The sequence below is a fragment of the Acinonyx jubatus genome, chromosome E2 (assembly GCF_027475565.1).
Source record: "Acinonyx jubatus isolate Ajub_Pintada_27869175 chromosome E2, VMU_Ajub_asm_v1.0, whole genome shotgun sequence".
Taxonomy (NCBI): Eukaryota; Metazoa; Chordata; class Mammalia; order Carnivora; family Felidae; genus Acinonyx; species Acinonyx jubatus.
In genome coordinates, this window is record NC_069396.1 from 58,295,471 (window position 1) to 58,419,118 (window position 123,648).

The window sequence follows — 123,648 nt, forward strand, 5'->3', positions numbered from 1 at the left end:
CCTCCGAGGGGACATTCGGCTGTCTGGAGACCTTTTTTGTTGTCAAGATTGCTGGGAGGGCTGAGGGTGTTGCTCTTGGCCTCTAGTGGGCAGAGGGATGCTGCTCAACACCCTACAATGCACAGGACAGCCCCCACCCCAAGGAATAATCAGACCTAAATGTCAGTTATACCGAGGTTGAAAAACATGGGTTCACTTCTCTACTTGCTCAAAACATGAAGTCTGCGGCCAGCTCCCTGTTTGGTCATAGCTGTCTCCCTGGCACTAGCATTTATCAGACATTTAATAACGACCTGTTAGATGAATCAACGGATAGCACGAACCTGTCATCAAGGCCCAGAGCAGGCAGGGGGAGATGGGATGCTCCTGAGAGCTCAAAGGGACCTAGTTTGCCTGGAGGCAGGCTTGACATGGAAAGTCTAGGTTTCCAACCAGTGCGGAGTAAACAAAACAAAAGGGGAGCAAGTAAAAACGAGTGAACGACCTGCAGCGAAGTCTCTGAGCACTTTCTGAAAAGAAAGCACCCGGGGCACCTGGGTGGCTCAGTTGGTTAAGCGACTGACTTCAGCTCAGGTCATGAACTCATGGCTCATGAGTTCGAGTCCCATGTCAGGCTCTGTGCTGATAGTTCAGGGCCTGGAGTCTGCTTTGGATTCTGTGTCTCCCTCTCTCTGCCCTTCCCTTGCTCACTCTCTGCCTCTCTCTCAAAAATAAACATTAAAAAAAAAATCTTTCAAAACTATTAAAAAAAAAATAAAGAAAGAAAGAAAGAAAAGAAAGCACCCTAAACTGACCGATCAGAGGAGTCCCTTCCGCCCCGCTCCCCGGCTCCGCCCCGCTCCCCGGCTCCGCCCCGCTCCCCGGCTCCGCCCCGCTCCCCGGCTCCGCCCCGCTCCCCGGCTCCGCCCCGCTCCCCGGCTCCGCCCCGCTCCCCGGCTCCGCCCCGCTCCCCGGCTCCGCCCCGCTCCCCGGCTCCGCCCCGCTCCCCGGCTCCGCCCCGCTCCCCGGCTCCGCCCCGCTCCCCGGCTCCGCCCCGCTCCCCGGCTCCGCCCACCGCTCAACCTCACGCCTCCCATCTCAGGCGCATGCGCCCACTGTCTTCCCTCAGGGCTCGGCGCGTGACGTCACCACGCAAGGGGCGGGCGGCGAGCCAGAGGTATTACCATGGCGACCGCGGCCAGCTTAGCTATCCCCGCTGTGAGGGCAGAGCCCTCTGCAACCGACCCCAACGCTCGCGAACGGGTCGGCCACTGTGGCAGGACCTGGCGAGCTGGGCCAGGGAAAGGAGGCGGGGACGCCTGAGTCGGAGACCTTTCTCACTCCCAGGCACCTCCTGTTTCTCTGCCCCTTTGAGTCTACGACACCCAGAAGTTTCTGGGCCTCTCTTTCCTAGGCCGTCAGTCTGATGGTTGCCCTGGAGACAGCCAGACGCCGGAAGCTTGACGCATAAGGCGGGGCCAGGCTGGAAGGAGGATTCCGACTGGCAGAGATGCCACACCGCAGGCTTTGAACGACAGGTCGGGGGCGCACATGCGCGTTGAGTTGGCCGCGCGCATTCGCGGTCCGTGGTGTCCAGGGGTCCGCGAGCCTCGGTCGCCTGGGCAGTGTCGCAGGTCGCGCTGGTGGAGGGACGCCAAGTCTGCGCAGGCGGGGCTCTCCGGGCCTCGGTCACGAGTCCAGAAGTGCCGGCTCCAAAGAAGTGCCTCCGGAGGTGAGTGCGACCCCCGGTTACCCCCGGGTTTCCGAATGCAATGCCCAAGCTCCTAGTAACAGCCCCCACTCACCGACATGTGACGTCATAGCTCCCATCGAGGGGGAGAGGGCAAATTTGAAGGTGTCGTAGATTCTGGTCGCCCACTTGTACCCCCCCCACCCCCTCTGCGACGGGGAGTTTGGGTTGGGACCCTTTCGTCCTCTGTAGGCCTCAGTTACCCCTTTTGTGAAACGATCTTTGGAGTTACTCTGCCCCTTACTAGCTCTGAGACCCCGGGCGAGGTGCACACACTCTGTGCCTCGGTTTCCCCCAAATTGAGGGGGATGATAGAATTTGACTCTCTAATGGAACCTTAGGACAGTGCCCCGCACACCGTGACCTCTCAAGTGTTAGTGTCTGATTGTCATCGTCGTCATCTTTGGTTTGGGGATTTGGACAAGTCCCTCGCCTACTCTGGAGTCTCGGTGTGTTGATTTGAGAAATGGACGTAGTGGGTTTTGTGAACGTTAATCTTGCTTCTCAGCACACAGCCAATGACTGTCTAACCGGAGGGATGCTACGGGGTTTGGTGGTAGGACCCTGTAATTCCAGAAATCTGCCCTTGTCACGTCCACTGCTGCACGACCCTGGTCAGTTCTCGTCCTTGAGGAGCTCTGAGTTTCCTCAAGTGGAAAATTATGGGGACGGACTTCTAATTCTCACTCTGGTGCAAGCACTGGCCCTAACTTTGCTTGGGCAAGCCGTCCTGTCCATCTTCGCGTCATCTGTAAAATAACCAGGGGGAGCTCAGTTGACTTGGAGGTCACTTTGAATTGCAGTCAGAAGATCTGATGTCTCTCTCCTCACCCCACCTTACCCTCCCTTTGTATCCAGCATCTTATTCTTAGTCTCAGGTATGCCTTCATTGCCTTTTTTTTAATGTTTATTTTTTTTATAACTTTTATTTTTTTTCATATATGAAATTTATTGTCAAATTGGTTTCCATACAACACCCAGTGCTCATCCCAAAAGGTGCCCTCCTCAATACCCATCCCCCCCTCCCCTCCCTCCCACCCCCCCATCAGCCCTCAGTTCGTTCTCAGTTTTTAAGAGTCTCCTATGCTTTGGCTCTCTCCCACTCTAACCTCTTTTTTTTCCTTCCCCTCCCCCATGGGTTTCTGTTAAGTTTCTCAGGATCCACATAAGAGTGAAAACATATGGTATCTGTCTTTCTCTGTATGGCTTATTTCACTTAGCATAACACTCTCCAGTTCCATCCACGTTGCTACAAAGGGCCAGATTTCATTCTTTCTCATTGCCACATAGTACTCCATTGTGTATATAAACCACAATTTCTTTATCCATTCATCAGTTGATGGACATTTAGGCTCTTTCCACAATTTGGCTGTTGTTGAGAGTGCTGCTATAAACATTGGGGTACACGTGCCCCTATGCATCAGCACTCCTGTATCCCTTGAGTAAATTCCTAGCAGTGCTACTGCTGGGTCATAGGGTAGGTCTATTTTTAATTTTTTGAGGAGCCTCCACACTGTTTTCCAGAGTGGCTGCACCATAATGTTTATTTATTTTTGAGAGAGAGACAGAGACAGAGCGTGATTGGGGGAGGGGCAGAGAGAGGGAAACACAGAATCTGAAGCAGGCTCCAGGCTCTGAGCTGTCAGCACAGAGCCTGTCGTGGGGCTTGAACTCACGAACCATGAGATCACGACCTGAGCTGACGTCAGATGCTTAACCGACTGAGCCACCCAGGCGCCCCTAATGTTTATCTATTCTTGAGAAAGACACACAGAGTGTGAGTGGGTCCAGGACAGTGACAGAGGGAGACACAGAATCCAAAGCAGGCTCCAGGCTCCGAGCTGTCAGCACAGAGCCCGACACCAGGATCGAACCGACTGAACCAACCAGACGCTCCAGTTTTGTTTTTTTTTTTTAATTGTCTAGCAAAATTGGGCTAAGTCATGTTTCCCTTGCCCTGTCTCTGAAATCAGGGTTTAACTAGGTCAGTGCCCCTTATGACCTCTGGAGGCCCAAATCCTGTGGTCAGGAAGTTATTTTTTCATTTCTCTTTCAGGCTTTCTCAGTGAAGAGGTAAGTTTATCTGTAGCAGCTTAACGCTTACCAATCCCTTTTATCAGGTTCTATCTGTTTTCATTGTATTTACTGTTAGGACTATCTTTATGGCAGGTGATACTGGGTTTCCATTTGGGGCAGTATATGAAGTTTCATCTTAAAAATGAACTTAGGGGGCGCCTGGGTGGCTCGGTCGGTTGGGCGTCCAACTTCGGCTCAGGTCATGATCTCATGGTCCGTGGGTTTGAGCCCCACGTCGGGCTCTGTGCTGACTGCTCAAAGCCTGGAGCCTGTTTCGGATTCTGTGTCTCCTTCTCTCTGTGACCCTCCCCCGTTCATGCTCTGTCTCTCTCTGTCTCAAAAATAAATAAACATTAAAAAAAAATTTTAAAAAAATGAACTTAGTACACAGGGACACCTAGGTGGCTCAGTGGGTTAAGCATCCAACTTTAGCTCAGGTCATGATCTTGTGGTTTGTGAGTTCACACTTGATCTTAGCCAAAAGGCCGAGAAGCGATTGTGGTTTGTGAGTTCAAGTCCCGTGTCTGGCTCTGTGCTGACAGCCCAGAGCCTGGAGCCTGCTTCGGATTTTGTGTCTCCCTCTCTCTCTTCCCCTCCCCCTCTCTCCTCTGTCTCTCTCTCTCTCTCAAAAAAAAAAAAAAGTTAAAAAGATTTTTAAAAAGATTTAAAAAAAAAACTTAGTACAGGGTGACTGGCTGGCTCAGTTGGTGGAGCGTGTGACTCTTGATCTTGGGGTTGTGAGTCTGAGCCCCATGTTGGGTGTAGAGAGCACTTAAAAATAAAATCTTCGGGGCGCCTGGGTGGCTCAGTCGGTTAAGCGTCCGACTTTGGCTCAGGTCATGATCTCACGGTTCGTGAGTTTGAGCCCCACATTGGGCTCTGTGCTGACAGCTCAGAGCCTGGAGCCTGCTTCACATTCTGTGTCTCCCTCTCTCTCTGCCCCTTCCCTGCTCATGCTGTGTCTCTGTCTCAAAAATAAATAAACATTAAAAAAAAATTTTTTTTTAAATAAAAATCGTCAAAAAACCACAACTTTGTACATTCATTGGTTCTCAGCTTGGTTTTACATTAGAGCCATTTGGGAGCTCTTAAAGAAGATAATATTGTGCGGGGCGTCTGGGTGGCTCAGTTGGTTAAGTGTCCAACTTCAGTTTAGGTCATGATCTCACAGTTCATGAGTTCGAGCCCTGCATCAGGCTCCATGCTGGCAGTGCAGGGCCTGTTTGTGATTCTGTCTCTCCCTCTCTCTGTCTCTCCTGCACACACACACTGTGTGTGTGTGTGTCTCTCTCTGTCTCGAAATAATAAATAAATTTTAAAAAATAATACTGTGCTCAGATCCACCTCTGGAGATGAGTTCAAATTGTGGTGGTTGTGACCCAGCGCATTGTGTTTTAAAACTCCTCAGAAGATTCTAACGTATTAGGTTGGAGAAACACTGACCAGGTCATCTATAAAGGTCTGTTGTGCTCTAACTCTCATTAATGTTTTCATTCCTGAGGCCTTTGCCTACTTTGCCTTCCTTCATTCAGCAACTAACCCCTTCATCTAAATAATTGTGAAGGTGTTCCTTGCAAGGCTCCCCAAAAGGTTCCAGTTTGGCATGTGGACTATTTTGAGTTGAAGGTAGTCAAGACCCTGCAGGCTCAGGAGAAACTTACCCCTCCCTTAACTGCCTAGAAGAATCTAAATTGGGGGTCTTTCCAGAATAAGCGTTATTACCTGAGTGACCCATCTGTATGGCAGGGTAAACATCTACTTACCAAACATCTGTTCTTATTGCCCTGCTCCCCTTTGAAGCCCCAGCCCCCGATCCCACTCCTTAGCTCAGGATGGCATGGGTACCTCATCTTACCTTTCTGTCTTGAAACCTCTCTCTTTTATGTATGTGGGGATCCCGTGTGTTCAAAATTAAATTTGTTTTTCTCCTATTAATCTATCTCATGTCAGTTTAATTCTTAGACCAGCCAGAAAAACCTTTGAAGGAGAAAGGAAATTTTGTCTTCCCCAACATATTTTTTATAATAAAACTGTAACTGTAAGTATGGTGCTTTCCTGAGTTCTGGGAGTCCACTAGCCCCATAGTAGTGGGACCCTCTGAATTTGTAGCCAACTTGTGCAGAAGCCAGGAGCCCTGATGTGGGGCCGTGTTGTGCCTTCAACCTATGACCCCCAACCCCAAATAATCTAATTCCCTCTAATGCTATTATGATTTATCCCCACCCCCCATTAGGTCTGATCTAGAATTAGGCTGGTAGTGTTCCAACTACAGCACTCCTGTGGAGGGTGGGCTGGGGAAGGTATTGAAAGAGCCTGTTGTTATCCGCACCCCCCCCCCCCCCCCCCCCCCGCTTAGGCAAGAAGTCATTTGATAATGGTTGGGCTGCCTTTTTTTTTTTTTTTTTTTGAGAGAGAATGCAAGCAGGGGAGGGACAGAGAGAGGGGACAGAGGATCTGAAGCAGGCTCTTCACTGACAGCAGAGAGCCCTAAGTGTGGCTTGAACTCACAGACCACCAGATCATTACCTGAGCCAAAGTCAGATGCTCAACCAACAGAGCTACCCATGTACCCCAATAATAGCTGGGCTGCTTAAAAAAAACAAACTGACCAGTGATCTGGACCATGCTACTGCTTTATTAATGCTGATGTGAGCTGCCATTTGGAGTGCTTCTCATAGACCAAACAAAATACTGAGACCTGGACCTCACTTCACTCCCAGGCGGAACCTCCCCTGTAGGTTCTTTGGCTGGTCTAATAATTAAATTGATAGAAGACAGATTAACAGGAGGAAAACAAAAGTTTAATAACATACATACACACCTCCTGTGCACACGGGAGAGACCCAGGAAAACAGTAACTGCGAAATGGTAGAAGCCATTGCCTTCAATACCATCTTCAACTGAAGACAAAAGATTTTCCTGGGCGTTAGTTACGGGAGGGCACCAGGGAAAGCACAGTAAGCAAGAGTGGGTTGTAGTGCAGACTGAAGTCCAGCCTTTCCCATTGGTCCAGGGTTTCCTAGAGATTGAAAAGGGGTAGCCTCGGGGCGCCTGGGTGGCTCAGTCGGTTAAGTGTCCGACTTCAGCTCAGGTCACGATCTCGCGGTCCGTGAGTTCGAGCCCCGTGTCGGGCTCTGGGCTGATGGCTCAGAGCCTGGAGCCTGCTTCCGATTCTGTGTCTCCCTCTCTCTCTGCCCCTCCCCCGCTCATGCTCTGTCTCTCTCTGTCTCAAAAATAAATAAAGGTTAAAAAAAATTAAAAAAAAAAAGGGGTAGCCTCTACTCTGTTTTTAGAGCTTGTCTTGTGTCTGCCTTGTCAAGGAGGCACATCTTGAAGTGGCGTCCTTTACCCCCTTCTGCGCTGTCTTTCCCCTCCTGCCGCTTGATCTGATGCATCGTGTTGTGAGTCCACACAGTGCTTGCCGACCTGCGTCAGGATCTTGGCTCTGTAGCTACCTGGCTACGGAGGTGATGGCGAGCAGTCCTCCTGTTCAGGACGGTAGGTTATGTCACCTCCCGGGATTATCACAGAGTAAACAGGCTAATAACTACAGCTCTTAAAAACAGTGCCCGCCACACGAGTCCAATAACCGTTGGTGGTGGTTTCACTTGTTTTTCTTCTGATAGTAAATGTGAAGTGGCTGGCGCCTAATTGCTTACCAAGATGACACATAGTATCTGTTTAATACAATTCATATTGCTAATAGTAGCTGTCATGTACTGAATATTCACTATGTGCCAAAGTGGGTAAAGCACTTACGTTACCGCACCTTCGCTGTAGTCCCACGAATGTAGTCTACTCTCGACAATCCCCGTTTCATCAACAAGAAAATCCAGCCCAGAGCGGGCTGTCCCACTTGGGCAGGGCCACAAAACAAGTGTATAGCCTGCTCGTCCGCTGAATGTCAGAACCTCCCGTTAGCCTTGCTGTTTTCTACCTCTGATGTTACAGTGATTACATAGTGATATACATGTGTGATTTATAATAACAATTTATTTGGTCTTCATCCCCATTTCTGGCACAGATCTCCTAAAACCTTGGAATTTCCTTGGAATTGAGTGATGAAGGTGCCTTGAACATGTTCATGAGGTGACTTTCTGAAAGCACGTAGGGGTGGGACTGGTTGCCAAGAGAACTGACCAAGTCCTGGAGGGTTGGAACTTCCAGCCCCCACCCCCCTGATCTCTGGGTGGGGAGAGGAGTTGGTGGTTGGATCAAACACCAATGGCCAGTGATTTAATTGATCATGCCTATATAATGGAGCTGCCCTAAAACCCCAAAAGCATGGGGTTCTGGCAGCTTTCAGGTTGGTGAACATGTGGAGATGTTGGAGAGACCCAGACACCCTTTCTCTGTACCTGGTCCCGAGCATCCCTTACATCTGGCTGTTCTCGAGTTCTGTGCTTTTATCATAAATCACTAATCTAGTGAGTAAAATGTTTCTCTGGATTCTGTGAACTGCTCTAGCAAATTAATTGAACCTGAGGAGGGCGTCGTGGGAACCTCTGATTGACAGCCGGTTGGCCAGAAGCACAGGAGACAACCTGGATTGGTGTATGAAGGTTGTGGGGCCAGTCTTGTAGGAGTGAGCCCTTCACTGTGGGATGTCACGCTATTTCTGGTAAGGTGTTAGAATTGAGTTGAATTGGGGGCGCCTGGGCGGCTCAATCGGTTGGGCATCTGACTTCGGCTCAGGTCATGATCTCGTGGTCTGAGTTTGAGCCCCGCATCGTGCTCTCTGCTGACAGCTCAGAGCCTGGAGCCTGCTTCAAATTCTACGTCTCCCTCTCTCTCTCGGCCCCTCCCTTGCTCACGCGTTATGTCTCTCTCCCTCTCTCTCAAAAATAAACAAACATTAAAAGGAATTTTTTAAAAAAGAGTTGAGGGGCGCCTGGGTGGCTCAGTCGGTTGAGCGGCCGACTTCAGCTCAGGTCATGATCTCGTGGTCCGTGAGTTCGAGCCCTGCGTCGGGCTCTGTGCTGACAGCTCAGAGCCTGGAGCCTGTTTCCGATTCTGTGTCTCCCTCTCTCTGCCCTTCCCCCGTTCATGCTCTGTCTCTCTCTGTCTCAAAAATAAATTAACGTTAAAAAAAAAATTAAAAAAAAGAGTTGAAATTGTAGGACCCCCAGCTGGTGTCAGAGAACTTCTTGTGGTGGCAAGTGGGGAAAAAAACCAAAAGGCATTACAATCGGTGTTGATTGGAACATGTAACCCCATTCTAGATTCCTGGGGCCCCATTCCCCCAAGAAAGATCCCTTCTTTCTTTTGACTCTAACAAGACCTTGACAGAATAACCAAGGGTCTGCACAGCACCCTTATAACATTTCCTTTACCTCATGCAGTTTGGAATCACGTGGGGGGCTCCATCCCAAACACTGGGCTTCATTTGGCCCCAGGTGGTGCTGCTCCAATTTTTTATTTTTATTTATTCATTTTTTTTTTAATTTAAAAAAAAATTTTTTTAATGTTTATTTATTTTTGAGACAGGGAGAGACAGAGCATGAACGGGGGAGGGTCAGAGAGAGAGGGAGACACAGAATCGGAAGCAGGCTCCAGGCTCTGAGCCATCAGCCCAGAGCTGATGCAGGGCTCGAACTCACGGACCGCGAGATCATGACCTGAGCCGAAGTCGGACGCTTAACCGACTGAGCCACCCAGGCGCCCCCCAATTTTTTAAAGAAATGGTATTTGTGTGACTGGATGGAGGTGTTAGCTAACAGTGGTGTTAACCATTTTGCAGTGTAATTGTATCCAGTCAACACACTGTGCACCTTAAACTTACACAGTATCATGTGCCAGTGATAATCAAGCTGGAAAGAAGAAAGAGTTCCTCAGGTGCTCAGTCCAGAGTGGGAACCACAGGGGTAGAGATTCTTCTACCCCAAGATGAATTTCCTCATTTGTTCCTGCACCTCAGAGTCCTTTGGGGTGAGGTGGTGTGGGCAGAGGTTGGGCAGACAAACAAATGGGCAGCCGTGAGTGTGAAAAGCTCTGAGATGAGGAAAAGTATAGGATCCTGAGGGACCACAAGCTAATAAATACTTCCTCCACCCAAGCTGGGAGAGGGGAGGCAGAGTGGGGGTTACCCCAGGGAGGATTTCTGGGAGGAAGTGCAGTGCAATCTAAAGGAAGGGAGAGGTCACATGAAAGTGGGCATAAAGGGGATACATCACTCTGCCCGTGTTCCATTAACACCGGCTGTGAGGGAGGCTAAGAAGGGTAGCCTTGACTCAGGGTGGCTATGGACCAGCTCAATGTCAGGGTTCCTTCACTGTTGGGAGCAACCAGCAGAACTGATGGTCAGATGCATCTGCTAATAATAACCAAGCAACTGTGGTAATAATATAGCAACTAAGTGCCATTTGTCAAGCACACACTGTGCAGCAGAAGTTAGGCTGAACGCTTGACACCCAGTATGGCCTTGAACCCTTCTGGCCACCCAGAGAGATGCTTTGTCCGGTCTTATAAATGGGGCCTCTCTCTGAGCCTCAGTTCCCCCCGCCCCCGCCACCATATAGGAGGCACAACTCCCTATGTACACTTGTGAGGATTTAAGGAAGTCACATCTGATGCTCCCAGCACACAGTAGGAGCTCAGTAGATGGTAGTTGCTTTTCCTAAAGCTATGGAGTGCCATCTAGTGGTTGAGCAGCACACAGCCATGGTGCCACCTGGTGGCCACATCCCGCAATTGCTCAGCCGGGCTGAGGGATATTGCTTGCACGCAGGTGTTCTCAAACTCGGCTCCCCGTGCGGGGCAGGCAAATGCTGCAAGTGAGGGGTGCTGGCAGGGTGTGAGACGTAGAGAGCGATGGGGATAGTTGTGGACGGAATCCATCCCACATGTCCAGCAGAGTGCTGCTATGTGGGGATGCAGACTTACCTAGAATTCCCCTAAACTGTGATTTTTTTTCACCCCAAGGAACTCCAATTCATGTGGAAAGAGTCTCTATTTTTAGAGATGGGCACTAATAGAAATTGTTTTGCAAACACTGTGTTGGCCAGACACATCCGGAGTCTGACTATAGCCCATGACCCATCATTTTTGTGACATCTAGTTATATGGTCATGTATGACTTTTAGAATAAATCTTAACCTCACCCCCATTTTTGGTGATTGCGGTGGTTAATTTTATGTGTCAACTTGACTGGATCATGGGCTGCTCAGATACTTGGTTAAAGATGATTTCTGAGGGGTGCCTGACTGGCTCAGCACTGGAGTATGTGACTCTTGGTCTCGGGGTTGTGACTTCAAGCCACACGTTGGGTGGAGATTACTTAAAAATAAACTCTGGAAAAAAAAAAGGTGATTTCTGTGAGTCTGTGAGGGTGTTTGCAGAAGATGTTAGCATTTGAATCAGTAGACTGAGTAAAGCCAAAGACCCTGCCTTCGTGGTTGCCATTACCCAATCCACTGTGGGCCTGAATAAAACAAAAAAGGCTGAGGAAGGGGCAAATTCTGTCTCAGGCTGACCCCTTGGTGTGGAATTTACAACACTGGCTTTCATGGGTCTCCAGCGAGCAGATGGCAAGCTGTGGGTCTTCTCAGACCCCATAAACACATGAGCCGATTGGTCCTAAGAAGCACTGTGTGTTGTATGTAAGCAATGAATCACGGGAATCTACTCAGAAAACCAAGAGCACCTGTACGTTAGCCAATTTGACAATAAATTATATTTAAAAAAATTTTTTTTAACGTTTTATTTATTTTTGAGGCACAGAGAGACAGAGCATGAACGGGGGAGGGGCAGAGAGAGAGGGAGACGCAGAATCGGAAGCAGGCTCCAGGCTCTGAGCCATCAGCCCAGAGCCCGACGCAGGGCTCGAACTCACGGACCGTGAGATCGTGACCTGAGCTGAAGTCGGCCGCTTAACCGACTGAGCCACCCAGGCGCCCCTAAATTATATTTTAAAAAAAGAAAAAAAAGAAATCTCTTTATATATATCCTATTGGTCTGTTTCTCCAGAGAATCTTAAGTTGTAGTGGTTTTTTATTAATTGCCTATTATGTGCCCCATGCTTTACCTGCATTATTGTCGTATAATTTTCCCTGCAACTTAAAGGATAGTGATTATTAGCTCAACTTTAAAATCATCAATTTATAATAGGAACCTTTATTTAGCTCTGAGCACATGTTAGAGATTTTGCTAAGTGCAATATATTGATTACTTCATTGAGTTTCTATACCAAGTCCTTAAGGTGGATTCTGTTGTTATCCACATTTTGCAAAGGAGGAGACAGGCACAGAGAGGTTGAATGCCCCCCTCCCTATTTTTATAGGTGGTGTTTTGACTTTTTTTAAATTTTATTTTATGTTTGAACATGTAAAATGTCCACATGGTTCAAAAGTCACAATTTTTTTATTTTTTTAAGTAATCCTTCCACCCAACGTGGGGCTCTAACTCACAACCCCGAGATCTAGGGTCACATGCTCCACTGAGTCAGCTAAGCACCCCAGTTGACACTCATTTATACCTTCCTAATTTTACTTAAGAATTCATTCTGGAAATATTCTTTAACAGGTGCCAAGTTTATCAAATCCTTTCTGTGTGTGTGTGTGTATGTGTGTGTCTACATCCTGGTCAACAGTGATTACAGACTTGTAGTTTTTGGCATTGTCATGAGGAGTACTCCATGGTGGTTTAAATTTATTTTTGATTTCTAATCAAACTTAGCAGCTTTTTACTAATCATTGATGATTCAGGTTTTGCTTCTGTAAATTGCCTGTCTGTATTTCATTTTTTCATTTTTCATTTTCATTTCTTTTTTTTTTCAAATAAGTCATTTGTTTTATTGATTTTTGGGGGTATTTTGTATAATCAGGTTATAATTTCTCTGCAACAAACAGGCTATGTATGATGGGGTCATCCATCCATCCAATCCATCCAATCCATCCATCCCAAGTTAACATATACTCTAATAATGATTTTGGGAATAGAATTCAGTGATTCATCACTTACATATGACACCTAGTGCTCATCCCAACAAGTGCACTCCTTAATGCCCCTCACCCTTTTAGCCCTTCCCTGCACCCAATACCCTGCCAGCAACCCTCACTTTGCTCTCTTTATTTAAGAGTCTCTTATAGTTTGTCTCCCTCTCTGTTTTTATATTATATTTGCTTCCCTTCCCTTGTGTTCATCTGTTTTGTATCTTAACGTCCTCATATGAGTGAAGTCATATGATATTTGTCTTTCTCTGACTAATTTCGCTTAGCATAATACCCTCTAGTTCCAACCATGTAGTTGAAAATGGCAGGATTTCATTCTTTTTGATCGCCGAGCAGTATTCCATTATATATATACATATATACACACATATATATACATATATACCACAGCTTTATCCACTCATTAGTCAATGGATATTTGGGCTCTTTCCATACTTTGGCTATTGTCAATAGTGCTGCTATAAACATCAGGGTGCATGTGCCCCTTCAAATCAGCACTCTCGTATCCCTTGGGTAAATACCTCGTAGTGCAATTGCTGGGTCATAGGGTAGTTCTAGTATTAATTTTTTGAGGAACCTTCATTCCAGAGTGGCTGTACCAGCTTGCATTCCCACCAGCAATGCAAAAGAGATCCTCTTTGTCTACATCCTCGCTAACATCTGTTTTGCGTGAGTTGTTAATGTTAGCCATTCTGACAGGTGTGAGGTGGTATCTCATTGTGGTTTTGATTTGCATTTCCCTCATGATGAGTGATGGTGAGCATTTTTTCATGTGTCTGTTAGCCATTTGGATGTCTTCTTTGGAAAAGTGTGTATTCATGTCTTTTGACGATTTCTTCACTGGATTATTTGTTTTTTTGGGTGTTGAGTTTGATAAGTTCTTTATAGATTTTGGATATTGACTCTTTATCTGAAATGTCGTTTGCAAATATCTTCTTCCATTCTGTCGGTTGCCTTTTAGTTTTGCTGATTGTTTCCTTCGGTGTGCAGAAGCTTTTTATTTTAATGAGGTCCCAGTAGTTCATTTTTGCTTTTGTTTCCCTTGCCTCCGGAGACATGTCAAGTAATAAGTTATTGCAGCCGAGGTCAAAGAGGTTGTTGCTTGTTTTCTCCTTTAGAATTTTGATGGCTTCCTGTTTTACGTTTAGGTCTTTCATCCATTTTGAGCTTATTTTTGTGTATGGTGTAAGAAAGTGGTCCAGGTTCATTTTTTCTGCGTGTCACTGTCCAGTTTTCCCAGCACCACTTGCTGAAGAGACTGTCTTTATTCCATTGGATATTCTTTCCTGCTTTGTCAAAGATTAGTTGGTCATACGTTTATGGATCCATTTCTGGGTTCTCTATTCTGTTCCATTGATCTAAGTATCTGTTTTTGTGCCAGTGCCGTACTATCTTGATGATTACAGCTTTGTAATGCAGCTTGAAGTCTGGAATTGTGATGCCTCCAGCTTTCGTTTTCTTTTTCAGGATTGCTTTGGCTATTCGGGGTCTTTTCTGGTTCCATACAAATTTTAGGAATGTTTGTTCTAGCTCTGTGAAGAATTCTGGTGTTATTTTGATAAGGATTGCATTGAATACGTAGATTGCTTTGGGTAGTATCGACATTTTAACAATATTTGTTCTTCCAATCCACGAGCATGGAATATTTTTCCATTTTTTTTGTGTGTTCTCTTCAATTTCTTTCATAAGCTTTCTATAGTTTTCAGTGTATAGATTTTTCACCTCTTTGGTTAGGTTTATTCCTTGGTATTTTATGGTTTTTAACGCAATTGCAAATGGGATTGATTCCTTGATTTCTCTGTTTCTTCATTATTGGTGTATAGAAATGCAACCGATTTCTTTACATTGATTTGATATCCTGCAACTTTGCTGAATTCATAGATCAGTTCTAGCACGTTTTTTTGGTGGTCTTTTGGGTTTTCCACATAGAGTACCATGTCATCGGTGAAGAATGAAAGTTTGACCTCCATCTGGACGATTTGGATGCCTTTTATTTCTTTGTGTTGTCTGAGAGCTGAGGCTAGGGCTTCCAACATTACGTTGAATAACAGAGGTGAGAGTGAGAGTGGACATCCTTGTCATGTTCCTGACCTTAGGGGGAAAGCTCTCAGTTTTTCCCCATTGAGGATGATATTAGCGGTAGGTTTTTCATATGTGGCCTTTATGATCTTGAAGTATGATCCTTCCATCCGTACTTTCTTGAGGGTTTTTATCAAGAAAGGATGCTGTATTTTGTCAAATGCTTTCTCTGCATCTATTGAGAGGATCATGTGGTTCTTATCCTTTCTTTTATTAATGTGATGTAACACATTGATTGATTTGTGGATATTGAACCAGTCCTGCATCCTAGGAATAAATCCCACTTGATTGTGATGAATAATTCTCTTAATATATTGTTGGATCTAGTTTGCTAGTATCTTGTTGAGAGTTTTTACATCCATGTTCATCAGGGAAATTGGTCTGTAGTTCTCCTTTTTAGTGGGGTCTTTGTCTGGTTTTGTAATAAAGGTAATGTTGGCTTCATAGAATGAGTTTGGAAGTTTTCCATTTCTATTTTTTGGAACAGCTTCAAAAGAATAGGTGTTAACTCTTCTTTAAATGTTTGGTAGAATTCCCCTGGAAAGGCATCCGGCCCTGGACTATTGTTTGTTGGGAGATTTCTGATTACTGATTCAACTTCCTTACTAGTTATGGATCTGTTCAAATGTTCTATTTCTTTCTGTTTCAGTTTTGGTAGTTTATATGTTTCTAGGAATTTGTCCATTTCTTCCAGATTGCCCAATTTGTTGGCATATAATTGCTCATAATATTCTATATTATTGTTTGTATTTCTGCGGTATTGGTTGTAATCTCTCCTTTTTCATTTTTGATTTTATTTATTTGGTTCCTTTTTCTTTTTGATCAATCTGGCTAGGGGTTTATCAGTTTTGTTCATTCTTTCAAAGAACTAGCTCCTGGTTTCATTGATCTATTCTTGTTTTTCGATTTCGGTATCATTAATTTCTGCTCTAATCTTTATTATTTCTTTCTTTTTTCCTACTGGTCTGGGCTTTGTTCTTTTTCTAGCTCTTTTAGGTGTTAAGTTAGGCTGTGTATTTGAGACCTTTTTTCCTTCTTTAGGAAGGCCTGAATTGCATTATACTTCCCTCTTATGACCACCTGTCCCAGAGGTTTTGTTCTGTCGTGTTTTCATTTTCGTTGGTTTCCATGTACTTTTTAATTTCCTCTTTAATTTCTCGGTTAACCCATTCATTCTATAGTAGGATGTTCTTTAATCTCCAAGTATTCATGGTCTTTACAGTTTTTTTCTTGTGGTTGATTTCGAGTTTCATAGCATTGAGGTCTGAAAATGTGCATGATATGATCTTGATCCTTTTGTACTTGTTGAGAGCTTATTTGTGACCTACTATCTGATCTCTTCTGGAGAATGTTCCATGTGCACTTAAGAAGAATGTGTATTCTGCTGCTTTAGGATGAAATGTTCTGAATATATCTGTTCAGTCCATCTGGTCCAGTGTGTCATTCAAAGCCATTGTTTCCTTGTTGATTTTCTGCTTAGATGATATGTCCATTGTTGTAAGTGGGGTGTTGAAGTCCTCTACTATTGTATTATTATCAATGAGTTTCTTTATGTTTGTGGTTAATTGATTTATATATTTGGGTCCTATCACATTGGGGGCATAAATATTTATAATTTTTAGATCTTCTTGGTGGATAGACCCCTTAATTACAATATAATCCCCTTATTCATCTCTTGTTACAGTCTTTGTTTTAAAATCTAGTTTGTCTGATATAAGTATGGCTACTCCAGCTTTCTTTTGATGACCATTAGAATAATAGATAGTTCTCCATAGTGTTACTTTCAATCTGCCGGTTTCTTTAGGTCTAAAATGAGTGTCTTATAAGCAGCATATAGATGGGTCTTGTTTTCACAATGGGTCATTGTGATACCCTATGACTTTTGATTGGAGTGTTTATTCCATTCACATTTAGAGTGAGTACTGAAAGATATGAATTTAGTGCCATTGTGTTGCCTGTTGAGTTGGTGTTTCTGGCAGTGTTCTCTGGTCCTTTCTAGTCTTTGTTGCTTTGTTTTTTGTTTTGTTTTGTTTTGTTTTTTGTCTTTTCTCCACTCAAGGGTTCCCCTTAGAATTTATTGCAGAGCTGGTTTAGTGGTCATGAACTCCCTTTAGGTTTTGTCTGGGAAACTCTTTATCCCTCCTTCTATCCTGAATGGCAGCCTTGCTGGATAAAGGATTCTTGGCTGCACTTTTTCCAGTTCAACACATTGAATATATACTGCCATTCCTTTCTGGCCTGCCAATTTTCTGTGGATAGGTCTGCTCTGAACCTGATCTGCTTCCCTTAGAGGTTAAGGACTTTTCTCCTGTGCAGCTTTCATTTTTTCCTTGTCTGTGTATTTTGTGAATTTGACTATAATATGCCTTGGTGATGGTTGGTTTTGTGGAATCTAATGGGAGTTCTCTGTGGTTCTTGAATTTTGATGTCTCTGTCCTTCCCCAGATTAGGAAAGTTTTCTGCTATAATTTGCTCACATAAACTTTCTGCCCCCTTTTCTCTCTTTTTGTCTTCTGGAACTTCTATAATTTGGATGTTATTCCTTTTTAATAAGTGACTGAGTTCTCTAAGTCTTGTATTGTGATCTTTTGCCTTTGTTTCCCTCTTTTTTCTGCTTCATTATTTTCCATAATTTTATCTCCTAAATCACTGATTTTATGCTCTACTTCATCCATCCTTGCTGTCGTGATTGCATCTTGGTTATAGCATTTTGAATTTCGTCCTGACTAGATTTTATTTCTTTTATCTCCGCAGAAAGGGATTCTATGCTTTTTCAACCCCAGTTAGTATTGTTATTATCGTGGTTTTAAATTCTAGTTCAGACATCTTGCTCATATCTGTGTTGATTAAGTCCCTGGCTGTCATTTCTTCCTGTTCTTTCTTTGGGGTGAATTCCTTCATATTGTCATTTTGTTAATTATTTTTTTACATTTTATTTGTTTTTGAGAGAGAGAGACAGAACACAAGTGGAGGCGGGGCAGAGAGAGAGGGAGACACAGAATCCAAAGTAGGCTCCAGGCTCTGAGCTGTCAGCACAGAGCCCAATGTGGGGGCTCAAACCCACAGACTGAGATCATGACCTGAGCCGAAGTCGGATGCCCAGCCAACTGAGCCACCCAGGTGTCCCTTGTCATTTTGAAGAAAGAAAAAAATATTAATAAAATAAATTTAAAAAATTAAAAACAAAACAAAAAATTGAATAAAGGAAGCTAGATCTTAGGTGTGTTTTGAAAGAAGCTTATTGAAAGAAGCTCAATAGGATAGAGGAAAAAGGGAAAGAGAAGAAAAAAGTTAAGTAAATTTTTAAAATTAAAAAAATTTATATAATAAAATAGAATAAAATGAAGTAAACAAAATGAAATAGAATAAAAAATTTGAAAAACAAAAAATAAAGTAAGAAAACAAAAATAAAAATTTCTCTTTCTGTATCCAAGAATGAGGAAGAAAAAAAGAAAGGGGGGAAAAAAGAAAAAAAAAGGAAATAAATAATTTAAGCAAAAAACAAGCAAAGGAAACGAATAAACGAGCCAGCAAACAGAATGAAACTTGAATGATGTTACATCCAGTTTCCCTTAGGACTGAAACTATGAAGGGTTCTGTAGTCCATACTCTAAGTGGGTGGAGTGACTTTGGTGGTCTTCTAGGGGATGTGCTTGGAGGGCGCAGTTGGGTGGGGAGTGGGGGGTGGGCGTGGTGTAATGGCCCCATTTTCCACTAGGTGGCGCTGCTTAGCTTACTGGGGTGGACCAATGTAGTGCACATGCCGGCGGGGGAGGGAGAGGTGGAAATGACTTCACCCAACTCCCTAGTCTCCAGCACAGGAACTTGGTTCACTCGCCACCCCATGATCAAGCACCCTACCTTTGTCTCAGGCCTCCGTTCACTTCCTGCCTCTACCCTGTCAGTGTCCAAGCTCTGCCTGCTAGGTGGCACCTCCCTCCAGAGTTTTATCTTAGATGGGGTTGTGTTTGAAAACCCCCACAGGGGGCGCCTGGGTGGCGCAGTCGGTTAAGCGTCCGACTTCAGCCAGGTCACAATCTCGCGGTCGGTGAGTTCGAGCCCCGCGTCAGGCTCTGGGCTGATGGCTCAGAGCCTGGAGCCTGTTTCTAATTCTGTGTCTCCCTCTCTCTCTGCCCCTTCCCCGTTCATGCTCTGTCTCTCTCTGTCCCAAAAATAAATAAACGTTGAAAACCCCCACAGACCCTTGTGGCTTGGACCCGTGCCAGCCCTCTGGGGGAGGGTCTTACAGATCAATGGCCAGGTGCCAGCTTGCCCCAGAAAATGTTCATGCAATCACATAGCAGCAGAGGTTCAGAGATTAAGTCAAATCATAACACACAGCTGGCACCAGTTGTCACTGCACTCCTCTGGTGTCTTTGTCCCAATACCAACAAATGCGGCTGCTCTCCAGGGTCCTCTGGGACCTTTGCCTGTGATGAGGCCAGGCTGTATGGCTTCTACCAAATGCACTACAAGTAGGGGAACCATTTCTCCCTGTGTGGCACACAGATCCCTCAGACCCCACTGCCTGCTCCTGGCGATTTGTCCTATTTCCTTGCCAGAGCACTGCCAGGCACTGAAATCTGGAGCTTCAGACTCTGTGCTCCACTGTTTATAGAATGCTGGTGGCATCGAAACCCTCTCCTTTCTTCTCCTCAATGGTTTTGGGGAACAGATTTCTTGTTCAGTCCCCTCTGAGTGTTTTCACTCTTTCTGTCTCTTTCTCTCCAGCTGCTTTCAGGGGAGTGCTTTTCTTGCACAATCCCCAATGCGCCACACTCTCCCCTTTCTCTTCCTCTGTCTTCTCTCTGCAAAAACAGTTTCCTACCCTCCACGGTTTTTCTTTCTCCCATTTCAGCTCTCTGCACCGCAGATGGCCAAGTTCTGTGCCTCAGGTTATGCAGATTGTTGGGTTAATCCTAAAATCAGTTTCCTAGGTGTTCAAAATGGCTTGGTGCTGATCTAGCTGCATTTCAGGGACAAGACAAGCTCAGGGCCTCCATCCTGCTTCACCATCTTAACCCGATCCTGATGGGGTCCTTTTGTTTCTGGTCTCTTGGGCCTTTTCTCTAAAGACCAAAGGGTGTTCCTTTGGATGAGGGAGGATCACACAGCACTTGGGGGCAAAGATACAGCCAAGTGGCCTGGCGCTGGAGGCCACGATGGAGAAGATCCCCACAGCCAGAGTGGCCTTGCCCTGGGCGCCGTGGCGACTTGGGAGGAGGGCCACCCAGACACTGCTGGACACCAGCATACTGAAGGTGAGGAACTTGACTTCACCGAAGGTGTCAGGCAGGTTTCTTACCCAGAAAGCAACAGCAGGGGTCCCAGGATCAAGAAGCCCAGGTAACAGGGCAGAAGGTGGACACAGTAGGAGGCGGCATCAGAGCCCTCATTACACTGGATGGTGATGTGGCCGAGTGAAGACTGAGGGTCCTTGTCCAGGAACGGGGGAGACATCCCCAGGCCGACCCCAAGAGAACCCCTTGGACGAGGAGCAGAGGAGTGAGCTGTGCAAGGACCCGCTCACCTCTGGACCCTGCTTGTTGACCATGACTACAGTGATGGTCTTGACTGAGATGGGGGACAGGGCCACCGTGAACCCAGCTGCAGATGTGGTCTGTCGGATGGATGAGGCAGGTGGCAGCAGTGGGGCAGCCGAGGAAGAGCAAGGGGCAGAGGAAGCAGAGCATGGGGGAGACAGGAGGGCATTGCTGAGGGTCCGCTTGTTGGCTTTGACCAGGGGGGTTTCAATGCCTCACAAACACCACCAGGGTCAGAACGGAGAGGGCAGTTAAGGACAGCGTGAGACATGCTAGAGTCAGGCCAGGAAAGTCTCCGTTTTGGGAAGGCAGTGGTCCCCTTTCTTATTTGGATAATGACCCTCGGGCAGAGCCTGCACTGTTTGTGTCTGGAAGGAACAAAAAGATTGTCACTCTCTCCAAGACGGGGCATTGCACATTTGATACGATGTGGATAGCCAGCCCTCTCACCCCCACCACCCAGGTTTGATGGTTTTTCTCTTTTGTAGACTGCTCTTTTTATTCTTTTTTAGAGAGAGAGAAAGAAAAAGCGCAAGTGGGAGTCTGCTTAAGATTCTCTCTCTGTCTAGGGGCGCCTGGGTGGATCGTTTCGTTAAGCTCAGGTCATGATCTCATGGTCCGTGAGTTCGAGCCCTGCGTGGCGCTCTGTGCTGACTAGCTCAGAGCCTGGAGTCTGCTTCGGATTCTGTGTCTCTCCCCTCTCTGCCCCTACCCCACTCATGCTCTGTCTCTCTCTGTTTCTCAATAATAAATAAACGTTAAAAAAAGTTTAAAAATAAATAAACATTAAACAATTTTTAAAAAGATTCTGTCTCCCTCTGCCCCTCCCCGACTTGCACGCATGCTGCCCCTCTCTCTCAAGTAATGCTTTTTAATATTTTATTTTTATGGATTATTTTTTAAATTTATAATAAAATTGACATTTCTTTGCATCAAGAAGGATGCAGGGTACAACAGTTAGGGAGGAGTGAAAGAAAATATGGATACCAGGGAGAGCATGTAATAAAACCTCTTGAATGCTTGGACACCAATGTAATAGATCCCCTAGATTTCCGAGTACCCTTTGTCTTTTCTCTTTTGTTCAAAGGGTGTCATTTGCAGCAGGACATGCTGTGGTGGTTAAATATCTCATCCCTGAGTTAAAATTCAAATCCCACTAATAACCCTTCTGAGAAAGCTGCTCAATTGGAACGTGCTTCCGTTTCTATGACAACCACCCACACCACTATGCCTTCATCCCACGTTTTACCATGCTGGATGGACATACTTTAAAATCAACAATGTATCTCCATTCTTGGTTGGCTTGCCCCATTTATCTGGCACTGAACACAGCTAGGTTAAATAGGAAGAGAGAATATCCTTCCATAGCATTTGTTGAAATACGTTACGTCACTGAGTAATTCAGAAGGCCAGACAGTTGTTTCTGGTGTCTACTCGTACATCTTTCTTTTTAAAAGCTGTGTTTAAATCCAACCCGAAGCATTGAAACGCCATAGGTACAGACCTCTATCTTTTTTTTTTTTTTTAATTTTTTAATTTTTTATTTTTTTAATGTTTATTTTTGAGGGAGACAGAGAGACAGAGACAAGTGGGGGAGGGGAAGAGAGAGAGGGAGACACAGAATCCGAAGCAGGCTCCAAGCTCTGAGCTGTCAGCACAGAGCCCCATGCGGGGCTTGAACCCATGAACTGTGAGATCATGACCTGAGCTGAAGTCGGATGCTTAACCGACTGAGCCACCCAGGTACCCCTTTATTTTTTCATTTTTATTTTCAACATTTTTTTAACTTTATTTTTGAGAGAGAGAGAGAGCGCGCAAGCACATGTGCACAAGCAGGGGAGAGGCAGAGAGAGAGGGACAGAAGATCCAAAGCAGACTCTGCACTGAGAGCAACAAGCCCCATGTGGGGCTTGAACTCATGAACTGCGAGATCATGACCTGAGCCAAAGTTGGACTCTCAACCAGCTGAGCCACCCAGGCGCCCCAGACAGACCTCTGACTGACAGTCAGCCACACATAAAAGAATGGAAAGTCCAATAAGGCTTTCTTCTGAGAATACTCCGTGCACGATTTCTAGTCTCCTCTCCTGGCTGGTACAGGGGGCTGGGACTCACGGCTTCTGAAATCCCCAGGCAAGAATGAAGCACAATTCCTCGCTACCACAGATTCCTCAAAATGAGAATTTCTTAGAAAAATTCCAGGAGAATCAGAGTTCCTTCTTAAGTGGATGCTACTATTGTGGTTGTTTTTGTTATGGTAGCGATGTATAAATAATGTCTCTGAGACAAGATTTGATTGTCATCCGAGAATCTGAAAGGTTGGTTTGGTACATGATGACCACAGGGTATGAGACCTTAATACAATTTCTGATATTTTACTGTGTGATGAGAAAACTGCCAATGATAACAGGAAATTGAAGAAGACGAGAAGAATGAAGAAGAGGAGGAGGGTAAGAGTCAAGACAATAATACCACGTTAGGACTTAGTCTGTTTTCACCCTTCACATCTATTCCTCAGTCCTTCCCCCAACTTACAAGGAGAAGACTATGGTTTTCTTTATTTTGTAGTTTAGGATAAGGAGGCTCAAAAAGAATTTGGCTTTGTATAAATAAGTAAGTCCATGATGCTTGTAATAGGGATGTAATTAAGCATAATGATGGGGGTTTCAGGACTACTCACCTGAGGAATTTTGTAAAGCCCCAGATGTCTTGCCATGGGACTAGAAAGAGCTGAACTTGTTGTTCCAACCACTGCAGCCAGAGGGGGGCTGCCCCAACACCTGTAGTTAGGAGTGCAGCCCTTGTAACCTGAGTGCAGATTCACTACCTTTTGAAGGGCCAGGGACACCTGGAGTCCCAAAGGGAGACACCCAAGGGTGAGGTTGGGAAGCAGATTGGCATGTCTGTTGATCTCCTCAATGGCCAGCGCAAAGCATCCAGCCCCTTCAAAGGTTGTCTCCAAAAATCTGAACAGGAACATCAAGAACTAGTCAGGAATCCATTAGAATAATAAATTCAGTATAGTTGCAGGATGCAAAATCAATATACAAAAATCAGTTATTTCTATATGCTAATACTGAACTATCAAAAAGAGAAGTTAAGAAAAACCATCCTATTTACAATAGCATCAAAAAGAATAATATATCTAGGAATAAATTTCACCAAGGAGATGAAAGGCCTGTATGCTGAAAACTATAAGACACTGATATAAGACATTGAAGACAGGGACCCCTGGCCAGCTCAGTCAGTGGAGCATGTGACTCTTGATCTTGGGGTTGTAAGTTCAAACCCCACGTTGGGTGTAGAGATTGCTTAAAAATAAAATCTTAAAAAAAAAAAAGATACAATTTTATTCTTGGGAATTTCTAGTGCTTTCTGTGTCTTTCAATAGTATTGTTAATACCTTGGTTCTCAATGATGATATAATCTTTTGTCTTTTTATTTTTATTTTTATTTTTTACTCCATAGATTTTTTTCTTAAACTTTTATGCTTACTTGGAATCTAATTATGGTTTCCTTTTCACCTTATTGGTCTGATGAGTCTTGGACTAGCATCCATTATATATTTGTGTATTACCCATAAAGATAAATAGCATAGTTGGGAGAACTGACCCTCCACTCTCTTTTGTTCTGATAGCTAAATAAGTGGTCATCTAGCTGTCCAGTGGCCATTTAGCCTTTTGTAAAACTTGCTACTATTCACCTGTGGTTTTTCGTACCCTCTACTTCTCTCTTACCTATAAAAATTCACGGAACATCAGAGTGGATAAATCCACACATACAGCGTACTTACTACAACATTCACACACAGTCCATTGTCCACTCCTGTTTGATTGTACAGTTCTACTCACAGCACAACTTTGCTATCGTTGTGCTGTGAGTGGGACACAACATAACAAAGGTTGCAAGTAACCTTCGTTCATTTTAGGAACTGTCTGAAAGGTCCATCTCTTTGACAGAAATCATTATCCAACAGTTTAGAGGTCAAGAGTCTTTGAACTCCTTACCTCAGATGACTGACTTTGTCATCACTTTGTCTCTTCATTCCAAAATCATTGTATCATGCATGATTCCTACTCAATCCTTAGGAAAACTCTGCATTGAAAGTTCCACTTAAACCACCTTCAAATCACAAAAGAAAAGGTCCCAACTTGCCCCCTTCACGCAGAGGCTAGGAGACATCATTGAGAAAGTGCTCTGTCATGCTGGGATTGGAGGGAGCTTGGCTTTATCTCATGGACGGGTCGTCTTGCTGATATCTGGGGATGCTATTTGACAGATGTGAGGAGGGTGAACATACATGCAGGTAGGTTGGAGCAGGATTAGTAAACTAGAGAACGGGAAAATAAAAGCATGCTCCTGCTTAATCAGCAAGCATTCACAGACAGTGTGATTGGTCTTCTTCCATTATGTCCAAAATGTCATTTAGAACAACTCTATTTGGTGGAATCAGAACACTAACAAAAGAGTAAAGTAGTGTTTACTGGAATCAGAACACTAACAAAAGAGTAAAGTAGTGTTTACTGGTCCTATTCCTTTAGGATCATAGGAGATTATTCATGATATTTTAGGGCAGCTTTTCAAAACCCAATAGACATTTTAATTAATTTATTTATTTATATTTATTATTTTATTTTAGAGAGAGAGTGTGTGAGTGAGGGTGAACGGCAGAGGGAGAGAGAGAGAATCTTAAGCAGTCTCCGTGCTCAGCATGGAGCCCAACACGGAGCTCGATCCCATGGCCCTGGGATCATGACCTGAACCAAAATCAAGAGTGGAACGCTCAGCTGATTGAGCCACCCAGGTGTCCCTGGACATTTTTAAATTCAATAAAGGCAGTCCAGAGGCTGAGTTGAGTTTCTGATAGCCTCAGATATCTAGAGAAAGAATTGGAATCCAGGTCCCAGACAAGGAGGGAGCTGGAGTCACCTTTTTTGGTCCCCAGGAGCCAGGGAAACCAGAAGAGGACAGACTTTTGCAGTCACTTCCTCAATCCCCCAAATTAGTGACGAGGCCTCAGGCTGTCAGAATCTCAGGTACAGACTTTTTCAAAGATGATTATCATTGCCTTTTGTGATATTTACAAGTAATTTCGCAACACTGAGAAAATGTTTATTATTCATTGTGACATAGAGATCATGAACTGTTAGTACTGTAAAGCTCATTTGTTGGATGATTATATAAATTTGTATTTCTCGGGCACCTGGGTGGCTCAGTCAGTTAAGCGTCTGTCTCTTGATTTTGGCTCAGGTCATAATCTCAAGGTTTGTAAATTCAAGCCCTGCATCAGGCTTTGTGCTGACAGCACAGAGCCTGCTTGGGATTCTCTTCTTTCTTTCTGCCCTTCCCCTGCTCGTGCACTCTCTCTCAAAATAAATAAATAAATTTAAAAAAAAATTGTTTTGTATTTCTCAGAGGAGTATACTCTTGTAGACACAACGCAAAGTCACATTGTCCCAATTACTCAGCAAGAACATCTTTAAAAAAATTTTTTTTTAACGTTTATTTATTTTTGAGAGAGACCGAGACAGAGACAGAGTGCAAACAGGAGGGGCAGAGAGAGGGGAAGACACAGAATCTGAATAGGCTCCAGGCTCTGAGCTGTCAGCACAGAGCCCAACGCGGGGCTCAAATCCACAAAGCGTGAGATCATGACCTGAGCCGAAGTCAGACGCTTAACCAACTGAGCCACCCAGGCACCCCAGGGCAAGAATGTCTTTGAGGAAGACCATGATATGACAAAACCGAGCAAGGAAATGGGGTGTTTCCATGGGTAGAGGACTGCTCTGAGGACCAGGCACAGGGACAGGCACTACACACATTATGTCATTTCTCCTTAATCTTTATAACCAATACTGTATGATCTCATATGAGAGTGAATCAAACAGAAACAAGCAATGAGACTGTTTCGCCCAATGTCACATCACTGGAGGGTGGGGGTGTTGAGGAAAGCATTCCTCATGACTTTGATGCATCACAAAGGGTTTCAGAGGGCTAAGGGCTTGTTACAGGGACTGGCTCAGTGGGAGGAGGGTCCCACTCTTGAGCTCAGGGTCATGAGTTCGAGCCCCATGTTGAGTATAGAGATTACTTAAATAAAACTTAAAAAAAAAAAAAAAAGGTTTATCACAGGCCTAGCACGGGAATTACCATGGAGGATCCTTAAAACTGACTTTACAAATGAGGTGTGCCCACTCTAAAATCCCCTTCTGCCCACCTCTGTGAAGTCCCACAATCCCCCAGGTCACCTTCTCTCTGAAATCTCATACATTGATTTTTCAAAATCTTCCCATGTTGATGCATTGTCAACAATTGTCTGTAGGGCAGAGCATGACAGCACTTTCCAGCATTAAGGCTATGAGCTCGTTTAGTCTTTAAAACTTAATGTGTATTAACTTGTTTACCTTATCCCAACCCAATGAGGAAGATGTTATCGTTACCCATAGTTTGTGAATGAAAAATCACAGGCAGGGGCGCCTGGGTGGCTCAGTTGGTTAAGCGTCCGACTTCAGCTCAGGTCACGATCTCGCAGTCCATGAGTTCGAGCCCTGCGTCAGGCTCTGGGCTGATGGCTCAGAGCCTGGAGCCTGCTTCCGATTCTGTGTCTCCCTCTCTCTCTGCCCCTCCCCCGTTCATGCTGTGTCTCTCTCTCTCAAAAATAAATAAACGTTAAAAAAAAATTTTTTTTAATAAAAAAAAATAAAAAAAAGAAAAATCACAGGCATTGTCCTTACTAATTGCTAGAGCCACTATATCAACAAGTCAGACGTGGGATTTGAACGCAGTCTACAGACAAAGCCTGTGTTCCTGACCAATGTGCTACCTCCTGACCCCTAACAGGTAAGCCTTGGTCCCTTACACAGACCCTAGCATGTAGACAGTCACCAAAAAAGTGTTGAGTGAATATATAAGCACAGATTGGCCCCAATCCCAGTAGACAATTTGGGATGACAGTCAGCAGATGTGATTTCCCATTGCAAACACAGGCAGGCTCCTCCGTTCCCCTTCATCATAGTGTGTGGGTGCACCTCTATAGAACCCAAACTACTCCTAGCTCGTAGGACTCTTCCACGGTTCGAATACATGTTTGCCACAATCTCAGTTCATCCACCATGGTGTGCTCACTTCCAGAACACTGGGTGCATGTTACTCAGAGCGGCATCACTGACCTATGAGGTGTTGGATGCACATTTAAAAAAAATTTTTTTTTAAATTTATACCCAAATGAGTTAGCATATAGTGCAACAATGATTTCAGTAGATTCCTTAGTGCCCCTTAACCATTTAGCCCATCCCCCCTCCCACAACCCCTCCAGCAACCCTCTGTTTGTTCTCCATATTTAGGAGTCTCTTATGTTTTGTCCCCCTCCCGGTTTTTATATTATTTTTATATTATTTATGTTCATCTCTTTTGTCTCTTAAAGTCCTCATATGAGTGAAGTCATAGGATATTTGCCTTTCTCTGACTAATTTCACTTAGCTTAATACCCTCATGTTCCATCCACATAGTTGCAAATGGCAAGATTTCACTCTTTTTGATTGCCAAGTAATACTCCATTGTATATATATACACCACATCTTCTTTATCCATTCATCCGTCGATGAACATTTGGGCTCTTTCCATACTTTGGCTGTTGTCGATAGTGCTGCTATAAACATGGGGGTGCATGTGTCCCTTCGAAACAGCACACCTGTATCCCTTGGATAAGTACCTAGTAGTGCAATTGCTGGGTTGTAGGACAGTTCTATTTTTAGCTTTTTGAGGAACCTCCATACTGTTTTCCAGAGTGGCTGCACCAGTTTGCATTCCCACTAACAATGCAAATGAGATCCTCTTTGTCCGCATCCTTGCCAACATCTGTTTTGCGTGAGTTGTTAATGTTAGCCATTCTGACAGGTGTGAGGTGGTATCTCATTGTGGTTTTGATTTGTATTTCCCTGATGATGAGTGATGTTGAACATTTTTTCATGTGTCTGTTAGCCATCTGGATGTCTTCTTTGGAGAAGTGTCTATTCATGTCTTTTGCTGATTTCTTCACTGGATTATTTGTTTTTTGGGTGTTGAGTTTGATAAGTTCTTTATAGATTTTTGGATATTGACCCTTTATCTGATATGTTGTTTGCGAATATCTTCTCCCATTCTGTCGGTTGCCTTTTAGTTTTGTTGATTGTTTCCTTCGGTGTGCAGAAGCTTTTTATTTTAATGAGGTCCCAGTAGTTCATTTTTGCTTTTGTTTTCCTTGCCTCCGAAGACGTGTTGAGTAAGAAGTTGCTGCAGCCTGGATGCACATTTTAATGTGTGGGAAGCACACTCTTGCAATTATTTTGGAAAAGTGATCCTTAATTAGTACCGTCTATACAGATGTCATCAAATTTGCATTTTCCAAATTTAGGTAGGAGGCAGAGTCATGAGTAAGACGTAGCAGACAATCATGGAAGTTGACCAGGAGTCATGTTTCGTAAGAGGACATGGGAAATGTTGGTGCAGGCATGCCTAGCCCCCTGTCATCTCGTCCCCTTCTCCTGTGCCCCTCTTCCCGATTCACTTAGCAGAGTTCTGCAAGGTGGTCTCCAGGTAAAGTGAATGAGGGAATAGTTTTTGATGAACGTAAGGTCAAAGATGGCCACCATAACAACATCAGCAGGCCTGTCAAAGTGAAGCCCGAGAGCCCCTTGCTCAGGTGGGCTGAAGGCAGGCTCAGAGCCCACAAGACAACACAGCAGAGCCTCAAGGGGCATCCTCCAGGAGCTGCCCCTCATCCCACAGAGCAGGTGAGGCATCCTTTCTCAAGGAGGCTGGTGCTCCCTTCAGCCTTGAGGAAGCTTCTGAAAGCAAAACTGAAGTGGCTGCTGTTTTTGTGAAGAGTCACACCACACAGTGTGTCTTTCTCTTGGGTCCTTGCTGTAGTCATCAGCTTTGAAGAACCAGATGACTGATGCTCCTGTTTGTTTATTTTGAGAGAGAGAGAAAGAGCTCAAGCAGGGAAGTGGGGGTGGGGGGGGGGGATATCCCAAGCAGGCTCTGTGCTGCTACTGCACAGCCAATGCAGGGTCGATCTCACAAACCGTAGATCATGATCTGAGCCAAACTGAAGACTTAGACGCTTAACTGACTGAGCCCCCCTGACGCTCTCCTAGAGGTTTTAATTAAGGGTGGAGTGTCTGTTCCCATAGCCATGAGCTTTGAGTGAAGCACAAAACCCCAAGAAAATGGCTGAACTTAGGGCATCTATGTATTTGGGAGAGCCCCGAAACCCCAAGGACATTAAAACGTGCTGCAGGCCTGTGACCTCCACCTTCTTCCTGGGTAGACCCAAGAAGAAAATAGAAACAGAGATGGCAGCTGCTTACCAGATTAACACACAAGAGGTAATGCCAGTATATTTAAAAGAGAAAACGCACGAATGGTTAAGGGGATTGGCTAAATTAGAGTATATTGCAAAATGTAGAACTGTGAATCCATTGAAAAGTTTTGTGGGACATAAATTTATATATGTAAAGCAGGGCTGTGAGCCTCCTCACTGTTGAGATTCTGGCAGGGTAACTTCAGGAGAGAGCTGTCATGTCCATTGTGGGATGTTTAGCAGTAACCCTGGCCTCCACCCACTAGAGGCTGTAGAATAGAACCCCTCCCCAAACTGTGTCAAGCAAAAATATCTTCATATGTTGCCTTGTGGCCCCTGAGGTTTAGAACCACTGGTGTATCTATACATCTGTATATCCACTTTGGCTCCTGAGCGCCAACCACAAGCCAGGAGTCAGTCTAGGACTAGTAATGTGATGTAATGTGCTAGTAATGCATCACACACATGAAAATGGCAATGGTGAATAAGAAGTCAGTTATTCAACTATGTGCAACAAGATGCAAACTGCCCATTATTCCTGCCATCAGGAAAACAGTACCGCAAATGCCATCTACGCTTGTTCATTCTCTCCAGAATCCATTTCATCCCTCTGGATGAAAAGGGTGCTATTGTTGAATCTCTCCTTTGGGGAGCCTGGGCAAATGGGCCATCTCTTTCAAGTTCCAGAGAGAGGATCTCATGCTTCCTGAATACTCAGTTGTCTGCTTGCATGTTCTAGTAACATCTGAGGATGACACCGAATGATGGGTTTCCTGGGCTATGAGCACAGTTCCTCTCCCCGTGCTTTGCCCCACAGACAGTGGGTTGGAAGGAGGGGTGTCATGCCTCCTTTGCCACCTGCTGACTTGCCCTGCACTCCCCAGAGCTGCTGCTGTTGCAGTTTTAACCACTTTCTCCAATAACTGTGGCTCCTTCCCTGGGGCTGCCTTCGTGGGAGCAGCTGGGAAGTCACCCTGATTGCTCCAGCAGGGCTAGGCTTGGGTGAAGCCCAGGTCTGTGCCTGGCATTTCGTTTCTGTAGGAGGGAGTCCAACTGGAGGAACTGAACCATCAGTGATTAAGGGACCCAAAGCTCTTAAATGGTTCCAATCACTTTTGCTTCTGCTAAGTCATTACACTTAGAGGAAAGGTAATTTATTGTCAGATAGAATTGTGGTAAATGGGTAAGTGTGACTTCCCACTATTTAGCCTTATTAATGTGGTCTGGGTTTACCATTGGGAAGAGTGATAACTGCTTATTTAAATGTTTATTTATTTATTTTTGAGAGAGAGCGAGAGAGCGAGTAGGGGAGGAGCAGAGAGAGAGGGAGACAGAATCCCAAGAAAGTTTTGTGCTATCAGTGCAGAGCCGGATGTGGGGCTTGAACTCACGAACTGTGAGATCATGACCTGACCTGAAACCAGGAGTTGGAGGCTTAACCAACTGAGCCACCCAGATAACTGGTTATTTTAGAAAAGTGGGGGTAATGTAAGTTATCAAGATAAATATTGAAAATAATTGATTTTTTTAAAAAAGCTTATTTATTTTGAGAGAGACAGTGGGGGAGGGTCAGAGAGAGAGACGGAGAGAGAATCCCAAGCAGGCTCCTCACTGTCAGCGCAGAGCCCCATGTGGGGCTCGGTCTCACAAACTGTAAGATCCTGACCCGAGCTGAACTCAAGAGTCCGACACTTAACCAACACCTGAGCCACCGACACTTGAGCCACCCAGGCACCCCGAAAATAACTGATATTCTATATAGATGGCCACTGTTAACAACTTGGTCTGTTTCTTCTCAGTTCTGCTTTCCTGAGCAAGTTTATATTGAAGGATGTTCGTGTAGGCCAAAAGGTGGAGCCTGGCTGGGCTGCCATGATTTCTCCTGACTTCCGGGGATCTGACCAAAGATTAATAGCCTTCCCAGGGAAACCTTTGGGACAGCCTATCTCAGCCTTTATTTCTTCAAAATTTTCCTATTCAGGGTGAGGAACAGAATCTTTTTTAAATGACCATATATTCGGTTAGGTTACAAAGAATGCATCAGTATGTCCAAAAATTGAAATTACAAGTGTCATTTATGCTCACAATGCAAGAAATGAAGAGATTTAAAGGAGAACATGAAAACCTAAATAAAGGATGCTTACAACAGGAAATTATAAAACATTTCCATTAAACAACTCTAGGGTAAAAAGGAAAACATGAATGAAAATTATGAAATTTGTACAATTTCAAAACAAAGTTAAAAATGAACATCAAAATTATAGGGGCACCTGGGTGGCTTAATCAGTTGAGGATCCGATTCTTGATTTCCGCTCAGGTCATGGTGTCAGGGTCATGGGATTGAGACCCTCATCAGACTCCCAGTACAGAGACTGCTTGAGATATTCTCTCTCTCTAAAAAAACAAAAACCCACATTATCTAAATTGCATGAAATTCTTTCAAACCATCTTATGTGATGACATAATGGATAAACTATCAGAATATTCTTAAATTACAGTGTGTTATATGAATGTTGTACTCTACTTCTATTTGCTTATTTACTGTAAGGGTCGTTTATTTTACTGTGATCTCCATGACTTTGGAGACCACCTCTATTTTGTTATGATTCTATCATTTTACATCCACTTGGCAAAATACTTGGTACGTAATAGAAACTAAAATATTGGATAAATAAAAGAATAAGTGAAATGAAATAGACAAAAATGGCTTAAGATAAAGCTCTGGAATATCATTGTGACTTTGTGTCAGAAATCTCTGGTTTGAACCTTGGCTCCCAAATTTTCACTTGTCAAGAAACAGTGTTAATGTCTTCGAGCCTCAGTTCTTTCTGTATGCCTAAACTAGCAGTATTCATTTATCCATGCATTCATTCCTGAATTCAGTTAGCAGCCTCTTGGCCAGTGGATGCCCACCCCACAGTGAATTCCGTAGGGAAAGCACCTTCCCAGACAGCAGGTGCTAGCTTCCAGGTGTCAGCAGAGGTACCGCCAGCACCACCAGGTACTGACGAATCTCCCAGTTCAAGAAGCAGCTTGCTCCAGGGGAAAAAAAACCCGAAGGGGTGCAAAGAGCAGGGGTTTTGGAGTCAGCAAGACCCGGGTTCAAAAACACGCTCTGATCTTTACTAGCTGTGTGACCTTGGGTGAGTTAACCTGACCTCCCTGTGCCTCTGTTTATGCACGTGGAGACCAGAGAGCTCAGTAGAAACAACAGTAGGGTTAAAAGGATTAAATAAAACTTTAAGTGGAAATGACACTTGTGACCTGGGGCAGCAATGTGCCAGCTGCTAGCAGTGGTGGTAGTGAAAGTCCTAATACCCGTTAGCTGCTATTTTGATGATCACCACCACCTTGTCACACAACTGGGAATGCAGAAACTAGTGCCTTACACATTTATTCTTAGTACCTAGTCCCAGAGGGCACCACCACAAACCCAGGGTTTCCCCCACACGTGCTGCGATGTAGTGCTGTGTAGTAAGAAACAGGTATTTGTTCTTCGCCCCTTCCCAGCCTGGAGCTCCCCAACCCTAGGAATTTCCTAAGTGCTGAGAGGGAAGGCTCTCTTTTGTTATGTTAATGAACAGGAAATCAAGGGAAACTCCTTTGGTGGGGCTGGTTGCCAGGGGAACCAAGCCAGCGGGCGAGGGTTAGAACTTTTAATCCCACCCCCTGACCTCGGTGCCAGGGAGAGGGGCTGGAAATTGAGTTCCATCACCATTGGCCAATGGTTTCATCCAGAGTGCCTTTGCGGTGTAGCCTCTTCCGAAAAAGGACGCGGTTCAGAGCGCTTCCGGGTCGGTGAACGCGTGGAGGCGCTGGAAGAGTGGAAGCTTCACCCTGTGCACCTCTTCCAGGGCCATTTCTGGGTTACGACCTTTTGTAACGCTGGTGACTGGTAAGTAAGACGCCTCTCCCAGGTCTGTGATCCGCCCTTGGCATATTAAGCCCTCGGAGGAGGGTCCCCAGAAACTCTGACCTACAGACCTGGAACTGGGGTCCGGTGGGGGAGGAGGGTGGGCGCCGTCCTGGGGGCTGAGCCGTCGCCAGCGAGATAGGGTCAGAATTAGGGTGGATCGTAGCACACGCCAGTGGGGTCATTGTTCGACGGCGGGGAGAGTCCACACTGCGACTGCAGTCAGGACTGTACACACACGCCTATAAAAACGCAAAAACAGAGTCTCCACAAAATTAGTCACCGTGGTGTCACGCACACAAACATACGCTTGCACAAACGGTGGTTTCTGTGCACACACCCATTCGGTTTCTGTGGTTCCCTACACACACACACACACACACACACACACACACACTCATCCAGAGTCAGACGGTAATTTAAGGTTCTGTAGGCTCACCTCTGCCGTGGTGCCAAAGCAGCCAGAGACGACACACCTGCGGGCACGAGCATACACACTCAACCCCGGTGTTTCCCCCTCACACACGCAAAACACAATCACAAACACAGGGCCTCAGAAGATACAATGGCACAAAATGGGCCTCACGGACTCAGACGTACCGTCACAACCCGGGACTCACGCCCAGGTACCAGGGGCGGGTCCACACCGCACACCTCTCAGAATCCGGAGGACGAGGCGGTCACCTCACATGCCGCCACTGCGCCCGCGGCCGCCCGACGCTCCTCTCCGCGCGCCGCCGCGTCCCCACGCGTCGCAGGGGCTCCCGGGAAATGTAGGCTGCGGGCCAGAGAGGCGCAGCGCAAGGGACTCTGGGGAACCTTCGTTCTACGTTGGCGCGAACGAGATTCTACTTCTGGCCTGAGCACCGTCCCTGCGCCCCTCTCCCCGGTCTTTTCGACTCCGGGCCGGACAGACCTCGATACGCACAGACCGGGAGGTCTGCCCCACGTTGTGGGCCTGGCCCCGCTGCGCCCCGGAGGCTCCTGGGGGCTGCGGACTGAGTTCGCAGTGCGCACGCGCAACCGCGGGGGAGCCCGGCTGCCAGTACCGCCGAGCGCCGCAGTGCAAGCCCATGCACGGGAACCTGCGGGTGTGCTAGCCGGTGAGGGAGGCCAACTGCGGAGGCTGGGTTTGGTTCCCTGGCTCGCAGAAAGCCCCTCGCGCCTCAGGGCATCCACATGATTTAACAGGAGAACCGTGGCCCCGGGAACTCCAGGGAGCTCCAGGTACACTCTGTACGTGCGCACGGCTCTACTGCTGCGTGGGTTGTGCGGGGGCGGGGCTCGGCCTGGCGCGCGCCTCGGTGCAGGGGTTGCGGGGGCGTGCTTGCGTAAGTGTCTGTTGCATGTGAGGGGGCGGGCCTCAGGCTCAGCGTGTGGGGAGTCCCCTCGCCCCCTCCCGAGGAGAGTGAGCGCGTGCACGCCGCGTGGCTTTGTTTAGGGGCGGGGCCCGGCGCGCTCGGGGAGGTCCGGGGGCGGGGCGGTGGCCTGCTACGTGTTGTGCGTGTGAGGGGGCGGGGCCGGTGGTTGCGCCTGGGGTCTCCGAGGGGAGTGCGCAGGCGCGGAGGGGCACTGGGGGCGCGGGGTGCCGCGCAGTTGTCGGAGTGGTCTCTGCCGGGACCCGACCCGGGAGGACTGAGTTGAATGGGAGCGTGTGTCTGTAAGACTGTGGGGTTGTGTGTCTGCGTGCGGTCGTGAGGGGGCGCGGGGGGCGCGGGCCGGGGGTTGCGCGGGTCATGACTCAGTGTGGATTCCTGACGAGGCCTCGCGGGGTCGTGAGGGGTCGTGGGCCTGGGGCGGCGCAGCGTCGTGACGCAGTGTGGGTTCTGGCGGGGCTGCGCGGGTCGTGAGGGGACGCGGGGTCCTGAGGTGGGGTGAGGCTGCGGGTCCGGAGCAGCGCGCGCCAGTGGCAGCGCTGAGGGGAGCACCGGGTCTGGGACGTGAGGAGGTCGGCGTTCTGCGTCTTGTGTGTATGTGTGAGAGAGAGAGAGAGAGAGAGAGACAGACCGTGGGCAGGTGGGCGCGCGTCCGAGGACCGCCGTGCGCGGTGGTCGTTTGTAAGACAGAAAAGATGTTTGGACAGCCGGGAGTGGGTATGTGGGTGCGTGGGTGCTGCTCCGAGGCCTCGTGCTGGTGGGGCGCGTTTGTGTGCGCCCCAGACCGACGGGGTCGTTTCTCGCCGACGGCTGTGCGACTTGGGCGGGTGACAGTGCGTGTGCCGTCGTCTCCCCCTTCCCTGTGCAGGCGTCCCTGTGGGAGGGTTGCCCGCGGTCGCGCAGGGGAGACATCCCGCCCGCGGCTTGGCGCCGCTTAAGTGAGCGCCGTGTCGTGGCAGAGGTAGGGGTGCGGTGGTGAACGCTGCCGTTTGCATTTCCGAGCTTGGGGGTGCGCGGTCGGCCTTTCCCAGCTGAGGGGCGCTGCCCCCCGTAGCCGAGCCTGCGAGCCTGCCTTCGTGTGTATTTGAAGTGGGGGGCAGAGCCCTGCTGGCCTCTGGGACCGGTCTCCTCTGCAGCGGCCCTGGGGCTCCAGGTTCCATCGCTCACTAGTCGTGCGACCCCTGGAGAGGTCACTCCGCTGCCCCTCAGTTTCATCTCTAAAACACGGACGGTTCATAATGCCGGGCTTGGGGTGAGCCTGGAGTAGAAGGGTGCCTGGCCCAAGGAAGCTGCAGTGGGCGATAATTGCTTAATGATTAGCGTAGTCACCCCAGGGGTCTTACACCCGGAAAAAATCCGAGGGAGGAAAATCCGAAAGTTGAGCCTCGGAGTAGAGGTTTCAGGCCCACCTAGAAAGTAACCTTGAAGGCCAGGTTGGAGCTTAGGTCCGGAGTTTTCATAGTCGGGTCTTGGGAGGGCAGCAGCAGGGTGTGTGAGGGGAGACCAGCGGCTCAGGGTCTTCCAGGATGGACGTGTCCCTGGGGAGCTTGTGGGGTGAATAACCTGGGTCGGAGGTGGCAGAGCCTGAGGGGAAGGATTTGCTGATAACACAGGGGTCTGGAGATATTTTTCCGTGTCTGCCCAGGCGTCTTCCTTCTTTGAGTTGTGGATTCTTCGGGCCAGATAATTTTTGTGTGTGTGTGGGGGGGGGGTGCTGCCCTGCCCTGCCTTCTGTAGGATGTTTAGCATTATCTCTGGCCTCTACCCATCAGATGGCCGTAGCAGAGCCCCCCCTTTCCCCCACGTGTGAAAGCAAAAACCTTTCCCTATGTTGCGGGGTGTCCCCTGGAGGGCAGGATCATCAGAGCTGTGATGAAGGCACACCATGGACTCCCTCAAGGTGTGCAGATAGGAAAGAGGGCGAGGGGCTGGAGGAAAGAAGACATAAGGATGATGTTCTCCACCCGAGAAGAGAATGTGTCTGCGGCCTGCCCGAGTCACTCACTCCGTAGTCCAGCGGCTGCCATGGGTCAGGCGCTGTGCTAGTTAACGGACAAGACAGGTTACTCTCCATCTGGGACTGGCATTCAGGAGGAAGACGGTTCAATTTATGACAAGCAGTGGCAAGCGTTTTGTTGGGTAAAGCAGGGTGATGGGATTAGGGACTAAGCACAGGATCAATACCCAGGCTTCCCGTGGGCATCTCATTCGGTTCCAAAGCCAGTAGTGGCCACCATCAGTGACTTGGTGGTATCCTTTGGTTGGGGAATCCAAGAGTTTGGCTTTGAGGTCATCATAGGCTTTTCTTCTTCAACACTGAGGTGTGGGTTTCTACCGGAGAGGTCAGACCTTCAGCCCCACCCCAAGGCTCATAGAGACTGGGGTAATGGTTCTAAACTATGGCTTCCCATTAGCATCTCCTTTAAAAAGAAATGCCCAGGGGGCAACTGGGTGGCTCAGTTGGTTGAACCGCCTGACTTCAGCTCAGGTCATGGTCTCACGGTTCATGGGTTTGAGCCCCGTGTCAAGCTCTGTGCTCACAGCTCAGAGCCTGGAGCCTGCTTCCATTCTGTGTCTCCCTCTCTCTCTGCTCCTCCCCTGCTTGCACTCTGTCTCTCTGAAAAATAAATAAACATTAAAATTTTTTTTAAAAATAAAAAGAAGTGCCCAGACTTGGTTCTCAGAGATTCTGACTTAATTAGTCTGCCGTTGGGCACAGCCATCAATATTTATTAAAAAGCTCCTGAGACATTTTAATGTGCAAACAAGGTCGAGAGCTGTAACTCCGAGAGCTTACTTGAGTAATAAGGTAAGTTAATTTGGTAGAGGAAGAGGAGGAGACATGAGTGACAAGTGCTTTCAATATTTTATCCAAGACAGTCTTGACAGCTGTGCTTTCCTGCATTAGGGACGTTCCTAGGCCCGTCCTACAAGTGAGGAAATCTGTTCCTGTACGAAGCCCATATTTTCTGTTACAGGTAGACTAGGGTCCTTAAGGAAAGTACCTTGTTATCTTGGCCTCTGGGACTGGCAGGATCAGAGTAGGGGTGATCGTCAAATATTTGATAGCTGGTACAGCAAAAGCTGACTTTTAAGGGAAGCAATGAGATTGCTCATTAAGTGCCTGGTTCTCAGGTACATTAGGACCTGCCCCCAGTTCAGTGCTCAGCACAGCCCCCCAGGATCACAGAGCTGTTGGGGCTGAGAGGAAGAACCCTAGTTGTCTGCTCCTGAGGAGAGGCATGGCCGCTGCCCAGTATGTCTTTGAAACTTTTGTTCCCGTCCTGGTTTTTGCCAACCTCACTTTAGGATCAAGTAGTTAGCTTTGTATTGGGGCGCCTGGGTGGCTCAGTTGGTTGTCTGACTCAGGTCATGGTGCCATGATTCGTGGTTTTCAAGCCCCACATCAGGCTCTGTGCTGTCAGCTCAGAGCCTGGAACCTACTTCTGATTCTGTATCTCCATCTCCGCTCCTCTGCTGCTTGCACTTTGGGTCTCACAAAAAAGGAATAAATGTTAAAAAAAAAAAAAAGTTAGCTTGGTATTAAATTTAAATTGCCAAGCCCTTTCCACACTACGTTTGAGTCTCAGAAGACAGGCTAGGTGTACTGTTCTCCCCTGAGGTAGTGTGGGATTTACACGGTTTTATTTGTGTTGCTTTGAAGAGGTAGTTATATGTACATGAAACATGATGCCAAAGTGCAGATGGGGTGGGGGGATGGTGAATTTTTGAGTTTTCTTTTCCCATGCCTAGTAACTTAGGTCCTCTCTTCAGAGACGGTCACTGCTGCCAATGTCATGATTATTTTTCCGGAACATGTCTGCCTTTTCAAACATATATATTATGTTTTCCATATTTCGTTTTCTCTAAGTGGTTTTTCTGTTCCTTTTTCACTGTCATCACATCACATCATGGAGATCATTTCATGCAATTCGTGTACAGCAGATTTCTCCACCTTGGCACAGTTGACGTTCTCTGCTTTGGGGTGCTATCTTGTGCAATGTAGGGTGTTGAACAGCATCTTGGCCTCTGCCCACTAGATGCCAGGAGCACTACCACCACCACCCCATCTGTGACAACCACAGATGTCCCCAAACATTGCAAGTGTCCCCTGGGTGCAAAGTTGTCCTCAACGAAGAAGCACTGATGTGGTGTTACTTTGTTCCTTTTAAGATCTACCTGGTGTCGCATCATGTTCACGTAACACTCACTTAGCCATTTCCCTGTTGATGGGCAATTTGGTTGTCTCCAATCTCTCGGTAACGTACATTTGTTCAGCACTGGCACTGTTTTAAGTGTGTTATGTGCTTTCACTCATTTAGTCTTCAGAACAGTTCTGTGGCGTCAGTTACTTGTGTCATTTGCCAGCGGAGGAAGCAGAGGCCCAGAGAGTATGCTAGGGAAGGGTAGCAGAGTTAGGAGTTGAACCCAGACAGCCTCCAGGCACAAGTCCTTCACCGCAGGACCATACTGCCTCTTCCTATAAGTCTTGCCACACTGGATGCTCTTATGTGTCGTTTTATCCACATGCAAGGACTTCCAAAGACGAATACCAGAAATGAGGTTTACTATGTTGAGGGGGTGTGTGCCTTCAGTTTTCAAAGATGTTGCCAAATTATCTTCCTTTGAGGTGGTGGCAGTTTCTCTCCAGTCAGCCCTCTGTGAGAATTCTCCCCACAGCCTTTTCAGTGGGTCTCAGGCTTCTTTGGTCTTTGGGATGCTTGGTGTAAACTGAGATAAAAGTGAGAAGAGAAGGAAGGGAAGAAATTACCATGTGCCTGTGGCTGAAAATAACTCTTGAAAAGGTAGCTCATGTTAACTTCTAACAGCTAATGGTGAGGTAGGTTTTCTTTACTCCAGTAATCGGCAGAGGCAAACTTTGAATCTGGAATAATCTAATACCAAAGTGCTGTTCTTTCTTCTCCAGCAGTGCTGGGCTCCTCAGAGAAAATGGTTTTGTGGACAAGGATTGTGCTTTTCTAGATTGGGTTGCATGGCTGAGTTCAGGCAGCTATGAGAAACCACAGGATGGACATGATGCCACTTCCTGCAGTAATCTGTTGTACTTGAGGAATTGGAAGGGAAAAAAAGCCAAGGGATGTACTGATCTGGTAAATAGTTTAAAGTATGATTACATTAATACAGGCTCGGGTTTATTATGACGTAGGATGCCAAAGTCATGTGGATGTTTCAAAACGAAATAGAACCAGCCAGCAGTAGTTTTCTATAATGAGGAAACTGCCTTGGGGTGTGTCCCACAGAACTAGGCATTACCTCTATGCTTTGGGAATGATAATTAAAAGTAGGAGAACTCCCAGGCAAAGAATTGAGCTTTATTTTCAGGCTGTGTGGCTGCGGAGTGCTGGGGCTGGCTCACACCAGTTCACAGACCTGTTCTGTACACCTTTCCCCAGCTGTAAGCTCAGTGACATCAGTTTGGTAGCTTACGGTGGGGCCCTAATGGAAGTGTTTACACCATGGAAATTGGCAAGGGCCACAAATCACTTAACACACCCCTGCCCTGGAGTCTAATGCAGAGAGAATTCAGGCATCTAAGACTTTCGGTAGGCCCCCTTGTCTGAGGCTGAAAATTTCAGGCTTCTTCTCTTCATGGCTTGGTCTTTCTGATGACCACACCCTGTCCAGGAGCCCACCCAGAGTCAGCTCATTGAAACAAGAAACATTCCCAGTGTTCTTATCACTTAAGCATTTACAAGGGTTTTAGGAGCTCCGTGGTACCAAGGAGGAAGGCAGAGACCAGTGTATGCCTTTTTAGTTCTCTCACACTTAGTGCATTAGCAATGAGAGCTGCGGAGAAAAGAGAAGTCAGGGCTGGGCAAGGGAGACTGGGAGTGGTAGGTAGGAGGGTGGGAGGCAGGTTGCAGTGTTACTAGACAGGTTAGGGTGAGACTGGTAGAGAGTGAGATTGGAACAAAGAGAGAAAGGAGTGAGGAAGTGAGGCAGGGCTGTGGTAGCAAATTCTGGGATTGGCAAGGAGGCCTGCATGAGGAAGGAGAGAGATATAGGATCTGAGTTCAAGTTTTGTTAAGCCTCAGGACAACTTCAGTAGTTCTGTATTGTTCTTGTTTAACGGGAGAAAAATGGCAGAGAGGTTCAGTAACGTGGCCATGGTAACACAGCTAATGAAAATAGTCATCACACTTGGGTGGTCTGACTCCAGAGTGATGTTTGACACAGCCCTTCCCTCTGACCCAGAGTGGTTAGTGGGATATCTGGATCACCCTCGGCTTGAATCCGGGCTCTGCCAGTTCCCAGCCTTATATGACCTTGGGCACGTAATCCCTACTTCTCTGTGCTTCATTTTCCTCGTCTGGAAATGGCACTAATGAGAGTACCTGCCCCAGCAAGTTAGGAGCGAGGATTAAATGATGATCTTCGCAAAAGTGCCCTGTATTTATTCATCTTAGTATTAATCTTAGGATTGCTACTCTTGCTTATTACTGCTTTTCTCTCTCTCTCTCTCTCTCTCTCTGTCTCTCTCTCTCTTTTAATGTTTATTTTTTAAGAGAGACTGAGGGAGGCGCAGAATCCAAAGCAGGCTCTAGGCTCTGAGCTGTTAGCACAGAGCCCAATGCGGGGCTTGAACCCACGAGCAGTGAGATCATGGCCTGGACCAAAGTTGGTTCTTTAACTGACGGAGCTCCCCCAGGTGCCCTGCTTTTCTCTTTTAAAGAGAGAAGCGTAATAACCAAACATTCTTCTGGCTAGGTTCCCTTAAACAGGGAACAGGAACCAAGTCATCTTCTGACTTGCATTTTGTAATTTTTTTTTTAAGTTTTTTTTATTTGTTCGGGGGGGGTGGGGAGAGAATGATCTGGAGAGGGGGGCATAGGATCCAAAGCAGGCTCTGTGCTGACAGCAGAAAGCCCAGTGTAGGGCTTGAAGTCTTAAACCATGAGATCATGCATGACCTGAGCTGAAGTGAGACACTTAACTGGCTGAGCCACCCAGGCTCCCCAGTGACTTGGATTTTGAATCAAAACATGACCGTTTTCAAACTTGAAACTTAATTATGGCCTTGGTTTCATTTATCTTCCCTAACCCCACCCTCAAGGGAGAAAAAAAAAAAAGAACATCTGTAGAGAGAAACATTCCTGTTTCCGTTTTCCAGACCGTATGCTGCTATTCCTTTGTCATAGAAAAAAAAAACAAAACAACAATTTGTGACGTATCCACTATTGTTGGCACTGGGGTGTGATGATGGTATTCTTCAGGTGTGCTGAAGCATTTAGGCGTGAACTTCTATCATGTCTGTTACTTTGAAATGATTTCAGAAAAAAAGGAAAATGTTAACACTTGGTAAAAAGTAATCAGGTGTTCATTTTATTGTTCTTTTTCCTAGATTTCCAATTTTTCAAAATGGAAATTATACTCCCATTTCTGCCTTTTCTAGACCCTGGCCTTCTCCAAAAGACAAGTTTAGAGGGCTTGGAATGACTGCTATTAGAAGTGTTTCTCTGTAAGATGATTTTGGCATAAAATGGTTACATTCCACTCCCAATTTCAGCATGCAAGGAAGCATTCTGGACTGGTTATTGATTCAGTCAACAAGAATTTCTTGAGCACTGCTCTGTGCCAGGCATGTTATTAGCTCCCAGAACAGTGAATGCAACAGTCAAAGTGCTTGTTCTCATGGAGCCCAAGTTAAGGTGAAGGAGATTGTTCCTACATAAACATAAACGAGCCGTTTTCAGGAGGCAGCTTGTGCTATGAAGGAAATGGGGCAATAGAATGGTGTAGACTCTAGTAGAGAGTAGTTGTCCTGTGGAAATGTAATGCAAGACATACAGTTTTCAATTTTCCAGCAGCAACATTGGAAAAATTAAAAAAAAAATCATTACAGTTAATTTTAGCATATTTTATTTAACTTAATATATTCTAAGCATCAACTTGTAATCAATATAAACAATTACCAATGAGATATTTTGTATTCTTTTCATACTAAGTCTTTGAAATCTGTGTTTTTTCTACATGCAGTGCACCTCAATTCAGATATATAATTTACATTATTTGATCTGTATTTAAATTTCATAAAACTTACCATTGGAAAAGTAGATTCACACAGCCAGTTTCAAACATCCTTCAAAGTTTTACAGTAAATTGAAGATTAGTTTTTAATTTTATTTTTTATTTTTTTATTGTTATTTTTTAATGTTTATTTTAGAGAGATACAAAGTGTGAGTGGGGACAGTGGGGGCAGAGAGAGAGAGGAAGACACAGAATCCAAATCAGGCTTCAGGCTCCAAGCTGTCAACCCACAAAAGGCAAGATCATGGGGCTCGAACCCATGAAAGGCAAGATCATGACCTGAGCCGAAGTCAGATGCTTTAACTGACTGAGCCACCCATGCGCCCCTTTATTTATTTTTTTAATTAAAACAATTTTTTTTATTTTATTTGAGAGCATGAGTGGGGAATGGGGACAGAGGGAGAGAGAATCTTAAGCAGGCTCCACTTTCAGTGTGGAGCCTGATGCAGGACTTGATCACCCCGGGGTCATGGCCTGCACCAAAATCAAGAGTCAGACGCTTAACCAACTGAGCCACCCAGGCGCCCCAGTGTTTAATTTTAGATAACTAAATTTTAATTCATTTATTTTAATATTTATTATTTTATTATGAGTTTAGTAATAAATTAACTGAAATTAAATAACATTAAACACTCAATGGCACTAGCCTTATTTCTAGAACTCAGTTGTCACCAGTGGCTAATGACACGCATGTAGAAAAACAGGTTCAGAGTGATAGAGGGGGGCCTAATCCAGGCCACTGAAGTCTCTGCTGGATTTACGCATACCTGCCTAATGAGTTCCTTCTTCAGCTCCTGTGTCCCCTCCACCCCTCACCAGCAGACACAGTTCATTCACCACATAGCCACCCAATAAATTTTGTTAAATGTTAAGTCGGATCTATCACTCTTCAGACCCCGCTCTCTCAGTGATGTCTTATCACACTTAGGATCAATTCCAAGTGCTCCTGACCGTCTTCATGACGTGGCTGTCTCCTGACCTCAGCCATCTCCTAGGCCACCACTCTCTGCCTCATTCTTCAGCACACCATTCACTTCCCTGTACACACCAAGCACGTGCCTGCTGTAGGGTCTTTGCACCTGTTGTATCTCTATCTAGAATGTTCTTCTCCAAGTGCCTCACGCTCTACATTCAAACCTTAACTCAATGTTGCATCCTCTGAGAGGCCTCTCCCAACCACTCCCATCACTCTACCCCTTCCTCTGTGTGTGTTTTTTTTTTTTTTTTTTAAATATAGCAATGATCTCAGCTGACACTGTTCTGTATGCTCCACTGTTCTGTATTGCCCATTCCTGTTGGAGTAAAGTACATGGGAGCTGGTATTTCTCTGCTTTAACTCTCCTTTTTCCCCAACACCTGGGACATGCTTGGCACATAGTAGAAACTGAACAAATGCTTGCCAAATGAATGGATAGGTGTCTTCGTGTCTCATTTGCCTCCTGATCTGGAACCTTTTGTTGTCTTGGGTACAGATAGCATTGGCCATTGCCCTTTCCCAACCCTGAGAAGGGGCAGGAATGCCGCAGAAATTGTTCTGTCATCCCTCCGTGTGTGTCTATGCACGTGTGTGTGTGCGCGTGTACGTGCATGGGTAACCAGGGGGAGGGGCCAGGGGATTTGTATCCTAAAGACTCTGGGAACACCCAAAAGGACCTGTCGTCCTCATGATTTCTCTTCTCCCCTAGCCCCACCTTCTCAGCCCTCTGCCCTTCTTCAAATGTGGACCCTCAACGGGGAGGAAAGGATGCCTGCTGCACGAGGGAAGTCCAAGTCCAAGGTAAATAGCGATTCTTCTTGGGGGGAAGTTTCATCTTATAAGACATAGGCCATTTGCTTTCCTTCCATGGAAACTTCTTACCTGACAGAATCCCATCCAAGACCTGTTTCTGTTTCCTCCCATCACCATGGAGGGTAGGAGCATAAGAGCTCTAGCACCCCACGTAACCACTCAGTGCCTGCCTCTCCTTTTTTCTCAGTGTACCCATGGCCATTCACCTATTTGTTCAGCATCTTCAGGGTGTCTGCCAGCGCTATTCCTCAGACAGAAGAGGGGAGCCACCATGATTTCTCGAGGTAGACCTGAGTGCCCAGGCAAGACCTCTGAGGCAGAGGAAGATTCGAGGTTGTGCTCTAGAGTTAATCTGTTAATGTTGCTTTGTTTTCACTTGTACAACCCATACATACAAGGAGGAAATCTCTCTGTGTGTAAGAAATTCCACATAATCTTATATTCAGATTGGGTTTGTTGGGATCAGGCCAGTGAGTCAGCCTCCTATTAAAAAACATGCTTCACCACTTAAAAAAATTTTTCTTTTGACGTTTATTTATTATTGAGAGACAGAGAGAGATAGAACGTGAGCAGGGGAGGGGCAGAGAGAGGAGGAGACACAGAATCCGAAGCAGGCTCCAGGCTATGAGCTGTCAGCACAGAGCCCGACGTGGGGCTCGAACTTACGAACCATGAGATCATGATCTGAGCTGAAGTCAGACACTTAACCGACTGAGCCACTCAGGCGCCCCGTGCTTCACCACTTTAGATGATGAACTGATTTTCTACAGTAAACACCTTGAATGCAGTTTCTCTAACATTTTTGCCCTATAAGTTATGTGTGTTTGTACTCTGTTGTTGTTATAACAAATTTCTGCAAACTTGGCTGCTCAATCAGCATGTATTTATGGCACACAGTTCGTGCATGGGTCAGAGGTCAGGCAGAGTGCAGCTTGGCCTGCCTTAGGTCTCACGAGGCTGAAATAAAGGTGTCGCTTGGCTTTGTGGTCCCATCTGAGGTTCAGGGTCTACTTCTAAACTCATTGGTTATTAGCATATTCAGTTCCTTCTTTCATCGTGGTCCCCTTCCATTTTCAAGCCAGCAATAGCAGGTCAAATCAGGCTTCAGAAATCCCTGACTTCCTTTCTGTTCTCTTCCAGCTACAGAAAATTCCCCACTGTTAGGGCTCCTGTGATTACATCACCCACCTAGATAATCCAGGATAATCTCCCTATTTAAGATCAACTGATTAGTAACCTTGATTACATCTATGAAGAATCTTGGGCCTGTGTAATTTAGTCACATGCTCTTTAGAGAGTATGTGGTTAGGAGCATGAATCAGAAGCCAGCTGCTCAGATTGAATTCCATCTCCTCCATTCACTAGTTGTGGATCTTCCATAAATCACCTCCCCTTCTGGGCCTCCTGTTTACTCATCTGTAACATTGCTGTGATCCTCTCAGCAGTGCCCCAGTCACTGGCTAACATGAGTCAGTACCTGTAGGGTACTTAGAAAAATGCTTTGCCTTTGTCAGTGCCCAGTAAATCCAAGTTGCTATACTTTTTATGTGGCAGTCTTTATTTATTTTTTAGAGAGTGTATGAGTCAGGGAAGGGGGCAGAAGGGGAGAGAATCTTTTTTTTTTTTTTTTTATGTTTATGTATTTATTTTTGAGAGACAGAGAGAATGAGCATGGGAGGGACAGAGAGAGGGGGAGACACAGAATCTGAAGCAGGCTGCAGGCTCTAAGGTGTCATCACAGAGCCTGACGCAGGGCTCGAACCCACGAGCTGTGAGATCATGACCTGAGCTGAAGTCGGACGCTCAACTGACTGAGCCACCCAGGCGCCCCTGGGAGAGAATCTTAAGCAGGATCCACCACATGCAGAGCAGAGCCTGATGCTGGGCTTGATCCCACAACCTGGGATCGTGATGTGAGCCAAAATCAAGAGTCGGATGCTCAACTGACTGAGCCACCCAGGTGCCCCTGTGATAGTCTTTTTTTTTTTTTTTTTTTTGATGTTTACTTATTTTTGAGAGTGAGAGCAGGGAGGGGCAGAGAGAGAGGGAGACACAGAATCTGAAGCAGGCTCCAGGCTATGGGCTGTCAACACAGCACCTGACATGGGGCTCAATCCCACAAACCATGAGATCATGACCTGAGCTGAAGTTGGATGCTCAACTGACTGAGCCACCCAGGCGCTCCGACACAGTCTTTGATAATAGCTAAATCATACCATATTGTGTTGTATTTATTTTATTTAATATACCTGCCCCTCTTGGCCTCAGAACCCCAAATGTTTCCTGAAAAGATTCCTGTAACCATTTATGTCTCCTTTTAGGAACAAGTTCCTTGTTGTCTCTAGCCATGTGGAAGCATAAGCCCATGATGAAAGGACGTGTGATTTTCTGTTTCAGGTGCCAGTGACATTTGGGGATTTGGCAATCTATTTCTCCCAGGAAGAGTGGGAGTGGCTGAGCCCCATTCAGAAGGATCTGTATGAAGACGTCATGTTGGAAAACTACCAGAATCTGGTCTCACTCGGTAAGGCCTGCCCCCGCCCCCCACCACCATAATCCACAACCAGCCTATTGTGGGACATAAATTAGTCTAGTCAGGAAAACAGAAGCCACTACAGTTTTGTTTTATTGTTTAACAGCTGTATTGATGTGTAATTCACATATATATACAATGTATATAATTCAGTGGTTTTAAATATTTATAGAGTTGTACATCCATCACCACAGTCAGTTTTAGAACATTTTTATTACCCCAAAAGAAATCCCAGACCCATTAGCAACCACTCTTCATTTCTCCTTGCCCACTAATTCCTTTAGATTAGGCAAACACTAATCCACTTTCTGTGTCTATGAATTTGCCTGTCTTGGCTTTTCATAGAAATGGAATCATAGGTATGTGGTACTTTTGTGCCTGACTTCTTTCCCTTAACGTAATGTTTTTGAGGTTCATCTGCATTGTAGCATGTATCAGTGCCCCCTTCTTTTTATGGCCAATAATATTCTACATTTTATTTATCCATTCATCAGTTGATGGGCCTTTGGGCAGTTTTTAACTGGAGCTATTATGAATGTGCTGCTGTGAACATTCGTGTATGAATATTTTTGTGGACATGTATTTTCATTTCTTCGGGGTATATACCTAGGAGTGGAATGGCTATCATATGGTAACTTTATATGTAACCTTTTGAGGGCACCCTCAAAATTTTTGAGAGAATTTAATAAAAGGAATCAGCAGGTACTGTTAAAAGGTAACTGGTGGACACAGCTGATTGATAGATGATAACTGTAGGTTGCAGCCACCACCATCCTTGGGCTAGGCATACAAAGGGGAGAGTTTGGGGTTTTTAGGACTTGAAGGGACTCACACTTCTGAAGGAAGAGAGAGGTGTGCTGACTAGTCTGTTACAGTCATGAAGAGTCAGGCTGAGGCTTGTTCTGAGAGTGCAGGAAAAAGAAAAATGAAAACCAGCAGAGCCCCTGGTGGTGGTTGCTGGTTGGTTGCTGGTGGATGCTGATAGGGAGCTGCTGATGAACAAGTGTGGATTGCAGAGCCCCAGCCCCTCGACCCAAAACAGATCAAAGAAGGTGGGAGTGGGAGCTAAAGGCAATAGACTCAGGAGTTTCTGGCCTGACTTTTCAAGACCATAGTTGGCTTTGTAGAGTTAGAAATGAGCACCACCTCTCACTGTAACTGAACTTTCATCCTCCTTTTCCGCCTGCCCTTTACGTCTTCTGTGTACCCTTTGTGGTCATGAACCCCCATTCCCATTGACATGGGGCTTGGCCCTGACATCTGTGGCATCCACATCCTGCTCAGTTCTGATGTTTTTCCCGAATGCAGGACTTTCCTTTCGGAGACCAAATGTGATCACCTTATTGGAGAAAGGGAAAGCACCTTGGATGGTGGAGCCAGTGAGAAAACGCCGGGGCTTGGGTGAGTGACAGAACCAAAGCCTATACACTGCCATTGTGTGCAAGAGCACCCTGCATCTTGAGGGGGCAACCTCTTGATATTTGAGAGCTCCCAGTTTCCTTACCTAAAGGCCCCAGGCCTGAGAAGAAAATTCCAGTCTCTTTTGTGCAAGCTCTAGAAGGAGAATAACCAACATTTAATAAACCTTTAGTAGGTAACAGACATACTTTAAGTATAGGTTCCTCCCAGTCCTCTAAGGTAGGTATTATTATTTCTGGCCTATATATGAGGAAACTGAAGATCAGAAGAGTTCAGTGACTTGCTTACGGTAACCCAGCTTGGAAGTGGCATTAGAGCTAGGTTTGAACCCCAGTTTCTGGTCTCAGAAGCTCAGTTCTTAATGCCCTCATCCCAGCCTTCCCTGCCTCAGCATTTCCCTTCAGAGAAAGCATATTCCACCTTCTCTCATGATAGTATTTCTAATGATAATGTTCAAGCTCACATCGTTCCTTCATTCTTTTAAAAAAAAAAAAAAATTTCCACAACTGTTCACTTTGACTACTTTCCAAGAGCTCATTCTCTTTTCTGATAGATTCTTTTTTTATCAGGTTATTTTTACTTACTTAAACAGTTTTACAAGAATTTTTTAGTTGTAAAAAAATTCATAATATTGAGTTCATTTTAACCATTTTTAATGTACAGTTAAGTGTATTCACATTGTTGTGCAACAGGTATCAAGAACTTTTTCATCTTCTAATAACTTCTGAAACTATACTCACTAAACACTAATTTCCCTCCACCCCTCCACCCAGCCTTCAGTAGTCACCTTTCTTTATATTTCTCTGATTTTGATTACCATGGATACTTTGTATGAATGGAATCATACAGTATTTGGTCTTTTATAACTGTTTTTTGTTTTTTTTTGTTTGTTTGTTTGTTTGTTTTTTTGCTGAGCATAATGTCCTTGAGGTTCATCCATGTTGTAGCCTTTTTTAAGGCTGCATAATACTTCATTATATTTATCACATTTTTTGTATCCATTTATCAATGGATAATTGGGTTGTTCTGCTTTTGGCTACTGTAAATAATACTGCAATGAACATGGGAGTACAGATATGTATTTAAGATCTTGATTTCAGTTTTTTTGGATATGTACCCAGAGGTAGGATTGCTGGATCATATGATAATTTTATTTTTTATTTTCTGGGGAACCTCCGTACTGTTTTCCATAGTGGCTGCACCATTTGTCATTTCCACCAATAGTATACAAGGGTTCCAGTTTTTTGTCAACACTTGTTATTTTTTGTTTTTTTGATAGTGGCCATCCTTACAGGTGTGAGGTGATACTGTGGGTTTGATTTGCATTTCTCTAATGATTAGTGATGTTGAGCATCTTTTCATGGGTGTATTGGCCATGTGTATAAGTGTCTATTCAGGTCTTTTGCTTGTTTGTTAAAATAGGGTTGTCATCTGTTGTTGCGTTGTAGTTCTTTATTCTGTGTATTAGTCCCTTATCTGATGGATGATTTGCAATTATTTTCTCTTATTTCATAGATTGCCTTTTCACTCTCTTGATTGTTCCTTTTGACATGCAGATGTAGTCCTATTTTTTTTACTTTGTTGCTTGTGTTTTTTGGTGTCATATCTCAGAAATCAATGCCAAATCTAATGTCTGAAGCTTTTTCCCCAGTGTTTTCTTCTAAGAGTTCAGTAGTTTTATTTTATTTATTTATTAATTAATTAATTTATTTATTTATTTTTAATGTTTACTATTTTTGAGAACGAGAGAGAGAGAGAGCAATCAGGGGAGGAGCAGAGAGAGGGAGACAGAATCTGAAGCAGGTTCCAGGCTCTGAGCTGTCAGCACAGAGCCTGATGCAGGGCTTGAACTCATAAATCGCGAGATCATGACCTGAGCCGAAGTCAGACACTCAACCGACTGAGCCACCAGGCACCCCAAGAGTTCAGTAGTTTTAGATTTTACGTTTAGGTCTTTGATCTATTTTGAGTTAAAATTTTTGTTTTTGGAAGAGTGAGAGAGAAGGAATCCCAGGTAGGCTCCCCGCGGTCAGGACAGAGCCCAAGTGGGGCTTGAACCCACAAACAGTGAGATCATGATCCAAGCCAAAATCTAGAGTGGGATGCCAATCAACTGAGCCACCCAGGTGCCCCCCCCCCCTGAAGTTTTTTTTGTTGTTGTTACTTGGGTTTTGTAGGGTTTTTTTGGGAGAGAGAAAGAGAGTGAGCAGAAGAGAGGGGCAGAGGGAGAGAGAATCTTAAACATGCTCCACCATTCTCAGTGCAGAGCCTGATGCAGGGCTTGATCCCATAACCCTGGGATCATGGCCTGAGCTGAAATCAAGAGTCTGTCACTCAACCCCCTGAGCCACTTACACCTTTATATATAAAGTGTAAGGAAGGGTCCAAGATCATTCTTTCGCATGTAGATACCCAGTTTTCCCAGCCCTGATTGTGAAAGACACTGCCCTTTTCTCTTGAGTGGTATTGGCCTCCTTATTGAAAATCATTTGACCAGATATGCAAGTGTATATTTCTTGACTTTCTATTCTGTTCTGTTAGTCTTTATATCTATCTTTTATCCACTACCATATCATCTTAATTACTGTTGATTTGTAGTGTGTTTTGAAGGATTTTTTAAAATATTTATTTGTTTCTATTAGAGAGACCACCTGAGCTGGGGAGAGGGGTAGAGGGAGAGAGACAGAGAATCCCAGACAGGCTCCACACTCAGTATAGAGCCTGATAGGACCCTCGATCCCATGACCCTGGGATTATAAGTGCAGCAAAATCAAGAGTTAGATGCTCAGCCAGCTGAGCCACCCAGGCGCCACAGGCCCTGCTTTTTTAGTATGTTTTGAAATCAGAAAGTGTGAGGCATCTAACTTTGTTTCTTTTTTTCCAAGATTGGCTATTTGGGGTCCCTTGACATTGTATATGAATTTTAGGAAATTTTTTTTCTATTTCTGTAAAAAATGTCATTGGGATTTTGATAGGAATTGCATTGAATCTGTAGATTGCTTTGGGTGGAATATTAAGTCTTCCAGTCCACATGCACAGGATAGCTTTCCATTTATTTGTACCTTTGATGACTTTTTAGCAGTGCTCTGTAGTTTTCCATGTACAAATTGCTTGAGTTAAATTTATTCCTGAATATTTTATCCTTTTTGATGCTATAGTAAATGGGATTGTTTTTCTTGTTTCCCTTTCTGAGTGGTCGTTGTTAGTGTATAGAAACACAACTGATTTGAGTCTTGATTTTGTATCCTGCTGTTTTATTTGATTGGATTTGTTTATTGGTTCAAACATTTTGTATGTCTGTGTGGAATGTTTAGGCTTCTCTACAAAGAAGATCATGTCATCTGTGAACAGGCAGAATGTCACTTCTTTTCCTTTTTTTAATGCTTTTTATTTCTTTTTTTAAAAAAACTGCTCTGGTTTGAGGCACCTGGGTGGCTCAGTTGGTTAGGTGTCTGACTTTGGCTCAAGTCATGACCTCACGGTTCATGAGTTTGACCCCTGTCAGCACAGAGCCCGAAGCCTGCTTCAGATTCTGTGTCTTCCTCTCTCTGCCCTTCCCCTGCTTGCATTCTGTCTCAAAAATAAATAAACATTTAAAAAAATTAAAAAAAAAAACCCACTGCTCTGGCTACAACTTCTGGTACTATGTTGAATAGCAGTGGTGAGAGTGAGCATTCTTGCCTTGTTTCTGATCTTAGGAAAGGGTTTTAGTCTTTCCATGTTTACTGTGATATTTGCTGTGGGTTTTTCAATTACAGATTTTATTATGTTGAGGTAGTTTCTTTCTATTTGTAGATTGTTGAGTGTTTTTATCATGAAAGGGTTTTGAATTTCGTCAAAAGTTTTTTCTGTATCAATTGATCATCATGTGGCTTTTGTCCTTTATTTTGTTAATGTGATGTATAACAGTGATTGATTTTCCCATATTGAACTGTCCTTGCTTTCCAGGTGTAAATCCCACTTGCTCGTGTGTGTGATCTTTTTAATGTGCTGTTAAGTTCAGTTTGCTAGTATTTTGTTTAGAATTTTTGCATTAATATGCATCAGAGGTACTCAACTGTAGTTTCCTTTTCTTGTGTTGCCTTTGTCTGATTTTGGTATTAAGGTAAAAGTAGCCTCATATAATGAGTTATCAAGTATTCTTTTTGCTTCTGTCCTCTGAAAGAGATGATGGAGAATTGGTATGAGTTCTTTTAAATATTTGTTAGAACTCATCAGCAGATGCATCTGGGCCTGGTGCTTTCTGTTTTGGAAGGTTATTGGTTCTTTTTTTTTTTTTTTTTTAAGTTTATTTTGAGGGAGAGAAAGAGCAGGAGGCTGAGAGAGAGCCTGTCAGCACAGAGCCTGATTCAGGGCTTGAACTCCCATGAGATCATGACCTGAGCCAAGCCCAAGTTGGATGCTTAACCACCTGAGCCACCCAGGTGCCCCTATTGATTCAATTTCTTGAATAGATAGAGGCCTATTCACATTTTCTGATTTCTTGTGTGACTTTTGGAATACTGTTCCTTTCAACAAAATGGTCTCTTTCATCTAGGTTATCAAATTTAAGGGCATAGAAGTTGTTCATAGTTTTCCTTTATTATTCTTTTAATTTTCATGAAATGTGTATTTCTGTCGTGTCTTTCATTTCTGATATTAGTAGTTTGTGTTTTCTCTATTTCTTGGCCTAGCTAGAACCTTATCAATTTTAGTGATTTTCAAAGAACCAGGTTTTGGTTTCATTGTATTTTTCTATTGATTTCTTGTTTTCAATTTCAGTGAGTTTTGCTGTAATTCTTATTTTTTTCTGCTTATTTTAATGTTTGTTTTTGAGAGAGAGAGCAGGGGAGGGATAGAGGATCCAAAGTGAGCTCCGCACTGACAGTAGTGAGCCCAATTTGGGACTCAAACTCATTAACCGTAAGATCATGACCTGAGCCAAAGTCGGACGCTCAACCAATTTGAGCTACCCAGGTGCCCCTCTTCTGCTTATTTTGGATTTGATTTGCTCTTTTAATGTTTTCCTGAGAAGGAAACTTAGATTACTGATATTATGTATTTATTTTTTAAGTTTATGTTTTTGAGAGACCGAGTGTGCGCCAGCAGGGGAGGGGCAGAGAGAGAATCCAAGCAGGCTCCACACCGTCCACGCACAGCCTGATGCAGGGCGTGATCCCACGAACTGTGAGATCATGACCTGAACTGAAATCAAGATTTGGATGCTCAATGGACTGAGTCACCCAGGTGCCCCTCATTTTAGATCTTTGTTCTTTTCTAATGTGCTATATAGTGCTATAAATTTCCCTAGGATAAACACTAGTTTCGTTGCATCCCACAAATTCTGGTAAGTTGTGTTTCTGTTTTCATTTAGTTCAGAATATTTAAAAATTTCTTTTGAGAGTTTTTTTTTTGTTTTTTTTTTAATTTGACAGTGCGGGTGCATGAACAGGGAAGGTGCAGAGAGTGGGGGGAGAGGGATTCCCAAGCAGGCTCTGCTTTGTCAGCACAGAGCCTCATGCAGGGCTCTATCTCACAGCCATGAGATAATAACCTGAGCCAAAATCAAGAGTTTGATTCTTAACTGACTGAGTCACTCACATGCCCCTCATGTGTTGTTGAAAATTTAACCTCCAAGCATTTAGGGATTTTCCACTGATCTTTCTGTTACTGATTTCTAGTTTAATTTCATTGTGGTCTGAGAGCACTGTGTGATTTCTATTCGTTGTTAAGGTGTGTTTTAAGGCCTAGAATGTTGTCTGTCTTGGGGAATATTCTGTGTAAGCTTGGGGACAATGTGACTACTACTGTCATTGGATGAAGTGGTCTGTAGATGTCAGTTATATTCAATTGGAAATGGTGTGGTTGAGTTCCCCTGAATTTTCTGCTTGCTCAATCTGTTCATTTGTGAGGGAAGGATGTTGAAGTGTTTTAATAACTATGATAGTGGATTCATATATTTCTCCTTGCAGTTTTACAGTTTTTGTTGATTTTAGTTTGATGCTCTGTTGGTAGGCATATACACATTAAGAATTGTTATGTTTTCTGAAGAACTGATTCTTTCATTATGTAATGCCCCTCTTTATCCATGATAACTTTCCATGCTTTTAAGTCTGCTCTGTCTAGAATTAATATAGCTACTCCTGCTTTCTTTTGATTAGTGTTGGCATGGTATATTTCTCTCCATTCATTTATTTTTTAAAAATTTATTAATGTACTGTTTAATTTACATCCAGGTTAGCACATGGTGCAACAATGATTTCAGGAGTAGATTCCTTAATGCCCCTTACCCATTTAGTCCATCCCCCCTCCCACAACCCCTTCAGCAACCCTCTGTTCTCTATATTTAGGAGTCTCTTATGTTTTGTCCCCCTCCCTGTTTTTATATTATTTTTGCTACCCTTTCCTTATGTTCATCTGTTTAGTATCTTAAATTCCACATATGAGTGAACTCGTATGATATTTGTCTTTCTCTAATTTCACTTAGCATAATACCCTCTAGTTCCATCCACATAGTTGCAAATGTCAAGATTTCATTCATTTTGATTGCTGAGTGATACTGTGTTGTGTATATATACCACATCTTCTTTATCCATCCATTCATTTACTTTTAATCTATGTCTAATCTATATCTAAAGTGGGTTTTTTACAGACAACACACAATTGGGCCATGTTTTTTAATTCACCCTGACAGTCTCTTTTAATTGTTACAGTAATTATACTGTTGACATTCAAAGTGATTACTCATATAGTTGGATTGATATCTACTTCTATACATAATAAATATTTTTTATTGTCTTTATTCCTGCTTTTGTCTTCTCTTTTTCTGCTTGTTGTGGTTTTATTTTGTTTTTTGTTTATGTATTTTTAAGTAGGTTCTACACCCAGTGTGGGGCTTGAACTCAAACCCTGAGATCAAGAGTTGCATGCTCCACCAACTGAGCCAGCCAGGCGCCCCTCTGCCTATTGTGTTTTTAAATTTTTTTTTTTTTAATGTTTATTTATTTTTGAGACAGAGACAGAGCATGAACGGGGGAGGGTCAGAGACAGGGAGACACAGAATCTGAAACAGGCTCCAGGCTCTGAGCTGTCAGCACAGAGCCCGACGCGGGGCTTGAACCCACAGACCGCGAGATCATGACCTGAGCCGAAGTCGGCCGCTTAACCGACTGAGCCACCCAGGCGCCCCATGCCTATTGTGTTTTTAAACGAGCATTTCATATGATTCCAGTGTTATCAGTTATACTCTTTTGTTTTTTAAGTGGTTGCCTTAGAGTTTACAGTATACCTTTACAACTAATCCAAGTCCACTTTCAGGTACCAGTATATCACTTCATGGGACTGTGCCTTATAATAACAAAATAATGCTAATTTCTTTCTCCCATCACCTGTATCATTGTTATCATTCATTTCATTTATATATAAATATGATAAGCATGTATATATTACATGTACATACATAAGATGAAAAGATGACTAAACATTATTGAATACATTGATGCTATTATTTTGAATAAACTATTACTGTTAGGTCAGTTAAGAATAAGAAAAATAGGGGTGCCTGGGTGGCTCAGTCGTTGGGGGTCTGATTCTTGGTTCCAGCTCAGATCATGATCTCACAATTTGTGAAATCAAGCCCCACGTCGAGCTCTAGGCTTATAGCACGGAACCTGCTTGAGATTCTCTGTCTCTCAAACTTTAAAATGAAAATGATAAGAAAAATAAAGGTTTTTTTCTTTTTTTTTTCCTTCACTATTGTTTCTTCATTGCTCTTCTTTTCTTTCTTCTTTCTCCTAGTAGTCTCATAATACGTTTGTCACTTTTTTGTAGTTGTCCCATGGTCTTTGGATATTCTGTTCTCTTTTTTTCAGTCTTTATTTACTGTGCTTTCCAAGTTTTAAGGGTTCTTTTTTTTTTTTAAGTTTATTTTTATTTAGAGAGCAAGAAAGCACGTGAGCATGAGCAGGGTAGGGGCAAAGAGGGAGAGGGAGGATCCCAGGCAGGCTCCACACCATCAGTGTAGAGCCTGACACAGGGCTCAGACTCACAAACTGTGAGATCATAACATGAGCCAAAATGAAGGGTCAGATGTTGAACTGACTGAGCCACCCAGGAGCCCCTGATTTTTAAGAATTCTAATTTACCAATAGAATAAATCCTTTAGCTCTCAGAATCTTTCTTCAGCTGTGTCGAATTCTGTCCAAGTCATTCTTTATTTCTGTTACAGTGTTTTTGATCTCAAACATTTTGTTTTGGTTCTGAGAATTTCCATCTCTCTGCTTACATTGCCCATCTGTTCTAATACGCTGTATACTTTATCATTAGAGCCCTTAACATATTAATCAATTTTAAATTTCTGGTCTGAGAATTAATAGCATCCCTGCCATATCAGTCTGATTTTGATGCTTGCTCTTTTTCTTCAAATTGTGTTATTTGCCTTTTGGTATACCTTGTAATTTTTTTTTACTTGCCAGAGGTTATGTACCAGGTAAAAGGAACTATTGTAAACAGCCCTTTAGTGATTGTGATGGGTGAGGTGTGTCTTTTAGGGAGCCTTTGCCTCTGGAATGTGAATGTCTTCAGTCTCTCAGTGCCCCCCCCACCAAAACCCTATCCCTTTAGGAGGGACAGGATGGCTAGAGGCCGCTGAAATTGGAGGCAGCCGTTTGTATTCTCCCGTCTTATGGATCCAAGAAGAGTTGTTGGTTTTAACATCTGTTTAGCTTTTTACTTGTTAGGATGAAGTTGTGCTTTCCAAGCTTCTTACATGAAGAACCGCAAACCAGAATTCCAGTGTTTTGTTTGTTTGTTTTTTTAAGATTGGATTTTTAAGAATACATTTTAAAAATTTACAATTTCATTGGGATGTAATGTACATATTATAAAATTCACTTAAGTGTATAATTCAGTGGTTTTTAATAAAGTTGACAACTTGTGTAGCCATCACCATAATCTAGTTTTAGAATATTTTTATCACCCTAATAAAATTCTTCATGTCCATTTACAATTAAACCCTAGTCCCACCTCCAGCCCCAGGCAACTACTAATTTACCTTCTGTTTGTAGTTTACCTTCTGCCTTTTTTGGACCTTTCATGTAATAAAAGTACATTCATCTAATGAATAACCTATGGAGTTTAATATGGTATGTGGTATGAATTTATCCTATGAATAAAACTTTGATTTATTAATTTCAAATCACAAGCTTTCCTGATTTTTAATTACTAAATATTTCTATAAAGCCTTTTGGCATGTTAAAATTACAGTAAGATACTACAAAGTTTTTCTTCTGGTTATCATCATTGTTATTATGTTTGATGATTGATATTGTAATTATCATTGATAATAACTGCACAGAAACTTCATTTTTCAGCATAGGAAAACAAATACTGAATTTCTTGGTGTCTTTCAGACTCAAGGTCTAAATATGAGACCAAGAAGTTACCAGCATCTCTGTGCAACAAATCTGGGCAAAGCAGCTATCAGAAACCAGTTTCTGCATCACAAAAAGTTGCCATAGGAAAGAAAGGCTGCAAGAAAAGTTCAGTCCTAGTAAAACCCAAGAAAGTGCATTCAGGAAAGAAATCTTTAAAATGTAATGACTGTGGGAAAACCTTTAGTCAAAGTTTATCTCTTAAACTTCATCAGAAATCACATACTAGAGAGAAGCCTTATGAATGCAGTAATTGTAGAAAAGCTTTCAGACAGATCTCATCCCTCATTCTTCATCAGAAAATTCACAATGGAAGGAAAAGCCATGAATGTGGTAAGTGTGGAGAAAACTTCATTCAAAGAACATCTCTTATTCTACATGGGAAAGTTCATAATAGAAAAGAAACCTTTGACTGTGGAAAGGCCTTGAGTCAGTACCCAACTCTCACTGTGGGCCAGAAAATTCACTTTGTTGAGAATATCCACCAGTGTGGAAAGTGTGGGAAAGACTTCATTCGAAAGTCATCCCTTTTACTTCATAAGAAGATTCACAGCAAAAAGAAATTACATAAATGCAATAAATGCGGGAGAGGCTTCAAAAACAAATCAGCCCTTGTTATACATAAAAGAATTCACACTGGAGAGAAAACCTATGAAAGTGAGAAGACCTTAAGTCAGAGTCCACTGCAGAAAAGTCACCATTTAGAGAATCCTTATAAATGCAGAGAATGTGGAAAATCCTTTAATAGGATTTCATCCATTTTGCTTCATCAGAGAATTCACACATCAAAGAAACCCTACAAATGTGATAAATGTGACAAGGTCTTCAGGCGCCTTTCAACCCTTATTCTACATCTAAGAATTCATAATGGAGAGAAACTCTACAGATGCAGTAAATGTGAAAAGGTCTGTAATCGGCATTCATCCCTTATTCAACATCAGAAAGTTCATACAAGGAAAAAGAAACTGTTTGAATGTAAGGAATGTGGGAAGATGTTTTCTGGAACTGCCAACCTTAAAATACATCAGAACATTCATTCTGAAGAGAAGCCTTTCAAATGCAATAAATGTAGTAAAGTTTTTGGTCGTCAGTCATTTCTTATTGAACATCAGAGAATTCATACTGGAGAAAAGCCCTATCAGTGTGAGGAATGTGGAAAAGCCTTCAGTCATCGAATATCTCTTACTCGGCATAAGAGAATTCATACTGAAGATAGACCCTATGAATGTGATCAGTGTGGGAAAGCCTTCAGTCAGAGTGCACACCTTGCTCAACATGAAAGAATTCACACTGGAGAAAAACCATATACGTGCAAAACATGTGGGAAGGCCTTTAGTCAACGCACATCCCTTATTCTACATGAAAGAAGTCATACTGGAGAGAAACCCTATGAATGTAATGAATGTGGGAAGGCATTTAGTAGTGGCTCAGATCTTATTCGGCATCAGAGAAGTCATTCTTCAGAGAAACCATATGAATGTAGTAAATGTGGGAAGGCATATAGTCGGAGTTCATCTCTGATTCGACATCAGAATACACATTCTGAGGAAAAAGCCTAAGTTTGTTTTAAATATGTGAAAGCGTACAATGAGGCTATAAAAGTAGCAGAGACCAAGGCATGGGAAAAATGCCTTTGTCTATAACCTAAATTTTGTAAAAATGGGACCGTCTTGGTGATGTGTCCCACTTTGAAAGCCAAAGAGCAAAAGTCATCAGGGTGACTTTGACCAGACAATTTGTAATCAACCGAGGCAGTGATGTTACCATAGGTCTTAATTTCAAAGCAGCAAGTTCAGATGACTGGATCATTTTTAATGAAGACCACTCTTCATTCCATAAGACACTGATATTTTATTTGCAGTGTAATTTAGACAGCGGTTTCATTAGTCACATACAACAAAGTGGAACCACAAAGCCCATATTTATAGATGGGGCTTTGAGCCTTATTTAAGGTCACATGAAGAAAGAGTTTTAAGTTTGTCCCTTAGAACTAGACTATCATGTATAAGAGATTTCCTGGGCAAACGAGGGTACTACTTTCAGCTGACAGAAAATTGTGGGTGAGAAAAAAGTAGAGTGAATCTTCAAGTGGATAAAGGTAACACTCATAATGTGTGTGAATCAGTAGAGTTACTATCATACTGTCACAGGCTAATGGGAAAAAAGAAGCCAGGATATACTGAAGAATGGGAACTTAAGAGCAGGGAGAAAATATTTGTTACTGTTTTATTTGAAAAGAGATTTGTTTATATTTATATGAATAAACAGTGGTATTTTCATGTAAGAACAGTGGTGTGCAATAAGTGACTGGTGGAGAATGAGATGCCATTCCCTAAATGTGTCCTCTCAGAATTTATATGTCAAACCCCTAACCTCTAAAGATAGGGACCTTTGGGAGATAATTAGGGATAGATGAGTTTATGAGGGTACATCATGATAGTATTAGTGTCTTTAAAAGAAAGGATGCCAGAGAGCTTACTCTCTAAGCCATGAGAAGATACTACAAGAAGGTGGCTGTCTGCAAGCCAGGAAGCTAGCTCTCCCTACCATCCAACCATGTGGCACCCTGATCTCCAGAACTGAAGAATAAGTTTCCTTTGTTTAAGTCACCCAGGATATGGTATTTTGTTATGGCAGCCCAAGCTGACTAATACATGGGAGGAAACTCTGGATTTATGTACCAGTCTCTTTTCCTGTCAGCTAATCACCATATGTAACAGCTTTCAGTCCCTGTTTCCCGCTTGTACAAAGTATGTAAGAAATAAAATCAGAGTTCTTTTTGATATTGGGTTATATACGGTTGGAGTATTCTGCAAAAACCATTTTTGTAAACACCCATATCTTGCTAAGATAACTGCGAAATGTATAACCATGAGAGTTACGCCATTCTAACTTTGACCACAACTGAGAAAATAACATCCAGATTTGTGAAGGGTAAGCATGCATATAGGATAATAGAACAGTTAACTTTTCATTTACGCTTGTCATGGTACTGTAAAAGCATAAAATATCTCCAACACTTGAAGCAAATGGGTGAGCAAATTAACAGAATGCTCATGGAGAGGCAGGTCTATTCTTCCTCCCCTTCCACACCCCTGGCTTTGTTAATTTCTTTGCCAACCTGCCATAGAGATTGGTTCCAAATCAATGGTCACAAACCTACTATATATAATATAGACTAATAAGACATTGTACTTGCCTGCAGACGTTTAGAGTTTTCTAGGGAATACATAATATTAAAATGTGGAAACATGTATAAAAGACACAGATAATAACCAAGAAGAAGATGGTGAACTCCATTGTGAGTGGAGGACATGGGAACAGGGATTACTTGGAGATAGTGACCATATTAAAGGAAGAACAGGACTCAGGCTGACTAGGCACTTAAGAGTTGGAAGGCTATTGAAGGCAAAGAGAGAAAGTACACATGCACAAGATAGTGGCAGAAGGTTGTAGAGTATTAGAGGAGTGGCAAATTAAATATTTAGTATAGTGACTGGCACATTGAAGTGGTAAGTACTAGTGAGATCTTGAGTGAATAAATGAATGAATATGTTTCAGTATAACTGGATTTTCTGAGCCATAGTTGTCAGGGAACACTTAAATCTGAAGGTGACTCAGACATTGAGATAAACCCTTGGGAAAATAGGCTAAGGAATCACTAGTGATGTTTGAAGACTCTGGTGAACTCAGGGTAACCACAGCAGCAACCAAACTTAAACCTAGTCCAGTTCTTGTCTGTATTAATGAATTCTTCCCTCCCCCTACCCCATCCACAGCTTAACAGAAGGAATGACATGACCATTTCCAGAAATCTATTTACCTGTTTTGGTTCTACACACGATTCCTAGCTTTTGGGGTCGGGGAGTGGGGGGAGAATTACAAAGCATGCAAAACAAGAATAATCTACACTTTCTATTCCCACCAAGTGACAAAGCACTCCAGAACTACTCAAAGTGACAGCTGTTGGGCTGACAAAATTTTAAACAACTATAATATGTTCAAGGCTGTAACCAAAAAGATGCACAGCAGCCAAACTACATGGGTCATTTGAGCAGAGGTGGAACTATATGAATCATGGAAATAATAGAAATGAACACAGATGAACACGTTTTCAACAGGTTCATCAGTATACTTAAATATACTTGACACAGCCAAGGAAACAATAAGTGAACCTTGAAGGTAGGTTTTTAATCCAAATATATTTCTTAAATTATAGCAAATGCAAATGGCCTAAACACACCAGTTAAGAGATGGCAAAACAACTGAATTGAAAAGCAGGACCCAGCATATGCTAGCAGAAACCTTAAATATACAGGCATACATAATTAAAAGTGGGGGAAAAGATAGAACACGCAAACACTGATGAAATAAAGTTGGAATCACGATATTAGTGTCAGATGAAGCAGACATTAGAACAACAAATGTAATCAGGGATAAAGAGACATAAAAAGGATCAATTTCCAGGTAAACATAACAGTCCTAATTGTACATGTATCAAACTACAGAGGTAGAAATTACACAAATGAAAAAAGAACAGAAAGGGTAAATGGATCAATCCACTATTACTGGAGATTTCACCATTGTCTCTCTGCTATTAATAGAACAAATAGTATATAGAACCCCTGAACAACAAAATTGACCAAGTTAACTAGTTGACATTTATAAAACATAAGAGAATACATTCAAGTACACATGAAGCATTTTACCAAAACCATAAAACAAATCTTAAGTTTTAAACAACTGGTTGTATAAATTGTATTCCCTGACTATAGCAGAACTAAACTAGCAACAACAGTAAGATACCTGAAAATATTTGGAAGGCTTAAACTACAAATTCCTTTTTTTTTTTTTTAACATTTATTCATTTTCCTTATAGAGACTGTGAGTGGGGGAGGAGCAGAGAGAGAGGGAGACACAGAATCTGAAGCAGGCTCCAGGCTCTGAGCTGTCAGCACAGAGCCCGATGCGGGGCTTGAACTCACAGATGGTGAGATCACGGTCTGAACTGAAGTTGGATGCTTAACCACTGAGCCACCCAGGCGCCCCTCCTTTTTTTTTTTTTTTTTTTTTAAAGACCTGTTCAGATTATTCTTGAGGAAACTTTTGATCATTCCAAGAAAATTTCCCATTTCATCTAAGTTCTCAAATCATTTCCATGAAGTCCACAACATTCTCGTAACCATTTCATAACTGTAGAATTTGTGGTGATGTCACCTCTGCTATTCCAGATATTGGTAACTTGTGTATTTTCTTTTTTTAGTAGTCAGTCTGAAGATTTATTAGTTTTATTGACCTGTTTTTGCTTCCTATTTCATTGATTTCTTTTTATTATTTACATTCTAATGCTAATGTGGAAATTTGTTAAGGTGGAAATTGTGTTAATTTGTTAAAATTGTGTTAATTTGAAGTCACTGGGAGCTTTCGAAATTTTATGACTTAGTGTAGTGTATTCCCTTCTAAGCACTGTGTTAGCTGCATCCCACACATTTTGACATGGTGTGTTCTAAGTTTCACTCAATTTTAAATACTTCCTTGTTTTCCTTTTTGATTTCTCTTTAGACTCATGGATTACTGTTTAGGTCCAGCTACTTGGAGATTTTTCAAGTATCTTTGTGTTACTGATTTCTAATTTAATCCTTTCTAGTCAGAAAACGCATTTTATATGACTTGAGTTTTTTTAAGTTTATTGAGATATGTTTTAAAGCCTGGAATATGGTCTATTTTGGTAAATATTCTGGATGCAATAAAATAATTTATATTCTAGGGTGAAAGGTTTTTAAAATGTCAGGTCAAGTTTGTTGGATAGTATAGTTCAGGTCTTCAGTATCCTTACTGATTTTCTGTTTACTTGTTCTTATGACAGATGTGTGTCAGAATCTCTTATAATTTTGGATTTGTCCATTTCTCCTTGTAATTCTATCAGTTCTTTTCCCAGGTAATTCAAGTGGTTTCCTCACATGGATGCTGTGATCAGCGTTCAGGTAAAAACTAGAGTTTTTACACAAAAGATTCTGATGTCTAGGTGTTTTTTTCTCTAAGAGCTCTCAGGCACTTCATCCTGAGAACGCTAGCCACCTCAGTCAATCTCCCTGGCTCCCAGACCCATCTCAACTCAGGAAGACCATAGCCTGGAAACTCTCCATGCAGTTATTTGGGGGAAATCACAGTACTCACCTCATTTGTTTCCCATTTTTCAGGGATCTCTGTCTCATTGCCTGATGTCCAGTGTCTTGGATACCAAGGTTTCATATATTTTGTCCAGTTTTAAGTGTTTCAGATGAGATGATAAACTGTCCTCCTCTCCCCTCCCCCATAATTCCATCTTCGCTGGAAGTTTATATCTCAAATTCACATTTAACAAGAACAGAATGACTATGGATGTAGGAATAAAAAAAACTGCAATTAACATTCTTGTGTACATGCTTTTGAAAACTTTCACCAGTATTTTTGGAGAAGTTCCTGGATCAAAAAGATAGGCAAAGTCTAATAGATCTTTAACTTGCCCTTTCTATTCAAACTACCAACACTCTAGAATGAAGGATTTTTGGATGAATTTTTATGTACCTTTATTCAGTGCTGCCTACATCTTGCCCAGCAAGTTGGGATATACTGGTATAGTTTTTCAAAATTTCTTCTACCTACTTTTTCTCCATTATGCCAGTCTTATGAGAGGGCAGAGGGTGCCAGAGATCCTGGCATGTTCATTTAGTGTGGCCCTGTTGTTTCTGTATTAAACTTTTCATAGTGTGTGATGTGAGATGGTCTCGATTTATTTTTTTCTTTGAGAGCAAGTGTAACTGGGGGAGGGGCAGAGGGAGAGAAAAGTTCTTAAGCAGGCTCCACACCCAATGCGGAGCCCAATGTGGGCTTGCTCTCACAACTGAGATCATGACCTGAGCTGAAATCAAGAGCTTAACTAGCTGAGCTACTCGGGCGCCCCTCCCTTTACTTTTTCAATGGGGCTGGCTTTTTTCTTTTGTCATTTCATTCAATTTTGTTAGAAGGAAGTTCTGTTAAGTCTGAATCTTCTGTTCCATAGGGTCTCTGAAAGACTTTTAAATTTTTGAATAGAGGCCCCCGGGTGGCTCAGTTGAGCGTCAGTTGAGCATCCGACTTCAGCTCAGGTCATGATCTCACGGTTGGTGAGTTCCTGCATCAGAGTCTGTGCTGACAGCCTAGAGCCTGTAGTCTGCTTTGGATTCTGTGTCTCCCTCTCTCTGCCCCTCCCCCGCTCATGCTCTGTCTCTGTCTCTCTCAAACACTAAAAAAGATTTTTTTTTAATTTTTTTAATGAATAGAGCTCTTCCTGATCTAGCTATTTTTCCAAGGGCAGTGCTCCAGACTGGCAAGAAATTTGTTTTAGCCCGGTGATTCTCAAATGTTACTGTGTATTCAGATCACCTGGGGATTTTGTAGAGCTGCAGATTCTGAATCACTAGGTCTGGATTAGGGCCCAATATTTTGGAATTGTGAGAAATTATCAAGTGATGCTGCTGGTCTGTAGCCCACACTTTCAGTAGTAAGTATTTAGCCTTTCTTTACCTTACAGTCCTGCATATCATTGGCAGTTTCTCTCCCCTCTGACATATGATAGGTTATAAAAACCCAAGTGTTTCCTCCTTAAACCCTTCAGCTACTCACCCTTCCACTCTGCAACTGTAAAGCATTTAGGGAGGCTTCTAAAGTGAGACTTTTTGAAGTAATACTGTGGTTCTAATCAAGACACTTTTCTTTTGCCCTTCCAGATAGGACATTGCTTTGGAAGAATTTTATACTCTTTGATATTACAGCATCAGTTTCCTCTCAGGATTCTTACCACATTTAGCCACATTTCCTTATGGATTTTGAGGCTCAGGATTGTAGATATTTCTTCACTTCATCAAAGATGGAGCTCCCATATATGTTTCTTGTTGCTTTAATTTGGTTTCAGAAAGGAGAAATGGAGAGAGACATCTTGGTTCCACCTCTTTATATTCAGGAGTTAGTAAATACATTTAAAGTCTCCTCATAAATATGTATGATTTTGACTCCTTAAGGGTATGTACCACTCGACCACTCACAGACACAGTGGAAGGGTGGGGGGTGGGAGGCGGAAATGAAGTTTCTTTACTTGAAGGCAACCCTCTTTGTAGATCAGGTCTGCTGTCCTTTATGTAAACAGCTTTACTTGCTGTTGGTTGCCTCTGACACCTGTGAAGGAAGCCTTCTTTGGAAGGATTTAAAAGGAACTCGCCTGAAGTCTGGCATGAATGGTCCAGGAGATGAGGCTCAACCACTAGTCACCCAAGCCCTGGTCTCTTGATGTTGAGGTTGTCCTGTCTAGCATGCAGCCATTTTAAGATTACTGGCAAGATAGCTAAATTATAAGCTTACAGTGTACCGAGTCCAGTCCACCCATGGAAATTTAACTTAACCCTTGCTACAGGGTCTGAGGCAGCACCACCTCATCAAACACACTCTGCAGCAAATATTGGAATATTCGCACACTTAGTGAATCGATCAATGTCCTTGTCAGGCCAAATTTTTTCTTTATGGGAAGTGACTCTCAACCTCCCTCCACCTTGTCCCCATTCCATGGGAATTTTGTGAACTGGTCAATCCAGTGATCCAGTCCCACTACCAGAGGCATGTGCACTTGACCCAGACTGGCCAGAGTATCCCATACCATGGACCTAGTGAGCGGTCCAGAGAACCAAATTCTATTTTAGAACAAATTCTGTTTTTCTTCTCTGATTGACATGGAGACTAAGAGAAAGATCATTTTCCTTTTGAGATTAAAAGCTGGCAGGACCTTTTAAGTCTAATGTCAAGAGGCCATTTTATTTCCCCCACCAAGAGAGAGCCTGCCAGAGAATGAAACAACTAATCTCTGATAGTCTGAGTGATCGCCTAAAGCTGCACCATATACACACTATACCTTTCAGTTTCAGGTCCTAAAAATTCCTTTTTCCAAGCTAATTGGAATTAGATTTCTGTCAGAATCCTAATCCTAAATTGCTGCTTTTCCATTTATCAACTTTATAGACTCTTTAGTAATATTTCTTAGGAAAGATAAGAATTTAACTCATCCCATCATATTAGCTCCTCTGTTGTATTTTACCTGGAAATACAGGTAACCTGTTTCTTATTCTGTTGACTTTAATTAGATCTTCTGAATCTCCTCTATGAGAATATTGCCCCTCATCCTTCCTCAATCTCTCATTATTACCGTCAACCTCCCACCATCCAATCTGTCAGCTACATTTTGCCTGTTACATTAAGTAGACAGTAAATAGTCCTATATACATGCAGAGACAAACTTAAGTGACTTGTCTATATATTGTAAAGTTGGAAATAAAATAGCACTCAATCATTATCATGGTGTAAATATTCTCTGAAGAGTTGGAGCCAAGCAGTGTGTGAAGATTACATTTCCTCCTCTATAGGTCCGATGTTATCCCAGTATGCACTTAGAGGAGTCTTCCTGGTATCAGTCAAATGGATTTTATTTTTTCATTTCTGTTTTCCAAAATCATACCGCATTTCATGGGGACTTTATATTCAGACCTGATAACTGGTATGGTTTTTCAAAGCCAATAACTGCCTGTCTTCCTAAGAACAAACTTTTATTCTTCACCGTATTGTTATAATCCTCCAACTTCGTACCTACTTAATGTAACCTATTTCAATCTTCCTGAAGATTTTCTTCATTGAGTTCCTGGATTTGTAGCCTAGAGTGATTTGATCTGATGGTTGTAGAACCATCATCCTAGTCATCCTCAGCACCGCTTTCCCAATCACATGTGTTTATTGAAGTTTTTCCTGCTGCCGCCTTCCTGTTTCATCCAAATTTTGCTAAAGCTAATCCTTTAGTACCCTAATAAAGGATAAATGAGAGTAAACTGAAGCAAACTACACATACAGAATATCAGTGTTTGGTCTCACGCTTTATTGTTGTTTGGGTATAGACTTCTAGGTTCAAAGTAATTTTACTTTGTAACTTGGAAGGTGCAGCACATTCTGTATTATCTAATATTGCTGACAGGGAGGAGGCTAATGGTATCTTGAATGTTCTTTTTAGAGACATTCACATTTTTTTAAAGCTTTTTGAAAAGGATGGTTTCATCTTCAGTATTCTGAAATTTCACAAGCATATTTCTGGATGTATTTTTTTCCCATTGTAATTGTTTTTGCCAGTTCAGCCCAACACTTGAACTGTTCCAAGCTGAACATTCATAACTTTCTTCAGTTTATAAAGGTTCTCAATCATTTGATATCCTTTCTCTGTAAACTTCTTTGGAACTCCTATTAATTGAATGTCCCTTTTTGTTTATAATTTATGAGCTTGGAAAGTTTCCTAAATTTTCTTTAAAAACTTCTGTTAGGTTTATTACAGCAATAACATTTTTTTCATTCTTAGGAGTTCTGATTTGTTTTTTTCTACAAAACAGACGATTTCTTTCTGTACTATTTTTTTCTTTAAAACGATTTAAAAATTTTTTAACTCCAGTATAGTTAACATTGTTGCATCCACTTCAGGTGTACAGTATTATCTAATTTTTTTATATAGATTCCCATAAATATGGGAGTACTTAGGTTCAAATTTAATATAAATTTTGTTTTCTTCTGTTATTACATAACTTTCCCCACTGTAGGTTTATTTCGGTCTCTTGCTTCTTCTTCTGATAGTTTTCATATGTTATGATCCTTAATTGTCTGTTCAACATTTAGGAATGATATGGCTTGGGGCATCTGGCTGGCTCAGTTGGTAGAACATAAAACTCTTGATCTCAGGGTTGTGAGTTGAGTCCCATGTTGGGTATAGAGATTACTTTTTTAAAAATCTGATTATGGCTTGATTATTCCAGGTAGCTGTATATCAGTTTCCCTGGATGGGAAAGGTTACTGGGATCTCTGTATGCTTGGGAAGGACTGGCAAGTCGATGAGCTAATATTCTCTAAATTCCAAAAAGGTTCTAATTTACCTGCCAACTTTCTTTCATGCTAAGTTCACTTTTTCATAGGTTAAATTTCTTACATTGTTGTTTAAAACTTCAAATACTACAGAGAACACAAAATCTCCTCTTGACCAGAATATCCAATCCCAGTCTCCTCCCTAGAAGGAACACTTATTAGTTGGGTGTGTCTCTCCAGACTCTTTCTAAATATTTGCATACTTATTTAAATGTGTTAGAAATGTTTTTAAAATATATAATACTGTGCAAATCTGCAAAATTTGCTGCTTCAGTGTCCTTTAGACAAATCCATCCATGTCTATATCATTGGTCCCTTCTTTGAAACTGCTGCTAGTATTTCTAGTCAAGTCCCATGGAAATCTAGATTGTTTCCAGTGTTTCATGTACTAATCATACTGCCTTCCTTCCAAAGGGACTTGAGTGAACATGTTAAAAACTTCACTGCCTCCAAAATGGCAATGAGGAGTACTCATTTCTCCATACAGCTGCCACTTTTTGATATTACATTATTTAAATCTGTATCTCAATACTAGTGAGGTTAAGCACGGACTCCTTTATGAGCCATCCCGATTTCTTCTATGATTTACCTATTCTTATACTTTGTCCATTTTTATACTTGTTTAGTTGTCCTTTACTTATAGGTGTTCTTACATCTTTCCCTTTATATGTTGTTATAATTTCTTCCCTTCTGTTGTTTTTAAATTGTTTAAAAGCATTTTTTAGAAAGATATGTTCAATCCCAGTTTGTAAATATAGCCTACTATATTTTCTTATAATACTTGCTAATTTTACATTTAAGAATTTATTTAACTGGAACTCATTTTTGTGGATGGTGTGAAGGATCCTATTCAATTTACTTACAGAAGAGAGGGTGAAGTGAGGAAGCTGTTGACTGTCACATAGAAAGGCACTGAACAGTCTTGTCACTGTTTCTTATTACCCCCAGCCTCTGTAAAGTGGCTTCTGTTACTGACATCCCTATCATTCAAACATTTCAGATAGCAGCAGCCTCTGCTACATTTCATGAATAAACACTTTCTTCCCTTTTGTCTATTATTCAACTCTCTCATCCACTGATGATCCTCTTTTCTGATCTTTTTTGTTTGGTACCTTTTACATTGTTTTATCTGTTTAATGGGATAAGGAAATAAAGTAAATTTGTAAAGAAAATTCTGATTGTCCCAGTGAAAATTCTGATATTGACAAGTTACCTTTCAGAAATTTTGTACAAATTCATACTTCCTCATATCACTGCATAGAAGTATCTCCTTTTCTGTGCTTTTGCAATGCAGATTTTATCAGTTTGATATTGACAAATGGATAGTTCGTTTAACTTGTTCTTATTCTAGTGAGATTCTGTCACCAGTCACCTGTTGCTTCTTTATATCCTTTGCTCATGGGAGTAGTGTCATTTCCTAAGTGATCTGTAGGAGCACTTTTATGTTAAGGATATGAATTTCATATATGTTGTAATATCTACAATACTGATAATAAAAAACTTTGTGTTTATACTGTCTTTGACTATATAAAGGCTTAATAAAATTCCTATGCAGTAAAACCTGGAATCTGTGTGTGTGTGGCTTCTGGATCTCATGTCTTGTTTAGGAAGATTGTTTTCACTGTGATTATAAATTACAGCGTCCTTTAATAACTTTTACATTCAGATAAAAGGATGAGGGAGTTGGTTTTGTAGAGCAGAATTAATGTTATTAATACTGTTAAGCCACTGACATAGTACCTTTATTTATGTATTTATGTGTTTCCCTGTATGAATGTATATGTGTGTGCATTGACATGCACACAGTGTTTCAAGCCTTAAAAAAAAATTAGGATTCTATTAGTTACAAAGAGTCTGTAAATTAATTTTGGGCCTCTAACATCTCTAGAATAGTCTTCCCCCTGCAGAAGGATAAAGTGTCTATTCAAGTCTTCCTTTTCATCCATTTTCTGCATACCTGTAATGCAGTGTGAGTTGGTTCTGAATTGATTGCATACTCAAAGCCTCCAGGAGTCAGGAAGTAATATAAAGTGTAAAATAAATCAGATGTAAAGAAGGAGTGGTTTGAACTGTGGAGAACTGGAAAACATGCCCACATAAAGGTATTATTATTATTATTATTATTATTATTATTATTATTATTTTGTATTCATGTTAAACTCGGTGACTACCAAATCAAATGTCTGTGGGCAGCCAGTTTAGGAGTACTGATCTGTAATCTTCTTTTCCCCTCTAGTTTCAGAATTACAGCTTGGAGAGCTAGCTCGACCTTTTCAGTTTTAAATGACATAGATTTAATACAATTCAACCACCTGGAATTAGGAGAGGGATCAAACTTCCATTTTATTTTCTATTCTTCTTTGGTTATTGGTCTTTTTGTCTTTTAAAAAATACCTATTTTGCCTTTGTCTAAGTGTAAATGTTGAATATATCTTAGTAAAGCCTACTTGTTACTAGTGATTTTTAAAATCTGGCTTATTAGAACTGCTGAATATCTAATGAAGTTTTTACCAACAAAGTCAGATCTTACTCTGTATCATCATGGACTTTAACACCAATGCTACTGTATTAGATGCCCTTATCAACCACTTTAGAACAATGACTGCTATTCTTAATCAAAAATATTTATAATCTCTTGAGTGTTGAGCTGCTACTGCTTTTCTCAGATGATCCCTGCTAAGATGATCAGGTCTTCTTTGTATACCACAATATCTCTTCATTTTACAGTAATGTTTATTAAGTGATTACTTTATGCTAGGCACTCTGAGCAATTTACATGCATTCTCTCATTTAATTCTCCCATCAACTTTTGAGGTAGTACCATTATTATTCCCATAATATAAATAAGACTGAACCTTACAAAGGACAAAATGTTTCTCTAAAACTAGAGGGCTAGAAAATGGAAGAGCAAGGATTAGAACCCAGATCTGTTTGATGCTGGAATAGGAGTTCTTAATTGTCCAAAGAATTAGATGGATTTTGACACAAAACAGTACTTTGTAAGGTATAAATGGAACAAGGTATCTGGAGCAGGGGGTCTTTTACGCTATTTTGAGGAATGTGTGCTTTAACCTAAGAACTATGGGAACCAATGAAGGGTACCAATGAAGGAGAAGTGATATCGTCAAACTTTTAAAGTACAAGTTTGACTACAGTGTAGGCAACTGACAAAGGAAATGGTAAATACAGGGAGACCAATCAGAAAGTTATTTCCATAGTCCATATGAAATAGATTACTGTGTATTGGACAAAGATAATGGAAGGGAAATGGATTAAAGGAGTCTGGTTCAAGGCATTTTTAGGAGATAAAACCTACAGGTCTTGGCAACTGACTGGACATAGAGGGTGAGGGAGAGGAAGGAGTCAAGAATGACTCCATGGTATGAATTCTCTCATGCTGGGCAAGGTGGGCACGCTGCCTGAAAGATTTTCTGCAATCTTTACATTCATAGGGTCTCTCTCCTGTATGAATTCTTTGATGTAGAGTAAGAGATCCACTGTAGCTGAAGGCTTTCCCACAAATGTTACATTCATAAGGTTTCTCTCCAGTATGAATTCGCTTATGTTGAGCAAGGCCTGCATTCTGGCTAAATGTTTTCCTACATTCCTTACACATATAAGGTTTTTCTCCAGTATGACTCCTCTGATGTTGTGCAAGTGATGAACTATTGCTAAAGGCCTTCCCACATTCAATACACTCATAGGGTTTCTCTCCAGTATGAACCCTCTGATGTTGATCAAGGTATGCAATCTGGCTGAATGCTTTCCTGCATACTTTACATTCATAAGGTTTTTCTCCAGTATGAACTCTCTGATGTTGAGCAAGGTGTGCATATTGGCTGAAAGCTTTCCTACATTCCTTACATTCATAAGGTCTCTCTCCGGTATGAATTCTCTGATGTACTATTAGGTATCCACGATGGCTAAAGGCTTTCCCACACACATTACATACATAAGGTTTCTCTCCTGTATGAATTCTCTGATGCTGAGCAAGAAATGAACCATTACTAAAGGCCTTTCCACATTCAATACATTCAAAAGGTCTCTCTCCAGTATGAACTCTCTGATGTTGAGCCAGGTGTGCAATCTGGCTGAAGGCTTTTTTACATTCTTTACACTGATAAGGTCTCTCTCCAGTATGAACTCTCTGATGTTGAGCAAGGTGTGCATTCTGGCTGAAGGCTTTCCTACATTCTTTACATTCATAAGGTTTCTCCCCAGTATGTATTCTCTTATGTTGAGCTAGGTTTGCACTCTGGCTGAAGGTTTTCCCACATTCAACACATGCATAGGGTTTCTCTCCAGTATGAATTCTCTGATGAAGAGTAAGAGATGAGCTCTGGTTGAAAACTTTCTCACATTCATTACATTTCAAAAGTTTCTTTTGTACACAGACTTTCTTATGTTTCATTTCAACAGATTTTTTTCGGTAGTTTCTCTTTTGTGGCTCATGCTTATGTACTCTTTCTTTGGTGGGAAAATTCTGTTTTATATCAAATATTGCATCCTGATGGAAAGTTTGCCAAGATTTAGTATATTCATTACTTTTATCTTCAGTGAGGATTTCTTCATGAGTGGTGATCAGTTGTCTAGAATGTACCTCCTGACTGCCTAACTGGTTCTTAAACCAGTCCTCACATCTACAGTCTTCTCTCAAACTGGGGCAGTCAAGGCTATAACTAAGATGGCTTCTTCCCATTGTCAGTACTTTGGATGATTCTTCATAAATAACTTGCTTTGATGAAAATTCATTGTTGTTAAATGCATACTCCCAATCTAAAAGATACCAAGAAAACAAATGTCTTTTGTATTTGTTCATTAGAAGATAACTTCTGAAACAAAAATTTTATAGTTATATTAATATTAGTCTCCAAACACCCTTTCTTTCTTGCCTTAGGCTATCTTGCATTCAAGCATTATCTTTAAAAAGCCAATTTCATAATGTCAATGTGGCTTAAAACACCTCCATAAGATCCCCAGACCCTAAGGTACTGTTAGTTGCCTTAGGTTATACATGCAGCTATAGCTAAACTTTTGTAGCCTAAAAAAAATGTCTTCTTGACAGTAGTTTTCTATGTGATATAGTTCATCCAAACGTAAATTAAAAAAAAAAATTTTTTTTTAACGTATATTTATTTTGACAGAGAGAGAGAGAGAGAGAGAGAGAGTGCAAGCTGGGGAGGGGCAGAGAGAGAGGGAGAGCCAGAATCTGAAGCAGTCTCCAGGCTCTGAGCTGTTAGCACAGAGCCCAATGCAGGGCTCGAACCCACGAACTGTGAGATCATGACCTGAGCCAAAGTTGGACACTTAACCGACTGAGCCACCCAAGTGCCCCAACCAAATCTAAATTTTTAATTGCTCCCAAAGCTAAAATGCCTTCACGTAAAAGTAATTTTGTATTAAATTGTTTGATTTTATTAACCTGCCACAAGCCTTAATTTGCCACCTTCCCCATCACCTATTCTCAAGATTTTCCAATGGTTTCTCACCATATTTATAATAAAACCAAAATTCCTATTATGGTTTAGAAAATCAATGTAGTAATGAACATAAATGTAAAAACCTTTAATAAAATTACTGAAGATCAAATCCAAGAAAATATGAAAGCATAATCATTACCACTCATAGCTGATCCCAGCAATGCAAGGTTGGCTTAATATGTGAAAACCAATGTAATTCACCACATTAATAGATTAAAGGTGGAAAAATCATGTGATCATTTCAATAGATACAGAAAGAGTATGTGACTAAATTTAACATCTATTTATTATAAAAATTCTTAGCAAACCAGGAATATAAAATTTCCTTAAACTGATAAAGGGCATCTAAGAAACATGAACTTAGTGGTGAAAGACTGAATAGGTTTTCCCTTAAGATTAGAAATAATCCAAGTATGTCTACTCTTGGCAATTCTATTCAACATTATATAGGAGGTCCTTGCTATTGCAGCAAGTCAAGAAAAAGAAGCTGTAAGATCAGAAAGGAAGAAATAAAATCTAGCAAGTCGTAAGATAGAAAATATAAAGATCAGTTTACATTTTTGCATACTAGCAACAAACAACTGGAAAATTGAATTTTTAAGAATTCTATTTATAATAGCACTAAAACTTACCGTAAGACTCAGAAAAAAATACATATATATAGCCACTACACCAGATACTACAGAACATTGATAAGAGAATTTTAAAAAGACTAATAAATGGCTAAATACACCATACTCATGAACTAAAAAACTCAAATGACATTAATTAGAATATCAGTTCTTCCCAAATTGATGTATAGATTCCACATAATCCCAATCAAAATCCTAGCAGGCTTTTGGGGTAGAAATTCTTAACTTCATTCTAAAATTTATTTGGGAATGCAAATGGATTTAAATAAAGTGATTTTACAAGTTGAACTATCTCATATCAAAAGTTACTGTAAAGCTATAGTAATTAGACTAGTACTGATGAAAGGATATATAGATAGATGGAATAGAATAGAGTTCAGAACTCGACCCATGTAGATATGACCAACTGCTTTTGGTACAAAGGTACCAGCAAGGCAGTATAATGGTTAAAGTCTTTTCAAAAAAAGATACTCAAGCAACTGTATATCCAAATAGTTGGGGGAGAGGACCAAAACCTTGTTCTTTACCTCATATAAGACACAATATTTAGCTCATGTAAATGTAAAAGCTAAAACTATAGGAGAAAACACAGAAAAAAATTTTTGTGACTGAGGGGTAGCAAGAATTTCTAAGGTATGACACAAAAACCACCAAACGACAAATTAATAAGTTGGACTTTACAAATATTGAAAACTGAATGTTCAAAAGGCAGCAGTAGAAAAACAATAACACAAGCCACAACTAGCATACATATATCCCAATACATATAAATGGCAAAAGACTTGTATTAAGACTATATAAAGAAGTCTTACAATTCAGCAAGAATAAAAAAAATAATAATAAAACATGGGCAAAAGATTTGAACACTTTACAACAGATATATGGTCAGTAAGCACATGAAAAGACATTCAACATTATGTCATCAGAGAAATGCATCTTAAAAGCATAATGAGATACCACAACACAACCATTAGAATGAATAAAATTAAAAGCTGACAATACCAAGGTATATGGAACAACTGCAAGTCTTCGACATTGCTTCTGGGAATGAAAATGGTACGGACACTGGAAAACCAGCAGTTTCTTTAAAAGTTAAACATACTCCTATTGTCTGACTCATTACACTTTTAGATATTTACCCAAGAGAAATTAAAACATACATGCATACAAAGTCCTATAAATGACAGCTTCAGAGACACTTTGTAATAGCCAAAAACTGGAAATGACCTAAATGTCTGTGAACAGGTGAATGGAAAAACAAAATGTGGGAGATCTACATAAAATTGTTAATGATTTTCAAAATTATGAGTCAAATAAGCCAGACATAATATATACTATATGGTTCCATTTAGCTTAGATGGAAACTAATCTAAAATGACCAAGATCAGAATAGCATTTGGAGCCAGGAGTAGAGAAAAAATGGTACATAAAGAGGCATAGGCCATCTTTTGGGGTGATGGAAACACTGTATGCCTTGATAATAATGATCGTCTCATGGGTTTATACAACAGAACTCCTCACACTGTATAATGTATATGGATGTGACTTACTGTATGTAATTCTTTAATAAAGTTATTAAGAAAAAAATAAGATGGAAATAGGTAAGTAAAGACTGACTTTAATAACATAATAAAAAGAGTAAAACTTATGTAACAAGCTCTTTACACTGAAAATAAAGACTTAAACCTTGGAACCTATGGAATATTTACAAATACCAATTATATGTTTGGCCATACAAAATCCTAAAGTTAGAAAGTAGAATTAGTACTAATTCCTATTTGATCAAATATGATAAAACAATTTGATCAAAATACAATAAAACTAGAAACTTTCTTTTAAACAACTCTTGTGTAAAAGAAATTTTTTCAAAGTAGGTTATTTAAGAAACAGCAATAACAAAAACACTAAAAATCAGAATCTCTGGAAAACAGCTAAAGTTATATTCAAAGGAGAATTCATAGCCCTTAATCATTTAGTGAATAAAAGAAAATGAAATGATTAAGCATTTACTTCAGCAAAACGGAGAACAAAATAAATCTCAGAAAACTAGAACAATGGAATTAGTGAAAAGCAAAAAATAAAGAATTGGAGAAGAGTGGTAACTCTAAGAAATCCTTAAATTGGACTTTAAAAATAAAATTGATTCATAACTAGCTACCTAATAATTTTTTTAAAAAAAGAATAGGTATACAAAATAAATTAAAATTGGAAACTATAGATACTAAAAATAAAAAGGGTTACAAGATTATTTTGTTCAGATTCATGAGAATAAATTTGATAACATGAATGAAAAGGTGATGTTTAGAAAAATAAAAATTTGGGGCACCTGGGTGGCTTAGTCAGTTAAGTGTCCAACTCCTGATTTTGGCTTAGGTCACGATCTCATGGTTTGGGAGTTCGAGCCCTGCGTCAGGCTCGATGCTGACAGCACAGAGCCTGCTTGGTATTCTCTTTCTCTTTCCTTCTCCCTCTCTCTCTGCCCCTCCCCACTCACTCACGCTCATGCTCTCTCTCTCTCTCTCAAAATAAATAAACTTTATTTATTTATTTATTTATTTAATGTTTATTTTTTATTTTTGAGAGAGAGACAGAGTCTGTGAGTGGGCAAGAGGCAGAGAGAGAGGGACACATAGAATCCAAAGCAGGCTCCAGGCTCTGAGCTGTCAGCAGAGAGCCCGACGTGGGGCTCGAACTCAGCAACCACAGATCATGACCTGAGCTGAAGTTGGACACTTAACTGACTGAGCCACCTAGGCGCCCCAATAAATAAACTTTAAAAAATAAAAATAAAAACTTAGGCGTGCCTGGCTGGCTCAGTCGGAAGAGCATGTGACTCTTGATCTTGGGTCATGAGCTCCAGCCCTATGTTGGGCAATAATGACTGCTTAATAAAAAAAGAAAAAGAAAAATTTGTAAAATTTCACCCAAGACAGAAACTGTAGAGACCATTTATCACAAAGAGAACACTGAGAAAGTTGTCAAAGATCCACTTACTCACAAAGGCCTCAGGACCAGGGTTTCTCTCTCAAGCTATAAGACTAGTGACCTCATTCATTCATACTAGCATCTCTATGCCAGACTTTTCCTTCTAAGCCTCTGTCCCACTCTAGTGGCATGTTGCATTTCTTCACTCCTGAGAAATCTACGGCCACATCCCCAAATAACTCTTCTGTCCCAAGTCAAATTATCATCTTTTCCCCTACCAACATATTCTTCTGGCTTATTTCTATTAAATGGTGTCACCATCCAGTCGCCCAGACTTGAAAACGTAACTGGGAATTATTTCTTTTTTCCTTGATGGTTAATAAACCTCTGAATAACCCCAAGAAGTTAGCAGAATTATTTTCTCAAAGTAAAAATTCAGTAAATCCTTCAATATAAAGGAATGAGTGACTGAAAAGGGGGAAAAAAAATAGTCATTGTTGTCCCTGGATTCTTTTAAATGTGATGAAGCAACTTGTGCCAAAACTAAAAAAGAAGGGCAAGCAGACAGTGCCAGTTTGGACTCAGAGAACAGGAGAGGGTTATTAGAGAATACAGTGACGTATGAGAGAATATATACAAGAAGAGTAAGTTAGCTCACGCTAATGACACCTCACTGTTTCTTCCCAGGCCTTCAGCCTTTAAGAAAAGCTACCCAGGAAACATCAATTATACGCTGGAAGCTTTCAGAATAGCTGAGCTTTTCCCTGCAATGGACTCTATCTTCCTAATTCTCACTCACCAGGGTATGTGCCTCTTGTCCCCTCCTTCTTCACCATCCAGGGCTCTTTTCCTTGTTCCAATAATGAGATCACATCTGGCTTAGAAACTGAAACTCCTGCTTACAAGAAATAAAAGGGGAATTAGCCAGATCTGTAAGGCAGATCGAGTTGCTTGGTCATCAGGAAGTTGATGAGGGCATTACAGAAGGGAGTATAGGAAGATGTGAAGTATTCTGAAGAATGGGGAAAATGAAGTGGTAGAAATAATCCAATGAAACTGCCAGTTCTACAAAACTCAACCCATTTTGGGAAGCACAAGAAAGAGAAATTTAGTGAAGTACATCAGAGGCTTCCTAAACATTGGAAAGCAGCCCTGTGTGCAGATTCTGAATTCTGGCGAGACTTCCTTACCCAGTGATACCAGGCTCCTATAGTTCTCCAACATCACCTTCCTGTACAAATTCCTCTGAGCAGGGTTCAGCCACTCCCACTCCTCTTGGGAGAAATCTACGGCCACATCCCCAAATGTCACCAAATCCTGAAATGACATAAACATATTCTTTTATGCTCAACTAGTGTTCCTAACGTCAGACTGGCATAGTTTGAAAAGTTAAATTGTACTTTTAGAGAGAAATAGTGCATATAGTGAAATTTTCAGGCCATATCTTGGGTTCTGTGCAACACATGTCAAACACTTGCTAAGATGATTTCTCTTGCTTGGTTTTAATATTCTGTCATGGAAAGCATACAATTTCTGGCATAATCTATAGTCTCTACTGATGGTGAAAAGATTAATAGCACAAAAATGGGCAATAACAGAACACTATAAACAAGAGCAAAATATGTTATTCATACTAAATGCTAATGCATTTCTCAATATGGAAAATCAGGATAGACTAGGACAGTGAAAGAAGACTTTAAGGAAGAGACAGGAACATGAGTTAAGCCCTCTAAGTTGTATGTGGTCTAAACCTACATTTTCCAAACTCTTCAATGGAATGGCCAATGTTCCAGTTATGTCAACAGAGTAACATATATAAATGTATTTGATGTTCATAATATTGATTTCTTAAAATTAAACATGTAGGTAATAAATACATTAAATAAGTTCTGTAGGGATTTCGCAAAATATAACTTAAAGAAATGTATGCCATAACAGAACAACTGGGGTCATAAAAGATTATCTAACAGCTCTTGATAACCCCAGTGAGTTTCAAAGATGGTGACTTCTCTTTACAGAAACAAAATAATACTAATTTTAAGCACTGTTAAATAGTATTTCAGATGCGATAGTGAAGTGCAGTGAAAAACCCCTACAGCTCTCACTAGAGGAACATACCCAGTTGTGCATGTCTAATGAGCGAGAGTTTTTCAAATGTTACAGTGTAGTTCTCAACTAATAATACTACATTGAATTAAGGATCTTTATCACATGGAATAAGACCTGGTCTGCTTCCTAAAAATTCAAAATGGATATTCTCTCTAACGAGGTAAATCTACTCCAGACTTACCAGGGCTTGCATATGGTTTACTATATGCTCAGCTGGTTTGGCGTGTCACAGAGCAAAACCGACTCTTTAACTGGGATGATATATAGATACACTCAATGGTACACATGTGAAGAGCTGAATTGATCTGTTAAATACTGAAATACTGTCACGTTGGTTGGTAAACAGCTACTGCACTGAGCCCTGTGGTGACAATCCCAGATCTCCCCACAGCCCAGCAACTGAAGGGGAATACCCAGCATTCCAGTGGCCTCAAGTATCCCATCTAGGGTAAGTTCTGGTGTGTGCCCTTGCCTTAGTGGTCATCAGATATGAACATCACTCCTATTAATGTGACTCTGCAGTGTAATGGTCCTACTGAAGATGTATTTAAGTACATCAATGCTTTTATGCAAATATTTTTAATAGAAAAAATGAGTCGATACTGGGCTAGTGCCCCAGTAATGGACAACAATGTTAAGGAAGCTATACAGGAAGCAGAAGTATGCCTCCAAGAAACATCAGTTACATACATCAGCTTGTTCTTACATGCTTCCATTTCTAAAACACTTCTTACTACAGGGAAATATGGGAAGTGAGTAAAGGCTTCAAGAAAGGAAGGAAAGGAACATGAGTTGGGTCTTAAAAGAAAAAATTTGCCCTAGACAGGGCTGGATACTGTCAAGCATCAATTCTATCAAACCTCAAACACTTCAATACAAACTCTAATATTTTGTGCAAAAAAAAGTGTTCTACACACATTTCTACTGTAAACAGAGGTGAGGCAGCTTTTGGTAGGCAGTGTTCTTAAAAGACATTTTTTTAGCTGCACATCCTAAAGGAGTCTAGGTTTCAACTGGCTGACTGTCCTTTTCCTCTCAGCCAATGAGACCTGAATATCTTGCAAATATTTTAATATTTGTTTTGATTTGATAAAACAGGAACTTCATATGATTTGTAATCATCAAAGAAACTTACCAAATAATGTCCAGTATTTCTACCCTCAGTGAATTTTTTTCCTTTTTATAAAAGTTAAAAGAATTAGAAGTCCTCATCCCCACATCTACCCACCATGTCACCCTACCTCCTAGAAACAATAAAAATTTACAGTTAGTATATATTTCTTCAAATGTTTCCTTATGCAGACATGTCTGATTACCTATCTGCATTCATTTACTTATAAAATCACTTTTGTTGGATTGATAACATAATGTGGTATAAATATGTTGTACCTTATTTACTAACCCGTTTATTTTCATTTATATGAATCTTAATTTTTCACTATGATGTCAGAATTGGGATTCTCACTAATTTAACATTATAGTAGAGTTCTCATATAATACTACTGTATGTTAAATTAAAGATTCAATAGAGGTCTCTAATTATTTCCTTAAAATGAATCCTAGAAGATATTCTCTCCACGGAGACTATGATTCCCCAAACGTACTTAACCTCAGAAAAAAATTTAAATTGTGTTATTGTGACCTAGCAAGAATTGGAGCTACTGAAAAAATAATTCAGGCTGGGAGTAAAGTGTTGACCTGCACTCAAAGAAATACTAATGGTTCTTCAGGTGGAGGAAAATGGAAAAGGATGGAAAGGAAAATCAAGAAGAAATCAAGAGTCCCAGAGGAATAACTATAAATATAATATCTAATAATAACAATAAATGGGAGTTAAATCACTATGGGGCCTTATCTTGTTCAGAAAGTAGTAAGAGTAGTAACTATAGAAGGAAGATTGCAGAAGGAAGAAAGGAGATAATTACATAATGATATGGGTAAATATCCTGGAGTGACCACTAAAAGGATAATAAAAATAATGTATAATTAACAAGATAATAAAGAAAAAGTACTTGATTTATCCAGAAGAAGGTAAACAAGGAGAAGTAAAGGAACAAAGAACAGATGGGAGTAAGTAGAAAACAAACTACAAGGCTATACACACAAATACATCAGTATTAGCCTTAAACACAAATACATCAGTAATTACATTAAACGAAAATGTAGTGAACACTAATTAAAAGACAAATATTCTCAGACTGGATCCCTCTAAAAAGATCAATGTTTTGAGGGAGATGTGGGATTGTGGGAGGCATAAGGAATCATGGGAAGCACACAGGGCCACTTACAGCAGCCACAGGGCTGCCACAGACTGCCAGAGAATGGTGACAGCCACAGGGACTGTGGAAGGCATGAAGCTGCAACCAACAATATGCTGTTTACAAGAGGCACACTTTAATATAATCATTAGGAGAGGCTGTCAAAAAATGTGCATTAAAATCATCCTTGGACATGGGGCGCCTGGGTGGCTCAGTCAGTTAAGCATCTGACTTTGGCTCAGGTCATGATCTCACAGTTCATGAGTTCGAGCCCTGTGTCGGGCTCTGTGCTGACAGCTCAGAGCCTGGAGCCTGCTTCAGATTCTGTGTCTCCCTCTCTCTCTTCCCTCCCCCCACCCTATCTGTCAAAAATAAACAAACACTAAAACACATTAAAAAAATCATCTGTGGACTTAATAAAAATGCGGTTTTCTGGATCCTCCCACCAGAGACTGATTCATGGGGTCCCAGAAATAGCACTGGGGCCAATGGGCTCTGTCTATTCTACACATCATACCCTCTGCTTTTTGCTTTTTCCATTACCAATTCAGTGGCAGGAGAAAAGAGGTAGCTGGCTCTTACCTCTCCGGGCTCACTCACAGATGAGAAATTCACAATCTTGTCCATTTATATATTAATTTGACAAATATTTACTGAATGCCTACTCCCTATAATGTTCTAAGTATTGGAAATACAATGGTGAACAAAATACAGTCTCTCCTCTTGTGGAGTTAATATTCTAACATAGGAGAAAGACATTAAACATAAAGTCATACTATGACAAAAACAAGGGAAGGTGATTTAGAGTGACAAGGTGTTTTAGGTAGGATGGTCAAGGTAAACCTCAAGGAAGCAGTAATGTTTGAACAACAATCTAAAAGTGAGAGAGCAAGCCATGCCAACACCTAAGGGAAGAGAGTTACAGAAGAGGGAGGAGCAAATGCAAAGGTTCAGAGACAGGAAAGAACTGGGTGAGTCTACGGAACAGCTAGTTGGCCAGTGTGACTGGAACAGAGAAAAAGACTTGTAGAAAATGAGGTATGGGGTAGCCAGGAGCTGGACCATGCAGGGCCTTAGAGACTGTGGAGAGGACATTGAATTTCATTCCAAGTAAAATGAGAAGCCAATGAAGATTCCAAAGGAATGAAATGATGTGTTCTATCACTGTTGACAGTGTCCTTTATGATTTTCTACCACCGTCTTCAAATCATCACTCACCATCATCTATTTATACTGACAATCAACATATACTATAACTTCCTACATCTGATACAATCACTAACTAGTGACATAGATTGTTTTCCCTCATCTGTAAAATAAGTGACTTGTACAAGATCACCCATAATTTTCATCCTGGCTTTATTATTTTATGAGCTTAGATATGTGCTACTCAATACACTAGGTACTTGTCACATGTGGCTATTTCATTTTAAATCAGTTAACATTAAAAATTCAGTTCCTACAGTAGCTAGTGGCTACTGTATTGGACAATGCGGATGTAGAACATTTCTATTATCAGTCATCACCGAAAGTTCTCCTGGACAGTGCTGCTCTAATTGATTTCTTCTGGCTTATCTTCTTGTTTACAGCCATGTTCTATATTTTCATCCAACAGTTCATCTGTTTTACTCTTTACATTTAACCTACAGAATGTATCTAACCTCAAAGGGTGAGGAAGGAGTCTTTTTTCTAAATGAATAATCCATTCTGTCTACACTGATTTAAAATAACATCACTTTACGGGGCTCCTGGGTGGCTCAGCCGGTTAAGCGTCTGACACTTCATCTTGGCTCAGGTCATGATTTCATGGTTCATGAGTTTGAGCACTGCATCAGGCTCTGCACTAGCAGCGTGGAGCCTGCTTGGCATTACCTCTCTCCTTCCCTTTCTGCTCCTCCTCCTCTCGTGTTCTCGCCCTCTCAAAATAAAAAACTTTAAAATAATATCACGGGGGTGCCTGGGTGGCTTAGTTGGTTCAGTGTCCAACTTCGGCTCAGGTTATGATCTCACAGTTCGGAAGCTCAAGCCCTGCATCAGGCTCTCTGCTGTCACCACAGAGCCCACTCTGGATCCTCTGTCACCTCTCTCTCTGCCCCTCCCCAGCTCATTCTGTCAAAAAAAATAAACATTAAAAAAAATAAAATAACATCACTTACATTATCATGATAAACAAATGAGCAAACATTAAACTATGAAAACAAAGACAGTGTCTATTTTTGTTTGCCACAGTATTCCCAGCATTTGGTATAAATGAAGTCTTTAATAACTATATGTTCAGTGAATGAATAAATACTTTCCATTCTTACTTGTACTTGTATTTGTTTCTGGGCATTATATGTTGATCTTTTCATTTGTTTCTTCTGGCTCCCATTCCACACTATTTACTGTTTTCATTATAGATGTATACAGTCATTTTAAAATATAGATTCAAGTACTCTCTCCTGTTCTCATTTTTTCAAAAAATGTCCTGTTTTTTTTCCATACTAATTTCATGAATTTTAACTACATGACCTAAAATATCCTGGCTGTAGCCCACTACTAACTCAGTATGTCCCTAAAACAGGACCTTATTACCCCCATGGAATCCCATTCTTCAGAGCCCACTGATTGCCTGGGAAAATCCCTGCCTTCACTGACCCACACTTTAACACTCCAAAGCCAACACATTCCACTCTTCAAAATGACCCTGAGCAAGAGATATTGTCATGTACTATAACTAAGATTGCCCCAATAGCCCTTGTCTTGCCTTCCTCTTAAACCTGGGTTTGTGAGAAAGCTTTACACTTGTAGTCACATCAGAACACACCTTGACCTCAATGAATCAAATCCCTATAATGAAGGCTTTCATATCCCTCCAAGGAGTGCATTTTTGCCTCCTGAGAGCTCCTAACAGAACACTTAACCCACAGGAGGAGCAGAGCTATTTCTTGAACGAGGATGAAAATGCCGGCTTAGGAACAAAGGAAGCTCAATGGGCTTTTGGGGACCTCCTTTTAATGGATTGAAGAACATGAGGACCAGGTCACTGAATGAATGGGACTTTGTTAGCTGGGGAATTTCAGAAGAAAAAAGCAAGATATTCATATACAACCTGAAAAACAAATCACCTCAGGGAGAAAAAATCCTTCCTTACCTTGGACATGGCTTTAAGAATTTAAGAATTTATGACAGCTCTTCTGTCCACCTCCTTCAGGCTCCTCAATGGAAGGGCAGTGTCTGGAAAAACAGAGCTGGAGAGGGAGAAAGAAACCATAAATAGCACTGTCAAGTAAGGATTATTTTTCTCTTCACCCATGAAATCTGTTCATTAGTGAAATAATCCAAGGCTTCATAGTAAAAAGTTAGCCCAACTGGAATCTAGGTCTGACTTTTTAGTCTTTCCATCAGATAATGATAGTAAAAGGGAATATGTTACCACCCTTACTACAAAATGAGATAAAGCTACAAACAAGGCCTCAGAGAAAGCATCTTTAAAAAATTTTTTTTAATGTTTATTTATTTTTGAGACACGAAGACATGAAGACAAAGCAAAGCACGAGTGTGGAAGGGGCAGAGAGAGGGGGAGACACAGAACCCAAAGCAGGCTCCAGGCTCTGTGCTGACAGCAGACAGCCCAATACAGGGCTCGAACTCAGGAACCAGGAGATCATGACCTGAGCCGAAGTCAGCCGCTTAGCCAACTGGGCCACACAGGTGCCCCAGGGAAAGCTTCTTTATACAAAGTAGGCATCAGAGGGGTCATGTTGTCTGGAAGACACTGGACCAAAGAGTCAGAACACTCTGCTTGTAGCCCTGGCTTATGACAAACTCTACCTGGAAACCATTCTCTGAACTTTTCTGAGCAATTTCCTCAAAAAAGAGATGGGCGAGACGGCTGTGCATTCGCAGTCACTGAAACTCCTAATCATGAGTTATTTTCTACTAAACCTCTCTGCCTTGGAGAGCAAAGCAATTATCTCAGAAGCAGCATAAGGTAACAGTAAGAACCACCAGGTTTGGGGATCAGAACACCTGGCGGCAGATACTCAGTCTACCACTCACGAGCTCTGCAACCTCCATGATTTAGGTCTAACCACTCCAAACCTCAGTTTCGTCATCAGTGAAATGGTACCTACTCCCTATCAGTTGCTGGAAGGATCATGAGATGATGCACAGGAAGCATTCCGCCTAGTGCTTGGCACATCCCTTGTGCTCAGTAAATGTCAGTGATTTATGGTCACAAATAGCACACAGTAGGTCTCCTCTTCTATTCCTCACCTACTCTAGAGCCCAGGAGAGGAAGGGAAAGAGCCTCCTTCTGTGCCAGAGAGGGCTAAGGCCCAGCAGCCTCCTCATCTGCCGTCCAGGCCTGAAGCTGGGGCTCCCCTCTCCTCTCTCAAGCGTTCCCTTCCATCCCAGTCCCACTCAGGCTTGCCCTGACCGCCCGATCTTCGCGAACACCCCCACCCGGCCGCCGCAGGAGCCACACAGTCCTCCTGCTGGCGGCTCGCCTGGCACCCGTCCCCTCACAGTGGGTCGCACTGTCACACCAACAGAAGGTCACACAACCTCACGCCGTCTCACAGGACCACACACACAGCTGCACACTCACCGTCACTGTCATGGTCACAGACGCTCGCACAGGCACACACAGGCGCACGCACGTTGTGACATGGTCTCCCACGGTCACAGGCCCCCTCGCGCGCCCGCTCCAGCCCCGCAGGCCCGCTGGCGCGCGCGCCCATCCCCGACATCCTCACCGCCTCCTCCCCGAGGGTCGGCACCTCCCTGCGCGCCGTCGGCCGCCGGGAGCCCAGCGGCCCGCGGGCCGGGGCGGGGCCTCGCTCGCGGCCGGACCGCCGGGCTCACAAAGGGGCCGCGGCGCGCGGGCGGGCAGCGGGGCCCGCAGTGGGGGCCGCCGGGAAATGGAGTCCAGGCCGCGCGCGGCGCTGGGCATCCTGGGACGGCTGGCAGATGGCTCCTGCTCCCGCCCCTGGGCGTCTGCGCCCCTCTCCCGAAACTCCGGGCTTTCCGACCCAGAGCCAGGACCCGCCCAGCCCGGTCAGGCCGACCGAGTCCCGCCCCGGCCTGGACGCGCCGGCTCCGAGTGCGCAGGCGCACCGTTCTCGGTCCCCGTAGGGGCCCAAGCCGGGCGGGGTCGAGGTGCGCAAGCGCAGTGCACGGGCCCGCGGGCCCGATTCTCTGGTTGGGCTTGCAAGGTGAGCGGTTCGCGGGACGGAAGCGGAGCTGGTCGACTGGGTGTGCGGGCCGGAGCGCTGGGGAGAGGTCAGCAGGTCCGGGCGGGTGGGTCGGAGCCCGGGTGCCGGGTGTCCTTACTTCCGTTCCTTTTATGTCTTCTCTCTCCTCCTCGTCTCATTGGGCTCTTATTGAGCGTCCCCTGTGTGCCCCGCAGTGTTACAGGCACTGGGGACACACCTGAACCCGCGCAAGAGAATCCCCACCCTCATGTGGCTGACCTTCTAATACGGGAGAAACTCACTAAATACACACACACACACACACACACACACACACACGCAAACCAACCACACCCACACACACTGGGGCGCCTGGGTGGCTCAGTCGGTTGGGTGTCCGACTTTGGCGCCCCGCGTCTGGCTCTGTGCTGACAGCTCAGAGCCTGCAGCCTGCTTCAAATTCTGTCTCCGGCTCTCTCTGCCCCTCCCTCACTTGTGCTCTGTCTGTCTCTAAAATAAGTAAACATTAAAAAAAATTGTTTTTAATATACTGGGAAGTGACAGTTTTCTTATAAAGAGAAACAGCAGTTTGGGGCGCCTGGCTGGCTCAGTCAGAAGAGCATGTGGCTTTTGATCTTGGGGTGGTGAGTTCAAGCCCCTCCTTCGCTGTAGAGATTACTTAAAAAATAAATAAACTTTTAAAAAAGAAAAGAAAAAAAGTTTATAGATCATTCAGTTCTATCTACCCACTTATTCCTATACTTCAGCCTATGTCTTTGAATGTATTTCATTAACTCCTATTCGAGTCTCAACCCTTCCGAAATTAGGCCTCCAACGCTTCCATGCAACTCGTCTCACCAAAGTCACCGATGACAAAAAGCATATGAGCTGGGAAGTTTTCTACTGAGGAAGCTTTTTTTTTTTTAATTTTTTTAAATGTTTATTTATTTTTGAGAGAGAGAGAGACAGAGCATGAACGGGGGAGGGTCAGAGAGAGAGGGAGACACAGAATCCGAAACAGGCTCCAGGCTCTGAGCTGTCAGCACAGAGCCCGACGCGGGGCTCGAACGCACGGACCCGAGATCGTGACCTGAGCCGAAGTCGGACGCTTAACCGACGAGCCACCCAGGCGCCCCGGAAGTTTTTTAAATGCAAATATATTCCCAAAGATATTAATTGAATCGCTTATAGTAATAAAATGTTGGATGTAAACAATATGGCTACGTGTAGAAGTATGATTCAATAATGGTACATCTATCGTTTTGAAAACTACAACTTAATAAAAATTGTGTGATGGTGAAGCAATACGTGAAAGTACTTTTGGTTTGTTTGTTTTTTTTTTTTTTTTTTTTTGAGGAGGAACTAAGCTGTTACAATTGCACCAAGGCGGCAATACTGGAAAACTGTTCCTGTTTAAAAAGTAAAAGGAACACAATCCACAAAAATTGTAGTTGTTTTTGTGTTTATCTTCTCCTTTGCTTTTGCAGACCATACAGACAAACCTCTGGTAAGTTAAGACACATCAATTAACTTCCAGGTTTTTACAGCCTTTCCCACATTTCACAAATATATAAAGAGATTAGGTATTCATAGCCTGAAATTTTGTGGTAACATTTTTTGTTTCAGCCATTATTTCCTAAGCTTCTTCTGTTGGCAGAACCCTCTAAAAAGCTTGGCAGTAGTCACTAAATGAATCAAATTTATGTTCATTTGCATAATAAATACAGTTATCAATTTCGAATAAGTAATCAGCAAACAGATGTCTGCCCAGCAACTAAGTTTAATGTAATAATCTAATTACATAATCTTCAGAAGTAGAAATAAAGTATATATTCCTCAGAGACAGAGGACTCATTTATTTTGCCTTCAATTGTCACAATGAAGATGCAATACATTTATTGATTTAGGGCTTAGTTTTGGAGCAAATTTAAGGCTAATTTTTTTTTTTTTTAATATGAGGTCAAAATTCTCCCTCTTTTTTTTTTTTTTTTCTTTTTTCTTTTTCTTTTTTGGTCATGACTGTCTAATGGCTCCTGCACTATTTTGTTGAAAAGGCTATTCCTCCATTAAATTGCTTTTGTACCTATGTCAAAAATCAGTTCAGATATCTGACAGGGACTTGTATCCAGAATATATAAAGAACACTTACAACTGATTAACATGAATACAAATACAAAAATGGACAAAAGGGGCGCCTGGATGACTCATGCGACCCACTCTGGATTTCGGCTCATGTCATTGTCTCACGGTTCATGACTTCAAGCCCCGCATCAGCCTCCATGCTGACAGTGCACAGCCTGCTTGGGATTCTCTCTCTCTGTCTCTGCCCCTCCCCTATGTATGTACACTGTCTCTCAAAATAATACATAAATAAAAATGGACAAAGGATTTGGATAGACATTTCTCCAAAGAAGATATACAAATGCTGCATAAACACATGAAAAGGCACTCAACATTCATAGTCCTTGGGGAAATGCAATTCAAAACCACAGTGGTATACCACTTCACACCCACTAGGATGGCTAAAATCAAAGATAACAAGTGTTGGCAAGGAAGTGGAGAAATTTATCCCTCATACATTGCTGGTGGGAGCTTACAATGATGCAGCTGCTTTGGAAAACATTCTAGAAATTCCTCAAATAGTTAAACACAGAGTTACCATATGATCCCAGAAATTGCAGTCCTAGGTATATACCTAAGAAAAATGAAAATATATGTGCAAAGTTAGTACACAAATGTTCATAGCAACATTATTCATAGTAGCCAAAGAGTGGAAACAACCCAAGTGCCCATATTATTCAGTCATAAAAAGTGATAAAAGTAATGAAGTGACAACATATGCTACGTGGATGAACCTTGAAAACATCATACTATGTTAAAGAAGCCAGTAACAAAGGGGCACATATTGTATGTGACTGTTTCTGTGAAATAGCCGTAATAAGCAAATTTGTAGAGATAGGAAGCATATTAATGTTGCTTAGGGCTGATGGGAGGGGATAAAGAATGAACACTAATTTTCTCTTTGTGGCAACAAAAATACTTTCAAGTTAGATTGTGGTGAGTTATACAATCTCATGAATATACTAAAAGACATTAAATTGTACATTTTGAATAGGTGAATGCATGGTGTGTGAATTATATCTCAATACAACTGTTAAAAATTAGTTCCGCATATTTATGTGAGTTTATTTCTGGATTCTCTTTCGTTCCATTGACCTGTGTGTATATCCCTTTGTCTATGCTAGATGATCTTGATTACATGTCCATTTTTACACTGTCTTGTACCAATAGAGTAAGCATTGATATTGGGGAGTTTCTCCCATTTTATTCTTTGTCAAAATTATTTCAGCTATTTTAGAGCCTATGCTTTTCCATGTAAATTTTAGAAAGAGCTTATCTATGTCTACAAAAGACCTCACTTTTATTTCCTTCTACTTGGCTTGGATTTATTTTTACTCTTCTAGTTTCTTGATGTAGGAACTCAGAATAGTGACTTGAGACCTTTTATTTATTTATTTATTTATTTATTTATTTATTTATTTTGAGAGAGAGAATGCACAAGTGAGCGAGGGGTCAGAGAGACAGAGAGAGAATCCCATGAGGGGCAGAGAGAGAGAGAGAGAGAGAGAGAGAGAGAGAGGCAGGGCTCACCTGGGTTTGTGTTTTATCCTAAGCGGGACCTGAGCTCACCTGAAGCAGGGTTCAAGCTCACCTGATGTGGGACTCAAACTTACCAACCATGAGATCATGACCTAAGCTGGAGTTAGATGCTTAATGACTAAGCCACCCTGGTGCCCAAGACCTTTTCTTATTTTTTTTTTTAATTTTTTACATTTATTTATTTTTTGAGAGACATAGAGAGACAGAGCACAAGTTGGGCAGGGACAGAGAGAGAAGGAGACACAGAACAGAAGCAGGCTCCAGGCTCCAAGCTGTCAGCACAGAGCCCGACGCGGGGCTCGAACTCACAAACCGTGAGATCATGACCTGAGCCGAAGTCGGACGCTTAACCGACTGAGCCACCCAGGCGCCCCAACCTTTTCTTATTTCTAATGTAAGCATTTAGTGCTATAAAGTTCCCTCTTGATACTGCCTTGACTGCACCAAACATATTTTGTTAGGTTATTGTAAAGACAACTTATATTCTTCCTCCTGTGTTTCTCCTTTACTGCTCAAACAGAACATCTCAGTATGCTTCTGACAGCAGATTATGTGAGGGACCTTTCTTCCCCCACATCAAGCAATTCTGCAACACCAGATGGGTGTCCTACAATTTAACTCCATTCTGACACCATCTACCTAAAGATAGTATCAGATCCCAGATTCAAGGCTCAGTCCCCTAAGACTACCCCTCCCCCGCCATGCCAATCACAAGTCCCGGTTGTTACTCGTGCTTCTGACCAATGAGCTATAAATTAGAGGTTCCCATGACCCCCTCTGCAAATCTGCTTAATCTGCTAGAATGGCTGACAAAAGTCAGGAGAAGTTTACTTCCCATTCCCTTTTATTATAAAAAGATACGACGAAGGATACAGATAAACGTCCAGATGAAGGGATGCTAAGGGCACAGTATACAGAAAAGGCCCTCTTACTGGTTCATAGACAGACATCTCACTGTGCCCTCACATGGTAGAAGAGACAAGGAAACTTTCTGGGGCCTCTGTTATAAGGGCACTAATCCCACTCATGAGGGCTCCACCTTCATGACTTTATCATCTCCCAAAGGTCCCTCCTAATACAATCACACTGGGGATTATCTTTTAACACGTGAATTTTAAGGGACATAAACATTCAATCTATACTACTGAGCAAATAAATTCTGTTCACCAGGAGAGAAAAACTATATGGAAAATAGACTCAGTGGGCTTTGGTATCTGATTAGGTGGGGAGAGGTCAAGGATAACACTTACATTTCTAGTATGAAAAAGTCGTGCTTCCAGGTGGTTTAGCTGCGCAACTTCATCATAAGTCTGGTTAAAAATACACACAGTTCAGGGCACCTGGGTGGCTCAGTCGGTTAAACATCTGACTCTTGGTTTTGGCTCAGGTCATGATCTCATGGTTCATGAGATCAAGCTCCAAGTTGGGCTTGAGCTGACAGTGTGGAGCCTTCTTGAGATTCTCTCTTTCCTCTCTCTGCCCCTCCCCCCTCAAAATAAATAAAGATTAAAAAAATACACAGTTCTCTGAAATAAGGTCACACAATCCTAGAGTGAATAGACTTAGACACAAAGATAATAACAAAACCTATGAAGACAGTAGCCAAAGATGAATAGAGATCTAGGTAAAATAATTGAAAATTTGAAAAAAACTAAAACACCCCTTAAATAATTAGAGGGTTCAAGTATATATTATCTATAAAACTTTCTTTACAAATATGTATTTGAAATATTAAAATACCAAAATACTGAAAATATATTTGAGTTTTCTTCTGGTTAGTAGGCAATCTTAAAACCAGAAAAACAGTATAGAGAAATGTCAGTAGTAACAGCAGAACACAGGGTTAATCCTGGACAATTGCCATTAATGAAAAATAAAAACAACAAACACACTCACAGTTTTGTTTCCTTCATTGTATAGTTTGTATGTCAGAGTTACGGGTGGTGCCTAAAGTCATGGTCATGCAAGGAGTAAGAAGCTAAGATAGGGTTAGAATCCACATTGTTGTTCTTTGCCTGCAAGAGGCTTGGCCATATGGGACAGGGCCTCCCCATAGTTGATCCCATTCATGTGATAACTGGTGGTCCCTTTGTGAAGAGAAGGAATGTGGCAAAGGCATCAATCTAGCTGGGTTTAGAGGAGAGGGGAGCTGGAGTTTTTCAGCATGTGCTTTGGTTCAAGAGACTTTACAGGGAGAGTGACAATCTCTCGGGAAGTGGTTGGCATGGCAACTGTGGATTTGATAGAATGGGGAGGCATCAAGACGTTCATGTAGGGGCACCTGTGTGGCTCAGTCAATTGAACATCTGACTCTTGATTTCAACTCAGGTCATGATCCCAGGGTTGTGGGATTGAGCGCTACATTGGGCTCCATGCTAGGTGTGGAGCCTGCTTGAGATTCTCTCTCTCTCTCTCTCTCTCTCTCTCTCTCTCCTCTCTCTCTTCCCCTCTTCCCAGCTCTCTCTGAAAAAAAAATTATATATATATATATATATAGAGAGAGAGAGAGAGAGACAGACAGACAGACAGACATTCATGTGCTCTTAAGATGAAAAAATTGTGGTATCAAACCTCCAAGATGGTCCTCAAAGATCCTTGCCTCCTAGAATTCACACCAGTGTGTAGTCTCCATCCACACTGACTCAGTCTGGTCTATGCGACCAACAGAGTATGGCGGCATGTGACTTCTGTGACAGCCTGTAAGAGGCTTGGCCATAAAAGACATTGTAGCTTCTGGATCACTTATTCTAGGGGAAACCAGCCACCATGTCAAAAAGACAATCAGCCAGGGGCACCTGGGTGGCTCAGTTGCTTGAGTGTCTGACTCTTGGTTTTGGCTCAGGACATGATCCCAGGGTCATGAGATCGAGCCCTGCGTCAGGCTCCATGTTGAGTATACAGCTTGCTTGAGATACTCTCTCTCTCTCTCTCCCTCTGCCCCCTCCCCTGCTTGGGCTCTCTCTCTCTCAAACAAACAAACTAAATAACAAACAATCAGCCATATGGAGAGGCCTACATGGAATGGAACGGGGCCTATTGTCAAAAGCCAGCGCCAATTTGCCAGCCATGTGAATGGAGCACCTGGAAGCAGAGATTCTGGCCCCATTTAAGCCTTCAAATGACATCTTGCTTACACGCAGCTAAACTGCTCCTGAAACCCTGACTCACAGACACTGTGAGAGATGGTAAGTGCTGACTATTGTTTAAGCCATTAAGTTCTAAGGTAATATGTTATGCAGCAGTAGGTATCTAATGCAAACATCAAAGAAATTAAAATTATGAGACCACATCAAAGAATAAAAAATAGATCCAAATGACCCAACACATCAGAGTACTATTAAAATTAAACAAAGAGATATGAAAGAGAACTACTATGTATAGGGAAAAAAAAATAGTCATTATTTTAAAAAAATTTTTGTAAATGTTTATTTTTGAGACGGGGGGGGGGTGGGTGGGGCAGAGAAAGAGAGGAAGACACAGAATCTGAAGCAGGCTCCAGGCTCCGAGCTGTCAGCACAGAGCTGGATGTGGGGCTTGAACCCACGAACAGTGAGATCATGACCTGAGCCAAAGTCGGACGCTTAACCAACTGAACCACCCAGGCGCCCCAGTCATTCTTTTAAAATAACCATGTAATATTTACAATCAATCATTTATAGATGAGGGAAACTTTAATAAATCTTCGAAGTACAAGTATTACAGATAGCATTGATTCATCACACTCTATGGTATAACAAATTACAGGATATTTTTTAATATCCTCATAGAGTTCTACGGAAAAATAAAGATGAACATTCATAATTTAGGGTAGGAAAACAACTTTTGAGCAAAAAAAAAAAAAGGTAGAGAGGATCAATGAAAAACATTGATTTGCCTCAGTACATCACAATATAAATTAGCTACACGATAAAAATATTTCCTAACTTAAGATTCTAGCCCAGACTCTGCCCCTAAAATGATCCTCCACGTTGCCACTTGTATGTCTAACAAACACGTCAAACTATCGCATTCGAAACCAAGCACCCAATCTCACCCCCAAAGATGTGCTCCTCTCCGTGTGTGGTTTTCCTCTCTCGGTTGGTCATGTTTGTTTTTCCAGTTACTTGTCTCAGGATTCCCTGGAGTTATCCTTCACTACTCCCAGTCTCTTGCTACTCCACCCAGTAAATCTGTGAATCCCGTTAGCTCCACCTTTAACATATATACAGAATCCAATCCCTTCTCCCATGCCTCTCTGGTACCATTCTATTCCTAGATCAGGCCTGACGTGCACATCCAGTGGGAGGGGTAGATGGTGGGCCTGGAGCCACAGTCACTTATAGGAAATGTAGTCCTGATCCCACAAGTCGGGACAAGTAGAGAAGGCGGACCCCTTTGTCTGCCTGAGATCTAAGTCCAGTCAGGCCGCACCAGCTGGCCATTCTACCCGCCCGTACTTGGGGACCCGGGACTCCTTGCCTTCAGCGCGTTAGGGCTTTGTGGCCCAGCTCAAATGTGTTCCCAGGTAGGTCATCTCTCTGCCTAATGCTCACAGCCACAGGAGGTCCAGCCAACCCACCCACTCTACAGGCCTGTCCAAAGGTCCTGATGTTAATTCTATTCTCTGTGGTCATTTCTGGGATATGTCTGGAATGGCCCAGTAACCTTCTTCTCTGCAAACCCTCACACCCTATCTCTTCCAGATCCCAGCCCTGTTTCCATGAGGGCTTGTGACCTCTGCGGTATCATGAAGCAAATGTCTGTCTCCGAATATGCATTCTCCAAGGTTTCACCGTATTGGCTCATCCACAATTCAGAGGGCGGAGGTAGCATGGCCTCGCCCACAGGTACGTAGGTCTTGTTTGGTGGAAATACCAACTCCACTCCTCTTCCACACTTTGCCCCCACGAATTCCAGTCACTTCATTTCCCCAAAACTGTTGTTTGTGTCAACTTAGCAAATCGGTGCTCTGCCTTGGTTCCTCCTCTCTGCTCTGTGGTGTGTAGTGTGTCTTCCAAGGGAAAGCCACTGCGATGATAGAATCTCACTTATTTCCCTTCTCTCAGGGTTCAAAGTCTTGCACTACTTGCTGTCCAACATCTGAAAAGACTTGTTTCCTACACATTATCTAGCTTCTTGTTTAGAATGCAATGGCAGGTGTAGCACAATTACACTATCATAGTTCAAAGCAGACAATCCTCCCTGCTTTTTGAGCATTTCCCTATGTTTTTTGGCACAAGAAGATATCCTATACTCATTGTGTACGTTCCCTGCCCCAGTCCTGAGATCAGATACTTCTCCAGGAAGCTTTGGTTTCTTTTTTTTAGAGAATGATATTTAGAAACCAAGGTCTGGGCATTAGGTTTATGCTCATTGCTACAGGGCATCATTGCTTCCAGGCCCATTCACCAAATAGAAAATACACAAACACATTTTTTTTTCCCCAGAAGAAATAGTAAGACTTTAATGAAGAAGTTTAAGCTTTTTTATTTTAGAAGTTTTTGAGTTACAGAAAAACTGCAGATAGTTCAAAGTTCCCAAATGCCCTGTACCTACTGTTAACACTTTAGTATGATGCTTTTGTTAGTTATCGAGCCAACATTGATATATTATTATTAACTAATGTCCATACTTTACTCATACATAGTTTTCTTGGTTTAAAAAAATACTTGAGGGGCGCCTGGGTGGCTCAGTCGTTAAGCGTCCGACTTCGGCTCAGGTCATGATCTCACGGTCCATGAGTTCGAGCCCCGCGTCGGGCTCTGTGCTGACCGCTCAGAGCCCGGAGCCTGTTTCAGATTCTGTGTCTCCCTCTCTCTCTGCCCCTCCCCTGTTCATGCTCTGTCTCTCTCTGTCTCAAAAATAAATAAACGTATAAAAAAATACTTGAGAGAGAGAGACAGAGACAGAGAGACATTTGTGCGCGCATGCCTGTGGGGGAGGGGCTGAGAGCGAGGGAGAGAGAGAATCCCAAGTAGGCACCCGGATGTCAGCGCAGAGCCTCACTCGAGGCTTCATCTCATGAACCGTGAGATCACAGCCTGAGCCAAAATCTAGAGTCAGACACTCAACGCACTGAATCGCCCACGTGCCCCATACACCCACATTTTCCATCATGAGTTTATACCAGTTGAACATCACAGTTTCTTTCTCACCTTCCATCATCTTCTAGATCTCTCTTGTCCCACAGTAAAACACTGGCTCCCATCAATACATTTATTCATTCATTTAATTCTATGGTACATATAAAATAGTTTCCAAATCACTACACCTATGTTATGACAAAAACAAATCTTCTAAATTGAGTTCAAAGTTGCTTGCAGTTTTTTGTCTTTATATATTATCTGATATATATATATACAAGGTTGTAAACATTCTCTGCCTGTCATTTGTCTTTAACCTTTGCTTACAGTGTATTTTGCCACACAAAAGTGCTTTGGTTTTACGTTCTCAAAGATAGCAGTCTTAAGTCTGGATTTTTGTATCATTGCTAGAAAGTCTTTTCACATATCCAGGCTGCAATGGAATTCAACTCTGTACGTTTCTGGTACTTGTATCAATTTAGACCTCTGAGCAATTTGTTCGAGTTTATTCTCTTGCGTGATTTGAAGTATGAACCCAATTTTACTTTTTTCTAAATGACTATCCAGTTATTCCCCAAGGTTATTTATTAAAAAGTCCATTTTGGGGGCGCGTGGGTGGCTCAGTCGGTTGAGCATCTGACTTCAGCTCAGGTCATGATCTCACGGTTTGTGAGTTCAAGCCCTATGTTGGGCTCTGTGCTGATAGCGCGGAGCCTGGAGCCTGCTTAGGATTCTGTTTCCCTCTCTCTCTCTCTCTCTCCCTCAAAAATAAAAATAAACATTAAAAAAATAAATTATGGAAACTTTTTAGAATGTTTTACTATCTGGCAGGTTTAGCACACCTTCTCAGCTTTTCTTTTTCAGAGCATTCCTATTCCTAGGCATTCTTTTTTTTATTATTTGGACATTTTTATCAACGTATCTATTTCCAAGGGGGAAAACAGTATTGGCATTTTTATCGGGTTTAAGTTAAATTTCTAAGTTAACTTGGAGGTGAAGACATCCTTGAGATGTGCAACAATGTAGACACGGGCAAATGTCAGATGAAATGATTCAAAAGAAGATGACAGATTACATGGTGTGAGGGAAACAAGACCAGTTGGAGAGACAGGAGCTCTGGACTCCAGGCCGGCTCAAGGACAACTGTACCGCGTGGGCAGAGTAAGGCTTCCTCACTCAGGAATCAGGCCTCACACCGCCTGACCAGCATCCAGGACATGGGAAGCTCGACCACACTGGACCCCGCCGTTTGGGGATGCGTAAGGTCTAGGAGCTTTTCAAACGTTTGCACACAGAGGTCCAACTGCCTGTGGTTCTGGGGGACTCGGCCGAGAGCTACCCCCACAAGCGGAAACTTCTTGTCATCTTGTTTAAAACATTTTTGCTGGGCATCCATCTGGCTCAGTGGGAAGAGCATGCGACACTTGATGTTGGGGTCTGGTGCTCAAGCCTCCTGAGTTCGCTGTAGAGATTACAAATAATAAAAAACAGGGGCACCTGGGTGGCTCAGTCCGTTGAGCCTCCGACTTCGGCTCAGGTCATGATCTCACGGTTCCTGGGTTCCAGTCCCACATCGGGCTCTGTGCTGACAGCTCGGAGCCTGGAGCCTGCTTTGGATTCCGTGTCTCCCTCTTGCTCCGCCCCTCCCCCGCTCACACTCTGTGTGTGCCTCTCTCTCAAAAATAAAGACATTAAAAAATTAAAAAAATAAAACAAACTTAAAAAACGTTTTTGCTTATTCCGCACTCTCCTTCATAACCTACATTTATTTCAACATATGTAATGACGTTTAAAGTTAGTTACCGGATAAACTCGGGAGTTTTTCTCCTTCCGAAACTTCTGGTAAAGTGGCCGCTCCGCGCGGAAAACGATGATGTAACGAATGAGACACTTTGACGGTCACACACGAGCGTGTTCCCGGAGTGGCACGGTCCCAGTCAGACCCAACGACAGGTCCGAACCACACGACACACACCGCAACGGCCACGCAAGACGGGATGGCACACACACTAAGCACCTGATGCGCAACCCCGCCCGCAGCCACGCGGGAACTTGAACACTCTCCCTCGAGGCACACTGGAGCCACGCCCACCCCGAAACATCGCGAGATCCGGCTTTGAGGCCTGGCTGTGCCTCTGCGCCCAGAAACTACGTTTCCCAGAAGAGACTGCGGCGTTGGCCCACTCGCGAGGCAGCGTCCGCGGGGCGTTGTGCGCCTGCGCTATCTTCCGGCTTCAGGCGGCGGGTCCGCCGATACCGAGGAGGAAGCGCACCCGGGCCTGCGGGGAGCGCGGCCACGGTGGCACCTGGATTCGAAGAGGAGGCAGGTGAGGGGCTCTGGAGCTTGCCAGGCTCTCCGGGGTCCGTGCGGGAGCGGGCGCCACGGCCGGGCGGCTCTCGGGCCTGGGAAGAACCGGAACGTCTCGCCCCCGCGTCGGTCTGCGGCTTTCCGGGATCTGGACTACATTTCCCATCGGCCTCCGCGGCGCACCCCCCCCCCCCCCCCCCCCCCCCCCAGCTAGCGCCCCCTTTCCGCGTCCCGGCTCTTAGCCCCCATCTGTGGACCACTTAGGTGGGGGTGAAAGGGACCTGACTTCCTGGAAATGCTGGTGGATGTTTTACAGTCATTCTTACTCGTGCCCCCCCCTTTTTTTTTTAATTTGGGATGGAGTCTTGTTTGATAAGATTCTCAAAGAATTGCAAAACTTCAAAAGATTTAACACCACTAGTTTAGAAGTGGAGACTGAAATTTGAGAACATTTTAGATGATCTTGTAAAATAGTCCTTGTCCAACAGTGGGGAAACGGTTGGGTAAATCATGGGCCACTCTTGTAATAAAATATTACAAAGCTATTACAGATAATGCTAAAACAGTGGTCATAATAAAAAAAAAAAACTCCTATGACATGTTACCAATTGTTTCATGTACACATTACTTAGAATTAAATATTTGTAACATGCAAGGCACTGTTCTAAGTTCCTTTCGACAATAGTACTCGTTTAATGATGAACTCACGAAGTGGTTAAATGACATGATTCTTAATACTTGGATGTTTTTATTCCAGTTGTTTTTGTAAGCCCATGTGCCAGTAGGAGGGTGGGTTTGACCTCTTTTCCGGAATGTTCTCATGTTGTATAAAGAGACTGCTTGTGAATGTCTTTCCTTGTAAGTTAATGTTGCCCCCCCATCAGTTTTGATAGTTATTTGGTGTTCCATCATACGGCTGGGCCAAAAGTGATTCAACTACTTGCCTACTTGTGGACTGCTAGATACTAATTTTTGTTCTGTTTTTCAGTAAATACTGTGCACACAGCTTTGCTCGCTGCTATGTCTCTGTACAGAGGCCTATGTATGTGATGGTAATGATTTGCCCACTGCACCCACACCCCTTTTATTGAGTCAAGGCAAGGTCCACAAAGTGATGTCCACTAGGCCTTAGGTAGGGCTGTAAGGTTCTTGGTGAATTTGGAAGTTGGGTAAAGAGCCAGGGAGACCTCTGAAGGTGGGCATGAGAGAGTTAGATGGTCTGTTTCTGGGAAGGCTTCATTGTGGGCTGGACTGATGCTGATGAGGTAGGCTGTGCTCCCTGGTCTGAGAACAGTTTATCTTGTCCTTGGGACACCATGTGGCCTTAGTCACTGGACCAGGACTGAGCTCCCTGCCACAGATTTGCATCAGTAACAAGTTGGAATTCTCTGGATATTTAGGAGAAATCGGAGAGAAAGGGCCACTGGTTCCCTGTCACGTGGCAACAGCTAATGCTGTGTTTCCTGGAGTTGGGCAAGGGCCACTGTGATCCAACTCCAATTCTTGTGGGGAGTGGGGCGTAAGAAGGCAGGGACTTGTAACCACGGCATTCTGGGAGCTGTAAGGCAAGCTTGGCCTCTCATGTTTGTTCTTTCCTCCCCCAGCTCTGCCATCTCAGGACTCTGCCCTTCCCCAAGAGAGGAACCAGGAGGAGGACCAGTCAGCCCATGACATTCTAAAAGTCATGTCCCTTGTGAGTCTTAAAGTTGTGTAAATATTTGCTTTCTTTATCTTGAAGCTTCCCACATGGATTTCATCCAAGAATCTGGTTTTCAGAGGTTCCCATTTTAGGGACTAAAAAGACCAGGTAGCTAGTACCCTCTCCCACTGCCCCCTCTACTCTGACTACTGCCCATGGATTCGTTCTGTACAGCATTCCACATGTGATAGTGTGATATTGTGCCGGGAGGCTAGATAGAGCAGGGATCCATTTCCTTGTATAAAATGAGAACCAAGGGTGGATGAAATAGAGATGAATACTTGTGATAACTGACATGGAAAAGTATGGGAACTGGTCTTGGTTGGTTTCAATTTCAGGGTGAGGCACGATCTCCTGCTTTGGGAGGGATTGATGACTGGGTGTGTAACTTAGGCTTCGCCGGGAATCTGAGAGGTTAGACACCAGAAGTAAGGTCCACTTTAAGGTTGAACAGAGCATTTGAATGTGGATCATTCTTCAACAGCTTCTTCAGCTTAAGACCAAGAGAAGTGCAAATGTGGGGGTTGTGAGATAACCAGCCCGATGGATGAATTTTTCGGAATCTAGGTAGTCTGAGCTTCGAAGAGCCTTCAGAGATCTGATCCAACCTCTGCCTCCAAAATAAGAGAACGGTTGAGTCATTTTTTCACTTGGTAGAAAATTGTACAGCTAATGAAAATAATCTTAATTTAAGAGTTTTCTCCTAAGGAAGAATGCTTTGATATGTTGACATCATGATGAACCTGTATCTTCAACTAACTCTCAATTTATACAAATATCCTATTTTCTAAGATAAAAACATTTCTTCAGTAAAACATTTGGGGGTAAGTCTATCAGAAATTGTTGGTTTGGTTTGTTGTTGCTGCATAGAAGTTGAAATTACAGGTCTCTAGTTGAGAATTTTTATATGCCAAGGACAGAGTGGGCAGCATGCTATTTTATAAAGTTTGTCACACTGGGGAAAACTCCACTTAGCTGGCTTTTAATTTTCCTTCCAGATCTGTGTACAGAGCTTTGGTTTGTAGTAAAAAGAATGTTCAACAACATTTCAACACCGTTTTCCTCATGCCCACCCTCTCTTGTCACCTGCTCACATTGGAGGCCTCCCACCCCAGCCTGCTTTTCACCTGAGCACCCCATTCCTGCAGAGACCGCCTCTGTCTTCTCTCATCCCATCAAGAAACATTTCCTTGAAGTTTGCAGATAACAAACCTGCCTGTTGTTTCAGGAGTCAGACTTCTTCAGGGATGTGGCCATAGTCTTCTCCCAAGAAGAATGGGAACGACTGGCACCTGCTCAGAGGGATTTGTACAGAGACGTGATGTTGGAGACGTACAGCAACCTGGTCTCACTGGGTAAGGGGACCTGGTGTATTAGTTTGGATGTTATCCGTTCCTTCCTTATCAATTTCCGGGTACCTTTTCAGTGCTCAAAAAACAGCTCCATGGGCCGACACTGTATCTTCCCCAACCTGCAGGGGACTGTCAGGCCTCCTCTGGTCTCTCCTGCTCGATGACCAGATCCTGGATCTGAATTCTGGGGGCCCCACACCATAACTGGGTGGCATGTTTTCTCTCCCATCCAGGTCTCGCTATCTCCAAACCTGATGTGATCTCCTTCCTGGAGCAAGGCAAGGAGCCCTGGATGGTGGAGAAAGCAGCAGCAGGAGGCCTGTGCCCAGGTGAGTGAAGCCTGCGTGGGAGGAGAGAAGCTGCTGCATATACCTGTCTAGCGGGTGCACGAGGAAGCAGGAGCTTGGAGTTGGAAAATTTTCCCTTTGAGGTGCCCGACTCAGAGGCCAGGTCCGAGTTACCATCTGTTCTAGCCTGTCAGGTGGTTCCTTTCTTCCTGAGACACCTCTGTGTATCCGGGTCATCACTGCCTCTTGTCCTTGCCTACCTGGTTAAAGTGTCCTCAGCCTCCTTTGGTGAATCTTCTCACTTTCTTTATTTTTAAATTTTTTTTTTCAACGTTTTTATTTATTTTTGGGACAGAGAGAGACAGAGCATGAACGGGGGAGGGGCAGAGAGAGAGGGAGACACAGAATCGGAAACAGGCTCCAGGCTCCGAGCCATCAGCCCAGAGCCTGACGCGGGGCTCGAACTCACGGACCGCGAGATCGTGACCTGGCTGAAGTCGGACTCTTAACCGACTGCACCACCCAGGCGCCCCCTCACTTTCTTTAAACGTTGGAGCACCTGGGGCTCAGACTTGGGTTTCTTCTTCCCTGTTTATTTTCATTCCTCAGAACCTTCTCCATTACTTTGCTTTATTATGTATTTTTTTCCATTACTGTGCTTTAAATACCATTCATACCTATGTTGTCCATCGTGGAGCCCCATGTGGACATTGTAATTCAAATTCATTGCAGTTAAACACATTTAAAAAATCAGTATCTCAGTTGCACTTGCCCCATTTCAAATATCCAGTAGCCACTCTGGCTGGCTTGTGTCTATGGGACGCAGTGCAGATACAGAACATTTCCATCGTCTTCAACTTCTCCTTTAAACTCCACATACTTATCCAACTGCCTTCTCATCATGTCCACTTCAGTGTTCATGGGGCGCTATGAATTTAACTTTCCAGTGAGGAGTCCTTGATCCTAACAATCCGCCCTTCTCTCTTTCTTCCACACTTTAGCAATAGGGTACTCAATTCTTGTACTTGGTCAAGTAAGAAACTCTTGAAGCATTCTTGGATTTTCTCTCTCGCATACCTATCCAGACTGTCAGCAAATCCTGTTAGCTCTACCTTGAAATATGTCCAGAATTTAACCACTTCTCGCCGACACCACTACCACTTCACCCACACCACCGTCATCTCTGGCTTAGACTATTGCAGTAGCCTCCTCCCCATCCCTCTGCTTCTATTCTCGTCCCCTGAAGTGTTTTGTTCACACAGCAGCCAGAGTGACTTCAGATGTGGAAGATTCGTCCACGTTGAAGTGGTAGTTGGCCTCGGGGAGTGAGTGAGGTCAAGTGTGGAGTGAGCATCAGGAGAGACGATGTGTGCAGCTGTATGTGTGAACATATTCACAGGTTCTGGGGATTAGGACATGGGGATCTTTGGGAGACCGTTATTCTGCCAACCACACCCATAATGTCAGTTTTGCTTTTGTTTTGTCATTTTAGTTTGACAGCATATGTTTGATTGATGTGCTGAGTTTTATTTACTTCTTAGGTGTGTGGATTTACATCATGTTTAAAGAAGACCTCCCCCTTTGACATTATAAAATGAGTCTCTTGTGATTTTTTTTTTCTAGTATATTTATGGTGCTCTTAATGATTCCTGTGGTGTTTATTCTTCGTGCAAGATGTGATTTCACGTTATTTCCCAGGTTGTTACCCAGTTATTCAAACAGCATTTGTTAACTGATTTTATCTTTTCACCACTAATTTCCCTAGCCACCTTTATCATCTGCTCTGTTACCTCTGGATCTATTTGTGGACTTTAATTTCTGTCTCGTTAATGTCTTTGTCTAACTACGTGACCGATACCATATTGTTTTAATTACTGAACGTTTTATTTTTTTTTTTTTTAATTTTTTTTTTCAGCGTTTATTTATTTTTGGGACAGAGAGAGACAGAGCATGAGCGGGGGAGGGGCAGAGAGAGAGGGAGACACAGAATCGGAAACAGGCTCCAGGCGCTGAGCCATCAGCCCAGAGCCCGACGCGGGGCTCGAACTCACGGACCGCGAGATCGTGACCTGGCTGAGGTCGGATGCTTAACCGACTGCGCCACCCAGGCGCCCATAATTACTGAAGGTTTTAAATATCTGGTGGATAGTTCCTCCTCATTCTTATTTTTCAGAATTTTCCTGACTATACGCATTTGTTTTTCCATTTGAACTTTAGAATTAGAATATCTGGTTTAAAAAATAACCATGTAATTATTCTTACTGAGATCACAGTAAATTTCTAGATTAATTGAGGAGAAAACTGATTTTTTAAATCGATTTTATCTATTTAAGAACAATGATAGGCTTTTCCCTTCATTTATATGCGTTTCCTGGTTGTTGTAGAGTTTTATTTATATGGTCTTGTCCATTTCATATTATATTCCTAGGTATTACGTATTTATTGCTGTTACTGGAAATGGGGGCCTTGCATCCCTATTCGAGTTCAACTGGTTGTTTTATATAAGGCAAAAGCCATTCATGTCTTCAGATTAATTTTGTAATTAACCCAACATACTGGATTTTCTCATTATTTATAATAGCTTTCATGTAATACTCGAATTTTCCAAGTAGTCAATCATATCATCTGCAAATGGTGATAATGTTTTTGCATTTTTATACCACTTGGGTTTTCTTTTGCCTGATGAAGATGCTGATTACGTAGTACCCCCAGAACAATGTTAATGGGGATAGTTTATGTCCTAATCTTGTTCTTAACCTTAATAGGAATACTGTAAGTGGCTTTTCATGAAGCATAATATTAGATTCAAGAATGAGATAGAGATATTTAATTAAAGAAGCATCCACCTTTTCATATTAAGTTTTCTTTTTTAATCTGTCAAGTCTGGATTATATGAATAGATTTCCTAGTTCTGAATACTGAATCTAAACATTCACCTGTTGCATTTCTTGAGTCAATTGTGATAATTTATATTTTTTCTGGAAAGTGCTCTTTTTTAAAAAAATTTTTTAATGTTTGTTTTTGAGAGAGAGAGGGAGACACAGAATCCAAAGCAGGCTCCAGGCTCTGAGCAGTCAGCACAGAGCCCAACACAGGGCTTGAACTCACAAGCCGTGAGATCATGACCCGAGTCAGCATTGGATGCTCAGCCAACTAAGCCAACTCAGACACCCAATGCTCTTTTTTTTTTTTTTAATTAATTAATTAATTTTGTGAGAGTGAGAGAGAGAGAGAGAGAGAGCAGGGAGAGGGGAGAGAGAGGAGAGACAGGGAATCCCAAGCAGGCTCTGTGTATTGTCAGCACAGAGTCTGATGTGGTGCTTGAACCCATGAACTGCGAGATCATGACCTGAGCCAAAATCCAGAGCTGGACGCTTAATCAACTGAGCCACCAAGGTGCCCCTTCTCTTTTTAATTAAAAAAAAAAAAAAATCATGGTAAGATATACATAACAAAATTCACCTTTTTAACCATTGTAAAGTGTGTAGTACGTTGGCATTTGGTACGTTCACAGTGTTGTGCAATATCACGATTATCTAGTTCCCTCATATTTTTATCACCCTGTGGTCTTCCACCCTTCTCCGTTTTCTTTTTTATTTTTAATGTTTATTTTTGAGGGGGAGAGAGAGAGCGAGGATGTGCATGTGCACGCACGAGCAGGGGAGGGGCAGAAAGAGGGGGACAGAGGATCTGAAGCTGGCTCCGCATTGCCAGCAGGGAGCCAGATGTTGGTCTCAAGCTCACAAACCACAAGATCATGACCTAAGCTGAGATCAAGAGTCCAACACTTAACCGACTGAGCCATCCAGGCACCACTTTAATTTTTTTAGGAATCTCCATACTGTTTTCTATAGTGATCATACCATTTTACATTCCCACCAACAGGGCACAAGGATTCCAGTTTCTCCACATCCTCGTCAACACTTGTTATTTTCTGTTTAGTTTTGTTTTGATAGTGGCCATCCTAATGGCTTTGAGGCAATATCTCATTATAGTTTTGATTTGTGTTTCTCTGATGATTAGTGATGTTGAACATATTTTAAAATGCTTGCTCAATTGTATATCTTTGGGGAAGTGTCTGTTCAAGTCCTTTGCCAGTTTTTTAATAGGGTAGCTTTGTTGTTCAATTGGAAGAGTTCTTTATATATGCTGGATATTAACCCCTTATCAGATATGTGATTTGCAAATATTTTCTTCTGTTCTGAAGGTTGCCTTTTACTTTTTTGATTGTTTCCTTTCATAGTGAAAGTTTTTAAGTTTGATGTAGTCCCATTTGTCTATTTTTGCTTTTGTCTATTTTTGTCTATTTTTGTCTATTTTTGCCTGGGCTTTTAGTACTCTGTCTAAGAAATCATTGCCAAATGCAATGTCATGAGGTTTTTCCCCTATGTGGGTAGCCAATTTCATCAGAACCATTTGTTAAAGAGACTGTCTTTTTCTCATCATGAGGTCTTGGCACCCTTATCAAGGATCATTTAATCTTATGCATGGGGGTTTATTTCTGGCCTGTCTGTCCTGTTCCATTGGTTAAACTTTAAAATACTCTGCCAGGCTGCTCACGAAAACATGAAATTGATACAGAAGATCTCCTATTATTGTTGCTGTTTTGCAGTTCTTTTTAAGTTTATTTTTTTATTGAGAGAGAGAGGTGAGTGCACAAGCAGGGGAGGGGCAGAGAGAGGGGGAGAGAGAATCCCAGGCAGGTTCTACACTGTCAGCATGGAGCCCGGTGTGGGGCTCTATCTCACAAACTGTGAGATCATGACTTGAGCCAAAATCAAAGAGTTGGACACATAATTGACTGAGTCACCCAAGGGCTGCATTTGCTTTTTGTTTTTTGGTTTTTTGAGAGAGTGTTTTTAATGGCGTGTCCTTAGAGGCAGCCAAAGTTCTTTCCACGTTGCCCAAAAAGCAAGTAATGTGTCATTACTTTAATCCTAAAACCAAACTCACATTTGGGCATAGTTACATGTTCCCAAACTAGTCTTCTCTTTCTACCAAGCTGGCTTCAATTTTCCATGTTCCACTGCAATCTTTTGATTGTCCTTTATAGGATGGCAGGCAGATGTTGCTAACTGTTGAGTAGGTCAGCCACCAGTTCATAGGTCGCCATCATAATGACGGTATTTGGAATCTGTCTTACTAGAGTTGTTAGACCACAGTGAAGAGACCCAAAACCTTTCTTCTGAACAACCACACATGGTGTCTGGAAAAAATATCTATACGTACTTGGTGCCCTCTTCACCTAGTCTTGTTCTTACAATTTTACATGAATGGTGTATGGTTATAGCACAAGTTTTTTGTGGTTTTTTTTTTTTTTTTGTAATGTTTGTTTATTTTTGAGAGAGAGAGGGAGACACAGAGTCTGTAGCGGCTTCAGGATCTGAGCTGTCAGCACAGAGCCCGAAGCAAGGCTCGAACCCACGAACTGTGAGATCATGACCTGAGCCGATGTCAGATGCTTAACCAACTGAGCGACCCAGGTGCCCCATAGCACAAGTTTTTGAGAGGACAGCAGCATCATTCCCACAAAATTTGGTATTTCTTTCACAGACTCTTCATCATCTTCCATTATCAAAGTCATCTTTTATTCTAGTAGTTTTTGCTTAATACTTCTACAAATAACCAAATGAATAAAGTTCTGTGAAATGCCACTACCCGAGGCTGACCTCCTCTTATAAAGTCTTCTTTGGGCATGTGTCTGCTACACTTTATGAGCACATTAAAAAGTACCCATTTGTTTTTCATAGTTCCTTGTATCAGGCTGTAACCAGTTCTTTCTTAGCCAAATGGGATTGGTTGCTGTGAGTATAGTAAAACGGGCCACTGCAGCTGAAGTCATGTGACAGGTGAAATGAGGATCTACTACATCATTCGACTTTTCCTCACAGTTTGAATCAGCAGCAAAGAATGTTGCTCAGGAAGAAGCCACCTCCATTCAATTGGGGCCTGATCCTCTAAACAAGGAACAAGACCTTCCTTTTTCCAGGGTCACATTTAGGCACTGTAAAGGTCCAGAAGAGACGGGTTTAGTAAACACTAGATCTAAGCCATATGTTCAGCTGAACTTCAGAGGTAGAAAGCATCACAGCAGAAGACCATAGCTGTGTTACTATAACTTTCAGTGGACATGTGCGACCAGCCCCCCATCCTGCCACCTCCCCTGGCAGGCAGATGCGTCATCGTGTCCCTCTGGCCAGATGAAGATCCAGGCACCCCTCCCCATCGTTTTTTAAAATCCACTTTATTGAGGTATAATTTACATTCAGTACAATGGCATGCATTTGAAGTATACTGTTTGGTGAGTGTGGACACATGTGTATACTTGTGTAACTGTCAGCACAGGCTAGAGAACATTTTCATCACACTGAAAAGCTCCCTTGTGCACTTTTCCCTCACAATTGCTCATACACCCAGCCCCAGGCAACCAGTGATTTCTTTGTCACTCTAGTTTATGTTTCTAGGGTTCCACAGAAACATCCTTTCCTTTTTTAATGTTTATTTTTGAGAGAGAGGGAAAGAGAGTGAGCAGGGGAGGGGCAGAGAGAGAGAGGGAGACACATATCTGAAGCAGGCTGCAGGCTCTGCGCTGTTAGTACAGAACCCAAAACAGGGCTCAAACCCATGAACCTCGAGATCGTGGCCTGAGCCAAAGTCAGATGCTTAACCGACTGAGCCACCCAGGCACCCTGAAACATTCATCTTTTTAAAAAACATGGTTCAGAGATCGGGTGCCTGGGTGGCTCCGTCAGTTAAACGTCCAACTTTGGCTCAGGTCATGATCTCGCTGTTCATGAGTTCGAGCCCCACGTCGGGCTCTGTGCTGACAACTCAGAGCTGGAGTCTGCTTCAGATTCTGTTTCCTTCTCTCTCTGCCCCTCCCCCACTTGCTCTGTCTCTCTCTCTCAAAAATAAATAAACATAAAAAAAAAATGGTTCAGAGGTGATTCTGATCCACACTAACATTTTAGAGCTATTCTTATAACCTCCTCCTGACTACTTCATCTCAATTTATGGTATTTCCTCTCTTTCTGTTTTGCATATCTGTTTTCTAATTGCCTAGCCACGTTCAAGAGCTTATAAGTATAATCATGAGTTTGGATTTTCTGGTTTTACTATAGAAGTTCCTTTTTCTGGAAAAGGGAAAAAACACATGTTTTTTTTTCCTCCCCTCCCCCCCCCCCCCAGAATTGGACTCCAGGTATGATACTAAGGTATCCTCTCCAAAGCAGCATATTTATGAGGTACAGTCACCACAGTGGGAGATAATGGAAAGCCTTGCAAGTTATGGTCTTGCGTGCTCAAGGTTCCAAGATGATTGGGAATGCAGACAACAGGGAAGTTCAGATGGACATCTGAGCCCAGTGATAGTCAATGATGAAGAAATGTCTACTTTCAACCAACAAGCACCATCATTTCCTTTTTATCAGAAAATTCATACTGGACAAAAGCCCTATGGATATGATGACTGTAGAAAAGATTTCTGGCAGGAAGACTTCCTTATTAATCATCAAGGAATTCATACTAATGAGAAACCCTATAAATGTAAGGAATGTGGCAAGGCCTTTAAATATGGCTCACGATTAATACAACATGAGAATATTCACTCTGGCAAGAAACCCTATGAATGTAATGAATGTGGAAAGGCTTTCAATTCTGGTTCAAATTTTATACAACATCAGAGAGTTCATACTGGTGAGAAACCTTATGAATGTAAGGATTGTGCAAAGGCCTTCAGTCGAAGCTCACAGCTGATTGAACATCAACGAATTCATACTGGTGAGAAACCCTATCAATGTAAGGACTGTGGCAAGGCCTTCAATAGGATCTCACATCTTAAAGTACATTATAGAATCCATACTGGTGAAAAACCCTATGCATGCAGGGAATGTGGGAAGACCTTTAGTCATCGGTCGCAGTTGATTCAACATCAGACTGTTCATACAGGCAAGAAACTCTATGAATGTAAGGAATGCGGGAAGGCCTTTAATCAAGGCTCAACTCTTATTCGTCATCAGAGAATCCACACTGGTGAGAAACCCTATGAATGCAAGGCATGTGGGAAGGCCTTTAGGGTGAGCTCACAACTTAAGCAACATCAGAGAATTCACACTGGAGAGAAACCCTACCAATGTAGGGTATGCGGTAGGGCTTTCAAACGGGTCTCACATCTCACGGTACATTATAGAATTCATACGGGTGAGAAGCCATATGAATGTAAGAAATGTGGGAAGGCCTTCAGTCATTGCTCACAACTGATACAACATCAGGTAATTCATACTGAGGAAAAGCCCTGTGAATATAAGGAATGTGGGAGGACTATACACCATGATTCAGCGACGGCTCAACATCAGAGAATGCACAATAGAGAAACACAAGTGAATATAATAAATGTAGAAAAGCCTTCCATCAGCACTTACCCCTTACTAATCATCAGAGAATTTATGTTAGCAAGCAACCATATAAATGGAAGCAGTGGGGAGAGCCCATTAGCTTAGGCATCACAGCTTAGCCCATATACTTTGGAGAAAGACTTGAAGAGTGTTATATGGATGAGAATGACTTCATTCAAGCCATCCTTTATCCTGAATCATAAGATTTGTAATGAAGAACAAATTTATGGATATAAATTGTTTACTCCGTGATTATCAAAAAAGCAAGGGAAGGTTGGAAAAAGTTTTGCCTCTAACACATTCTGGAATCACATTTTCTTTCTTTTCTGTTTTTTTTTTTTTTTTCAAGAGAGCGAGTGGGAGAGGGGCAGAGGGATTAAGAGAGAGAGAATGAGAGAATCTTAAGCAGGCTCCATGTCCAATGCAGAGCCTCTTGCGGGGCTTGATCTCACAGCTGTGAGATCACGACCTGGACTAAAATCAAGAGTCAGACACTTAACTGACTGAGCCCCCGGGTACTCCCAGAACCACATTTTCTAACCACACTGTAACAAATTTAACAATAGCCAAACTTTTTTTTTTTTTTTTAAACATCAGCCAAAAGTTTTCATTTGCTTGGAAATCAAAAAGCAAAAAAAAAAAAAAAAAAAAAGCCAAATTACTCTTGGGTTCCACTTCCTTTTTTTTTTAAGGTAGGTTCCACATAGAAGGTGGGGCTCAAGCTCATGACCCTGAGATCGAGTCACATGCTCTACTGACTGAGCCAGCCAGGTGTCCTGTTACTCTTGGGTTAATAAGGAAATAATCATGCAAATGATTATGAATGGTAATGAAAAGAATGACAATTGAGAGATTTATATTCTAGGGGTTGGAGGATGTGGCTAAAGTTAGAAGAATTTTTATAGCCTTTAAATGCATGCAAAGTGTGAAAACCTGAACGATTATTCTCAAATATATTAAACATACTATTTGAGAAGCCAGAAAAGAGAATACCAAACACCCACGTGAAGAAAGAACAAATTAATAGAAAAAAAATGAAATTAGAAAGTGGTTATCTTTAAGTAGTCTCAGTTTTATTTCTTCCTGGCCCAGGAATAAACTACACTTAGGATAATATTTCTCAATTCCCATGTTTTAGATTATCTTTCATAACTTCTGTCGAACAGAGGGGTCAGTTGCCTACATAGTGGCCATACCCAGTTCCCTTTCCTATTGGCAGCATCTGTGTCTTGGTCTTAGACTTTGAAGCTAACAGATGCAAACTTTTCAGCCTCTTTTGCAGCTCAGGGTGGCTCTTGTTCCAGGGTAAGGCCAGTATGTTCCAGGGGTCTGTAGAGGCTTCTGGGGAAGATTTTCCTTACTCAGAAGAGACCGGAACATTAGGAAGACTCCCTCTCTTTTCATCTGCTTTTAAACATTTTCCCATGAGAACATAATGCCTGGAGCTGTTGTAGCCATGTTGGAACCAAGAGGAGAGAACAGAGGAGCTCAGAGAAGCTGACCCAGAGTCCTGACGACACTGAACTATCAGGCCAATTCTGGAACGTCTCTGAACCCTTGTGTAAAAGAAACAACCATTCACTGCTGAACTTACTTTTAGTTGGGTATTTTGTAAACTTGCGGCCAAAAGCGTCCTAAATTACATAACTTCAAATTTTATTTTATTATGATGGGTAAACGTGGCTGAAAGTACTTTTTTTGAATTTGACATTTCTCTTTGTGGCTAATTCTGGGATTGATTTTTGTATATATTCTGTAACGTTGCAAAAGAATATATATATTCTACTTTTCTTAGGTACAAGATTCTGTGTAAGCCAGTGGATTATAATGATAAAACTCCATGTTCTTATATAATTTGTATACTGGATCAGAATTTTCTAAAATTGAAATTTTTAAACCAAGATCTTGAATTTCCAAAGAGTTTTACTTTTTAATTTATGTTGCTTGACCTATAAAAACATACAACTTAACCCCTATTTATGAATCCTACCTTTTATCATTATATAATATCCTAACTCTGCCAAGTGTAGTGGTTGACAAACCAGATCTGGCCCACTACCTGTTTTATAAATAAAGCTGTATTGGAACACAGCCATGCTCATTTATTTCCATATTGTCTACTGTTTTTACACTACGACAGCAGAACTGAGTGGTTGCAACACAGACTATGACCACAAAGCCTATATTGACTGACCCTTTAGAATAAAAGTTTGTCAACCCTGGCCTACTGTAATCCTTTTAGCATTTTATTTCCATACCATGTAATATTACTAATAGTAATTTGTCTTTCTTTACCTGGTATATTTTCACCCATCCCATTATTTTCAACCCCTGTCATTTTAGTGATTTCTTATTTTAAAAATTGCTGATTTTTAAAAATTGAAAATATGAGGGAACCTGGGTGGCTCAATGGGTTAAGTGTCTGATTCTTCATTTTGGCTTAGGACATGATCTCACAGTTTGAGCCCTGCATGGGGCTCTGTACTGGCAGCCTGAAGCCTGCTTGGGATCCTCTCTCTCCCTCTCTGCCCCTCCCCCACTTGTGCTGTCTCTGTCTCTCTCAAAATAAATTAAAAACTTAAAAAAAGAAACTGAGTCTTTTTTCTGTAAAGAAATTCGTGTTGGGTGTAATTTCAACTTTATTCCTTTCATTTTAGTGTGTATTCGATTTATTTTGGGCTTTCCTTTGCTCATGTTGGCTGATCATTCCTTTTGCTAAATTGGAACTTAACACTGTACTTAGGGTAGTGGTCTCCCCATTCTTAATTATTATTTGGGCAGAATGAGAGCAGTATTTTTTTATTTTTTTTAATGTTTACTTATTTTTGAGAGAGACAGAGACAGAATGCGAGTGGGTTAGGGGCAGAGAGAGAGGGAGACACAAAAGCAGAAGCAGGCTCCAGGCTCTGAGCGGTCAGCACAGAGCCCGACACAGAGCTCGACCCCATGAACCATGAGATCATGACCTGAGCCAAAGTCGGAAGCTCAGCCAACTGAGCCACCCTGTTTGGGTCCCAGGTGCCACAGAATGAGAGCAGTGTTAACACTTTCTCACCCATTGTTAATTTTCTCTGCCACTTTCCTTCAAGAAGAGACCACTCTTGCTTTTTCTTTCCTGCAAGCCGATTTCACAATTCCTCCATTTCACTAACCTAATAACCTAATCCAAAGCTTTTAGTTTGTCTCTTATTTATTTGATGCTCAACGTTACTTACTGCCAGACCCACTCATGATAACCATTTAAATTTAAAGATCCTCAGGGAGAGTAACATTCATTGCTGGCTGCTGTTTCTTTTCATCTTTTTTGCTGTCTCGTAGCAGTTTTATTTCAAATCCTGTTTTGTTAGACTGTTTTATTGAGTATTTGTATTCTCTGAATGCTTGTATGTCCAAAACTTTCTTGGGCCCTCACAAATTATATTTTTGGCTTGTAGAACATTCTTGGGATTATAGTTTTTTTCTGAATAATATGATTTTCTTAGCTTACGTAGATATTCTTGTTTCTGGGGTGCCTGGGTGGTTCAATCAGTTGAGCATCTGACTTTTGATTCCAGCTGAGGTCATGAGATTGAGCCCCAAATTGGGCTCTACTAAGCATGGAGCCTACTTAGCAATTCTCTTTATCCCTGTGCCTTCTACCCCACTCAAGTTCTCTCTCTCTCTCTCAAAGAGTTGTTTCCTTTTGCTGCTATAACAAATTATCAAAAACTTACTGGTTTAAAACAACACATTTATTATCAGGAGGTCAGAAGTCTGAAATAGGTTAGGTCATTAGATCTCTTGGGCCAAAATCAAGGTATTTTTAAATTTTTAAAAAATGTTTATTTTTGACAGAGAACATGAGTGGGGGAGGGGCAGAGAGAGAGGGACACAGAATCCGAAGCAGGCTCCAGGCTCTGAGTTGTCAGCACAGAGCCCGACACGGGGCGTGAACTCACAGACCGCGAGATCATGACCTGAGCCGAAATCAGACGCTCAACCAACTGAGCCACCCAGGCGCCCCCAAAAGTAAGGTATTGATGGGATGTGTTCTCTTCCAGAGGCTCTGTGGGAAAAACCATTTCCTAGCCTCTTTTAGCTTCTAGAGGCTGCCTACATTCCTTGGTGTGGCCCCTTTGTGTCTTCAATGCCAGTAATAGTTTGCTGTGTCTCACACTGCAACACTGCAACACTCTTTTGCCTTCACTTTCACCTTTAAGGAACCTCCTGATTATACTGGGCTCGTGTGGACAATCCAAGATAATCTTATCTTAAGGTCAGCTGATTGACAACCTTCAGTCTATCTGCAACTTAATTCCCCCTTGCTACCAACATAACATATCCACAGGTTCCTAGGATTAGGACAGGGGCCTCTTTGGTGAGCCATAATTCTGCCTACCACAGTAATTGCTTCTGTCCTAGCATTTGGCAAGAGTTTCCATCCTTCGAATTCAGAACCTTAAGTAGGATATGCTGGGGAGATAGTCTCATGTCTTTTCTTAACCCAAGGAAATTTTCTTCTAAATATTAATTAGTATTTCTCAATTGTTCTATTTTATTCCTTTTTTAAAAAAAAAAAACTTGAACATTTTTGAATAAGCAGTATATCCTCATGATTCAAAAACAAGTCCTTCTATCTTCTTCCCTTCCCTTCTCTCAGAATACTACATTTCTGGGCTTTGATTCTTCAAAGGTATAACTAATTCATCTCTTAATATGAGTAATCATAGTTCCCCACAGTAACCCTGCAGCCCAATTATATTTTCATTATTGGAGAAAAAAATGCAGACATAGAAAAGTTAAGTGACTTGCCGAAAAACACAAAGCTAGGACGTGAGTGGTTGAGTTTGGTGTTTGCACTTGGGTCTGTGTCACTCTAAAATCTTTCATCAAACACAGTGCCTGCAGGGAAATGGTCCTCTATGTATTCCAGCCCCATCGAGGTTGAATCAAGGTGGTAAATTCCTTAGAGAAAGCAGTATCAGAGATAGAAGACACTTACTTCATGACATCACAGATATTGGTGCAGCCACCATTCCCAAGCCCAGGCGGCCTCACTGGAGTTTGGACTCATCCTATGCCACCTGTGAAAAATTTGGAACCAAAGCAGGTGTCTGGGAAAAGTAAGATCTTGTGGGAAAGGAGTGCCCTCCAATCAAGAATGACTGGGAAAATCTTAGAATCTAAAATGTCTGCCCATGTGGTAGAATACTATACAGTTAATAAAAATAATATTTTTGAAGTTTTCCAGAACAAGGAAAAACGTCCATGATCTAATGTTAAACATTCACAACAATGAACGTATTCTCAGGAAATCCTTGTATTTAAATTGCATCTGGTCAGAAAGAATTTGCAAAGATTACTTTCATTTTTTAACGTTTATTGATTTTGAGAGAGAGGAGAAAGAATGAGTGGGGGAGGGGGCAGAGAGAGAGAGAGAGAGAGAGAGAGAAAAAGAGAGACAATCCCAAGCAGGCTCCGCTCTGTCAGTGCAGAGCCCGACTTGGGCTCAAACTGTGAGAGCATAACCTGGGCCAAAATTAAGAGTTGGTTGCTTAACCAACTGAGCCACCCAGGTGCCCCAAATACTTTTGTTTTTAATTTTTAAATTTAAAAAATTTTAAATTTACATCCATGTTTGCTAGCATACAGTGCAATAATGATTTTAGGAGTAGAATCCTGTGATTCATCCCCTGCATATAACACTCAGTGCTCATCTCAACAAGTGTCCTCCTTAATGCCCCTTGCCCATTTATCCCTTCCCTCCCCTCACCTCCCCTCCAGCAACCCTCAGTTTGTTCTCTATATTTAAGAGTCTCTTATGGTTTGTTCCCCTCCCTGTTTTTATGTTGTTTTTGCTTCCCTTCCCTTATGTTCATCTGTCTTGTATCTTAAATTCCACATGAGTGAAGTCTTATGATATTTGTCTTTCTTTGACTAATTTCACTTAGCATAATACCCTCCAGTTCCATCTACGTAGCTGCAAATGGCAAGATTTCATTCTTTTTTATTGCTGAGTAATACTCCGTTGTATATACACACCACATCTCCATCCATTCATCTGTCAATGGACACTAAATACTTTTTTAAAGTATTTAGTCCATGATTCTATGGACCTTAGGTAATTTAACTGGTTTGCTATGATTGGACTCAATACGTTAAGGCTATCTGCAGTTTCTTTACAGTGGCCTCCTTCCCTTCACATACTTCTCCCCTCAGGGCTATGTGGTCTCTCAGTTTTTAAAACTAAAAATGTTGGTTTTTCACACCAGGATAGCCACAAGGATGCGGCCATCTTTGAGCAGAGTGTGGGTGGCTAATCCCTGTCTCTCTCTGTACTCCCACACATATCTACCCAGAGGGATGTGGACAAATTGGAGAGTGACAGTAGTCTCAAATTGTTGGTGAAGAGCTTCCTCTCAAAATTCATTAACTGTCATCTGGAGCATCATAATTTCTCCATCGTGACTCTTCAGGGAACTGCTAGTGTTTGACTCTTGGAATCAACAATTTCAGACTTATAATGCTGGAAATAGACCGGTCTGAATAATTTCTGAAATTTTCCCTCCCTGATTCTTCAAGCCATTCTCTTTGCCTCTCTGTATCAATATCCTCTCAAGGGACTGGGCTTGAGGTTTTGAACAGCAATAGCATACAGGTCTGACTCATTTTCCTATATGCAGGGCTCAGCAATTCTAAGCCAGGTGTGATTGTTGGTGCAAGGGAATAGCCTCTGATGATGAAGAGACAGCAGCCTAGGTGAGGGAGGAAGGGGGAAGCCATTGTGGGAAAAAACCGCACATCTGTTTGGCAAGACTTTTCAGAATTTCGTCCTAAATTCTTTCCTTAAATGCTTACAGGCTCTCAAGCTGACCTTACTTTTGTCTTGGAGCTCAGGCTGAGCTGCTCTGTGAGAGACTCCAGAATACGATGGCTTGAACAGTAGAAGAATTTACTTCCCGACACCGAAGGTCAGCATTTGATCTTGGACTTCCCGGCCTCTGGAACTGTGAGACCCAGATTTCTGTTGTGTATAAGCCACCCAGTCTGTGGTATTTTGTTATAACAGCGCTAACGGACTAAGACACCAGGTGACGTGTTGGGGCTGGCGTGTGGTTACAGCTGCACAGACGTTCCTTCTCCCCCGTTGTCTCCGTGCTAGGGCAGCCCTCCTGGGGAGGGCTGGGGAAGGTTTCCTTGTTTCACCTTTCCCCTAAGTAGTCCCTTGTGACTTCATCTCACTGTAAGGAGGCTCTTGCGTTAGGTATCCCACCTTGGATAGTCTTGGGCTTGTGACACCTTTCTGCCTACCCGAGGACAAGGAGGTCATCTGAGCTGAGGATGGATTCTCAAGGAAAAAGCAATCTTTGGTACTCTTGACTTTGTAGCCCAAGTTTCCTTACATTTGGGCTGGTAAGCCTTGGCTATTTTTTTTTTTTTCAGAACTTTGATGCTCTTAAGATTTTGGGGGTGAATTTTATTTTAAAAATGTGTTTTCAGTGGGAGCGTTGTTTTGAATAACCTGGCCTCTCTACTCTTGAAATCCTGGTTTGTTTTTTATCCCCCTCTAATCTCTTAAGATCAGTATTAAGATTGTGTGTGTGTGATGAAGGTATTTTTTTTCATTTAAATCCAAGTTAGTTAACATGTAGTATAATAATGATCCCAGGAATAGAATTTAGTGATTTATCACTTACATATAACAGTGCTCATACCAATAAGTGTCCTCCTTAATGCCCATCACCCATTTAGCCCATCCCCCCACCCAAACACCCCATCAGCAACCCTCGGTTTGTTCTCTGTATTTAAGAGTCTCTTATGGTTTGTCTCTCTCTGTTTTTATCTTATTTTATTTTTCCTTCCCTTCTAGGTTCATCTGTTTTGTTTCTTAAATTCCACATATGAGTGAAATCATATAATATTTGTCTTTCTCTAACTTATTTCACTTAGCATAATACACTCTATTCCCATCCACATTGTTGCAAATGGCAAGATTTCATTCTCTTTGATCGCTGAGTAATATTCCATTATATATATTTATATATATATATAATATATATATAGTATATACTATATAGTATACACTATATAGTATATATAGTGTATAGTATACACTATATAGTATATATAGTGTATAGTATACACTATATAGTATATATAGTGTATAGTATACACTATATAGTATATATAGTGTATAGTATACACTATATAGTATATATAGTGTATAGTATACACTATATAGACTATATAGTGTATAGTATACACTATATAGTATATATAGTGTATAGTATACACTATATAGTATATATAGTGTATAGTATACACTATATAGTATATATAGTGTATAGTATATAGTATAGTATAGTATGTATAGTATATATACTATATAGTATATATATAGTATATATATGTATATATATATATAGTATATATATATATATATATATATATATATATATATATAATCACCTCTTCTTTATCCATTCATCCATCGATGGACATTTGGGCTCTTTCCGTACTTTGGCTACTGTTGATAGTGCTGCTGTAAACACCGGGGTGCATGTGCCCCTTCGAATCAGCATTTTTGTATCCTTTGGATGAATACCTCGTAGTGCAGTTGCTGGGTCATAGGGTAGTTCTATTTTTAGTTTTTTGAGGAACCTCCATACTGTTTTCCAGAGTGGCTGCACCCGTTTGCATTCCCACCAGCAGAGCAAAAGAGATCCTCTTTCTCTGCATCCTCGCCAACATCTGTTGTTGCCTGAGTTGTTCATCCTAGCCATTCTGACAGGTGTGAGGTAGTATGAGATGAACGTATTTAAACATATAAAATACAGGAAGTGGGCACTTATAAAATTGTTAGAAGGGTCACAAGAGCTGACTTTGCAAGGTAGGTCTCCAGAAGTGCCTCCCCAAATGTGGCAAAACTGAACCTTCAAAACATGTGCTCCCTCAGCCACGGTCCAGAGGTGGAGCTGCAGGGGGCTGCCTCTGGGACCACCAACTTCAAGCACACACTGCTTTACCTGCAGTCCAGGGTCAGAAGGTAAGATGACGCGGGGCGCCTGGGTGGCTCAGTCGGTTAAGCAACCAACTTCAGCTCAGGTCATGATCTCAGGGTTTGTGGGTTCAAGCCCCATGTCGGGCTCTGTGCTGACAGCTCAGAACCTGGAGCCTGCTTCAGATTCTGTGTCTCCCTCTCTCTCTGCCCCTCCCCCACTTGCACTCTGTCTCTCTCTCTCGGAAGTAAATAAAACGTTAAAAAAAAAGAAAGTAAGATGATGAAACCACCACTCACTGTTGCCACAAACGCGTGGAACGCGGAGTTCAGACCCCAGCCGTGCTGTCTCTGCCACCACCTTTTGGTAGCCACAGCAGGAGGAGATGCTGCCTCTGTCATCCAAATGTCACACAAGGGCATCTAAAGGGTGGAATCTTATTTCTGTTCAGAGTGCTTTGTGCACAGAGCAGGAAAATTACTTTTCCAGCCTATTCATGAGAGGAAGTCCAACCAGGACGATGTGGCAATGAACTCCGGGTGCCAGCCAATTAAAATTAGCCACAGGAACTGTACTTTTACAGGGTTTTCTAGAATTTGTATTTAGCTCTTTCTCAACATCCTCTGGTTGGTTTGGTTTGTTTTCCTTTCAGCAGTGTGACTTGTTTCTTCCTTGATCTCTTCATGTATTTTAATCCATGCTCATTTTATATTCTCTCAGTTTATGCAGTTATCTTGTTCTTGTCCGTGGTTTCGGCTTATGCCCTGCTCCTTTGCCGGGGGAGGCAAGCTTCGTCCTGCATGCTGCTCTGATGAGGTTGTGTCTGGTCCTTGGAGCCCCACCTAGGGCTCCCCAGTTGGAGCCCCCATTAGCATGTTGGGCATGCATGGTCATCTGGATGCATCCTTCCTGCTGAAGCAGGAACTTGGGATTTTGGAGAGCAGCAATGGGCGGGCCGTCCCATCCCTGTTTCCTCACTAGGGCTGGAGATGTTTCCACTAGGGCTGGGGATGGCTGAGATATGACCCCAATCTCCCCATTGACCTCAATGTATTAGTTTTCTATTTCTGTTTGATCAACCGTCACAAGCTCAGAGGCTTAGAACAACAATCCTTTAGGATCTCCCAATTCCATGGGAGTGAGCATAAGTCAGCTGGATCCTTTGCTCAACGTTTCACAAGGCTACAGTCAGCGTGTTGGCCACACTGAAGTTCTTATCTGGAGCTGAGGGTTCTCTCTCAAGGCTACTGGTTGTTGGCAGAATTCACTTCCTTACAATCGTGGGTACCCATGTTCTTGCTGGCTGCCCACCAGAGTCAGTCACAGCTCCCGGGGGCCACACCTCTCCATCAGTGGTTCAGAACACTGATTTTCTTCCTTGAGGTCAGCAGGAGCATGTCTCTTTCTGACTTCTGCTTTTAAAGGGCTTGTTTGATTAAGTCAGCCTCATTTAAGCTAATCTTCCTTTTGGTAACTCAAAGTCAGCTGATTAGTAGCTTAATTATAATCATACAGGGCATGCAACATGGGAGGAGCAGGATTTGGTGGGGAGGGACGTCCTGGAAGTCTGCCCAAAATTTTCATGAACACCAGAAGGCTGGCACCAGACGAGGGAGGAAGAGAGTTGCAACCTGTCCTTCTGGGAGGCAAGGCTGACCGCTCATGTTTTTCTTCCCTCCCTGGTTCTGCCCTTTCAGGACTCACCCTTCCCCAGGAGAGGAGGCTGGATGACTCATTAGCCCTTGCTGTTCTGAAAGCCGTGGCCCAGGTGAGTCATGCTTTCTTTCCCCTTCCTCATTTTGTATGAATATAGGGCAACTTCCTTGGATTTCCGGTCTCACCCATGCATGAAAAGATCAAAAGACCCTGAGCCATCGCTAAGAATCCCTCTCTCTCTGAACCTGCGTTCATGCATCCACATGACGTCGACTCTCCTATGGACTCAATTCTGCAGAAATGCATTGCTTCAGGGAAACGTGAAAGACTCCTATGTGAAATATGATTTCGTGGACTAAAGGAACCACACATAACAATGCTTTAATGGTAACCTACAGACCAGGGTTTCCCAGTTAGACAAGATGGGCTGTGGTGTTGGTTGGTCTCTGCTCTGGTCCGAATGTATCCCCCCAATTCATATGTTATGGTATTTGGAGATGGACCTTTACTAAGTGATTAGGTCAGGGTGAATGGGATTAGTGTCCCTATAATAGAGGCTCTAGACAAATCCCTGGTCCTCTTCAACCCCGTGAGGACGTAATGGGAAGTTGACCGGTGGTACTTTGTTATAGCAGCCTGAATGGACTAAGACAGAAGGTCTCAGGTTCAGGACCTTTTGAATTGGGGTTGGCATTGGGAATTTGAGGCATTGCCCAGCAGTCCCTCCATCCAGCCCAGATGGATGCCTGACCCAAGATCAGATGTGATGCTGAGCCATACGTGTGGGTAATGGGTCACATCTGTGTGAGCCTGGTTTATCGCCCATCAGCATTCTAGTGCTCGGGAACAAGGAAAGAGGGTGCCTGGGGATGAGCTAGGTGAGACTAGTCAGAGTGCGTGAGGTGTTGAAAACCATAAATTGGCAGAGCTAAGAATGTCCCTAAAGATATCTTGTTCAACTAGATGTTCCACTGGGTGGTTGAACTGACTGGATCTTGGCTCAGGTAATGACCTCACAGTTCGTGAGTTCAAGCCCCACATCGGGTTCTGCGCTGATGGTATGGAGCCTGCTTGGGATTCTGTCTCCCCTTCTCTCTGCCCCTCCCCTGCTTGTGCTGTCAAAATAAAAATTACAAAATAAACTTAAAAAAAAAAAGGTATCTTGTTCAACCTCAAGTGCCCAGAAATAAAAGAGTTTGTCACTTAGTGCAATGTCATGGGAAATTGTGCAGCTGATAATAGTAAGTCTGTATTAAAGAGTCTGACCGAATAAGGAAACATTTGGACAGTGATGAAGCTGCTTCTTCAATATATTTAAGAATAATACACAAATCCCATAATTCCTAGCACAGATTCTGTTAGTCATTTTGGAATGATTCCATGAGAAAAATGTTTCAGGATTTCCTGAGCTCAACACGAAGGCGATTTGAGGCTGATAGTTGTTCGTTGTGCTGTCTTGTGCACGGGTGACCAGTCAGCGGCATCTCTGGTCTCTACCTGCTAGGTGCTA

General features: G+C 42.5%; 3 protein-coding genes, 3 long non-coding RNA genes and 1 pseudogene across 26 annotated transcripts; 3 read left to right on the forward strand and 4 right to left on the reverse strand.

The window, feature by feature from the left end:
- The first annotated feature begins 1,149 nt into the window (after positions 1 to 1,149).
- Positions 1,150 to 79,583, forward strand: ZNF667 (zinc finger protein 667). 10 transcript variants are annotated; one of them, XM_053210622.1, is made up of 7 exons: positions 1,598 to 1,711; positions 24,550 to 24,680; positions 27,119 to 27,214; positions 44,741 to 44,832; positions 47,242 to 47,368; positions 48,686 to 48,778; positions 58,186 to 60,346. In XM_053210622.1, exons 4-7 carry the CDS (start codon positions 44,773 to 44,775, stop codon positions 59,763 to 59,765), a joined length of 1,860 nt encoding a protein of 619 aa, XP_053066597.1. In that variant the 5' UTR covers positions 1,598 to 1,711; positions 24,550 to 24,680; positions 27,119 to 27,214; positions 44,741 to 44,772; the 3' UTR covers positions 59,766 to 60,346. The 10 variants fall into 10 exon arrangements, with proteins under 10 accessions (XP_053066601.1, XP_014939547.2, XP_053066602.1 ...); XM_053210625.1 differs by lacking the exon at positions 27,119 to 27,214 and adding an exon at positions 45,032 to 45,177; XM_053210623.1 differs by lacking the exon at positions 27,119 to 27,214.
- On the reverse strand, positions 31,290 to 34,364 carry LOC106985885 (uncharacterized). Of its 5 annotated transcripts, none has more exons than XR_001431999.3 (3): positions 34,231 to 34,364; positions 33,702 to 33,872; positions 31,290 to 32,107 (listed from the first exon to the last, which is right to left on the reverse strand). It is a non-coding gene; the product is annotated as an uncharacterized LOC106985885 (long non-coding RNA). The 5 variants fall into 5 exon arrangements; XR_003413468.2 differs by having other exon boundaries at positions 33,433 to 33,872; XR_003413469.2 differs by having other exon boundaries at positions 31,290 to 32,111; positions 33,433 to 33,872.
- Positions 67,509 to 87,549, reverse strand: ZNF583 (zinc finger protein 583). Of its 5 annotated transcripts, none has more exons than XM_027037458.2 (5): positions 87,306 to 87,549; positions 85,700 to 85,796; positions 79,390 to 79,516; positions 78,999 to 79,097; positions 67,509 to 73,938 (listed from the first exon to the last, which is right to left on the reverse strand). In XM_027037458.2, exons 2-5 carry the CDS (start codon positions 85,706 to 85,708, stop codon positions 72,461 to 72,463), a joined length of 1,713 nt encoding a protein of 570 aa, XP_026893259.1. In that variant the 5' UTR covers positions 85,709 to 85,796; positions 87,306 to 87,549; the 3' UTR covers positions 67,509 to 72,460. The 5 variants fall into 5 exon arrangements, with proteins under 5 accessions (XP_026893259.1, XP_026893260.1, XP_026893262.1 ...); XM_027037459.2 differs by lacking the exon at positions 87,306 to 87,549 and adding an exon at positions 87,158 to 87,299; XM_027037461.2 differs by lacking the exons at positions 78,999 to 79,097; positions 79,390 to 79,516 and having other exon boundaries at positions 87,306 to 87,547.
- LOC106985890 (uncharacterized) lies at positions 87,460 to 96,825 on the forward strand. Of its 3 annotated transcripts, none has more exons than XR_008293680.1 (3): positions 87,460 to 87,831; positions 94,402 to 94,588; positions 96,086 to 96,825. It is a non-coding gene; the product is annotated as an uncharacterized LOC106985890 (long non-coding RNA). The 3 variants fall into 3 exon arrangements; XR_008293681.1 differs by having other exon boundaries at positions 87,461 to 87,764; XR_008293679.1 differs by lacking the exon at positions 87,460 to 87,831 and having other exon boundaries at positions 90,306 to 94,588.
- On the reverse strand, positions 95,053 to 99,949 carry LOC128313244 (uncharacterized). The gene is made up of 2 exons (XR_008293678.1): positions 99,269 to 99,949; positions 95,053 to 96,410 (listed from the first exon to the last, which is right to left on the reverse strand). It is a non-coding gene; the product is annotated as an uncharacterized LOC128313244 (long non-coding RNA).
- On the forward strand, positions 99,799 to 114,796 carry ZNF582 (zinc finger protein 582). Of its 2 annotated transcripts, none has more exons than XM_027037476.2 (4): positions 99,799 to 101,466; positions 102,701 to 102,827; positions 103,058 to 103,153; positions 110,300 to 114,796. In XM_027037476.2, exons 1-4 carry the CDS (start codon positions 101,458 to 101,460, stop codon positions 111,607 to 111,609), a joined length of 1,542 nt encoding a protein of 513 aa, XP_026893277.2. In that variant the 5' UTR covers positions 99,799 to 101,457; the 3' UTR covers positions 111,610 to 114,796. The 2 variants fall into 2 exon arrangements, with proteins under 2 accessions (XP_026893277.2, XP_014939559.2); XM_015084073.3 differs by lacking the exon at positions 110,300 to 114,796 and adding an exon at positions 104,735 to 104,982.
- LOC106985860 (solute carrier family 25 member 36-like) lies at positions 108,006 to 109,395 on the reverse strand (annotated as a pseudogene).
- Positions 114,797 to 123,648: the final 8,852 nt, after the last annotated feature.

Excerpts from the sequence above, each read along its gene's own strand:
- ZNF582 (XM_027037476.2), top strand. Across the intron at positions 102,828-103,057 it reads CAGCAACCTGGTCTCACTGG|GTCTCGCTATCTCCAAACCT; the intron begins GTAAGGGGACCT and ends TCTCCCATCCAG. Across the intron at positions 103,154-110,299 it reads AGCAGGAGGCCTGTGCCCAG|AATTGGACTCCAGGTATGAT; the intron begins GTGAGTGAAGCC and ends CCCCCCCCCCAG.
- ZNF667 (XM_015084061.3), top strand. The coding sequence starts at position 1,531 with ATGCGCGTTGAGTTGGCCGCGCGCATTCGCGGTCCGTGGTGTCCAGGG. Across the intron at positions 47,369-48,685 it reads CCAGAATCTGGTCTCACTCG|GACTTTCCTTTCGGAGACCA; the intron begins GTAAGGCCTGCC and ends TCCCGAATGCAG. Across the intron at positions 48,779-58,185 it reads GAGAAAACGCCGGGGCTTGG|ACTCAAGGTCTAAATATGAG; the intron begins GTGAGTGACAGA and ends GGTGTCTTTCAG.
- ZNF583 (XM_027037457.2), bottom strand. The coding sequence starts at position 79,534 with ATGTTTATGTCATTTCAGGATTTGGTGACATTTGGGGATGTGGCCGTA. Across the intron at positions 79,095-79,389 it reads TAGGAGCCTGGTATCACTGG|GAGTTTCAGTTTCTAAGCCA; the intron begins GTAAGGAAGTCT and ends TCTTGTAAGCAG. Across the intron at positions 73,939-78,998 it reads GACAAGAGGCACATACCCTG|ATTGGGAGTATGCATTTAAC; the intron begins GTGAGTGAGAAT and ends GGTATCTTTTAG.